At 33.7% G+C, this 125122-nt stretch overlaps 4 protein-coding genes across 7 annotated transcripts in view; 2 read left to right on the top strand and 2 right to left on the bottom strand.

Moving 5' to 3' along the window:
* Positions 1 to 3451: 3451 nt before the first annotated feature.
* LOC111048252 (gastrula zinc finger protein XlCGF57.1-like) lies at positions 3452 to 18791 on the bottom strand. 4 transcript variants are annotated; one of them, XM_039429125.1, is made up of 7 exons: positions 17844 to 18783; positions 16826 to 16948; positions 13622 to 13718; positions 11105 to 11208; positions 8323 to 8612; positions 7315 to 8238; positions 3452 to 5106 (listed from the first exon to the last, which is right to left on the bottom strand). In XM_039429125.1, the coding sequence occupies exons 1-7, from the start codon at positions 17922 to 17924 to the stop codon at positions 5052 to 5054; spliced, it is 1674 nt and encodes a 557-aa protein (XP_039285059.1). In that variant the 5' UTR covers positions 17925 to 18783; the 3' UTR covers positions 3452 to 5051. The 4 variants fall into 4 exon arrangements, with proteins under 4 accessions (XP_039285059.1, XP_039285058.1, XP_039285060.1 ...); XM_039429124.1 differs by having other exon boundaries at positions 7315 to 8612; positions 17844 to 18782; XM_039429126.1 differs by lacking the exon at positions 16826 to 16948 and having other exon boundaries at positions 7315 to 8612; positions 17844 to 18786.
* A 5631-nt stretch (positions 18792 to 24422) lies between these two features.
* LOC111046938 lies at positions 24423 to 28600 on the top strand. Its single transcript, XM_022332592.2, has 2 exons — positions 24423 to 25543; positions 28149 to 28600. The coding sequence occupies exons 1-2, from the start codon at positions 24551 to 24553 to the stop codon at positions 28539 to 28541; spliced, it is 1386 nt and encodes a 461-aa protein (XP_022188284.2). The 5' UTR covers positions 24423 to 24550; the 3' UTR covers positions 28542 to 28600.
* An 8952-nt stretch (positions 28601 to 37552) lies between these two features.
* LOC111046941 (protein borderless) lies at positions 37553 to 79487 on the bottom strand. The gene is made up of 11 exons (XM_039429123.1): positions 79260 to 79487; positions 72553 to 72692; positions 62666 to 62891; positions 57671 to 57949; positions 54958 to 55148; positions 53348 to 53566; positions 51600 to 51862; positions 46973 to 47142; positions 43886 to 43939; positions 40415 to 40600; positions 37553 to 38266 (listed from the first exon to the last, which is right to left on the bottom strand). The coding sequence occupies exons 1-11, from the start codon at positions 79321 to 79323 to the stop codon at positions 38025 to 38027; spliced, it is 2034 nt and encodes a 677-aa protein (XP_039285057.1). The 5' UTR covers positions 79324 to 79487; the 3' UTR covers positions 37553 to 38024.
* A 36305-nt stretch (positions 79488 to 115792) lies between these two features.
* LOC111049555 (ATP-binding cassette sub-family G member 4) overlaps positions 115793 to 125122 on the top strand; it is an 83301-nt gene continuing 73971 nt past the window's right edge. Inside the window, exon 1 of the mRNA XM_039429121.1 lies at positions 115793 to 116218. The gene's annotated coding sequence lies outside the window, so the exon portion shown is untranslated. The remainder of the gene's footprint in view (positions 116219 to 125122) is intronic.

The following is a 125122-nucleotide window of genomic DNA, read 5'->3' as shown; positions in this document are numbered from 1 at the left end:
ATATATATATATATATATATATATATATATATATATATATATATATATATATATATATATATATATATATATATATATATATATATATATATATATATATATATATATATATATATATATATATATATATATATATATATATATATATATATATATATATATATATATATATATATATATATATATATATATATATATATATATATATATATATATATATATATATATATATATATATATATATATATATATATATATATATATATATATATATATATATATATATATATATATATATATATATATATATATATATATATATATATATATATATATATATATATATATATATATATATATATATATATATATATATATATATATATATATATATATATATATATATATATATATATATATATATATATATATATATATATATATATATATATATATATATATATATATATATATATATATATATATATATATATATATATATATATATATATATATATATATATATATATATATATATATATATATATATATATATATATATATATATATATATATATATATATATATATATATATATATATATATATATATATATATATATATATATATATATATATATATATATATATATATATATATATATATATATATATATATATATATATATATATATATATATATATATATATATATATATATATATATATATATATATATATATATATATATATATATATATATATATATATATATATATATATATATATATATATATATATTATAGTCTGTGTAAACCTTAGATTGCAGCATTGCTCTTATGGAGCACCGTGTTGCCAAATTTCACATTATCCTGAGAGCCTGTTAGCTATAATTGTGTGAGAGAAAGAGCAAAAATCTGGTGTGGCGCACTCACACAACTTTCCTTGCCGTTATGAAAATTGATCACCTGACGCTAGTGTTCACGCATCTCAAGTCTACTATTCTAAGATCTGAGCCAGCTGGTTGCAGGACTATAACGCTGGAGACACATGAGGTCTGCTATCTCTTCATAGTGAATGATTTAATAGAATCAACAGTTTGCAATTGAATAATCACATTTTCTCGAATTTCGAGCTTATTTTCAATTTTAGGTGAAAATGTTACTGAACATTAATTGTAGAGATTTTTATGCTGAATCTTTTCCACTCAATTTTTTTTATTTTAATTGTATCTGAAGCCTGATAATTGGAAATCTAAAATCAAACTTTGCATGGATGGGGCAGAGCTCCTGGAATTTTTACAGATATGGGACTTGTGGCAGTTGATAGAGCTTATCAATGACACACACACACACACACACACACACACACACACACACACACACACACAACACACACACACACACACACACACACACACACACACACACACACACACACACACACACACACACACACACACACACACACACACACACACACACACACACACACACACACACACACACACACACACACACACACACACACACACACACACACACACACACACACACACACACACACACACACACACACACACACACACACACACACACACACACACACACACACACACACACACACACACACACACACACACACACACACACACACACACACACACACACACACACACACACACACACACACACACACACACACACACACACACACACACACACACACACACACACACACACACACACACACACACACACACACACACACACACACACACACACACACACACACACACACACACACACACACACACACACACACACACACACACACACACACACACACACACACACACACACACACACACACACACACACACACACACACACACACACACACACACACACACACACACACACACACACACACACACACACACACACACACACACACACACACACACACACACACACACACACACAGACGCACATACACTCATATACACACACACACAGACCAATACCCAAAAACCACTTTTTTGGACTCAGGGGACCTTGAAACTTATAGAAATTTAGAAATTGGGGTACCTTAATTTTTTTCGGAAAGCAATACTTTTCTTTCCTATGGTGATAGGGCAAGGAAAGTAAAACCACATGGAAATTACGATTCTTCTCTCATATATATTTTTAATGTTGAAGTGTAAAAAACGTAGCCTTCGTTATGAAAGCACGGGAAATTTCATAATATACAGGAAATATTATTCCACTGGATAATCACATACAAATATTGGCACTTAGTTCCAAGTTGGAAAATCGTTGAAAACGCGTGAATATCGAGTTTTAAATTGCTAGATTAAACCTTTTCCGCATGTTTATAACATATTTTCTTTCCCATGATTATTTCGTATAGAAATAAAATTGCGTTTTTTTTTTAATTATCATATTTTATAGTATTTCATATTTTAAAAGGTTTTATTTATAACTAGCCGTCAGGCTCGCTTCGCTCGCCATATCCGTCTAGCAAGGGGGCTCCGCCCCCTGGACCCCCGACTGGATCGTCCAAGAATGAGATCAGCAGGCTCGCTTCGCTCGCCTGCATTTTCCATTTGAGCATTTTTATCATATGTTAGGACGATCCAGTCGGGGGTCCAGACTAAACGTCTGGCTAAACGGATATGGCGAGCGAAGCGAGCCTGACGGCTAGTAATATAATATTCCCAGGATTGAAGTAGCAGTGCCCAATCAATTTTTCCGCGATAAATGCATTTAAATCTTCAACTTGGTGCCAACCTAACAAAGTCAACTCAACTTAATGCCAACCTGACAAAATTATTAATTTAGTTGCCAGTTAACAACTGTTTCGAAGAGGTACTCTATCTAGATTATAGTTCTATAGTAACATATGATATGGAAATTTCAATTATAATTAAGAGATTGGGAGAAGAAGAATATACATGCTAAAAGACGAACTTTGAACCCTTAGAGTTAAAATTTTGCCAAAAGATTTCTTAGTGCGCCTCTAAAGGGCCAACTGAACATACCTACCAAATTTGAACGTTTTTGGTCCGGTAGATTTTTAGTTATGCGAGTGAGTGCCATTTCGCTTTTATATATATAGATATTCCTCAAAAAGCTGATAGCAAGAGGGATTAAAATATATGCAAACTGTTTAATATGATAAAGGAAAGAATTGGCTTATACATGATACATGTTCGGTATAGGAAATACCCACACGAATGACGCATCTGACGAACTACTGAACTGATTAACTTGCAATTTTGTATAAAAATTCTTGATCCAACGAGGATGTTTATTGGTATATTCATACAATTGAATTGTTTGCCAATGCAAATGTTAAATATTACATCATAAAACTAACGAACTGAACTAATAACTGACTATAAATGAAGTTGATAAATGAAATATTAAATAAAAAAGTTGACACAAAAATCTATTGAACAATCTTGAGTTTTATTTGTAGCATCATTTCGTTGGATTCAATATGGCTATCTATTATGGAATCTACCACTATATTTTTACAACAGAGCTACCCCTATAAATAGAATTGTAGATGTATTATAAAATTTACACAGTGTACAACAGCCCTAAAATATCTGTGCTTTACAAAATATATTGCAAACAAATTTACATTTTTCTTGAAAGCAATAGTAGAAACTATAATACGGAATACAATAAAAGATCAAATATACATAATTAAAAGGTACTATTTGATAGACTTCATCATTCATGCAACTATTATTTCTTGATAAAAGTAAAATGCATAATATTGTCCATTTTGAATAATTACAATATATTAAATTTATTAACTAACATTTTGATTGGTGACATAGACCTGACTTATTGATCTTGTTGTCTTTATATACTATTATACACAAGAAAAATTTACAACTTGAAAACATTTTTGAAGTAATCACTACTAGAAAATAAAAAGTTAATCACTATTATTATTATTATTTAATACTAGAATAGAATAGAAATTTATTAGTAATTCAATATCTACAAAAAATACATAGCTTCGTCAAAATACATCCTTTTCAAATCACTATAATTATTCATTAGGCAGTCTTGAAAATACAAATATGAAATTAACAAGTCATGTAAAACATAGATCACAAGTTACTCATTATATGTTCAATTCAATCCAAAAATGCAATATCATAAGATAAATGGTTCCCAGTTTATAGAAAATAAATCATCTACTGTGCACAAACATTCATCAACTAATACATATTTTATTTTAAAATTGAGTGAATGCTAGTAACTTCAATTTGTCTGGTGTGGAGTTGTATAACTTTATTGACATGAAGTGCAAGTTTCTCTGAGAGTCGAAATGGCTATATTGTGGAATATAGTCTTTGTCTAATTTAAGTCTTTGTCTAATTCGTGTTATTAAATTATAGTGATTATACTGCTAGGAAACTTGAAGCTCAACATTTTTGTTCAAGAATCAGCAGATCTGGAGTTTAGTCCAACAAATTACTTCATGCACTATTTGGAGAATACAATAATTCTAAATTTCCTTCTCATTGAAAATTATAATAGTAATACAAATTAACCTAAATATTCTTAAGCTTACATATACAAGTCGAGAATTATCCAATTGGCAAGAAATCTTAAAATAATATTTGAATTACATTTTCATTTCCCAACTTATTGTTGAAAAATGTTATTAATCCCTTCAGATAATTGAGAACAAGATTAGTAAAACGTATCTTCTAGGAAAAGGATTGTTGTCTTCATCTTCTGATGACAACCATTTTGAAGATCCGCCCCTCCAAGATTTCACGGACGCAAATCCCCCCACCACCATTATAGGTATCCCTGCTTGAAAGATCACTTAATAAACAGAGATTGACACATAGTAAGATAAACAAATCTAAAAAGGAAGATGTGCGTGCAAGCACATTTTCCTTGTAGGAGGAAGTTTACTAGTTATTCTTAATAAGTGGAACAGAAAACCACATAGAAATAAAGTATCAGAGCATGTTAAGAATGGTTTAAAAGATGTATCTTTACAATTTGAAAAGGCTCACAGTATGGTGTGAGTGCGCATATGAGTAGTCAAACTACCAGACTGAGTGAACCTTTTTGTACAGACTGTACACTGGAAGGGCTTCTCTTTGTGTGAGTGCGCATATGAGCAGTCAAATTACTAGACTGAGTGAACCTTTTTGTACAGACTGTACACTGGAAGGGCTTCTCTTTGGTGTGAGTGCGGCGCATATGATCAGTCAAACTACCAGACGCAGTGAACCTTTTTGTACAGACTGTACACTGGAAGGGCTTCTCTTTAGTGTGAGTGCGCATATGAACAGCCAAATTACTAGACACAGTGAACCTTTTTGTACAGACTGTACACTGGAAGGGCTTCTCTTTGTGTGAGTGCGCATATGAACAGTCAAACTACTAGACTGAGTAAACCTTTTGGTACAGACTGTACACTGGAAAGGCTTCTCTTTCGTGTGAGTGCGCATATGAACAGTCAAACTACTAGACACAGTGAACCGTTTGGTACAGACTGTACACTGGAAGGGCTTCTCTTTGGTGTGAATGCGCATATGAACAGTCAAATTACTAGACTGAGTAAACCTTTTTGTACAAACTGTACACTGATGTGGTTTTTCAACAGTAGTTTTGTGTGATAGAATTTCTTCTTTGTCTTCATCTCCATCTACTATTTTTTCTCTTAATTTGACCTCTCCTTCATTTTTGTCTTGTTCTTCTGCTTTTTCGTCGTTGTTAGCATCGTATTCTTCTTCTTCTTCTTCTTCTTCTTCTCTTCTTCTTCTTCTTCTTCTCTTCTTCTTCTTCTTCTTCTTCTTCTTCCTCTTCTTCCATTTCATAATTTTCAGTCTCCCCTTCACTGATTCGTTCAGTTACTTCATAAGAATCATTACCACTACAATCTGATGATGACATCTGAAAGTAAAAATTAAAAGTACGGTATCATTAATTGAACTACTACATAGCTACTGATGTAATAGCACACATGACAAATCACTTATTGCATCTCACACTATTAATATCGAATATTGGAAACCCAGTTTTGCCTCAAGAGTCAATGAAAGGATGATATTGGAATTTCGCAGGTGTATTCCAGTAGAAGCCGCGATATGTAACATGAACCTTCCACTTTCACCACATAAAACTCCACTCGATTTTTTATCACTACAAAACTTCTACATGCACTCTCCCCTCTCTGACTATACATTTGATAAGAGTCCCAAAATATTATTAAATCCCAATTCTTAACAAAAATTCACAAAATCCACATTAAAAACAAAAACAACATTAAGATTGAAAAAAGTATGTGGGAGATTAATAAGTTGACTCTAACAAAATGTCTGATTAGGCCTATTTTGGGGATTCGATTTTCAGTCCCTTGGATCAAATTGAACAAATTTCTCCATAAATAAGTTCTAAACTAATCCTGTCAGATAACAACAACCTATAACCTATTTATTCATCCTTAGTAAAAAAATGGAGAATTATTATTCAAATACAGTCGAACCTCTCTATAACGAACCTCCACTTGACGAAATCCTCTACACAACAAATTTTTACCTGGTCCCATGAAATTTCAGAGTATTGGCTGCTCATTCATCTCTATTTAACGAATTTTGGATTTCTCAACAACAAAGTTTTCTCTTGACTTCAACATACAAAATGTAGTGTGTATAAAGGTGCGTACAGACTTTCGCTCTGCTCCGCAACCGAACGTCACTCCAGCAGAGCGATTGATGATCGACCGGGGAGCAACAGTGGTTCGACCGGGGAACGCGAGAAGATCTAACATCTTCCATAACGTTCATGATGGGTGCGTGGGCGGTGCGACTGTGGTTCGATGGTGGTACGAGGGCGGTACGAGGGAGGAGCATGCTCGGAGCTGGTTGGAAGCGTGAATATGTGTACGCAGCTTTAGGAAGCAGACTGTCATTTTAAGGAATTGTTTAGTTTCAGCAGAAAGGTCAATAGACTAAAAATAATGGCAATTCAGGTAGGAAAAAATAGGGTGCTTGACAGTCAACAGAGGTTGAAACACATGTCGGAAATAGAATGCAATTTACTGGAAATTGAATTCCAAGAACTTGTCATTTGTAGACCAGGCAGGTGAATGACTGGACTTTCCCATTCTTGCTTTTGTCACACATTTCAATTCTTTGAACTGACTATGATGATAATGATGATGCTGTGACGAAACTGAGGAGAAGAATCCGTCGGATCAAGAAGTTCTAGAAGCTTTCAAAGTTATCAGGCAAGGATTAAAATTGAAAAATAGTGTACCAGTGAACCTTTTTGTACAGACTGTACACTGGAAAGGCTTCTCTTTAGTGTGAGTGCGCATATGAACAGCCAAATTACTAGACACAGTGAACCTTTTTGTACAGACTGTACACTGGAAAGGCTTCTCTTTAGTGTGAGTGCGCATATGAACAGCCAAACTACTAGACACAGTGAACCGTTTGGTACAGACTGTACACTGGAAGGGCTTCTCTTTGGTGTGAATGCGCATATGAGCAGTCAAACTACCAGACTGAGTGAACCTTTTTGTACAGACTGTACACTGGAAAGGCTTCTCTTTAGTGTGAGTGCGCATATGAACAGCCAAACTACTAGACACAGTGAACCTTTTTGTACAGACTGTACACTGGAAGGGCTTCTCTTTGGTGTGAGTGCGCATATGAACAGCCAAACTACTAGACACAGTGAACCTTTTTGTACAGACTGTACACTGGAAAGGCTTCTCTTTAGTGTGAGTGCGCATATGAACAGCCAAACTACTAGACACAGTGAACCTTTTTGTACAGACTGTACACTGGAAAGGCTTCTCTTTAGTGTGAGTGCGCATATGAACAGCCAAACTACTAGACACAGTGAACCTTTTTGTACAGACTGTACACTGGAAAGGCTTCTCTTTAGTGTGAGTGCGCATATGAACAGCCAAACTACTAGACACAGTGAACCTTTTTGTACAGACTGTACACTGGAAAGGCTTCTCTTTAGTGTGAGTGCGCATATGAACAGCCAAACTACTAGACACAGTGAACCTTTTTGTACAGACTGTACACTGGAAGGGCTTCTCTTTAGTGTGAGTGCGCATATGAACAGCCAAACTACTAGACACAGTGAACCTTTTTGTACAGACTGTACACTGGAAAGGCTTCTCTTTAGTGTGAGTGCGCATATGAACAGCCAAACTACTAGACACAGTGAACCTTTTTGTACAGACTGTACACTGGAAAGGCTTCTCTTTAGTGTGAGTGCGCATATGAACAGCCAAACTACTAGACAGAGTGAACCTTTTTGTACAAACTGTACACTGATGTGGTTTTTCAACAGTAGTTTTGTGTGATAGAATTTCTTCTTTGTCTCCATCTCCATCTACTATTTTTTCTCTTAATTTGACCTCTCCTTCATTTGTGTCTTGTTCTGCTTTTTCGTCGTTGTTAGCGTTGTATTCTTCTTCTTCTTCTTCTTCTTCTTCTTCTTCTTCTTCCTCTTCTTCCATTTCATAATTTTCAGTCTCCCCTTCACTGATTCGTTCAGTTACTTCATAAGAATCATTACCACTACAATCTGATGATGACATCTGAAAGTAAAAATTAAAAGTACGGTATCATTAATTGAACTACTACATAGCTACTGATGTAATAGCACACATGACAAATCACTTATTGCATTTCACACTATTAATATTGAATATTGGAAACCCAGTTTTGCCTCAAGAGTCAATGAAAGGATGATATTGGAATTTCGCAGGTGTATTCCAGTAGAAACCGCGATATGTAACATGAACCTTCCACTTTCACCACATAAAACTCCTCTCGATTTTTTTCACTACAAAACTTCTACATGCACTCTCCCCTCTCTGACTATACATTTGATAAGAGTCCCAAATTATTATTAAAACCCAATTCTTAACAAAAATTCACAAAATCCACATTAAAAACAAAAACAACATTAAGATTGAAAAAAGTATGTGGGAGATTAATAAGTTGACTCTAACAAAATGTCTGATTAGGCCTATTTTGGGGATTCGATGTTCAGTCCCTTGGATCAAATTGAACAAATTTCTCCATAAATAAGTTCTAAACTAATCCTGTCAGATAACAACAACCTATAACCTATTTATTCATCCTTAGTAAAAAAATGGAGAATTATTATTCAAATACAGTCGAACCTCTCTATAACGAACCTCCACTTGACGAAATCCTCTACACAACGAATTTTTACCTGGTCCCATGACATTTTAGAGTATTGGCTGCTCATTCATCTCTAACGAATTTTGGATTTCTCAACAACAAAGTTTTCTCTTGACTTCAACATACAAAATGTAGTGTGTATTAGGAAGCAGACTGTCATTTTCAAGGAATTGTTTAGTTTCAGCAGAAAGGTCAATAGACTAAAAATAATGGCAATTCAGGTAGGAAAAAATAGGGTGCTTGACAGTCAACAGAGGTTGAAACACATGTCGGAAATAGAATGCAATTTACTGGAAATTGAATTCCAAGAACTTGTCATTTGTAGACCAGGCAGGTGAATGACTGGACTTTCCCATTCTTGCTTTTGTCACACATTTCAATTCTTTGAACTGACTATGATGATAATGATGATGCTGTGACGAAACTGAGGAGAAGAATCCGTCGGATCAAGAAGTTCTAGAAGCTTTCAAAGTTATCAGGCAAGGATTAAAATTGAAAAATAGTGTACCAGCCAACTTGTTCGACTGTTTGAATAGATGTAAGTCGTTTATTGAACATGATGTTTTATTCAAATGCAAAATTCAACCGAAAATTACTCACTTTTTCAAATAAAACATTTAAAAATAGGAAAGTTGAGATATTATAGTATTTATAGTGAAGTTATTGACAAAATTACCGTATTTTTCGTTCGATCTAATAGTAATGTAAAAAGTAGTAAAATAACTTTGGTGAATGAACTTGATAGTTATTTGTTTATCTAGAGTGAAAAATGCCACTTTTTCTCCCTGAAGGGAAAGATTGATGCCCGAGGCGAAGCCGAGGGCAACAATTTCCCTGATGGAGAAAAGCATTTTTCAGTCGTGATATACACAACATTTTTCCTCCACCTACATTTTTATAAAAACTGCAAATAAAATAATATTTTAAAACTTACGTGACCAGTCCAGTAACAATGTGTTATAACATAACCTAAAATGTAAACAGATGGAAGTACTCACAATTCACCACCGACAGCGCTATACGCTATCTGTCGGCAAAAGTTGTAACAACAATGGCCGGCTCATAACTACATGTTTGCGTTCCAAATTTGAATAGTTGATGGGAAATATTTGTTGGCTGGTATTTTGAATAACATGGAATATTAAAAAAATATTTCTAAATTGTTATAGTATACTAATATGAAGTATGTAAATAGGTAATTTTAGCATACAAACATATATTTCATATGTTAATCAAATATCTGGTTGAGATATTTAATTTAGTTGGCTCAATGACTAAGGTACTCCATTATTCTTCGTCATCTGAGCTTAAACCTTCTAACCTATTTCCAATGTAAGTTTTTAAAATAGAGATGCTTTCCATGTTGTTTAAATGGAGTTACTTTTCCTCCCAAGGGAGTTTTTCCGTTTTTTCGTCCCGAGAGCAAAAAAGTGACACTTTAGTATTATGTTCTAGGGAGTAAGTACTTTAGATAGTAGGTGGAGGAAAAAAATATTGCTACTGGATATGACTTTGATTAAACTCTAAGAATAGTACAAATCAAGCTTTCTGGAAATAAATTGGTTAGTTTACTTACTTATTACATTCTTCAAATATTCAAAAAAAACATGTTTTTTTTATTTTAAACAGCATTCATTTTAAAATTTCCATATTAATATTGGCCTAATAGGTACCCTACCTATATGTTTTATGTACCATATTCATTTATTTACGCCGTGATACGATATTACAAGATCCATAAGATTTTGGCAGTTTTCTTGACAGGTCAACCTCTCAATAACGAATACCTCTCTGCAGCGAATTTTTCGGGATAATCGACTTCGTTATAGAGAGGTTCGACTGTATAACTAATAGCTTGAAATTATTTAAAAACACTTACATAATCATTATTTGAGCTCTGCTTTTGGTGGAAGGTTCTGGCAATTCTATCCAGCACATCGATGCGATACAGTTTTACATATGGTGTGGGTAGAATTATTGTCTCTGAAACAGAACAGTCACACTTGACACTGGAAATATGAAAGAGAGCACATTTCACAAATAACAGGATGTACGAAGTGAAAAATCGCATCGAGTAATTATTAATATCGGGGACCGAGCTTCGCTCTGGAGTACAAAAGCATAAAAAAATTATTACGAAAGAAGGAATTATAATAACATACATAGTTCATACAGAAAAATGTTCTATCTAATCACAGTAAATTGATATTAAATCCCAGAGGAACAAAGGCCCGGCTGTACAAAAGCCGGTTAAATTTTAATCCTGATTAATTTCACGTAAACCAAATCAGAGAAGACCATTTCTTAAAGATGGATCTATTGGAATTAATCAGGATTGAAAATAGCCCGGCTTTTTTGCAACCGGCACTAAGTACCTGATTGAATGATTACAAAAGTTCAACAGCTGAGTCATAATTTTGACACAGTCCCACATACATGAACTCGCTCACTCACTTCCATCATCAACAGACGACGAAATAATTATTATAATCTGTTTTTCCAAGGATGATCAATAATTTTATCCTTTTAATGTCCTTCAGCGAGTTTTCCCAGGGATGAGACCTAGTGCAATCGAATTTTTATATCATAAACCTACTATTATATCATAAACCTAGCCATTTTCTAGATCCGGTGAAATACAAACATCTAAACATCCAACATATAAACAGAAATTGCTCGTTTAATAGTATAGAATAGCATTTATTAAACTAACTAGGTACTTTTATCACCATCAAGATTAAGAAAATCCTTATTCTTCTTATTTATCAAAGACGAGCAGGTATAACCAGTGCCAGTTCTACACAACAGTCAATTAAAACTAGTAGTTCTGTGAACAGTAGACCTCACGCAGTATTCTCATCCACAAGTACCTGATTGAAACTATAGACCTTATGGAAATACAGCAATAGACTGGCTTCTCCACACATCTGTGTAATCACTTGTCAGCTGATTTATGATGAATAATTCTATAGTCTGATTTTTACTCTAATATTGGCGTATGAAGGAGGCTCCTTTTTCCTTTTATATCATCCTTGAAATGCAAAATTTCCAAAAACCTTGTATATACGTCGTGTCGACGCGCAATTAAAAAAGGAACATACCTGTCAAATTTCATGAAAATCTATTACCGCGTTTCGCCGTAAATGCGCAACAACATATAAACATTTGAACATTAAAAGAAATGCCAAACCGTCGACTTGAATCTTAGACCTCACCTCGCTCGGTCAATTATAATTATAATCAATTATGATATTATCAACCCTCTAGGAGTGATCCGTGAAAGAGTGTTTGCGTAGCAGCTCTGAGTTCCCGGGTTCAAACCCACTCATCAGCAAAAGTTTCCAACCACGTCAGTCTCGGGTTATCGGGTGGGTACATTAAACTGTTGATCCCGGCTGAAGTATGACAGTCATAAGGCCCATTGACGGTTTAAATGATAAATTCAGGCGAGGTATTTATACCTTCTCGCAAGGGACTTCCCACCAACAAAAGCCATATGAATTTACTTTTTTTAACCCTCTGGGGTATAAGATGAGTGTTTCATAATTCCATGCTGAGAATTGAAAGAGATATTGTATAAACTTTGAAAATCTTTGCCTAAGATCTAAAAAAAATTCTCAATAGAAAAATTGATTGAAAGATTAGAACAAAGTAAAATAATTTATATTATTTTGTCGAAATTGAAAGAAAGAGATTAGATTACATTGGAGTTCTTTATTTATGTAAGTCACAATATATACTAGCTTATAAATTAATTTACCTACATTAAATGACAGTATTGCTAATTATTCAACGAATTTTACAAAGTATAGTAAAATAGTTAATAATAATGAAGATTGAATGCAATTTGAATAACGATAATATAATATGTTGATGTAACTTCATAAATCGGCGGTGCTTCAACAAATAATTCTCTGAAAAGGATATAAAATAATATCCTTCCCATTAACACATACACGACCGGGAGATTGATTGATTGTTTGAGTACTTTATTTATGTAGATTACAATATATACTGGCTTATACACTTATATACAATAGCTTACAATACAGCAAAATTATAGATGAATTTACAAAATATTAATTAAGAAAATAATTATTGAGCTGTATATGATATGAAAAAAGCTATTTGTAATAACAATAGATAAAATAGATAATATTGTTATGCATCTACATAAATTGGCGGAGCTTTGGACATACCAATGTCCATTCTTCGGAAAGAATATTCGAAGTATCCTTCCCACTAACTCTCTACCATAACGTTAATTTCATTAATTCGAATGGAGAGAGAGTGAAAGATATGAAAGAGAAAGAGACAGTTATTACTTGCTATATTATACTGAACTTGCTTGTGTAATCCAAATTTACAGCAGAATCTTGGCCATAAATCAACCAACCTTTGTTCGAAGGTCGCACTTTCTCCATGTCTCCGTTTTCAACGTCTATGACTTCATTTGGGATTGTTTTCTCCACGTTTACAGGAATGGATGACACCTAAAAATATAGATTATAGTAATAATAGATGATATACCCACAACTGACACGAATAAGGTGTTTCCCACATGCCTACTGATCAATAGTCCTAGTGGGGAAATATAATTCCTTAATTTTTCATTTTGCAATAATTGATCATGTATTTTTTGAATAAATAAATTGAATTGAACTGTTCACTTGCTTCCAATGCACAAGAAATTATCGAAATGTCTCAAAATTGACGAACATATATCATTAAATAAAAAATAACTTTAGATCAGACAAAAATGATCCAGACACCAATAGAAAGACATATCAATAGACATTCTCCCCGTTATTTTAATATCAAATTCTTACTTACAATAGTTCCCTAATTTTTATGTATGTATTTTAGTTAAGTGCAGTAGCATATATTTATTTTTTGTAAAGCTTTTTACTTACCTATTACCATAGGTAAGGAAAGTATTGCTTTCCGAAAAAATTAAGGTACCCCAATTTCTAAATTTCTATACGTTTCAAGGTCCCCTGAGTCCAAAAAAGTGGTTTTTGGGTATTGGTCTGTATGTGTGTGTGTGTGTTGTGTGTGTGTGTGTGTGTGGTGTGTGTGTGTGTGTGTGGTGTGTGTGTGTGTGTGTGTGTGTGTGTGTGTGTGTGTGTGTGTTGTGTGTGTGTGTGTGTGGTGTGTGTGTGTGTGTGTGTGGTGTGTGTGTGTGTGGTGTGTGTGTGTGTGGTGTGTGTGTGTGTGTGTGTGTGTGGTGTGTGTGTGTGTGTGTGGTGTGTGTGTGTGTGTGTGTTGTGTGTGTGTGTGTGGTGTGTGTGTGTGTGTGTGTGTGTGTGTGGTGTGTGTGTGTGTGGTGTGTGTGTGTGTGTGTGTGTGGTGTGTGTGTGTGTGTGTGTGTGTGGTGTGTGTGTGTGTGTGTGTGTGTGTGTGTGTGTGTGGTGTGTGTGTGTGTGTGTGTGTGTTGTGTGTGTGTGTGTGTGTGTGTGTGTGTGTGTGTGTGTGTGTGTGTGTGTGTGTGGTGTGTGTGTGTGTGTGTGGTGTGTGTGTGTGTGTGTGTGTGGTGTGTGTGTGTGTGGTGTGTGTGTGTGTGGTGTGTGTGTGTGTGGTGTGTGTGTGTGTGTGTGTGTGTGGTGTGTGTGTGTGTGTGGTGTGTGTGTGTGTGTGTGTGGTGTGTGTGTGTGTGTATGTGCGTCTGTGTACGCGATATCTCATGTCCCAATTGACGGAATGACTTGAAATTTGGAACTAAAGGTCCTTGCAATATAAGGATCCGACACGAACAATTTCGATCAAATGCAATTAAAGATGGCGGCTAAAATGGCAAAAATGTTGTCAAAAACAGAGTTTTTCGCGATTTTCTCGAAAACGGCTCCAACGATTTTGATCAAATTAATACCTAAAATAGTCATTGATAAGCTCTATCAACTGCCACAAGTCCCATATCTGTAAAAATTTCAGGAGTTCCGCCCCATCTATGCAAAGTGCGATTTTAGATTCTCAATTATCAGGCTTCAGATAAAATTAAAACAAAAAAAATCAAGTGGAATAGGTTGAGCATGAAAATCTCTACAATTAATGTTCAGTAACATTTTCACCTAAAATTGAAAATAAGCTCGAAATTCGAGAAAATGTGATTATCCAATTGCAAACTATCGGCAACTGTTGATTAAATTTAATGATTTATCTCGGGCCACTCCCGTGTTTCGGATGGACACGTTAAGCCGTCGGTCCCGGCTGCCTAAAAAGCAGTCGTTAGGTCATGTCAGAGGCCCTGAAATTGATCAGTTGCGACCTGAAAACTCTGACACCAGACCTGAGCCAGCCAGGTCATACGATATTATTATTATTTATTAATGATTTACTAAGAAGAGATAGCAGACCTCGTATGTCTCCAGCGTTATTGTCCTGTCACCAGCTGGTTCAGATATTTGTTTATAAGTAGACTTGAAATGCGCGTGCACACTAGCGTCAGGTGATCAATTTTCATAACGGCAAGGAAAGTTGTGTGAGTGCGCCACACCAGATTTTTTGTATTTTGTTTTTGGCAAATAAATTCATTCATTCATTCATACTTATTTCGACACTCCATATTTCTGTGATAAGTAATATTCAAAAAATAATATTTGAAAACATATTTTCTCGCTTCTTTTAAATACTTAAATTACGACATAGCAGTCTGATTTTTATAAATAAAAGCTATTAGCTCTTCTCACGTTTGTGGAGCGCTTGAGTAGAAGCTAATAGCATTTATTTATAAAAATCAGACTGCTCTGACGTAATTTAAGTATTCAAAAGTGATAATTAACAAGCACTTCGTCATGGAAAGAAACATTGGAGAGTATTTTCACGTTGTTTCCAATTTCTTCAAAAAAGTTTTTTTTTTAATCCTTCTAACCTTAAACTTTTTCAGCACTACTGGAATACAGGGGATATTCTATAAATACAGTTCTGTGGTTAAATTATAAATCCGAGGAAATTAGGTTCAGCATTACAAAATTGTGTAAAACTGCAACTATCACACAATTTGGCAATGTTGTAGCCTAACTAATTTCTTCGGATGTAGGCCAAGTCTCAACTTAATTTATAAAACAGTAACTTTTTATACCTAATTTTCCCTCTGAATGTTCATCTGGAATTAAAAAAACAAGTAAAAAAGTGCAATGATTGTACATTAAAAAAACTGAAGGATTTTTTCACAATGAATTAGGATGTGGATGTGGCCATGGAATGAGATGTACAATGATCAAGAAATTTTGAAGTGTGATGTAAAGATCTGTTTATGTTTTGGAATTAATGTGTAGGAAACAATGTTTTGATAATTGAAATAATCAATTTGTGATTTTATGATTGGAGTCAATTTTAAGGGGTGAATCTTATATAAGTGCTTATACTGGATTAAAATTGTTGTCTTAAAAGAGTTTGCACCCTGATGACAAAAAACAATCTTGAAATTATCAATACTTTTATCTGTATTCAGTTTTTTCTCTCCCCTGAAAAATTATGATTTTTGACATGTTCCCTTTCTCTTCAGACCGATTCAATTACAATAATAGTATTACAAGAGATGAATGTTTATTTATGTTGAAGTTGCTCAATTTCATCTAATACTTGGATGCATATAAAATACCTGTTGTTCATCAAGAGGCTCCTGCTTTCCAAGCCAGGGCACGCTGTGTTCTATGTTCATCTCATATTTTATGTCTGCCATGTCTTCTGGCCATTCATTCGAATCCCCTGGCTCAGACTTCACCTTCAAAAAGAAAGGAAACTGGTTTAATAAAGCTTAGAAAAGTACTTTGTCAGGAGTGCCCAAAGTCCCAATTCATAAATATTTTGGGGGTGGGTGATACATTAGACTTAATAATGTCTAATGACATATGTCTTATATGAGACTTCATATTATGTAGGTCCCCACACGACTGCAAGATGAATGTTTAATTAAAATATTGGTTTGATCGGTTAGGAATGACTTGAAGGTTATTACAATGAGAAATTTGTATTTTGACTGTGGGAAATGGTTTTCTATTTTCGCTAGTAATACCCATCCCCCTACACTAAATTTCAAAATCTCTGAGAAATCTTGTTCAGAAATTAAAATAGGCTAGTATTTTGACATAATTATACCTAATTTTCCCTCTGAATGTTCATCTGGAATTAAAAAACAAGTAAAAAAGTGTAATGATTATACATTGAAAAAACTGAAGGATTTTTTCACAATGAATTAGGATGTGGATGTGGCCATGGAATGAGATGTACAATGATCAAGAAATTTTGAAGTGTGATGTAAAGATCTGTTTATGTTTTGGAATTAATGTGTAGGAAACAATGTATTGATAATTGAAATAATCAATTTGTGATTTTATGATTGGAGTCAATTTTAAGGGGTGAATCTTATATAAGTGCTTATACTGGATTAAAATTGTTGTCTTAAAAGAGTTTGCACCCTGATGACAAAAAACAATCTTGAAATTATCAATACTTTTATCTGTATTCAGTTTTTTCTCTCCCCTGAAAAATTATGATTTTTGACATGTTCCCTTTCTCTTCAGACCGATTCAATTACAATAATAGTATTACAAGAGATGAATGTTTATTTATGTTGAAGTTGCTCAATTTCATCTAATACTTGGATGCATATAAAATACCTGTTGTTCATCAAGAGGCTCCTGCTTTCCAAGCCAGGGCACGCTGTGTTCTATGTTCATCTCATATTTTATGTCTGCCATGTCTTCTGGCCATTCATTCGAATCCCCTGGCTCAGACTTCACCTTCAAAAAGAAAGGAAACTGGTTTAATAAAGCTTAGAAAAGTACTTTGTCAGGAGTGCCCAAAGTCCCAATTCATAAATATTTTGGGGGTGGGTGATACATTAGACTTAATAATGTCTAATGACATATGTCTTATATGAGACTTCATATTATGTAGGTCCCCACACGACTGCAAGATGAATGTTTAATTAAAATATTGGTTTGATCGGTTAGGAATGACTTGAAGGTTATTACAATGAGAAATTTGTATTTTGACTGTGGGAAATGGTTTTCTATTTTCGCTAGTAATACCCATCCCCCTACACTAAATTTCAAAATCTCTGAGAAATCTTGTTCAGAAATTAAAATAGGCTAGTATTTTGACATAATTATATGTAATTTTCCATCGTCACTTTATAATACTCTATTTAATGAATTGTATAGAGTGGAAGTGTAGTGAGTTCGCAGAATTTTCAAAAAAATACCCTTTTTTGAAAATCTGTAGCTCCAAAATCAGAAATTGTGGAGCACTGCGCGACCACTCAATTTATTAGAAATTTTATTGTCTTTGATTTTGTAAAAAATTAAATATTTTTGGATACCTACGGTAATCCAAGGTTTTCGAAATAAAATTGAAAAGTCCCAAAATTGGGAGGTTTTTGGGATTTTTAGGGGTGAAGCCGCCCTCTGGCGTACGGTACGGTACTAGCAATAGTGGTACCGACTTTAGGGGGGCAAGGCACTTTCTGCCCCGCCCTCAATAATCACTCAGGGGGGGGGGGCAATGTGTGTATTCTGCCCCCAATGTTCATACGTTACAAGAGAAAATTACATCAATATGGGCTGGTTACCAAGCACAGTAACTGAAGCATCATTCCATTTTGATGAGGATATTATTTCCAATGATGATTTATCATTAAATTCCATATAATAATCAATATATTATCATCATTTCATTCAATAAAAAAAAGGTACTTTCCAATAATAGAATATAATGGTTGTTTATTTTACTAATGTTGAAAAGCACTATAACTAAGTCAGCATATTGTCATTTCAAAGCAAAAACCTAACCCCCTAACTTCCTTTTATATTTAAAACATTAATAAACATAAATCTTTGTAAAAACCCGTAATCCCTTTTAGCATATTGCAATTTCAAAGCAAAATCCTAACCCCTAACCTATCTTTTCACCTTTGGAATATCAAAACCATAATTCTACCTGTTTCCTAGCTCTTCCTAGCATATTGCAATTTTAAAGCAAAAACTAACCTAGCCTTATGAAACATTATTAAATATAACTTGAAATAAACCTAACCCTAACCTTTCACATTCAATACTTTGAATTTCAAAGCAAAATCCTAATCCCCCAACCTATCCTTTCACCTTGAAACAAAAAAACATAAAACTCTACCTGGACCCTAGCCCCTTCTATAGTGAGGTCCATGTTATAATGACAGTATTTGATCAACTTTGGTTTTGCTATCCTTGTCTATCATTTGACAAAGCCGGTGGTATTATCCTTTTCTAGGTCCACAACGATGCCAATTATGTTTATGACAGTGTAGAAATATATCAATATAATGCAGAGAATCGGCATCGCTATTCTTCTATCTTTACCACTGCCATTATAACATGGATCTCACTATAGCATATTGCAATTCAAAGCAAAAACCTAACCTATCCTTATGAAACATTATTAAATATAATCTTAATAAAACCCAACCCTTAACCCTATTTTGTCAATTACAGTAGAAGCTCTCTTAACCGACCTCTACGGGACCGGACCATGGTGGATAACGATAAAGGTCGGTTAAACCAAATAATATTGTAAATAGTCGTAATTGTGTTAAAATAATTCAAACACGTGAAAAAAAGCTTTTAAAAACTGTTCCTAAACGTTTAAAACTACTGTAGCCATTACTCACCCAATAGCCCTTATGATCTTCTATGTCCCTTGATGTTCTATTGCTTTTAGTTTTTGTTCCATCGTCACAACCAGTCTCTTACATTTAACACAACTCATATTACACTACTGTACTTTACACTAACAAAGTCAATTACATAAACAATTACAGTATCAAAAACTGTTAAATATCAAAGTTTGCAAACACAGTTAGCACACTAGAAACTGCCTGCACATGATATTGAGAGCAACTGACTGAATTTTGACTTGCTACGGAATCATATGTTCGACCTGTTGAAACATGAAAGTTATTTTTGGATCGTTATCGCAGCAGCAGCAGAAATTTGTATATTCCTGGAAACGGTCGGTTAATCCGACAGGCGGTTGATCCGAGGTCGGTTAAGAGAGCTTCTACTGTAGTTGAATTTCTACATTGTTGATTGTCGCAACCTTGCAATGCGTGAAAGAGATAACGCCATCTGCTTTGTTGAATAACACCATTGCAAATCACACACTGCCATTATAACGTGGACCTCACTATAGATACTCAAAGAATACTTTTGAATAACTATGTGATAACTGTTACCGTTGCTGGCCGTTACTCTGTATCTGAGACAAAGAGAAGCTGCTGTTATTCAAAAGTATTCTTTGTGTAGGTTTTGGAATGTTGACAAGATGGCCGCCCTAAAAGCTGAACTTGGAATGCTGACGAGATGGCCAACTTGATTTGTTTTGTTATTCTAGATATTCTTATTGAATAATTAAAAATTGTTCTAATCAATGATTGCTAAGTAGATTTTGTTCGAAAAAATAATTTATTGGAAGATTTGCTGTCGTTTCATCATTATTTTGAAATTTTTCTAACACAATCATGAAGCTTGCTCAACCGGCAAATTCAAATTCAAGTAATCAACCGGCAAATTCAAAAGCTGTTTTCTAACTATAAACTGAAATGATGTACTATTAACTATAATAATAATATTGAAAATCTATCAAGAAACTGGATATTTTCTTGTTTTGGCTTCGAATATTATTAAAATAGCTAACAAATAGATGTATCCAAGCAATAAGAATTTGTAGGTTTGAAGAATTTCAAAGCTTTCCCGTACATGTTTAAGTCGATTGATATTAAAATTTATTTGACAAATAAATTCACGGACATTTCTACAATCACAAAATAATAACAGTAATAAAGTTAACAAAAGTACAAAATTTTAGATGTATACAGTGGGCCTACAATATAATTAACAAGATTATCACATTGTGAAAATATTAAGTAAAGTACCTAATAATGAAATTTTGGCTCCACTGGCAAAAGTAACACTTGAGCGCCAGTAGTGAGTTCAATTAAATAGTAATTATATAATATTAAGTACATGTACAGGTACAAGAAAATAAGAGTACAAGTTGAAAGAGTTAAGTTGCTATTAAACAAAATTAACAGAAATAGAATAAAAAATTAAAAAAAATTCACGGTTTTCGAGAACGGCTATTACGATTTTCTTTAAATTCATACCATGGATAGCTATTTATAAGCCCTATCAACTGGCATTAGTTTCATTTCTGGGAAAATTTCAGGAGCTCCGTAATATTCTTGAGAAAATGGCGGAAAATGACTAAAAAACCATGTATTTCACGGTTTTCTCGAAAACGGCTTTAACGATTTTCTTCAAATTTATACCATGGATAGCTATTTATAAGCCCTGTCAACTGACATGAATCTCATTTCTGGGAAAATTGCAGGAGCTCCGTAATATTCTTGAGAAAAATGGCAGTTACCAAAAAACCACGTTTTTCACGATTTTCTCAAAAACGGCTCTAACGATTTTTTCAAATTCATACCCTGTATATTTATTTATCAGATCTATCAACTGGCATGAGTCTTTTTCCTGGGAAACTAATGTGGTCCTCCCCATCCTTGAGAAATGGACTTTGTAACCTCCATCTCGTGCATGAGGTAGGGAGGTAAAACAGTTTATAAAAAGTACACAGTCATAGTCAAGATATTTCATCTGTAGAACAGCAGTTTTGACGACTTTAGGAAAAATCATCGAATTCACAATAATGTACTCACAAAGGAATTTCACAAAGGAAAAAGTACTCTGAAAACAATAATTATATATACCACATATACAGTAGTTGATCAACAGCAACAACTTTTTACAGAATTTACAGTTTTAAATGTAAGGCAATTGTCCATTAAATCTTTATTGATCTACCTAAAAACTAATAAACTTAAAATTTTATCAGATATTTTACATACCTATCCTACACGGTATAGAGCTAACTTCGGTTTTGCGACGCCGCAGGTGGTTCATGGAGTGGAGCTGAGGACACCTTTTTATTTGGCTCAAATGGTCTATCGTAATTTGCCCGCTGAGATAAGAACTGATATGGATGAATGCAGTGGGGCTGCATTCAAGCGTAAGGTGGAGTGGTGGCTATACCGCCTGGGCTGGGAGTCGTCAGAAAGCCTGCTTCAGTCTGTTTATTGGCACTAAGATCATCTCTATTAATTTGATAGCTTTCTTATACATACATAGATTTTTTTTCCTTTTTGAGATTATAAATTTTCATAACTTACCTTTCTTCTCTTTATATTTACCACACACTTTATTTAATCGTTTATAGATTTACATATCTTCATTACTATATTCTTTTTGATGGTCATTGGGGAATCGGCTGGTTTCTGTTCCTCGGTAATTTTTTTTTCATATGAGAAGCTACCATTATTTTTTACAATAAGTATATACAAAATATATTTCACTCGTGCAATCTCAAGAATTTATTCATATTTCAATTCTCGAATCTGTATATGTTACTCTTATCAATCTTTTTCTGTTTATGAAATTTCGTCAATGAACAATGTAATAGGTAATATTTAATTTCATAATTTTAATACAAACTATCTTAATATACTCACCTTCTTGTTAACAAAGCCGGACATTCTATTGCCTATATAATATTATGAATAGACTATTGGCTACCCACTGTAACAAGAACCAACCCCCTACACTCAGACGAATAGTCTTGTAGGGGTATTCCAGTAAAACATGCTCTGTAATACAATGTAATCTGTATTTTGTATGGAATAAAGAATATTTGAATTTGAATTTGATCGTAGTTGCAAATATGTTGCCGCCAATAATTAAGTTTGTAGTGTTAATGTTGATGTTGTGAAGCTTTTCCATAATTGAATAGACTTGGAACGTTGTCAAAAATACACTTTAATTAAATAAAAATTAAAAAGCATGCTCCTGTAAAATATTAATTTTTATTTAATTAAAGAGGATTTTTGACATCGTTCCAAGTCTATTCAATTGCCGCCAATTGTCATTATGTTATTCCCCTACATTATTCTCGTTTGAGAATGAGGCTTACAGTTCAATGAGCAAGGAAAGTTGTGTGAGTGTACCACACCAGATTTTTATATTAAATAATATTGATCATTAAGCCCTGTGCTGCAAAAAAAATGTGGTATACACAGACTTATAGCAAGATTTTTCATAGCACTACTTTCCAGTGTTGTGGATGTTTTGATCATGACAATATTAAATATGAACAATATTTAGATTATGACATATATGAAAATATAAATCTGAGTACTTTTGTGTAGTTGAGAAGTTGATATTGTGGTAATTATTCATGTTTATAGTTTATCAGAGATTGACAATGGTGTAACAACCGAAACCGGTCTTTCTAAGTCTCAATAAGATAGTAAGTGTGGTTTTCGACATGTCTTATTATTTTATTTAATTAAAATCTGAGAACCCTTTTTGAATATTTCGTCACGACATGTTCGGCTACCGGTAGAGACAAAAATAGAATGTAGGATTTTTTTATAGAATCAGCATAAAAAGACAACAAAATGTGTTAATTTATTGTTATATTGAAATATTATTGATCATTATAAGCCCTGTGTTGCAAACTAAGGTTTGACAAGGACCAAGTCATGTCCACTTTTTGATACAGTCAATCCAGATATCTGGTCATGACTAAGGAGAGAAGCATGAAGTAAGTGAGTATGAGGTAAGAGGTTTTGGTTAACATGAAAGTCGAGATAGAGCTGCCTCAATGTAACAGAAATGCATATCTGTTGTCAAACTGGGCGGTATAGAGGTTTACCGCGCGGCTCAGCGGAGTGGCTTTGAAGACAATCGAGTTTTCTACTTCCTCTGTATAAGCATCGTTTGACGTCAAAATAATATGATCAAATGAAAAGACTAAGAAATTGTCAAAAACCACAGATTTAAATATTTTTATTTAATATGAATAATTACCACAATATCAAGAAGTCAAAACTACACAAGAAGTCAAAATATGATCCTAAGGCCCGGTTGCACAAGAGCCTGTTAAATTTTATTTTTAAAATATGCCACGAGCACCAAACATAATAGAAGATTTCTAAAAGAATTCTTATCTCTGATTTGCTTCCGTTGTATTTAATCACGATTAATATTAACAGACCTTTGTGCAACGACTGAGCGTTATTGATCTTAATTATATTTTATTAATATAGGCCTAATTATTATCAAGTACTGTATTCTCATCCATGATGACTCTAAAAATGTTAATCACCTGATATTCATTACTGACATAATTATGACGAGGGTTTTTTTCAAATTAAACTAGGCACATTCAAAACAAAATTCATGTATTAAAAGATAAGATAATAACCTTAAATTTAGAGTAGCAAATCATAATGCTGAATCACATAGACTTCACAAACCTCTACCTTCTAGAATTTTTCGTCCAGAAAGCTTGTTTCGATGATGTTGATTCATTTCTGGGAGAGCACTTTGGTGAAAAAATCAAGCTATGCTTTTCTTTTCAATTTTTGCAATACTTACCAATGGAAGTATGTCAGGAAGTCTTTCTAGTTCAAAACAACAGCACTCTAGTTCTGAATAAAGGAAAATCCTGTATTTTTGCTTCACGAAACTTGAATAACAAACGGAATCCAAGTAAGTTTAAAGTGAAAATTTTGGTTTCTCAAACATATCTGAAAGAAGACGGCTGTGTTGAGAGTAAAATTATTGGAGAATCTATGGTTGATGTTGGAAGCAATTTCATGAAAGGGGAGGGAATTCGTGGGGAGTTTCCATTGATTTCAGACTCTGGGGTGAGATTTGGGTATATTAGTGCTCTTCTAAGTCTCACTAGTTGGGGTGAAAAAATTGTGACAAGATTCCAATCCGGAGGTCAGAATGGTGATTTTCTGTTCAAAGGGATGGAAATGGATCAGATGGCAAGGGAAACTGAAAGTAGCACAGTGCATGTGGAAAATCAAAACTCATCCACAAACATAACAGAAAACTACTCTGATACTGTAGAACATAAGTTAGAAATTGATGGAGCTGAAACTGTAAAACTTGAAAATGAAAGTGAAGAAAATAGCGTTGAGAGTTTTGGAGATGATGAATCAATTGTTGACAGTGAGGAACTGATAGAAGATGGAGATCAAGCTTCTGAGTTGGAAGCGAAGAATTACAAAGAAATTGAAGTTAGCATAAATAACCATCTGCTAAGGATAAAGGTGATGAGAGACAAAAATGGAAGGATAGTGTATGATAACGGGGACGGATTGAGTGAAGACGAGAAAAGGCATTCGACTACGTCGATTACATTGGATGAATCCACTGCAAAAAAACAAATTGAGCAAGAAGAACCGGTACAAGAGCCTGGAGTTGTCAAGGTAAATAAATTCTGGATAAAATATAATTTTACTCAAGTTGAATATTTTAATAGGGATACTTGAATCTTTGAATACAAAATTACAGATAATACTAGATATCCTGATCATTTTATATCAAACACTACTGGATTCAGCGATAGCCTAATAATGTCATTATCAAGTGTCCCTTAAAAATTTATTTGTCTCAATATTTCATGGCATTATCGCCAAAAATAGACGGATTTGATAAAAAAATATATTAAGGCTACCTACTAGTGTTTTCCTGTAATTACACATAGGTGAATATAAGATAAAAATCGCTAAGATACTGTACTATGAATATGAATACATAAAAATTGGTGTGGCGCACTCGCACAACTTTCCTTGCCGTTATGAAAATTTTTCACCTCTGACGCTTGTGTGAAATTGGGGTACCTTAATTTTTTCGGAAAGCAATACTTTCCTTACCCATGGTAATAGGGCAAGGCAAGTAAAAAGGATTATTATATTTTCCTTTTTTCGTCTATTGGTAATATTAATTATTTTTATGCAAACGTTAAAATAGGCAAACTATTGTAGAATATTCAGCCGTGTCCACACTGAACAAATGTTCGACAAACATGTTTGTTGAAAAAGTTTGGGCAAATTTTATTATGATTGACAAACAATGTTTGCCCGTGGCCAGTGTGGACGCGTCACCAAACAAAATATTTGTAAGTGCGAAAAACAGGTTTTATGTTTTACAGCTGTCAACACTGAAAAAGTTTGGAAAAACAGTAATTTTTGTTTGACAAACAATTATGGCCCAAATTTTTAAAATTTTTGTCCCTGAGCTCCTCAAAAAACATGTTTGCCGAAATGTATGTCGAACATTTTTTCAGTGTAGACACGGCTTTATGATTCACCAAATACCATATAATATATTATATGAATATTATGATTTAACAAATCTAAATAGGAATAATTAATTGATCCTTGATTAGATTAGGATATCCCCGCATATTGAATAGACACACTTATAATATTTTTCTCCTGGTATAATCTTTTTATAAGAAGGGAAAGGCATGGGTAATGGGTGCAATAAATGATTATAAAAGATGAAGAACGGTTTTATGGACATCTTCTATTTCCACCATTAATTCAGAGACTTGGAATCCATCTTAAGTAAAAACCATGATTATAAATATGATAATATTCAGAGCTATTTTCATTGAAAAAATTGAAATGATATTAAGCCTAGTAATAACTTTTCTATCATAAACATCATAAGACAAAACTTCTTTAAATTATTAAACGGTTTTTACAGGTTCAATTCATAAGGTATGCCTACTATTCTTTCTATTAATTTCAAAACCAACATGTTTGTTTCCTATTAGGTGATAATACAAAGAAGAAGTTTCAACTACCTATAAGAATAAATAGCCTACCACCTTCAACTTTGTATATTATTCTCTTCCACAAGGTAGAATTAGGCCTACACATTAATAGTATACAATAGAAGGGAAAAATAGAGTTTTGTTCAAAAATGAGTGTGTAGGAATGTAACTGGTATATGGTAGGCCTATTTCAAACTGATTATCATTAAACAAAAATCCAAAATTTGAATGAAGAACACCTTTTGAAGTAGAAATACTTACCCTTACTTTATAGCAGTGACAACGTTTCAGAAATTTGTAGGTATTGCTGAAAAGTAAGTCTTTTCACTTCAAAATGGTTTCTAATTTGAAGTATGAATTAATAGTGAGGGAAAATGGATTTTAAGCTAAGAAAATCCAAAGTTAAATGCTGTAAACCACCCCGGAGACATCTGCTACTGCAAATATTGACCACAAGGTGAACGGAGCTAGAAGAAAATTCGATGAGGGATAAACATTTTTTATCCAAAATTTCAAATTATCCATAGTACATATTTCATTGCCCAGCCCTGTTAGTAACAAGATATTTACAATGGTACCTATTTTATTGATGGAAACAAAGTGGAAGTAGCATTTGTTCAAATGCTAATTAATAAATAATTATTATTAAACGAAAATCTCAATTAAAAGCTCTAAACCACCTCGAATAAGACTTCTGCTACTGTATTGCAAATATTGGCCAAAGGGTGAACAATATAATAATAGTGAAAACCAGTAATACATTGTACCGTAAACTAGTAATGCATAATACTGTAAATCAGTAATACATAATACTGTAAAACTAAGGTCGATACAAGAAAATTTCACATTTTTTGCTGCAAATTTCATGTAGAATCTATATGGTCTTCGGCTTCTACCCCTTTCTTGGAACACTCTGTATAGGCCTACATAGGATGATTCTATCAAAAATAACAAAACCATTAGCAAATCTTCTCTTTGGCAAATTGTAATTTGGTACCAATGGGCTTTCTTTAAAGCCCAAATAAATTTTTATCATTTCATTTAGTCCTGATCAAATATCCAATGTTGTGAACCATGCTTTAAGATAAAGTGTGAAAACCCTACACTAAATCGACTCTTATTTCATTCCATTTGAACCATGCTCTAAGATAAGTGTAAAAAACCCTACACTAAATCGACTCTTTTCATTCCATTTCATTCTTTCATTTAGTCCTGATCAAATATCCAATGTTGTGAACCATGTTTTGCAGATAAAAGGAGACCGTATCCTCTTGGACGTTCCTGAACAGGCAACAACTCCAGGACCCGTCGAGTCGCCCGTCTACACGTTCAAGTCGGGCAAACAGACAGACGCCAACGTGGTCACCTTCTCGCAGACGGGCGATGCCCAAATGGAGTTCGGCAAGGCCGATCGGCAGGAGGAGACATTTCTGATGGTCATAAAGAACAACCGCCATGATTCCAAGGTGAAGAACTCGAATCGACTTGATTTGGAGCTGAGGACTCGTAGACAGCCCGAGCCTAAACCTCAGGCCGAAGAGAAGAACACTCAGTATGATGTCGGAGACGTGCCTCAGTCAGGTGGTGGCAAATCAAGGAAAGGGAAAAAGAAGGACGGCAAAACCAAAAACAAGAAAAAGTAATTGCTTGCTTGTTTGTGTGTATCACGTAGGAAGTTTACTTCATAATAGTGTAAGTTTTACAGTTTAATAAAATAATGATAAATTTATTTGTACAAAGGTACAAATGTTATTGAGGTTTTGTGCGTTAATACTATATAGTGAGGTCCACGTTATAATGGCAGTGGAGAAAGATAGGAGAACAACGTTGCCTGTCCTCTGTCTTGTCAATCTCTTCTATAGACGGTAGCCCCAGTGGAAGTGATCAATAGAGATCAATAAAAAAAATGTATTGATATCAATAGGTATTTGGGCCAGTATACATCAAAAGATATCCATGGATGTGTTAAACATTACAGCTGGTTATGTATTGATATCCATGGATATCTATTGATGTGTACCTATTGATATCAAAAGGTATTTGGGCCAATACACATCATATCCATGGATATTGATCTGTCTTGTCAATGTCTTCTATAGAATGGTAGCTGATACAGGTTAATTGATGTAATATTAGGCCTAACTGTTCATTCTCGTTTAAAATAATCAATTATATTTTATTTAACAAGAGATTATATTTTCCAATAATGTTATAATGGATTTTCATAATTGAAATAAAATATTTTGTTAATTAATTATTACTTCTACATTGTTAAAAGATGATCTGACAACAGAGAAAAGCAAGAAAGAGATAGCTCTATCCGCTTTGTTGCATGATAGACAAGGATAGCAATACCATTGCTAATCAAACACTGCCGTTATAAAGTGGACTGAGAAACACTATCAAATGCTTCAATCGAATCGGACTGCTCTTAATTTATTGCTAAGACTGATTATTTAGTGAAACTTTGACTGGCAACATATTCTTTGGCTTAGTATCGAATTATTTTTTTACCATTAGTCTTGTATCTGATGATAATAATTTCAATTATTTCTGAGAAACTTCTCGCTTTCACCACCTACTTATCTTTTGAAACAAAAACGTTTCAAGCATGTCGAAAATTTCATGTTTTTTGCTCGAAATGTCTCGACATTGACGAACATAATCATTAATTAAAAAATAACTATGAGCCGGATAAAAATTAACAACACACCAATAGAAAGGAGACCTTCTCCCTGTTAATTTGATATAAAATTATTACACATTACGACACCCCATTATTCTGAGAAAAGTGATAGGTATTCAAAAGAGAAACAAATCTTCGCGATGTTTCCAATTTTATCATAAAAGTTACATTTCCTTTTAATCCTTCAACCCTGAAGCTTTTTTAGTAATACTAGGTTATCAGGGATGATACTCTACATCCAATTCTGACGTTGAATTGGAAATTTGAGAAAGTTACAGTTTTACACGATTTGGCAACCTTGTAATTTCTTCGGATGGAGGGTCAAGTCTCAACTTATTTTTCACAAACTATAATCCCGTTTGAGCCAACGCCACTGAATATGATTCATCATCATACAATGATCATCATTGTATGAGAATGAAGATATTAATAAGGGCAGACTGAAATCGTTTTCAGTGCAATTTGCACGTTTTGGTTCCGTGAAGATATCATTTTCATGAGTTCTAATGGAAGTATTCATACTAGCTAGGACAGGCTCAGTGGGTATAGTTCCATTAGAACACATAGGGATAATATTTTCACTGTGCCGGACACTTTCACTGATGTGTGGGAACCCTTCTGTAGTATCTGTGATGAAACTGACAAACCGATTTTTTTAATGGGAGAGTGAACTTGGCTTGTAAGTGAATCAACTCACAGATTTATAGCTTGATTACAGCATATCTCTTGTATAATTACTCTCAGATATTCAAGAGTAATAATTGTTTACTTATTGACCGAACGAAGTGAGGTCTAAGATTCAAGTCTACTGTTTTGGCATTTCTCTCAATGTTTAAATGTTTATATGTTGCGCATTTACGGCGAAACGCGGTAATAGTTTTTCATGAAATTTAACAGTAATGTTCCTTTTAAAATTGCGCGTCGACGTATATACAAGGTTTTTTGAAATTTTGCATTTCAAGGATAATATAAAAGGAAAAAGGAGCCTCCTTCATACGCCAATATTACCGTAAAAATCAGACTATAGAATTATTCATCATAAATCAGCTGACAAGTGATTACACAGATGTGTGGAGAAGCCAGTCTATTACTGTATTTGTATAAGGTCTATAGTTTCAATCAAAGACCTTGAAGAGGTATGCATCTTTAAGCTGGGTTTACACCAAAGTTATTAACAAAATGTTAATAACTTAATCCTTATAGATTCTATTAGATTCAACGCAAGTTGACAAACACACATGTTCATCATGTGTATGATAAGTTATGTTCAATCTAATATAATCTATAAGGATTGAGTTACAGTATTAACATTTTGTTAATAAATTTGGTCTAATCGCAGCTTTAAGGTCTTTGGTTTCAATATTTTGTTTTGCAGTCATGGTATTATTTATTGGTACACGCATTGTTTTGCGTGTCCTTCAGTATCAATATTCTCACATTCGAAAAAACTAATTTAATAGGTGATTAAAAATAATCAAATGCTGAAGAAATTATAATATTTTTGATTGAAAAAAATTAATTTTCATTAGATGGAAAGATTATCACGGAACTGGATGAATATTATATAAATTCTGGAATAGAAACATATTCTATTCATTGTTTAAATTAACATAAATATTAATAAATTATGTAATACAAATTCAAACGTGAACTGATTTGTGAACATTATTAAAACAGTTGACATCAGGTACTTGTGGATGAGAATACTGCGTGAGGTCTACTGTTCACAGAACTACTAGTTTGATGTAATAGTCTGTAAAGTAATAGTCTACCTAATTTATTTCTCAAATAATAATCAAACATTTATTTATTATTCAAGAAATAGAAGTTTACCTAATTTATTTCTCAAGCCCATCTCCCTTGGTTTATGTGTTGTAGCCTAAGTGGGCTCTAAATGGACTAATTTCTTTGAATGTAATTATAAGAACCACAAGTCATTAGAAATAAATGTCTAATAGAAAACTATTAAGTTTTTAGAGAAAAATTTATTTTCTTATGAATGTTAGATAAATCTTGAATTTTAAAAACACTTATGGAGTGAAAATGCACTTACTATTTGGTAGTGACAATCGTATCGACATGTTGTGGGTCATCATAAGAATGTAGAAACTAACTCTAATGTCATAATTTAATAAAAACTATAACGTTTGAGGAAAGAAGCTGAGTCCTTAGAAATGGATGTTGAATAAAAACTATGGACTTCGAGAGAGAAATCTGATTGATTAGGTCTATATCTTAGCTTAAGAGAGTCAAAACAACACACATTAAATGAGTTTTAATACGAAACGTCAGCATTTATTCAAGTGCAATAAATATATAGTAACAAAACAAATCTATAAAAATATCTTTCTCAAACAGTATTCTAGTTAACATGTCCAATTCATAACATTATCTGAGTATTCTAGATTTTGCTTATTACTATGTTTTAATTCTTAAATTATAGTATCAGAGTTTGGTAGGAGACTAATTTTTGAGAAACTCCTGCTTCCCAAAAAATGAAGAGTACAAACTTTCATCTATTTCACTATCCATGACGAACTGACAGAACAAACAAAGTTTGTTTTTCAAAACAAACTTTCAATTGCTATAATAGGAGGTCAGTTCATAAGTAATACATTACACTTAGGAAGCCTAAAAATGAATGACTTACACTGGCTGAGTTGTCATACCAGAAAATAGTCAGTTATTGACATTCATAAATATGATTTGTTACATTCATAATTTCGTATGAGGAGTAATTATTCAATAGTGACCTCATAAAATACATGTATGGTCATTATGTCCAATTGAATATCTAAATATTGTACTTAAAATCAACTTGAGAAAAAGAAGTAGTATTTATTATTATTTATGAAACACGTACAAGATTGAGGCCTGTGTACAATCACAATAATTCCAGCAATAACATTAATTTTTGTTCCACTTTTTTTCTTGGATAATTCTCCCGAATAAAGTTTTTATAGCTTGGTTCATATGTATAGTTTCACTATAGTGAGGTCCACGTTATAATGGCAGTGTTTGATTATCAATGGTATTGCTATCCTTGTCTATCATCCAACAAGGCGGATAGCGCTATCTCTTTCTCGCTTTGCTCTGTTGCCAGATCGTCTTTTAACAATGTAGAATTTATAATTTATTAACAAAATATTCAATCTTCAATATGAAAATTCGTTATGAAATTTTTGAAAAATATTATTTATTGCTTAATAAAATATAATTTAATATTTTAAACGAGAATGATCAGTTGTTATTACATCAATAAACCTGTATAACCTATAGAAGGTCAATAAACCTGCATAAGCTGTATAGCTATATAGAAGGCATTGACAAGATAGATAGATAGGTAGATAGATAGATAGATAAATGCCTTTTATTTACACTTTACAATAACTTTACAATCACTTTCAAAAGTGATGTGGGCGAAATTGAGGCAATAAGAGCCCTTCTTCCATTTGACCTGACACGACCCCGTAGTAAGTTCCCTTTATTCTAATACTCTCTTTAGCCGCTCGATGCAAGAGCAGCGAGTTCTCTTTTCGGCCGCCTAGAGCGCGCCACCAGTATTTAAATTCACATAGCCTTCATATCTTAAATTCACATATCTAAATATAGGACTTATTTTATCTGTGATATCTCTCACTTGAGCTTTGTGTGTACCTGGGTATAAAAGCAGGACGCAATTTCAGTCAACTCAATCACAGTTCAGCGCTAGTACGTTGAACAACAAAGTCCCTCGTTCGACTGCTTCAGACTCTGTGATTTTATGCATAATTGTGTCATAATTGCATAATTTACCAGTGTCTATTATTTTTTTCCTTTCACTGCCGACGACCCGACCGGGGCCCTGACTAAGAGCTTGAGCTGGGATTAGCTCAACGGATGACTTAACTGGGTATTTGATATTTCAGAAACTCTAATGGGGATGAATGGATCCCTGCTGGAGTTCTGAAATTCGGTTCCTCAGTTGAGTCATCCGTTAAACTGATCACAGCATAAACTCTTGGTGTGGGACCCCGGTCGGGTCATCAGCGGGGAAAAGGATGAAAAATAGTAGTCTAATAATCACTGGTAATTTGACACAATTATGAAAGAAACTCCCAGAATCTTGAGCAACCGAACGAGGGACTTTGCTGTCCAACGTATTGGTGCTGAACTGTGACTCTAACTTAACTGAAAATGAATCCTGCTTATATCCCCAGTAGTCCAGTCAAGGAAAGGTAATGGAGGGAAAAGTTGGGAAGACAATTTTTGACCCCCGCAGTTCTGTTTAGGGTTTGAACACCCCTACCCCCTGTTTTTTCAAAGGTACCATTTTTTGGTGTCTCGCATAAAAATAAAAAACTAAGTACTTGACTGTCATTATAACAAATTAAAGCTTACATAGTTTTCTACAATATTTATTCCACAACTTTTTTTATATCTCCTCTAGTTTTCGAAAGATTCCCATGAAGATGTGACATTTTTGAAAAAAAAACACGTTTAACACCAATTATTTTCTATTTTTGCTCTTATAACTTTTCAAAAATCTATGGGAAAAAACCGTATTGATTATAAGCTTATAGAGTATTAAATTCTCTTCAGGGCAGGTCACACCGAGCTCGCTACCGCGGAGGTAGTACCTCGGCGGTAGTTTCACTTCGCGAGCCAGGCGAACTTTTGAAACGTCTCCTAGTGGGAGTACCGCTAGCGGTAGTGAGCTCGGTCTGACGTGGCCAATCTAATAACATGGAAAGCGAACTCCAGAACTTCGCCATCGGTAGCGTATGCGCAGAATACCGAGACTCACTCTGGTTGCCGGCCTTCCCCCACTTCTAGAGAACCAGCCTCATCAAAACAAGAACAAAACCAAACTACCGCTGGCGGACGTTTTTTGGTGTGAACTGCTTCCAGAAAAACTACCTCCGCGGGAGCGAGCTCGCTACCGCTAGCAGATGTTGGTGTGACGACCGCTTTCAATTTGGTGTATGATTCCACACTTTTACGAATTTCCCTACACCTTTTGCAGTAGCTTTAGTGTTGAGTGTGAAATCTCCATTTTTTGAAACAATAGACCAATTGACAAAGGAATTTATAGGGAATGTTTTAAACAAAATTTTTGACTTCGCAGCTTTGTTGAGACTAGTTGGGAGAAGAACATATCAAAAGTCCCCATTCCTAACTCATGTGCTAAGGGAATGAGGGTGGTTTAAAAGTTGCATTTTTCAGCGTTTTGCTTCCACACTCATATTTTGAGAACAATGCGTTCAACCGACATAACTAACTATTCAAAATAAAAGCTTGATAAATTTTCTACACTTTTTGTTCAGTGAAACTTTGTGATATTCCCAACAGTGCCCTAGATATTCACTCTTGAAGGTGAGTAATTGTTAAAATAACAGGTTTTTATCCAATGTTTTGCTCTTTCAGGGCTTATAACTCTCTTATTCAAATTTTCCTCTCATTGTTACAGCAGCTTCAATGTAGGGGATGAAATTTTCATTGCTGCAACAATATTGATCGTTTGACAATTACATTTAAAGGGGGTGTCTGTGACATGATTTTTGACTTTGCTGCTTGATTTGGACTAGTTAGTAGGTGAACATAGCAAAAGTGCGCATCTTTATCCCCTCTGTTGAAGGTGTGGAACCGCTGAGTTGACACTTGTTGCAGCAATGAAAATTTCACCCCCTACATTGAAGCTGCTATGACAATTAGAGGAAAACTTTGAATAGTGAAGTAATAAATCATTTCAAAGGCAATTCAATGCTCTACAAGTGTGGAATCATACATCAAATTGAAGAGAATTTAATGCTCTATAAGCTCATAATCAATACGGATTTTTCCTATAGATTTTTGAAAAGTTATAAGAGCAAAAATAGAAAAAAATGGTGGGGAACATGTTTTTTTTTCAAAAATATCACACCTTCAAGGGCGGATATCTCGAAAACTAGAGGAGATATAAAAACAATTGTGGAATGAATATTATAGGAAATTATGTAAGCTCAAATTTGTTATATGACAGTCAAGTCCTTAAGTTACATATAGTTTTTGATTTTTATGCAAGAAACCAAAAAATGGTACCTTTAAACCACCCCACTCCCTTAGCACAGTGTGTAGGGGTGGGGACTTTTGATATGTTCACCTTCTCATCACCCTTAACAGAACTGCGGGGTCAGAAATTGTCTTCCCAACTATTCCCTCTAAACCCTTTTTTGAGCATTCATCGCCTGGACTACAGGTACACACAAAACTCAAGTGAGAGGTATGAAGGCTACATGAATTCAAGGTCTATAAATACAGGTCATGACACAATCCCGTGATGCATTGCGAAGTCACCATTTTATGGGGTTCTAGTTCCCCAATTTTCAAATTTATCTGCTGTTATCATTATAGATTGAACAACATGATGTGCTATTTTGTTATATTGTTCAAGGAATATTGCTCGGCTTTGAGTTGTAAATTAAATTCTCCCCACAGAATAATAATATATAGATTCCAACTAGGAACTGAATTGTTGATTTTCAGATTGGAAACTTCAAACTCTTTTTGATTTTGAAATTTGCCTTTTGTCCCAATGCCTTATGAATCATAACAAGTTACAAGAATAAGAACAATTTTCAATAATAAAAAAATGAATCATTGAAACATTTATTAGTGAAATTTCATTATTAACAAAATCGAAAACCAGAATTTATATAAAATTATCTGAACCAGAATATTGTTTTTAAATTGCATAATGCATGATTTTGTTATGAGCGGATTAGAATATTTTAAATGTACAATTTTACATGCATTTAACCTGTGAGTACCAGCCATTTTGATTATCGAAATCATCAAATTATGATATTCCTAATCTAAGTTTTCCTAACCCAAAGCTTTTTCTAACCTAAGCTTTCCTAACCAAAACTTTTCTAACCTAAAGCTTTTTATAACCTTAGCTACTTATGGCTGCTACTTATAGGTTAACTGCATGTAAAATTGTGCTACTTTGAACTTGGTTTATTTTAAAAACAATAGTGACTGCTGTTCAATTTTTGTGATTTTGTGCTCAAAATAACATATTAAATCGATCCCAACCAAAAATTTGATGACAGGTGTTTTGGCACTGGACATACACTTTAGCCATTAGGGTGTAGTTACATTACATAAAAATAATAATATACTTTTCGCCCCACTTGGATGTAATGAGCTGGTTTTCGTGCGTCATATGGAGGCCGAAAATGATTGTTTTCTGACCAGGCCGGTAAAAGTTTTACGGCCCTAGGGCTGTAAAATAACCTTGAAGTCAGCTGATTCTGATTTGATGTGAACGTGTTTACAAAATGGTTTATGAAACGGAATCAGTTTATGCTTCTAAAATTGAATAAGTATTCTGCAATAAGATACTATCATTTTATTTGGATGAATGAAATACAGATAAAATATATATTATAAACTATTCAAATTCGATTTCCAGAGTAGGATAGAACTTCTAACCTAAACTTCAGAAGTCAACAACAAGCATTGTTGACGTTGACATTCAGATTGGCCAAATTTCAAGTGTGCTAAAACAGCTGATCAAAAAACTTTCATTATTTGTGTTTATTATTCAAGAATCAAAACATTTATAATAATATCATCTTATAGTCATTTGGAAGAATAAAAAGTATAAACTGAACCTGTTACATAATTGAACATAATCTTTTAGGTTATTTAGACAAATCAGAATAAAAAATAAAAATACTTGGACAATTTCCTGATATTCAGATTACCTCAGATTTGCTAGAGCTATGACCTTCCTGTTTTGCTTTTGGAAGTGCCGAATAAACAATTATTCTCATATTTATATTGTTTATTTTTCTGTGTGGCGAAAAAGAACGTTCTCACCATGGGCAAAAATGTATTTCCGGCTCTCAATCTTTTCTAGTCCTCGGCCTACGGCCTCGGACTTGAAAACCGATTTCGAGCCAGAAAAGTCTCATTTTCGGCCCTAGGTGCGAAATATACTATTACAATTCAAAAATAAATTATGAATAAGAATTCAAATAAACTATAGATTTATAAACGAACACTACACTACAAATTTAAAAAACGAAGAAAAACCGAGAGTAAAGTAAGAGAGTGGAGAAACGACAGAGTATCGTTAACGTTGTTCTCCTATCTTTCTTCACTGCCATTATAACGTGGACCTCACTATATCACAATAATTCCAGCAACATTAATTTTTGTTTCAGTTTTTTCTTGGATCATTCTCCCCAATAAAGTTCTCATGGCTGGGTTCATATGGCTAGTTTCACTGGTGATTTTAGAGTCACCGTTCCGTTGAAATTCATAGGTGAATGCACGGTATTTAGATGAAAATATTAAATTAAATTAGATGATAATATAAAATTCTTCTTCTATATACCGTGGGTGAATGTATAATGTAACTTGCGACTTTTGTGAAACGGGCCCCTGGTGTGCGCAGATGATGTGCGCAGATTCAGCTGTCGTCAAAGTGCGCCTGTTTGTGGTTGGTTCGCCGATACACGTTGCGCACATACCAGAGCGCGGCAACTGCGCCGAACATGATTAGCAGGCCTACCACCACACCGATGTTGATGACGCGCGCCCGCTGGTAATCGGGGATGTGGATGGTGTACATTTCGCTGCTAGCCTCGTACGCGTTGTCGCTGAGAGCAGTTACGCGAAAGTGGTAGGTTCGTTCCTCTTTCAGGTCTTTCACTGCAAAAGATCATCAGACACATTTTTTATTGAAGTTGCTTTCCATGACGAAACACTATATAATAACTTTGTTGAAGTTTTGACACTGTGTTACTTGTAAATATTTGAAAAAACACTTACTTTTGTTGGAGTATTGAGGAATGCATTTCACTCCTGAAGAGGAGCTTCATCAGCCATGAGGCCTCAATACTTCAAGAAAAGTAAGTGTTTCTCAAATATTTACAAGAAACACAGTGTCTGAACTACAACAAAGTAGTGAAATTAATAACGGTTACAATTTAACCGGCTCTTGTACAACCGACACTAAGTCTACATAACAATATATTCTAATGCTCTGTCTGCAGCTAATGAGAATTTGTATCTAACTTATAAGTAATTGTGGAACAAAATCAGAAAAAACAGATAATGACAACGGCTAGAGACTCAAGTCATCAATAAGACAGTAAGAACTTGCTACGCTAGTTCGAAAACCTTCTGACTACTTATATAGAAGGTAGGGGATATAAAAAATGAATAATGAATAGTCCTGATGAATTTTTAATAATACTTTGCAAGCATAGGGAGAAGATCCCATTGTATAGGTCGTTTACGCTTAAAATTTAAAGCTGATTTTTTGTCAACTCAAGCCGATTACTGTTGACTACTGTCTATTATTACTGTAAAAGGCACAATATATGAGAGACCACCAGCGTCACAAAGGTTCAAGGAAAAGAACTACTACGAACACTAACGGTTTGAGTTAACAGTGAAATTTGGAACATCAACACCCTAAACCATGGGATATCTTCTGATGCCATATTAGGCATAAGATACTTATTGCATAAGTTCGCCATAGAACAAAAATGTAAAATATATGATGCATAACACAACATAGAACAACAATATTGAGTACAGTATTCACAACTATAGTAAGGTCCACGTTATAATGGCAGTGGATGGAGATAAAAGAACAGCGTTGCCTGTTCTCTGCCTTAATTAATTATATTTCTACACTGTTAGAAACAGATTTGGCATCGTTGCGGAGCTAGAAAAGGATAGTACTACCTGCTTTGTCGAATGATAGACATGGATAGCAACATCAAAGTTAATCAAATACTGTCATTATAACGTGGACCTCACTATAACAGGAATAAAGTGAGGTCCATGTTGTAATGACAGTATTCGATTAGAAAATTGTGTTGTTACCTTCATCTATCATTCGACAAAGCACATAGCGCTATTGTTTTCCAGCTCCGCAACGTTGCCAGATCGTTTTCTATCGATGTAGAAATATAATATTAATTACCTAACAAAATATTCGATCTCAATTATGAGAATTTATTATCAAATTATTGAAAAAATATATTTTCTTGATGAATGAAATATAATTGATTATTTTTAAACAAGAATAAACAGATAATATTACATATACCGTTTTTTGTGATTTTTCTGGCTTCAAATCTATCAAGTTTTTTAATATTTTTCAATTTATTAATGCATATTCAAGTGTAATAATAATTTGTTTCATCTTTCTGATCAACCGAGATACAAAATTTTTAGTAGGCTATAATATGTATATTTGAACTGTAAATTTTTGTGATCTTTATAAAAGTGTTTTCATAACCTCATTTGGACTATTTTTATCAAAATTAGGGATAGGAACAAGCAGTTTTGGATTTATCCTGTTGATTCTCTCCCAATCATTAATTTGATGTTGTGATTAAGGAATGTAATAATAAATGTAATTAGCCATCATCTATAGAAGGCACTTGCAATGCATAGAATCGGTATCGCTGTCATCCTATCCCTTCTTATTATCTTACTATCCCATTATAATTATAACGTGGACATTACACTATAGCAGCTTTTAAATTGATAACACAAATATCAGAAATGATCTTATATATTTTTCCAAGGCGTGCATACAGGTCTAATGCCGGCATTCCACTCTCACCGAATTTTCAACGTCTCCGATCCACATAAATCGAAGCGAAGGGGAGCCAAGCAGAGGAATATTGGCACTTGTACAAATTCGGCGAGAGTGTGGCGCCGGCATAATTTTGTTCACATCTGGGGTTGCACCCGGGACCTCAAGGCTGCAACGCGAGCACTCTGTTCACTAGATCACGGATATCACTGCAGAGAATAGTGTAGAATGTATAGAGTTACCAATGAAAGAATTCTCAGTAGTATCGGCTTTGATGATTTCGGTTTCGCGGCCATCCTCGTACCAGCTGACTGTGTACACCTTGAGGCTGTTAGCGCCTAGTTCAGGCGGCTCCCATGACACCAGGTACCCCTCCACGTCCAGGTGCACGCGCAGATTGCGGGGCGCACTTATCTGCTGAAAGCTCTCTGCAATATACAACAAAATTATAAGTCCATACAGAATTACTTTTGACTTGGAGGAATATGCGGAGCAGATAAAATGGAAGGAGATCAGCCAATTACATGCAGTGATGAATAGAATCATAGGTAGAAACGCAGTTGCCAATTTGTAGATTAAATCATAGAGAAATAATAGCGTAAGTAGATATCCCATGGTAAAGGACGTTCATGTCGCAGCTTTTGCTGTTATCCCAAGCCGATAGTTAATGTAGTTCTTTCCCGTGAAGATATGTGACGCTCGTAGTCTCTCATACTGTGCCGTTCATACACTCTCACCCCAACAAAACAGTAAAAATCGACAATAATTGACAGTAAACGCCCTATGCCATGGGATATCTACTTACGCTATTGTTTCTCTATGATTAAATTCAGTGCTTTCAGACAGGAAACTTCATATGTGTATCATGAACACTTGAACACTCTCTAGAAATTGGAGAATGCTGGCCGGTTCAGAACGGCAACATCACGCCGCTTTCTCTGCTGCGCATGTCTCTCCAAGTCAAAAGTAATTTTGTATGGACTGTATGCTATCATCTTTTGTATGTGAGCTACAGTTAGGGTTGCCACCCGAACTATATAATAAAGTATTGTACTTTATTTGGAGGTCTTGTACTTTATACTTAGTAAGCAAGATAAAGTACGCAAAAATACTTTATTTTGCTCAATAAAGTACGAGGAAATAAAAACATTCTAGGTTAGTGTAGAGTTGCGGAGACTGTCAGATTTAAAATAAATATTGGCTACATTTTTTCAGTCATGTGATGCTGATGAGTTCAAGAGTTTTTATAAAGTGGTTTCATATATTTACTCTCTATCCCTGCCACTTCAGCATTTGTGAAAAGGGGTTTTTCGGTGATGAATAATAAGTGAAGAGATGAGAGGAGCAAAGCCTCTTTGAATCTCATAAGAAATAATGAACAAATGATTTATTTCAATTTGAATGTTATTGATTGCAAAGATGCTTTGCAACTCTTCACCAGTAACAATTATTTATTGATGATGGCCAAAAGCAATAAGAAATATATTTTTAAGAATAACTAATTAATTTTCTATTAAATTTAAAATTCATGATTAAACTCATTTTGTATTCCATTATATTCATGTATTGTATTTTGAATATCCATTCGAAATTAGGTACTTTATTTGCATGGACTACTTATAAAAGTTATTAAAATCCTTTATTTATTTTTTCCAGGAGCACATTCAAGCTCTAAAATAAAAAAATATACTTCTCAATAATCAGCCATGTGGAGCACTTGATAGAGGAAACCATAATATATTGATATGAATGCTAATATGAAGATTTTGAACGTTGGAAGCAAAAGCAGTAAATTAAATTAATGTGAAAGAAGATTTCATACCTACACTACAGCAAAATTAAATAGTAATAAACTAATAAATATCATTTAATTCTATTTAGATAGTCCCATTCTTAATAAAATTATGCAAACCAAGAAATAGAACATAATATGGAGGTGGGTCTTATAATATGTACATAAATTAGTCAATACTTTTTTATTCATTTTTCATTTAAACTTGAAAATGGCTACTTTATTCAAGCCTAATGTACTTTATTTTTTAGGCCTGTGATTACCAATTTACTTTATTTTTCTTAAAAAAAGGTGGCAACCCTAGCTACAGTTTTCTGAAGCCAACTCACGTGGAATTAAATAAAAATTATCAGTTACCTAAGTAGAATGATATACAATTCACCCTCTTGAAATGTTCTATATTAATTCACTGCATGTTTCAATAATTTAATATAGTCATTTCTAATAAGAATTTCCAATTCTCAAGGGTACTTGAGAACTTTTATTTTAATGTAACAATTTATTATATAGTAGCCTCTTAAGGAAATGTGAATACGGTAAGTGCCAACTTACATAACATACAGACGTTAATTCCAAGGCTTGGTTGCTCAGAAGCATAATTATATTGAGTTTTAATCATGATTAAATAATGGCACGGGAACCAATCAGAGGATCAGGGAATCATATCAGTAGGAATATTGGACTTGGAGGGTCCAAGTGACTAGTCACCTGTAGATTAATGGAATCGCTTTATTTAGGCTTAGATAAGGCTCAGGTTCAGACTTAGTTCGATTGCTCAAAAGCTTATTAAATTTTAATAAATAGTAGTTTAGACACTGTTTTATCAGGTGAATATTTGAAAAACACTTAATTTCTGATGAGAAATGAGAAATGCATTATTCACTCCTACGGAGGAGCTTCATCAGCCTGATTAAATTTTTTCATTTTCATTTTTCTATTCTATGACCTTATTTTTTTTAAATTCTATTCATGATTATATTATGCCACGAGTAACAATAAGAGAAGGCTTCTCTGATTTGCTCCCGTGGCATTCATCAATCATAATTGAAATTCATTCAGGCTGACAAAGCTCCTACTCACAAGTGAAATGATTTTCTTATTTTACTTCAAACAGTAGTTGTTTTTAAAATATTCACTTGAGAGCACAGTGTTTAAATAAAAAAGATTCGATAAAATTAGTTGAATAAGAATAATTGATACTTTGGAGTTTCTCAATGATTGAAAAACACAGTTTTCTGTCAACAGATTTTTAAAAATTTAACAAGCTTTTGAGCAACCGAGCTAAGCCTAAACTATGCGATTAGCCTACAAGTGATTCGAGTCATAAAATATTCTCTATTCAATTAATTATTTTTACTGATGTGTTTCATTAATTTACTCAATTAACCTGTTTAATAATTTATAATTAGTAAGATTCACATCAATGTGATTTTCTATAAAGTGTGAGGTTTTTAGCTCGAAAATTTTTAGTTTCAATCAAAATTTAGACTTTTTGAATAATTATTAAGTTACTGTTCTAGATTTTTTGATTCTAGGCTCTAATAGTATCTATTTGGTTCAAAGTTTGAAGTGTGAGTATTGAAGAGCATAAATTTTATTTTGAAAAGTGAAAGTGACATAACCAACATTTTGATTTGGACAGTATAGTATAAATTGGAAATGTGAAAGTTTTGGGTATGAGCCTGTTGTGCCTTTCCTCATCTCAAGTATTTGTACACAATGTGATAAATTAATAAATAAATAAATTTCTTCTAGGAAGTTAAGTGATTTTACATGAGACATGATAATTTTAGAACATATTGGTGCCACAAAAATTATTATGCCAATGGTTATTGATTTATTATTTTATCAAAATATCTTGGAATGAGAATCCAATTTTGATTCATATTCATCAATTTGATTTGTTGAATTTAATTTTTACCTAGAGGTTGATTCATCCCCTTTGACGTTGATCCTTCAAAGCTGCTTTCTGGATCTGCAAAAATAATATTTTAAAATAATTATTTTACCAAATTAAAAAGTAATTGAACATAATCACGGTACTGTGTATACTACAGGTTATATAGAACGTTCTGCTACAAAAGTTCTGAACTTTTGACACGTCATATCGCCTCTTACTACTATGCTAATTGGAAGTGATCTGGAATCATTTACAACAACAAAAAAAAAAAAACATTTGAAAAAACAAAATTACAAATTTTGAAAAAAACAACAACATAGATTCAGAAGAATTCCTCAAAAATACAGTGAAAATGACAGTTGATCCTGAAATCATACCTTAAACGCTACCTCAAAAATTGTGAGAACATATTTATAATACACCATAATTAACTTCATGCTTCTATGAGTAATTTGATATGAGCTTAATTTGTATGCACCGTTGAAAAATATAGACAATCATTAATCATTTAGAGATATAATTATTAACAAAATATTAATTCTCAATCATGAAAATTCACTCAAAAACATAATTCAACAATCACTGAAAAACATATCATTTCCTCGACAAATAAAATATTTGATTACAGCTCTTTTGGTAGTTCAATATTTTAAAAATGTATGAATTCAGTGCTACTTTCTTGTATTTATAAATATAATTATAATACCCTTCAAAATTAATTTTAAAAAGTACTATAATTCTATAGTACTTTATAAAAAGTATAATTTCTTTATATTTACTATAATTCTATTTTATGAAAATATAATTGATTATTTTAAACAGGAATGAACATTTAATACTACATATGATATAATAGCGGTATCAGCTATCCTGTTTATCAGCTATCCTGTATCAGCTATCCATGTTTCGAAGACCAACTCGCATGATATTATTATGAAGACTTGCATGAGTCATGAAAGCCAAATGTCATACAAAACCCAATTCTTTAAAGTTGAAAATTATGACGTACTATTCACACTGCATTAGGGTAATACCTTTGACTATAGAAAGAAATTCTTTCTATAGTCAAAGGTAATACCTATATCTTCATTCCTCAAGTTATTATTAGAATTATTTAAAATTTCATTATAAGGCTATAAAAAGTTGAGTTAGCATTATCTTCATTTTATTCATTGTTTTGTCAAGCATACAGAGTATGAAGAGTAGGCCAAGTGAAAACTGATGAGAAATTGGCCACAAGGACTATTAGTGCAAGGTGAATACTTGGAGGAGTGTTTCTAGTTGTTTGAATGCCTCTATATAACTTTTAATTGCTTTGACATGTCACAACATACTGCGGAGCTATGATTGATTATGTACGATAGTGCTTTTGTGATACCTACAATGAATTCCTGACTAGCAATTGGGAGGTACCGGGTTCGATTCCCGGGCTGGCAAATAATTTTTGGATAGTAGATCTCATCGAATTTCCATCTAGCTGTTAAAACCCTATTGTCAATGTCTGCAGTAGCAGAAGTCTTCGGGGTGATTTACAGCATTTATTCAGGATTTTTGTTAAATAATAATTTTATATTAATTAGCATTCGAATAAATGCATTCTCTATTTAATTCCATCTACAATGAATAATTCTATTATTTTCGAATGTGGATTACTTTTTAGACGTGTTTTTGTAAATAAATATTTTTCTTATTACATGATCTTTTTGCTTTGTACTTGGGTAATGTGCATTGGTGAATTGATGAGATTATCAAACGTCCATGCCATCGGCGGACTCGAACCCACGAACCAGGTGGTGCTAGCAGACCGTAGTTTGCAACGCTTCTTACCACTCGGCCGGCCGGTCAATTGGATTGATTCAAAATCATTAGGTTTTTAATGTTTGTGCATGTTATTAGTAAAAAAATCAATTAATTTAGATAAACGATGATACTCGGTGCGTTACTAGGTTATTGGGGGTAACATAGGTAATGTATATTTGGACTGTAAATTGTTGTGATTTTAATAAAAGTTGTTTTCATAACCTCATTTTTCATGGGCTGTATGCTTTAAGACAAATGTCAAATAAATGCAGTCTTCCAACTATGAAAACGCTTTATCATTCACTAATACACTCCCATCTGGCCTATGGTTTATGCATCTACGGAGCCACGACCAAGAACAATCTTGTTAGAATTCTCATTCAACAGAAAAAAACATCAGAATAATGATAAATCTAAAAAGAATGGACTCTGTAAAACTGGGGTTTTCGCAGCTTGGCATTCTTACAGTTTACGGGCAATATGTATTTGATATTATCATGTACTAGCAGACCGAAGTTTGCAATGCTTCTTACCACTCGGCCGGCCGGTCAATTAGATTGATTCAAAATTATTAGGTTTTTAGGAATTACTCTGTACAAGAACTACGGAATGAGACTCATGGGTACAATACTAGATTTGGGAGGATAACGGAAAGACATAGGTTAGAATTTTTCAAGAAAAAGACGCACTACATGGGAAGGAAATACTTCACAATGCTGCCTTTAGAATTGCAGGCGATGGAGAACATAAAAAAATTAAGTATACAACTCAAGGAGTTTTTAATATCATTGTGTCTGTACTCCCTGCAGGAGTTTGCAGATAGCACTGTGCGTTTGTGATTGTTGATTATCGATTTTTGTTTATTTATATGGGAGGTTTAAGACTTACTACTTTTTAAACTCTTCTACTACATTTTATGTTTATGTTGTTTGTATATTGACGCTGTTCCTAATGTACCTATACATGTTTATGAATATAGAACTGTGCGTTTGTGATTGTTGATTATCGATTTTTGTTCATTTATATAGGAGGTTTAAGACTTACTACTTTTTACTCTTCTACTACATTTTATGTTTATGTTGTTTGTATATTGACGCTGTTCCTAATGTACCTGTACATGTTTATGAATGAAGATTTTTCAATTCAATTCAATAGAGTATTTTTATGAAAATTAGGGAGAGAAAAGGTTTAGGTTTATACTGTTGATTCTCTCCCAATTATTATTAATTTGATATTGTGATTGTGGAATGGAATGAATAAATAAATAAATTAACATTAGTTGGATGGCAATGTATTATTTAGGCGTACCATTAGTCTTGTATCTGATGATCTTGCTAAACATGCCGTCGCCTCGCTGGTCCTGACTGAGTACCATGAGCTCGTAGTCGCGTCCTGGCGCCAGGTTGTGGACAGTCACCTGCGACGCACCGCGAGCTATCTTCAGCGTCTTCCATTCGGGTGCGTCCAGTCGCCGGTACCTGCACAAATCAATAAATTAATGAGTAATTATTATTCTTTATTCTGTATTCTCTATTGGTTGATACAATAAGTACATCTTAAAAATGATAGGGAGAGAAAAAATAAGGTAACCTTGTTCTATTCCTCTCCCAAATTTAGATAAGGTTACACATAGTCAGAATAAATAACAGTAGGGTGAAGAAATCAATTAATTAATGAATAATTATTATTCTTTATTCTCTATTGATTGATACAATAAGTACATATTAAAAATGATAGGGAGAGAAAAAATAAGGTAACCTTGTTCTATTCCTCTCCCAAATTTAGATAAGGTTACACATAATCAGAATAAATAACAGTAGGGTGAAGAAATCAATTAATCAATGAATAATTATTATTCGTTATCCTCTATTGGTTGATACAATAAGTACATCTTAAAAATGATAGGGAGAGAAAAAATAAGGTAACCTTGTTCTATTCCTCTCCCAAATTTAGATAAGGTTACACATAGTCAGAATAAATTACAGTAGGGTGAAATGATAGTTCAACCAACATAATCATACCCCAAACTCCGCCTCAAAAATACAGTGAAAATGACAGTTGATCCTGAAATCATACCTCAACACCTAGCTTCCTCAAAAATTGTGAGAACATTTAATACACCATCATAAACTTCATGCTTTTGTGAGTAATTTGATATGAAATTAATTTGTATGCACCGTTAAAATATATAATTGTTTGAAATATAGACAATCATTTACCCGTAATAGGAATAGGCTCGACCTCCCGTATTGCAGGCTTGGGAGAACGCAGGTTTTAGTTCGGCTTACATGATGGGAAAGATCATCAACAAGCTACGCATTACAGCGGGGACTCTGCCACTGGCAAGCCTGAGGGGAAAGTTGAGGCTGTTCCTTGAGGATCACCCGTTTTATGCGCTGAATGAGTTTTTCAGTTGTGGGAGTGCTACTTTGGAGCGGTATTTTACTTGATGCCTGCTCTTGCCTTGAGTGCATGCTTTTTCTTTCATTTTTAATGACTTGTCTATCTGTGACCATCCAATGTGGTTCACATTATGGACAGAAACAAACATAATAATAAATCATAATAAAGATATAATTATTAACAAAATATTAATTATCAATCATGAAAATTCACTCAAAAACATAATTCAACAATCACTGAAAAACAAATTTCCTCGACAAATAAAATATTTGATTACAACTCTTTTGGTAGTTCCATATTTCAAAAATGTATGAATTCTGTGCTACTTTCTTGTATTTATAAAATATAATTATAATACCCTTCAAAATTAATTTTAAAAAGTACTATAATTCTATAGTACTTTATAAAAAAATGAAGTTTCTTTATATTTACCATAATTCTATTTAATGAAAATATAATTGATTATTTTAAACAAGAATGAACATTTATATTTTTATATAAATATATATTTTTGGACAGAACTTTCAACTTTAACTTTCCTCAGTAAGAACATAACTTATTATTTCGGACATTTTATTATTTATCAAAATTTGGGAACAGAATAGTTTTGGGCTTTGCCTGTTATTCTATCCCGATCATATTCATATGATTTGTAATTGTGTCAAAAAATAAAAATTTAATACTACATAAAATATAATAGCGGTATCAGCTATCCTCTATAGAAGGCAGTGGAAAGACAGAGAATTGGCAAGTCTATCTGCTATCTTTCTCCACTGTCATTATATAACATGGGTCTCACTATAGGACTACCGATTTGAGTAAACAGTGAAGTTTGGAGCATAAATCATGGGATATCTTCTTATACTATCTTTTCTCTATTATCATACTCTGTATTGAGGGTGTTGTCACATAGTCCACAGACTACAGTCACTGAATGTATTCTGTGTTACAGTTGGGTAGGTACTTTTTTTCAGATTACGTCTTGGGGACCCCAGGATGGAGTGTAATACAAGTCAATATACCATATAATTTGCATAAATGTAATATATTATTACACATATGGTTTGAGTATAACTCGCAGTATGTGCCTATGTAAAAAGGCTGTCCAGTTTATTTATAACATAAAAATCTCGTGTGGCGCACTCACACAACTTTCCTTGCCGTTATGAAAATTGATCACCTGACGCTAGTGTTCACGCGCATCTCAAGTCTACTATTCAAAGATTTGAGCCAGCGGGTGACAGGGCAATAACGCTGGAGATACACGTCATGAGTTCTGCTATCTCTTCATAGTGAATGATTTAATAGAATCAACAATGATTTGCAATTGAATAATCACATTTTCTCGAATTTAAATCTTTGAACATTAATTAAATCAAACATTAATTGTAGAGATTTTCATGCTGAAACTTTTCCACTTAGGATTTTTTGTTTAAATTGTATCTGAAGCCTGATAATCGTGAATCTAAAATCAAACTTTGCATAGATGAGGCAGAGCTCCTGAAATTTTTACAGATACGGTATGAGACTTGTGGCAGTTGATAGAGCGTATCGATTACTATTTTAGGTATGAATTTGATCAAAATCGTTGGAGCCGTTTCCGAGAAAATCACGAAAAACCCTGTTTTTGACAACATTTTCGCCATTTTAGCCGCCATCTTGAATTGCATTTGATCGAAATTGTTCGTGTCGGATCCTTATAGTGAAAGGACCTTAAGTTCCAAATTTCAAGTCATTCCGTTAATTGGGAGATGAGATATTGTGTACACAGACGCACATACACACACACACACACACACACACACACACACACACACACACACACACACAAACACACACACACATACATACAGACCAATACCCAAAAACCACTTTTTTGGACTCAGGGGACCTTGAAACGTATAGAAATTTAGAAATTGGGGTACCTTGATTTTTTTTGGAAAGCAATACTTTCCTTACCTATGGTAATAGGGCAAGGAAAGTAAAAATTATTGTGTATTCATACACACAGAACACAGAATGTCAGGATTTTGAAACAAACCCAGATACTCAGATGGAAAGGAACTCCTAGAAACTAGGCTATAGAACGTTCCATCAACTAAAAACTTTTTCAGTTGATTCTTGAGTATTTCTACACTTTCCTGATTTTTCAAGGTGTTTGGCAGTTTATTATAAAATACCCTACCAATATAGGCTATCCTTTTTCTCAAATAGTCTGCTGTTATTGCTTTCTAGATGATAATCAGCTATATGTCGTGTATTGTAATCATGAATATTAAAATTTTTGGCGTATAGTGTTCATGTTCACAAACAAGATTGTTTCATAAAAATACAAAGAAGATACTGTAAGCAGTCCAAGTCTTTTGAATAAAGGCCTGAATGACTACAGCCTATCATTTATACCTTCCATGCACCTAGCACTTTTCTGTATTTTGAAAACTCTGTCCAGGTTCTGTTTGGATGTGTTACCCCAAACTAAAATAGCACACCTCACATGTGACAATAAAAGACCGTGTTATGCTGTTAGGAGTCATTTTTTGTCTTTCAACCTGGAAAGTTGTCTGAGAACAAATTTAATACAGCAGAAGACATTTTGTTACAAATTTTGTCGATGTAGGGGGTCCAAGTCAATCGTCTATCCAATAACATTCCAAAAAATGCTATCTCTTCTTCTTGCTCTAGTTGACAATCATTTATAAAATACGTTCCTATAATAATATCCCATAATCCTGTAAATAATATCCTATAATATGTATAATCCTATCCTCATTCGGATTACATTTGTTCTCAAATTGAAGGAATTGGCATTTATTTCTATTGTGCATTCAATAATTTTTTTGCAAAATTTTATTTTTCTTTTTCTAATCTATTGGACAGGTTCTTAGGACATAATCTATATGTAATTGAAATATTTTTATCAGCTCCTGTTAGCCAACAAAAGGGCTACAAAAGTCACTTTCTTGAGGCAGATGGTACACATACCCTTCAAAAACTACTGGTCAGAAAAAATTGAGAAAAATATGCAAGTCTCCTCTACAATATAGCAAAAATTACGTCAACTTTGTTTTTGAAAATCTGAAAAAAATTAAATTTTTATGCATTTTAAACTCCTTTTTCACATTCAGTGTTCGTTCTATAGACTTCAAATTCATAGCAACTTGTAGCGCTATTCTTGATGAATAAAGTTGATGCTTAAACTTCTTTTATAGACACAATAATAGCCTCTGGTATGTGTACCTTTAAAACACGGTTTTACGCCTGCTATGCTCGGGCAGCAAGTGAATAGTACAGCTGGAGCGATCTAGCGGAATTAGTTTGTCCCTAGAGCTAAGCGCTCGACGTTAATGAAGTACGGTATGAGGTATATAGTAATTGTAGGCCTACAGAACCTAGCAATTGCAGAAGTACAGAGTTCTATTGTAGAACTACAGTCATCACAGAATGTATTCTGTGCTACAGCTACTAGATAAAGTATATAGTAACTGCAGGCCTATACAGACATTTATACAGTCGGCCTAACTGTAATACAGACCAGACACTGTACTCCATCTGCGGCTTGCTATGGCCCGGAATCCATTTGAGCGAGATGGTGGTTAGGGTACTGCTAGCGCTGAGGTTGTAGGGCGCTCTGGCGGGCGAATTCTCAATTAGCAGTTCCGCTTCGGCGGTGATTGTTGCCGCTTCATTGCTGGCCACACACTGGTACAGGCCGCGGTCTGCCTCCTCAACGGCCGCAATTGTCAGGTTGCCGCCTGTCAGGTAGGAGCGATTCGGCGGTAGCGGCGAGCCATCTTTCTGTGCCGACACAATCACAAAATTAACATCTTATCTGAACCGAGATGGTCCAATTGTACAAAGGTAGAAAATTATAGTCCTTATAAAATTACAGCACTTGTGATTTGGAGGAATATGCGGAGCAGAGAAATAGAGGAATAAATAAAATAGATGTAGGAGCTACCGTCTATAGAAGGCATTGACAAGACAGAGGATCAGCAACGTTTTTCTCCTATCTTTCTCCACTGCCATTATAACGTGGACCTTCACTATAGAGACCGATATTCCTATTCTATTCTATGTTTTGAATATTCTATTCTAAATACCTGGAAAGTGTTCACAGTGAGAGAGTGAGAGAGAGTGAGAGAGAGAGCGTGAGAGAGAGATAGTGAGAGAGAAAGAGATAGTGAGAGAGAGAGTGAGATTGATTGATCAATTATATGCCTTTATTAGGGCGGAGTTAAGACTCCTGGTCCTCTCTGCCACACAACCCTTTACAAAAGAAGACAAATTTACATAAGAACAGAAAAATAATAGATTACATATTATGTAATAAGATTACATAAGATAAATAAATAATCAAAACAATATAATTAAAAATAATTGTTTCAAATAAATAGTTATAATTGCTTTAATCAAAACAATATTTCACTAGATAAATCCTATAAGAAAACCTATTAGAAATGAAGAGCTAATCAAGATTGGATTAGATTAGATTTCTTCATTTATGTATATTTCAATATTTACTGGCTTATCCACTAATTTACATTGAATGACGATAATGCTAGTTATCCAAAGAATTTACAAAGTATTAATAATTAATCAATGAGAATAAAGATGAATGCAATTAAAATAACGATAATATAAATAATGTGATGTAGCTTCATAAGTCGGCGGTGTTTCAACAAATAATTGTCGATTCTCTAAGAAAGATACAAATTATCCTTCCCATTAACACACGACCTGGAGAGAGAGAGAGAGAGTGAGAGAGAGAGTGAGTGGGAGAGAGAGAGAGTGTGAGAGAGGGATAGAGAGGGAGAGAGAGAGAGAGAGGAATGATGATATGTGCGAGTGAGAGAGTTGGTCCCACTACCTGCTCTTTTCAACAACGTTTGAGGGGCTAAGAATCACAATCACAACTTTCAAGAGGCCTTGATCGTATTCAACCTTCAATCAAAGCAAATTCATTTATTGCCTCAGAATACAAGAAAAATACTCAACATGAAATCCATACATTTGGGTGGCTCGTTGGAGTAAGTGATAACGCGCCGGTCTCATAATCAAGAGAACCCGAGTTCGAATCTCGTCCGGGGCAAAAGTTTTTGACCACAGCACAATCACATAGATACGGCCACCCCGTCTTTCGGAGGAGCCGATAAGCCGTCGGTCCCGTCTACCTAAAAAGTAGTCGTCATCTCTCATCATCATCCCTCTCACTCATTACCCAGGCACAAGCCTTTGTGGGCATCACACTCAGTATTATTATTAAATTTGAAGACTACTCACCTTATACCATAAGATGGAGGGTCGATGAGAACCGTCACCGTCGAGAGCGTCGCAGGGCATCTCCAGGGAGTCACCCACCTTACGCAGGTAGAGGTTCTGCGGCTGGAGGGTGAAAACGGGGGGCCTCTGCACCATCACGTGGATTGGGGGGGAGGGCCCCTCCGTGCCAAGGTCATTGAAAGGCGTACACACGTAGTCGCCGCCATGTGATTCGTCTACCTGCAAATCAAATAAACTTTTATTAAATCATATCACCAAATTGAATCAACTTATTCTCAACGTTCCATTCAATCATATCAGCACATTCACAATAAAGATGAATTCCCACATATCAGTAACAGAGTCTGTGACCGGTACAGTGAAATAAAATTCCAATGAGTTATATAGTTACAGACAGATTCAATGAGTTATACGATACAGACGGACTTTACAATATAGAATGATTTTCTACAATACAAAACTATCATTTGAATGTAATTACTCGGCCTCTTTGAATTTTGAATTTGAAATTGAACACTCGGCCTCTGCGCTCAGGTTCCTCGAACCTTGCAGGGACTTCCCGTTTTTAATATAGTTATGTATAATCCTATTAATGGTATTTTTCTTTTTCATTTTATATATTGTATTTGACTTTTTTCATTTATAACCATTTTTGTCATTGTAATTATGTTTTTGGGACAAATAAAGATTTGATTTGATTTGATTTGAATAATTATCCTCATAAATTGAATTCATTTTGGATCTCATTCTCCTTCCCCTTCATAATAATTCACTATAGGCCTACCTACTTATTGAAATCCCAACTCGTGTCTACGCACAAGCCACAGTGCCCATGTAGGCTCATTCCGTAATCTACAGAGTGTCTGATAAGTCACTCCCTATTTTTATACAACTATAATTTCTTCATTTATAAACCGCCAATTCGGTAAGAACTACATTTGTTGGATAGCGATGGTGAGGATGTGCCCCTTCTATTGACTGTGGAAGAACGAGCCAAAATAGCAGCTCGTTATGAGGTCTGGGAATCTGTGGTGCTAGTACAAAGGTGGTGGAGGTCTGAACGAGGGATCCTCCATGCAACACTGGAAGCAAAAAATGTTAAAAATTGCCATTCCAAATCACTAAAAACAGGGAATGTCGCAGATGCAAGACGATCAGGAAGACCATCAACGTCAAGGACAGCAGAGAATGTTGACAGAGTTCATGAAATGTTCATGAGGAGCCCTAAGATATCACTGCATCAAGGATCTCGTGAAAGTGGTCTTTCACGTTACTCTGTTGTAATGATTCTTAAGAAAGATCTCAGTTTTAAACCATGGAAACCACGGAATCCTTTATTAGATTAGATTACATTGATTAGATATTGGATTACACTTTGACGTGTCATATACTGCGGGAGCATTCCATGATGGTGAATAGAGTAAAGTAATATTTTCACTTCAGGTCAAGTAATAAGAATAATATTGACACTGGTACTTTATAGTGGAGTCCACATTACAATGGCAGTATTTGATCCTTTTCTACAGTTAACAGAGTTTAGTAAGAGCACGGAGTAAAGAACACTCATTGTTATGTATTCTGTGGTAAGAGTAAAGCGTAGCCGTTATCACCTTGCTGAAGTACAACGATCCATTCTTCCTGAAGAAGACGCCTTGCACGTTGAACGGGTCGAAGAGGAATCCGTCCTTCTCCCACCTGAGTTTGGTGAGCGGCGGGTTGGCGCGGAAGTGACAGTCGAGGATTGCCGGCCGCCCGTACGGGAAAAACTTCTCCGGCGGCGAGTACACGATTTTGGCCTTATCTACAACAAATAAATGTCACACATGGAAACGTCATACATGAGAATGTGACACATGAAAATTTCACAAATGGAATAACGTCACACAAGGAAACGTCACACATGAGAATGTGACATGAAAATTTCACACATGGAATAACGTCACACAAGGAAACGTCACACATGAGAATGTGACATGAAAATTTCACACATGGAATAACGTCACACAAGGAAACGTCACACATGAGAATGTGACACATGAAAATTCCACACATGGAATAACGTCACACAAGGAAACGTCACACATGAGAATGTGACACATGAAAATTCTACACATGGAATAACGTCACACAAGGAAACGTCACACATGAGAATGTGACACATGAAATTTTCACAAATGGAAACGTCACACATAAGAATGTGACACATGGAAACGTCACACTTGAAAATGTCACACATCATTGTCACTTCAACATCCCTATTCACAATCCGATTACAAATCCAACATTGAATATTGGACCTCAAGCTTGACAAGAAATCGGAAAGTGAATGGTTCTATATCAGAAAAAAAATTATTAAATTATTAGAAATAGTTATTGACTCTTCGGTTGTTTCTAATTATTTTACTGTCCATATGCATACATATATATCAGAAAAAATAAGCCCATGCTTCGCAAGGGCCTAATTAAAAACTTGATAAACTGAAAACTTGACTTACTGGAATCTTGAAACATTTAAAATAGGTCTATAATCATCCTCGGTAAATTTAAGGCGGAATGCACACCGGAGAAACGCATTTCGTTAAGCCCTCTTTCATGAAACTTGTTTCATGCAATCCGTTTCACTCGCGCATGCATACAAAAGAAACGTTCCCTGCTTAATATTATCAGTCGATTGCGAGCAACTTTCGTTTCACGTTTCCTGAAACTTTTTTCACGAAACGCGTTTCTCCGGTGTGCATCCCGCCTAAGAATCTACATGCAAAATTTTTAGTTAATCAGTTCAGTACTGTAGTTCAGACGTGATGATGTTATTTTATATAATATTATATTTTATATTATATATATAATATCCATTAATTAATAGATCAATGTATTGTTGAATGAATGTTAGCATACTGACATACCTACTAATACTTTGGGCCGTTTTCCGAGCTCGTGATTTATCCACGTTCCAGACTTAAAACAGCTGGAGTCAGAAAATTGGCTTTCCGAAACGGGGGGGTAGTCGCAGTTTCTATGATAATCTTCATTTTCTCATTTCTATAATTGGAAACGTTTTTCCTTGACGAAATGAAACATTCCTGAATAGTTCCAAATAGCTGAATTGGGAAAGCCAACTTTCTAACTCCAGCTGTTCAAAGTCTAGTAATAAGCTAAATCCCGAGCTCAGAAACCGGCCCGCCCTTAATGTAATTTGATTTGATTTTGATTAAATTTTCTTCCTGGAGACTCTTTAAAGAGTATAGGAAATCGTCAAGGACTATTTGTCAAAGAATAAAAGAATACATATAAACATCTTCTATCTATATATATAAAAGCGAAATGGCACTCACTCACTGACTGACTGACTCACTCACTCACTCACTCACTCACTCACTCACTCACTCACTCGCATAACTAAAAATCTACCGGACCAAAAACGTTCAAATTTGGCAGGTATGTTCAGTTGGCCCTTTAGAGGCGCACTAAGAAATCTTTTGGCAATATTTTAACTCTAAGGGTTGTTTTTAAGGGTTTAAAGTTCGTCTTTTAGCATGTATATTCTTCTTATCCCAATCTCTTAATTATAATTGAAATTTCCATATCATATGTTACTATAGAATCTAGATAGAGTACCTCTCTCGAAACAGTTGTTAACTGGCAACTAAATTAATAATTTTGTCAGGTTGGCATTAAGTTGAGTTGACTTTGTTAGGTTGGCACCAAGTTAAAGATTTAAATGCATTTATCGCGGAAAAATTGATTGGGCACTGCTACTTCAATCCTGAGAATATTATATTACTAGCCGTCAGGCTCGCTTCGTTCGCCATATCCGTTTAGCCAGACGTATAGTCTGGACCCCCGACTGGATCGTCCTAACATATATAATAAAAATGCTCAAATGAAAAATGCAGGCGAGCGGAGCGAGCCTGCTGATCTCATTCTTGGACGATCCAGTCGGGGGTCCAGGGGGCGGAGCCCCCTGGCTAGACGGATATGGCGAGCGAAGCGAGCCTGACGGCTAGTATATTATATACATCACATTCCACAATGTACATTACAATTTAATCCTCCTAAAAGCCTCATTCTCCATCCATAAATTCTTGAATACTGTAGTAAACCCCGTTTGCTAAATATTTTCTCAATAGCTTTTTGAAAATATCCTTATTCTCATTTTTTCTCAAAGCTCAGGAAGTGAGAGTGTAAAATTTCAGTGTTATAACTTGAAGAACTCATAATAAATATAACCTATAAACTTGAATATGAATAGGGTAATACGGCAAGGCAGAACATCCAAAAGCATCTCTCTGCCAATAAAAGCCATATGGATAAATAAATACTGACACTGCACATTGAGATAGGCGGACGCCTCCTGAGTGTCACCAGTGGCACTGGCCACGTGACAGGTGTAGCGGCCCACATCGTCCATGTGCGTGCGGATGGTGAGAGAGCCTGAGGGCGTCACTTCTGCACGCTGACTCAAGTCTGCCAGTTCGGTGATCGGCAAGCCGTCCTTGTGCCAAGTGACCGACTCGGCCGAGTCCTTAGTCACGCAGGCGAATTCGGCCGTCTCACCCTCCAGCACCGTCTGGTTGATCGGCGGAATGCCCAGAAGGTCACCGCCTGTTGTCAACAGTCAGTTCACTACAACTCAATAGATAAATCATCTAAAACAACACTTTTGATTTTAGCAATATGTGTTTCTAATGACCCACAGTTGAAGACAGGTTTCGAAATATGGGGAAGTGATTTAGAAATGATTTTACGTGTCATAACTGATAAAGCAGATGACCTTCACTGTTCAATGTTTCAAGTAGTATTTTAGGATAGAGAAAAGGTCATTATTCTTTAGATTAGATGGCTATAGTATTGACCAATAGAAAACAAAACTTCTAATTTCTCTATTAACTGTGAGACATTTATGTAGTGGGAGTATCTAATAGCAGCAGGGGCGCCATTTAGGGTGGGCAGGGGGGGCCCAGGCCCCCCCCAAGGATCAGATGAATAATGAAAATGCGGGTCTATCCACACGAATCCTTTGAATCTCATAATGATTTAATACGCTTTTTCAACAGCAGTAGTATAATTCCTTCTACAGTATCAACAATGTAGGAAAATTGCCTTGAAAATATGGATACGGGTGCGTATAGTAATAAAGAATACTGTATATTTTTCTCTGTGGTGGTATGGTTGAAGCTTGAATATAGTATGGGTACAATTATTGATCAGGGCACAATAAGTGAGTCATTGCATAAATTTCAACGTGAGAATTAACAAGTTGCAAGATGTCACAGTGAAAGCAAAAGAAAGGGCACAATCATACAATCAAAAATGGTTGTACAGAGTTGGTGAGAATAATAATTATGGGAACAGCTCAATGTTTCTTTAGGTAACTGAAATATATTTTTCAATTGGAATATAATCCCCAATTCAATATTAACGTAGCTTCTCTTTTGTTTCTAATAACAAACGTGCCGCTTGTGCGACAGATAAAAATATGTACTTGAAATGGCTTTCATGTTTGGCATTGACTAAGTTTATATTAATACCCAAAATTTAGATTTGGGGCAGAGCTCGTTCGTTAGGACTGTGAGTGAGGTCTGGCTGATCCAGTGAAAAAGGCTAGATTTCGTTTCGTTTTATAATACAGTTATTCTGTCACAGATCGGGTAGTTTAAAAATAATTGTATTGTTAAGGGAGATGGGTTCTGAGCCTATTCATTGGTTCAGTTAATTTTTGTTCTTTTAAAATACTAACTGTAAAGTCGCGATTAAATCAGTGGATGCCAAAGGGGGAAGCCATATTCAAAAGGTAGGTGACTACTGGATAAAATCATTGTTCTTAATTTTCATAACCACAAAGATTGAATCATCATTAGCAGCAAGCGAGTGTTCTCCCCATTAAATTCATATCAATGTTTTTATAATAAAATTAATCTTGTTTTGTTTAAATATAAATATGTTAAAGACTCATTAAAGTTCTAGTTATTCTGTTCTCTTTTGTTATCATAACTTTTTCCCAGCTTACATAATTGGTTAAGGCGCCTGTTTACACCTTATCTAAAATTGGGAGAGGAATAGCACAAGGTTACCTTATTTTCTCTCTCCCTATCATTTTAACAATGTAGAATTAATAACAAAATATGTCATCTACTCACAGAGATTCTTCATGAATGAGAGAGTTGTAACGTATCACCAATAATGGAAAGAGCATGTTGAACGAATGTCAGCTGATAGGCTGTGTTGTGCTAAAAGGACGTAACTTCAAGAAGCTCCTTGTGTATCTTTTCGGATACAACACGTTGTTATCAAGAAGATACAAAAGAGCATCTGTTGCTTATGGAAAGATACAAGTAGCTCCTTGTGTATCTTTACGGATGCAACACATTGCTTTTGGAAGATACAAAAGAGCACCATTCTTTATGAATGTGAGAGTTGCAACGTATCACCAATAATGGAAAGAGCATGTTGAACGAATGTCATCTGATAGGCTGTGTTGTGCTAAAAGGACGTAGCTCCAAGATGAACCTTGTGTATCTTTTCGGATGCAACACCTTGCTAATGAGAAGATAAAAATCAGCATCCTTTGCTTATTGAAAGATACATCGAAATCCTTGTGAATCTTTTCGGATGCAACACATTGCTTTTGAAAGATACAGAAGAGCATCATGAATGAGAGAGTTGCAATAACGTAGGCCCTTCATCAATAATGGAAGAGCATGTTGAACGAATGTCAGCTGATAAGCTGTGTTGTGCAAAAAGGACGTAGCTCCAAAAAGTTTCTTGTGTATCTTTTCGGATGCAACAGGTTGCTATTGAGAGGATACAAAAGAGTATCTGGTGCTTATGGAAAGATACATTAAACTCCTTGTGTGTCTTTTCGGATGCAACACATTGCTTCTGAGAAGATACAAAAGAGCACCATTCTTTTTGAATGAGAGAGTTGCTACGTATCACCAATAATGGAAAAAGCATGTTGAACGAATGTCAGCTGATAGGCTGTGTTACGTAACAGGTTGCTATTGAGAGGATACAAAAGAGCATCTGGTGCTTATGGAAAGATACATTAAACACCTTGTGTATATTTTCGGATGCATCACATTGCTATTGAGAATATAATAAGAGCATCTGTTGCTTATGGGAAGATACATTGAACTCCTTGTGTATCTTTTCGGATGCAACACATTGCTTCTGAGAAGATACAAAAGAGCGTCATTCTTCATGAATGACGGAGTTGTAACGTTTCACCAATAATGGAGAGAGCATGTTAACAATTAATGCCAGCTGATAGAATGTGTTGTGCTAAAAGGACGTAACTACAAGAAGCTCCTTGTGTATCTTTTCGGGTGCAACACATTGCTATTGAGAAGATACAAAAGAGCATCATTCTTCATGAATTAGAGAGTTGCAACGTATCACCAATAATGGAGAGAGTATGTTGAACAATTAATGTCAGCTGATAGACTGTGTTGTGCTAAAAGGACGTAGCTTCAAGAAGCTCCTTGTGTATCTTTTCGGGTGCAACATGCTGCTATTGAGAGGATACAAAAGAGCATCTGTTGCTTATGGAAAGAATCATTAAACTCCTTGTGTATCTTTTCGGATGCAACACATTGCTATTGAGAAGATACAAAAGAGCATCATTCTCATGAATTAGAGAGTTGCAACGTATCACCAATAATGGAGGGAGCATGTTGAACGAATGTCAGCTGGTAGGCTGTCTTGTGCTAAAAGGACGTAGCTCCAAGATGAACCTTGTGTATCTTTTCGGATGCAACACATTGCTTTTGAGAAGATACAAAAGAGCATCATTCTTCATGAATGAGAGAGTTGTAACGTATCACCAATAATGGAGAGAGCATGTTAAACAATTAATGCCAGCTGATAGACTGTGTTGTGCTAAAAGGACGTAGCTTCAAGAAGCTCCTTGTGTATCTTTTCGGGTGCAACACATTGCTATTGAGAAGATACAAAAGAGCATCATTCTTCATGAATTAGAGAGTTGCAACGTATCACCAATAATGGAAAGAGCATATGTTGAACGAATGTCAGCTGATGGGCTATGTTGTGCTAAAAGGACGTAGCTTCAAGAAGCTCCTTGTGTATCTTTTCGGGTGCAACACATTGCTATTGAGAAGATACAAAAGGGCATCATTCTTCATGAATTAGAGAGTTGCAACGTATCACCAATAATGGAAAGAACATATGTTGAACAAATGTCAGCTGATAGGCTATGTTGTGCTAAAAGGACGTAACTACAAGAAGCTCCTTGTGTATCTTTTCGGGTGCAACACATTGCTTTTGAGAAGATACAAAAGAGCATCATTCTTCATGAATGAGAGAGTTGCAACGTATCTCCAATAATGGAAAGAGCATGTTGAACGAATGTCAGCTGATAGGCTGTGTTGTGCTAAAAGGACGTAACTCAAAGAAGCTTCTTGTGTATCTTTTCGGATGCAACAGGTTGCTATTGAGAGGATACAAAATAGCATCTGTTGCTCATGGAAAGATATATTAAACTCCTTGTGTATCTTTTCGGATGCAACACATTGCTTTTGAGAAGATACAAAAGAGCATCATTCTTCATGAATGAGAGAGTTGCAACGTCCATTAATGTATGAGTCCATTATGGAGAGAGCAAAAATGTTTGATTTTTTTGAATTGGTAGTATTGCAGTTTTTTGGCCCTCTGCCGATAGGCAAAGCTACAGGGCCTGGATTGTAGCAATGTAATCCATTGTGGCATAAAATAATGAATGAATACTCATAATGTATTACTATTACTACTCTACTCCTACTATAAAATACTACTCAGAATATTAAGTTTGTTTTTTGATCCTGCAAAATTATTTCTTTAATATATATGTGAATATTTCCTATTTTAGTGATAATAATGTGAAATATTTCTTCTATGTTTGGTTTTGAAGCATCTGAATTTAGAAATCTACTTTGTAAAATAATTAATGACAGAACATTTTGTGAAGTGAACAACTACAAGACTTGACCTATTTCGGACTATGTGTAACCTTATCTAAATTTGGGAGAGGAATAGCACAAGGTTACCTTATTTTTTCTCTCCTTATAATTTTTATGATTAATTGTACACGTGAAACTCTAACCTTATTTCGGACCTTTTCACCTATAAATTTGGAAGAAAAATAGCACAAGGACTATCTTATTATTTTATCTTTCAATGTTATTACATTAGTGTCATTTGCATTGTAAATAAATAACAAATAACAAAATAACTTATTGTAAGAATCATTGAGAATAAATTATAAATAATATGGATTTAATAATAATTATAATGAAAACTCGTAGTAGGAATTGATGAGCTTACCATTGACAGTGAGATGGAACCAGGTGCCGTTGAGACGTGTGCTGGGCGAGCGATTGGGGAAGAAGACCTTGCATTCATACCAGCCGGCGTCCGACTCCCGTATGCTGGTCAAATTGATGGACCCCTTGCCGAAGGGCGCGTCTGGGGCCAGGAAGCCGATTCGCTGCTTGAAGTCGGCCGACCACGTCTCCATCACGCCCTCGTGCCATGACAGAATCGACTTGCTCTGAAATCAAATCAATTTATTGACCATGAGAAAAACAATGACAGAATCATGAAAAATGAAATTCACTTATCCTAAACTGATATTGATAAAACAATGAATGGATGATTCATCAGTAAATAGAATAATAGAGAAAATAGAGCATAAGAAGATATCCCTATGTCATGGAACTAGGGATGTCAATCCCGGGATCCCGATCCATTTTTGATACCTAACAATCCCGGGATTTTTCAGCGCCAATCCCGGGATTTTCGGGATTGGAAACCTGATATTATTGTGAATCACATTTTTCCAAAAACAATCCAATATGGAATTTATTTATGGTGATGAATATGAGTTTCTATAACCAATTTATTGTTCTAAGTGTTTCACTCCTTCTTTTCCAACAGAAATTTGTTGTTTAAATTGTATCTGAAGCCTGATAATTGAGAATCTAAAATCATACTTTGCATATATGGGGCGGCGATCCTGAAATTTTTACAAATATGGGACTTGTGGCAGTTGATGGAGCTTATCGATGACTATTTTAGGTATAACTTTAATCAAAATCGTTGGAGCCGTTTTCGAGAAAATCGCGAAAAAACCCTGTTTAAGACAACATTTTCGCCATTTTAGCCGCCATCTTGAATCGCATTTGATCGAAATTGTTCGTGTCTGATCCTAATATTGTAAGGACCTCACGTTCCAAATTTCAAGTCATTCCGTTAATTGGGAGATGAGATATCGTGTACACATACACTCATACACACCACACACACACACACACACACACACACACACACACACACCACACACACACACACACACACACACACACACACACAACACACACACACACACACACACACACACACACACACACACACCACACACACACACACACACACACACACACACATACAGACCAATACCAAAAACCACTTTTTGGACTCAGGGGACCTTGAAACATATAGCAATTTAGAAATTTGGGTACCTTAATTTTTTTCGGAAAGCATACTTTCCTTGCCTATGGTAATAGGGCAAGGAAAGTAAAAATGAGCATATGTTGCTCATGGAAAGATACATGTTCATAAATTTTTGATGTTTTTGAACGGGTAGTATTGTAGTCTAATGGCCCTCCGCCGATAGGCAAAGCTACAGCATCCGAACTGTAGTAATGTAATCCATTGTGACATAATAATTATAATGAATGTAGGCTATACCCATAGTGTATTACTATTACTACTCTACTCCTACTCTCAACTACACAAAAAGCTACTATTACTATATACTACTCAGAAGTTGTTTTTTGATCCTGCAAAATTATTTCTCTAATATGTGAATATTTCCTATTTTAGTGATAATAATGTGAAATATTTCTTCTACCTATGTTTGGTTTTGAAGCATCTAAATTTCATTAATCTACTTTGTGAAAATAAACAAGGACTGAAAATTTATTAGGTCTCATCCTTGGGAAAACTCGCTGTACGACTTCAAAAGGATAATTCATCCTTGCTGGAACAGCTGAGACTTTCGTCGTCTGTGGATAGTAAAAAGTGAGTGAGTGATTCTGTGGAAAATCAAAATTACGCATCCCCGAAATTCATAAGCTGACGTAAGCTGTAAATATAAACACGATCATTTTAGAGAATTGTGATTTGTTTATCAATAAATAAAAATCTGGTGTGGCGCACTCACACAACTTTCCTTGCCGTTATGAAAATTGATCACCGCGTGTTCCCGCGCATCTCAATTCTATTATTCAAAGATTTGAGCCAGCTGGTGGCAGGGCAATAACGCTGGAGACAAACATGAGGTCTGCTATCTCTTGATAGTGAATGATTTAATAGAATCAACAATAATTTGCAATTGAATAATCACATTTTCTAGAAAATTTCAATTTTTTTTCTAGCTAATTTTCAATTTTAGGTGAAAATGTTACTGAACATTAATTGTAGAGATTTTCATGCTCAATCTACTCCACTTGATTTTTTTTGTTTCAATTGTATCTGAAGCCTGATAATTGGGAATCTATCTGCATTGATGGGGCGGAGCTCCTGAAATTTTTACAGATATGGGACTTGTGGCAGTTGATAGAGCTTATCGATGACTATTTTAGGTGTGAGGGGCCGAAGCCCAAAAATTCCCGGATACAGGAGCCGACTCCTGTATCCACCTTCCACCCCTGCAGTATATAGGCCCAGAGGCCTCTCCTGCAGAACTTGCAACTCTCCCGCGCGTGCGAGCTGCTACTGAATACTCAGGCCGCAGTGATATTAAGATCAGCACTGAGTTAGCGTGGCACTATGATACAAGTATCATAGCACCACTCACTGTCCTCGGCCTGCTACCAACACTGTTACCAGTGTCAGGAGCAGACCGAAATTTTCCGCCTAGTGTTAGTCCTCCTACTTCGGTCTACTGGTGCCGAATATTTTAGGTATGAATTTGATCAAAATCGTTGGAGCCGTTTCCGAGAAAATCACGAAAAACCCTGTTTTTGACAACATTTTCGCCATTTTAGCCGCCATCTTGAATTGCATTTGATCGAAATTGTTCGTGTCGGATCCTTATAGTGAAAGGACCTTGAGTTCCAAATTTCAAGTCATTCCGTTAATTGGGAGATGAGATATCGTGTACACAGACGCACATACACTCATACACACACACACACACACACACACACACACACACACACACACACACACACACACACACACACACACACACACACACACACACACACACACACACACACAACACACACACACACACACCACACACACACCACACACACACACACACACACACACACACACACACACACACATATATATATATATATATATATATATATATATATATATATATATATATATATATATATACAGACCAATACCCAAAAACCAGTTTTTTGGACTCAGGGGACCTTGAAACGTATAGAAATTTAGAAATTGGGGTACTTTAATTTTTTTCGGAAAGCAATACTTTCCTTACCTATGGTAATAGGGCAAGGAAAGTAAAAATAACGAGCGAAGCTCGGTGCCCCGATATTGAAGAATAAAGTGGGTATTGATGGGCTTACCATTGACAGTAAGATGGAACCAGGTGGGAATTGATGAGCTTACCATTGACAGTGAGATGGAACCAGGTGCCGTTGAGACGTGTGCTGGGCGAGCGATTGGGGAAGAAGACCTTGCATTCATACCAGCCGGCGTCCGACTCCCGTATGCTGGTCAAATTGATGGATCCCTTGCCGAAGGGCGCGTCTGGGGCCAGGAAGCCGATTCGCTGTTTGAAGTCGGCCGACCACGTCTCCATCACGCCCTCGTGCCATGATAGAATCGACTTGCTCTGAAATCGAATCCATTTATTTGCCATGAGAAAAACAATGACAGAATCATGAAAAATGAAACTTATCACTTATTCTAAACTGATATTGATAAAACAATGAATGGACGATTCATCAGTAAATATAGTCCAGTCAATATAGACAAGAAAAAGTGGGTGTGCTTGCAATTTATATTCTAGTTCTGATTTTTTTATATATCATTAATTTGTATACATGAGAGAAGTCTAGAACCAAATTATTTATGCAAAATTTCCTTGTGCTATATACAGAGTGGCCAAAAAACCACGTATTTTTGGTTCATTTTCCAGTTTCCAGCTATTTCCGCCAAATCTAGTGATCGGAGAGAGAAATTTTCTCTCACCTTTTTTTAAGATTATAGAATTCTGAATGGAATGAGATCATTCGGAACTCTCTATCTCCAATGAGTACTGAGTTATAATTTTTCAAAAATGAGTGAAATTTAAAAAAAAAATCAATTTTGATGATACAGTATTTAGTATTTGATCAACAAGCAATATATCCCGATTGTGACAATCTAGATGTAAAACTTATGGGCGTAATTCTGTGCTCTACAATCTGAGACTAGGTAGAGCGCTCTATCTCAAATAGATTTTCAGGTACACCTGACAACAATGCTCCTTGTAATGTGAAAAACACCTAATTTCTAGCTTCAACAATCTTCAAGATCTATATTGTCCTCACAGTGATATTTTGCACAATGATTCAAGTTCATGAGATTACGTTCTATGAGAATCACCCGATAGATGCACTTCATTTCAGTATTTCCTAGTGGAGAGGCGCGCTTAAGGACACCTCAAGGATCAAAATTTTAAACACTTACAACTTTTGACACAAAGCTCGGATCTCATCGTACTACACTTCATTCTTCTTGACTTATCAAGGTGGTTCAAAATCATGCATCACACGTCAAATTCGGTTGAAAAATGGAAATTTTATTGTTGAGTGTACTTAAGCCCATAATTATTCCCATACACAAAAAATCTGGTGTGGCGCACTCACACAACTTTCCTTGCCGTTATGAAAATTGATCACCTGACGCTAGTGTTCCCGCGCATCTCAAGTCTACTATTCAAAGATTTGAGCCAGCTGGTGACAGGGCAATAACGCTGGAGACACACATGAGGTCTGCTATCTCTTCATAGTGAATGATCTAATAGAATCAACAATAATTTGCAATTGAATGATCACAGTTTCTCGAATTTAAAGCTTATTTTCAATTTAAGGTGAAAATGTTACTGAACATTAATTGTAGAGATTTTCATGCTCAATCTACTCCACTTGATTTTTTTTGTTTCAATTGTATCTGAAGCCTGATAATTGGGAATCTATCTGCATTGATGGGGCGGAGCTCCTGAAATTTTTACAGATATGAGACTTGTGGAAGTTGATAGAGCTTATCGATGACTATTTTAGGTATGAATTTGATCAAAATCGTTGGAGCCGTTTCCGAGAAAATCACGAAAAACCCTGTTTTTGACAACATTTTCGCCATTTTAGCCGCCATCTTGAATTGCATTTGATCGAAATTGTTCGTGTCGGATCCTTATAGTGAAAGGACCTCAAGTTCCAAATTTCAAGTCATTCTGTTAATTGGGAGAGGAGATATCGTGTACACAGACGCACATACACTCATACTCATACACACACACACACACACACCACACACACACACACACACACACCACACACACACACACACCACACACACACACACACACCACACACACACACACACACACACACACACACACACACACACACACACACACACACCACACACACACACCACACACACACACACCACACACACACAACACACACACACCACACACACACACACACACACACACACACACACACACATACAGACCAATACCCAAAAACCAGTTTTTTGGACTCAGGGGACCTTGAAACGTATAGAAATTTAGAAATTGGGGTACCTTAATTTTTTTCGGCAAGCAATACTTTCCTTAACTATGGTAATAGGGCAAGGAAAGTAAAAATGGCCAATTTCTATATTCAATGCTGCATATCTTGTGAAATGCTTCAGATAAAATTTTTTAATTAATTCCAGCTGACTAAATAATAAAATCAAAAGAAATTTTTCTCTTATACATTTTCAATGCTGATAAAGGACGAATACGGAGTGAGTCAATTTTGTTGTCCAACGGACTTGACCTGTAAAAAGTTTCGAAGAATTCGTGTTCAAAATTCTCTCTAAAGTTTTTGTCGAACATACAAACAAATAGAAAACGCCTTCAGTTAGTCAAAAGTGAGAACTTCGCTAAAGCTCGTTCAGTAATAAAATTAGAATTCTTGATATAGTCAGTTTCTTCCCAATAATAAAGTGCTATAAACATCATGGAGTAACAAGAGAAAGTGATATTCTTTTAGTAAAAATGTCTCTTATTGAAGTACCGCGCGGTACCATACTAGCTTCTATTAAACTAGGCTAGATAATTTGAGAAAGGGGATTTCTTATAGAACAAGGGATAGTTCAAAGTCCACACTCATTATGAAGGAGAGGTAATTTGGCGCCTTTTCTATCCACTTCATCACTAAAGCACGTTGATATTTTCATCACAGTCGAAAACGTCCAAGTTAAAATAATGCTTCTTCCAATTAAAAGTAATTGGAAAATTGATGTTAACAGGCATAGGCCTCCCTACTTCCGGTTCTTCTCTCTTTGACACGTTCTTGGCACTTACTCATCAATTTCCAGACACTTCATCTCAGTTGTGTTCTATTTTGAAAGGTTCAAGAAGTTTTATCATAACAGTAACCTATGATTTGTTGGTTATCAGATCAATTGAAGGAGGGTGTAAAATTGTCGTCAAGGTTTTGCACTTCAATTACGACGTGAATGCTTGAATATTTGTTGGTCTTCTTTCTTGCCTCCAAGGATTAGGCATATATTTCCCGGTTCCGACCACCAAAAAGTTATATTTTTTTGGTATTATGATGCATGTCCATCAGTATCAATATTCTCAAATTTGAAAAAAAAAACAAATTTAATATTTGATTGAAAAAAATATCAAATGAACTGAATAATGCTGTAGAAACTAAAATATTTTTGATTGAAAAAAATTAATTTGAGAAATATTTTCATTAAATGGGAAGATTGTCAAGGAACTGGATAAATTATCATGGAATTCAAATTCAAAAGTGAACTGCATTATTTGTTAACATTTCAAATAAGTGAGTTTTTGAACTTGGAGAAAACAAATTAATACTGTAGCAGTTTTTAATAGTGAATTATGATTCAACTGTGCATTGTGATTCAACGGTTGAATCAACTAGAACAGGTGACACCAGATATATACTTGTGGATGAGAAAGCTGTGTGAGGTGTACTATTCACATAACTACTAGTATCAACTATTAATTCTTGTTTAAAATAATCAACTAGGCCTATATTTTATCCGCCAAGAAAATATTTTTTACAATGATCAAATAGGTAATAAGTTAACTGTTTATAATTGAGATTAAACATTTCTTCAACGAATTAAACCAAAGCTTTAATTACACCAAAGTTATTAACAAAATGTTTATTTCTCCGTCCTTATAGATTCCATTAGATTAATCTTCATCTTTGTGAACATTGTTGAAAAACGACCTGGCAACGTTGGGTAGGTGGGAGAGGATAGCGCTATCTGCTTAGTCGAATGATAGACAAGGATAGTAATCAAATACTGCAGTTCTAACGTGGACCTCACTATAGAAGAGAGAGCAAGAGCATAGCTGTGATCTGTGATGTCACACACCCACACCGCTGGACCAATCAAGACAATTTAGGCCTTTGCCAGTCAGAGCTACTTACTGCTCATCTATTTGCCCATCGCTGCTCACTTTCCATGCTACAAGTCTACCGCCGCCAACAGCTGACAAGTCTCAGCCGCTCGTTGAAAGTGTGGAGGCGTCATCACATGTTTCACAAGAAACCATCCAATTTATTCCGACAGAGAAACCGTTCTATAGTGAGGTCCACGTTATAATGGCAGTATTTTTTGATTAACATAATAGTTTTGCTATCATTCCACTAAGCAGATAGGGCTATCCTTTTCTAGCTACGCAACGTTTCCAGATCGTTTTTATAACAATGTTTCACATGGAACCATCCAATTTATTCCGACAGAGAAACTGTTCTATAGAGAGGTCCACGTTACAATGGCAGTATTTGATTAACATCATAGCTTTTCTATCCTTGTATATCATTCCACTAAGCAGATAGCGCTATCCTTTTCTAACCACGCAATGTTTCCAGATAATTTTATAACAGTATAGAATTATAATATTATTCAAAAAAATATTTCATATTTCTTCTAGAATAGAAGATAATTACTTCTAGAATAGGAAGTATGATTCGAAAATCTGGGTATAAAGTGGCATTCAGAACAAAAAATAAAATCTACAATCAAATCAATAAAAGATAAAAGATTCAAGACAACAAGAAACTCAAACTCCCAGGAGTATACAAGCTAAAATGCTTTGAATGTGATAAATTCTATATCGGACAGACAGGCCGTTCTTTCAATCAAAGGTACAAGGAACATATATCCAGGGACTAAAAACAAAAACAGAATCTGCATTTGCCGAACTTCTAATTCAAGAAAATCACAAACACACAAACAAAAATACTGATCTACAAATCATACACATAAAAAACAAAGGACCAGAATAAGACACAATAGAACAATTTTAAATATACACCCAATTTAAAAGCAATAGACAATGCATATTAAAGGAACAAACCAACTTCAAATTCAACATCCTCTTTGATTACCTTCTCAGCCAAAACAAACCCAATTGACACCAATAACAGCACACTAAAAATTGCCATACTATCCTTCTACTTGTCTATGAGTACAACCAAGAAGATGGTGGACCCTCCGAAAGATCTTGTTGTCACAGTGAGTGATTAGTTCATTTATTGTAAAATATCTGACTGCTAGTCGTTTTTTCTAATAGCAAAAAGTAATTTAATAATAAGCAGTTCGTGATGGAAAACAACATTGAAGAGAAATATTTCAGTATCATCAATTACGAAATTTCATAGATAAATAATTGGAAAAATATTAGATATATTTTATCGACAAAGAAACTAACTATTTTTTACAAGAACAGATAATAAATGATTACTGAACGAAAATCCGAATTAAATGCTGTAAATCACCCCGACGACTTTGAACCCGAATCATATCATTGATAATATTCCTTAAATCAATTAAAGTTCCAATAATAATTCATTCATAGATGATTGGGGGTTGAACTTCTCTGAGGTAGATAATATCACCTGAGATACATCGGCATCAGTTATCTTCTGTCGAAGGTAGAGAATCGGCAACGCTGTACTCCTATCTTTCTCCACTGCCATTATAACGTGAACCTCACTGTGACATAGTGTCTAAGTTTGTCTCTGAGAACAAGTATTCCTAAGTCAATTGCATGATTATTTTGTTTGTATGTTGTCATCAGCTTTATGAATAAATTTCAAATTACAATATTACCAATAAAAATGTCAAGATTTTATTAAGTATTATTTTTCTCACCACAATTAAAAATGAAATTTTGCATATCGATTGTTAATTTATCAAGGATGGTTATATAGGTCAGTTTTGAATTCTTCAAGATTTCAGTAGGTCAATATTACCAATTACTGGTGAATAATGATCCCTCTCAAGAGCCTGATGTCTTGAACTCTCGCATTTTTATTGGGACAAATCAAATTATCTCAGCTTATGAACTAGTTCGATTCTATAAGATACGACACAGTCAATTGAAAATCTGGACTCTGAACTCATTGAACACACCGATACAAATTAGTTGTTCTCTATCAATGTACATTGAATTTATACACCCTTTCAATGAGTAGTTGAGGCTTCCTCTCCAGCAAGAACTATATCAGAGTAGTTCACTATTATGTGCCACCTCATTTAAAAGATTAGAAAAAAATATATATTACACTTTTCATCAACAATTCTGTCATTTAATACAGTTGAAGCAGATAGGCTACTGACTACCAGGTAACCAATTTCCTATTTTTTTATTTATTTATAAATAAATAATTTATTTATTACGTGCTTGGCAGGGGACTAATTAAAAACTTTACCCACTGAAAGCTTAAAGAATTCAAAACATACCTATAACCATCCTTGATAAATTGACAATCGATACGGTATGCAACATTTCAAGTTAATCAGTTTAGTAATTCAGATGTCACTATGCATCATTCGTGAATTTTCTATTATTCAGTACGTGTAAAAGCAAATAATTATTTCCTCTATTATATTATAGATCTAATAGGCCTACTCACATCTTTATTCCAGTAGAGGATGTAAGGTATAGCGATGTCATGTGGAAAATCCAGAGGGCAGTTGAATACCACTGATTCTCCAACATTTGCCGTTAGAAATGTTGCTTTCTTCTCTTCTTCTATAAGGGGTAACACAAGGCCTGCAAATAAAATATATGACATTATTTTTGGGGATCGATAATTTTTCATTGCATTTTCAAAATAACTTGTTAATTCATTTACCTTCATCCAGTTACAGATTATAGACCTTAAGAAATGCGCACAATAAGAAGAAAGTTTATCTATATTTATTTATTTATAACATTCCACAATCACAAAATCAAATTAATAGATGTAATTGAATTAGAGATTGCATTTGTTCAAATGATAATTAATATATAATTATTATTCAACGAAGTGTTCGGGGTGATTTAAAGCATTTACTTGGGACTTTCGTTGAATAATAATTATAAATCAAATTAATTATTGGGAGAGAATCAACAGGATAGATCCAAAACTGTTTCTCGTGGAACCGGTACCAGAATATTTTTATGGGATTCAATTCATCAATTGATTTATTAAAATCATTAATTGATTTTCTATAATTTCATACTGATATTGCCACTGTAGTGTATTATTAAAGATTAAACATTTTATATTATTACAGGAAAAAATCCAGATTTCTTCTAGAACTGTCCGATACCAAGAATACTGATCAGATTTTTGATATTTTTTTAATAATAATAAAGCTTTATCTAAATTTATGTTTTTTAAGTTTCAATTACGACAGTAAGGTCTACAATTGAAATTCAATAATTCTGTGAAAAACATCGATAATGGATGTTATGCTATATATCTACAATCCCCCAAATAAAAAACTCATATTAAAAACGAGGAAAACAGTTTGAAATGATAACAGATTGCATGTTGAATCATGGCTTACAGATTGATTATGCTTGTAAAGATTATTGACTTGTATTGGAATCATTATACCGTAACCAACCCATATATTCTCACTGTTCGCATCTATTTTTGGAGCTTGATGATAGAAAATCAGTTCAACATATCTGATGGAACTCTACAGTCTTAACAAGATTATGATAATTTGATTGTATGGTAAGAGATGTTGTGGTATTTCTCCAAAATTGGAAGAAAAATACGTTGATGTTGTTAATACCTCTATATTTGTTCAAAATTAATTACATTACAAAACCAGGTTTCATGGTAACACATACAAACAATATTACGGTAGTTCAGGTGAAGATGTTGTAGGTAGTTTTTACCATGAAACCTAGTTTTGTAATGTAAATTTATTTTGAACAAATATAGTGGTGTTGACATCATCAACGTCTTTTCTTTCAGAGATTATAACAGCTCGATAGTCAAGAAAGATAAAGTTATAATCCGAAATAATTTAAAATAAAATATGTTCACATAAGCTGGGTTTAAACCAAAGTTATTAACAAAATGTTAAAAACTTAATACTTATAGATTCTATTAGATTGAACGGGAGTTGACAAACACACATCTTCATCATGTGTATGATAAGTTATGTTCAATCTAATAATAATCTATAAGGATTGAGTTATTAACATTTTGTTAATAACTTTGGTCTGATCGCAGCTTGAGACACTGAGAACTCACACTGTAACTCACTCGCTACTAAAAGCGAGATAAAATGATAGAAACAAAAGAAGATTAGCCCAATATGGAGACAAAAAACAAAATTAGAGCTCACATTTTCAAAGCCCAGTCAATTGTCAGATTAATATAGGACAGTGTTTCATAAATAAGTCGACAATCATAATCATCACAGCTACTTAATGAGTATAATCGGTTTTTTCATAATCAAGCGAAGCAAATAGACTTATCCAGCTCAAACCAAGGTCTTATTCAATCAACATTGCTTGATTCTTTCATATTGCATTTCATCTACATATGCACTATAAATAGCCTCTTTTCGGAAATTTGATAGGGCTGAATTAAAACCAAAACAACAAGTTTTTCGTCTTTTTCGAATGCAGGTGGAAGTATAATCATTTCACATGCTTTTAGAAACATTTTGAAAGTGTTTCAATGTTGAAAAGTGCTTCATTGGATATATCTAGACAACGGTATTCTAATTGTTGCTTCTGTACATTACTGTTAACATTTTTTATCTCTACATAATTCCTGTGTAATTTGATGAAGATGAATTAATTTATGAAAAACAATTCATATGAATAGGTAAGGAAAATCATAAATCTAAGGAGGTATTGCTCAATATAACAGAAATTTTGAGATTTGTCTATCCCAAATATAATCAAATTTATTCTCAGGTCTTCTTGAAATGTATGAATTCAGGGATACCTTATATGTATATATAAAATAGAGTTATAGTTAAATTGATAAAATAATTTACTTTAAGATATTTAAAATACCTAACAAATCTATAGTGAGGTCCACGTTATAATGTCAGTGGATAAATTTCGAATATTATTAAAATATGAAAAAATAAATACATAAATACATAAATTTCGAATAGATTTATTCCTTTAAGCATATAGATTACACAATCGGAAACGTCGCAATGTTCAATAAATACAATAATAAAAAACAATCAAAAACACTGACTATCATATGATTCAGCTCATACCTAAGATAGGAGAACCCTAAAGATATAAGTGAACAGCGTTGCCGTTTCTAAGCCTTGATTAATTATATTTATACATTGTCAAAAACAGTTTTGGCATCGTTGCGGAGCTAGAAAAGGATAGTACTAACTGCTTTTTCGAATGATAGACAAGGATAGCAACATCAAAGTTCATCAAATAGCCTACTGTCATTATAACGTGAACCTCACTATATCAGTAAAACGTTTATTTAATATTTATTTTTTAAAACCTGAAGATGGTGTTCACACTAAAACTAGTTGTTATAATTTGTATTTTCAATCTATTATTCTATTAATTTCAAAAAAAGGTACTATAATTATTTTTCATTTTCAGGTACCTAAGTTATATTCATAGAAAGCAATAGCAAGCAGCTAGTGGTCAACCTTCGGTGGTCAACGTTTTTATATTTGTTGTTCAAGTTTGCTTCGACTTTTAATTCTATTTTATGCCGATTTGTTTATTTCAAGGAGTGAATCCATTCTGTTGTGATTATTGTTAGCATTTTATGTATTAAGGAGACATATCAGGGGGAATATGTTGTCTCCATTCCTGTAGATAAATAAAAAAATTAACTGGTAACAACAATACTTATTTTCAAACAAAGTTATGTTTGATGAAATTATTTATTTAATACAGGTACGGATGAGTTGATCATCAAAAGAAGTAAATAAGTACCGGTAAAAGAAAATGATATACCTATTTTAATCAAGAAAATTTAAATGCGCCATTAAAAACTGGATCACAACAACTGGAAGACATAGGTAATATAGAAAATATAATTTCGAACAATATGTGAGCTCACTTACCCAATATATTTGCACCCCCACTCTAAATTTGATTGTATTACTACTTCACCTGCTCTAGAACATGGGTTTCCCATAGTTGAGTAGGTTAATTTCCGAAAAAATGCAATTTATTTATTTATAATATTGTAAGTAAATTTCATATATTGTATTTTTGAATACTATGTACATTTTATTGATTGTTTATTTGTATATTAATGGAAATATAATTTATTTATTATTATTATTGTTATTTATTTCAAATAGGGTACTATAATTCAATTTATGAATTAATTGAAGAGCTAAATACAATACAGTAATATATAAACTCAGATAAATGCAGAACGGTACATTCAACACAGCTGAAAATAATTTTCATACGAACATTTCCAACAATATTCTATGCTTTGTGTTTCATCTCCGGTAATTCAGTCATAACTACCTATACAAAGTAAGGGGTAATAAAGAATAATCACTGTCCAATTTCAAACATGGGCCATGAATCTCTCTATTCCTATATTTAAATAGGACAGAGGGCATGGTCTGTATAATATATTATTTACAATAGATTGACAAAGGACAAATAGCTGATACAACACGGCATTTGCAAGCTACATTTTCAACAAAGGCATTTTCACAGATAAAAATCACTGCAGTCCCAGGCTTGCGAGAGTGTGAGTTACTGTCAATGTTGTTGATTGTTTACTATAGTGAGGTCCACGTTATAATGGCAGTGTTTGATTAGCAATGGTAATGCTATCCTTGTCTTTCATTCAACAAAGCGGATAGCGCTATCTCTTTCTCGCTTTGCTCTGTTTCCTGGTCGTATTTTAACAATGTAGAATTAATAATTGAAGTTGCTTTCCATGACAAAACACTATATAATAACTTTGTTGAAGTTCTGACACTGTGTTACTAGTAAATATTTGAAAAAACACTTACTTTTGATTGGAGTCTTGAGGAATGCATTTCACTCCTGAGGAGCAAGCGCCCCTGGTGTCAGGCTGATGAAGCTCCTCTTCAGGAGTGAAATGCATTCCTCAAGACTCCAATCAAAAGTAAGTGTCTTTTCAAATATTTACTAGTAACACAGTGTCAGAACTTCAACGAAGTAATTAATAATTAATTGACAAAATATTACATCTTAATTAGTACGGTATGTAATAAAATCATTATGAAATTATTCACTATTCATTTATTTATTTATGAAAACATTGAAGCATACACAGGTTTTTATATTGAAAAATATAATTTATTGCTTGATAAAATATAATTAATTATTTTAAACGAGAATATGAACAGTTAATGTTACCGTACATCAATAAACCTGTATCTGCTACCGTCTATAGAAGGCATTGACAAGACAGAGGTTCGGCAACGTTGTCCTCCTATCTGCTTTCTCCACTGCCATTAAAACGTGGACCTCACTATACACGAAAAATATATAACGTTTGGCTCAGAAGCTAATTAATATTTGAACCTTCAAGCTGTCGTTTTATTGTGGTGTGTAGGCCTACCCAGGATCCTCCTCCTGACCGAATTTTCAAATATGAGTATTTCAAATAAATTCTCTCTTGAATAGTTTCTATTCACTATTTCTATTTGATTCTATTTTTTCTCGTTATACCGGTAATTATTATAATCCACAGTGTCATGCATCTCAATGTCATATGGAACTGATTCACAATAAATTCGTTGTAAAATTAAATATCCACACCACTCATGTTAGTAAAATTAATAAACTAATATAATTTATTTGCAATTCGAACTGATAAAACATCAACTCCTATCTACTCAATCAAATTCTACTAGAAAATGAAATAATTCTACGGATTGCTAGTAGGTACTAGCAGATCCTGTAGTTTTCCAGTAACGTAATAAATTAACATTTTATTGATTCATACAATAAGTACATCATCAAAATGATAGGGAGAAAAAATAAGGAAACCCTTGGTTATTCCTCTCCCAAATTTAGATAAGGTTACACATAGTCCGAAATAGGCTAAGTTTTGTAGTTGTTCACTTCACAAAATTTTCAGTCCTTAATTTCATTCATTTATTTTATTGCCAATTAGAATATTCAAAACATATTACAAACTCTTTATAATATGACATATCATTAAAAATATAATTAAATAAACATAATTACTCATACATATACTTAAATAAAATATAAAATCTAGGCATCACTAGCAAAAAGAAAATCTTTACCCGCTGGTGAGAGTTACAAAACAGTAAAAGAAAATTTAAGGTTAAATTTATAATTATTTTTACAATGTAGATTTTCAAATTTAGATGTTTCAAAACCAAACATGGAAGAAATATTCCACTCTATTGTCACTAAAATAGAAAATATTTAAGCTCCTGTTAAAAAAACAGAAATAGATTATATAGTCTTATGTGTGTTCCTAACTATATCGTGTACCTAGTGATTTTAACTCTGTATTAATTTGTATATTCACATAAGTTTCTTGTAGGTATTTGTAAATTTGAAAATGCTTTTTGTATTTGTATTCAAATTATATGAACATGACAACTGCATGATTGCAGCATAACAAATTACTAATGTGAGTGTTTTTTTCACTTTAAAGTTATAAAATACATTAGTAATAATAATGAAAACAAGATTGATAACCAGCAACATACTTATATAGCTAGTTATTAATTTTATTTCCATTTATTTTTAATTCATCAAAAGTTTGTTTTATAAAATATGTTCTATTATTAGGGTGTATTTATTATTTCTTACATGTTTTTGTGATGAATTCATTGAAAATTGTGAGTTGTGTTTTTAAATCAAAGAAATATTTCAATTTGAATTGAAACTGGGATATTTCCTCTAGTAAAACAGCTAGACTATAAAGGCTACTTTGAGATATATTTATCAATTTATTTACAAAGGCAAACTTTCTACAAGTACCTACCGTATTTCAAGTCTGAGTGATGATGATGATGAGATGAATGATAATATAATAACGTTTCTATTATTAAAAACAACATAAAAACATGAAAACCTTTTTATTGAAAACATTTTGAACTTTTAAACATTCCGAACAAAATGATTAAAGTAGCCCATACAAGTGAAATGATTTTATAAAAACGTTTCTATTCATGATGATTTCATGAATGGATCAATGGGATTTCATGAATGGATCAATGGGATTTCATGAATGGACCAATGGGATTTCATGAATGGTTCAAAGGGATTTCATGAATGGATCAATGGGATTTCATGAATGGATCAATGGGATTTCATGAATGAACCAATGAAGGGATAAATGAATAGCTTTACCTGGCAATAGACCGAAAATCAGCGTGGTAACCCTCCAACTGGACACCCGGTGTAGTCCGAACATCCTACTGACGACAAAAGGACAAAATAATTAGACTGCCGTCAGTCGGATTACACAGTACAGGTGAAAATAAAAAGAGAAAGAAGCAAATTTTGCAACTTGATACGTTTCATTCACTGCGCGCGCCACACAACTCAAGTCTCAACTCGCGCCCCGCCACAGACATCAATGCCAGGGCATAAACAAACATACATCTTACTCAGAGGAAGCTCGTCTTGCTACGTAATCGTTACTCCCAAATGATACGCAGATTGGCGCTGGGAAACGAGACATTTTGAATGTGACAGCACCTCAAGAGTTGATAGTTCGAAATTTTGCACTAAACTTAGGTCCACGTTATAATGGCAGTGGAGAAATATAGGAGAACTATGTTGCTGATCCTCTCTGTCTTGTCAATGCCTTCTATAGACGGTAGCCGATCCAGGTTTCAAATTTAAATTCAAATAATTCAAATCTTTATATGTCCCAAAAAACATAATTACAATATTACAATAATGCTTGTAAAAGAAAAAAAGTAAAATATAATATAGAATGAAAAAATAAAAATACCATTAAATGGGATTATACATAACTATATATTAAAAATCTGGTGTGGTACACTCACACAACTTTCCTTGCTCATATTTGAAACTACGATCAGACTTCTCTATATGTGTATATATAATTGTTCTCAGAGTAATTTTTCCTTTGTGTAAATATTGTGAAATTCGATGATTTTTTTAGTCGTCATTTTTTAAAGTCGTCAAAACAGCTGTTCTACAGATGAAATAACTCGACTATGTGTTCTTTTTATGAACTGCGCTACCTACCTACCTCATGCACGAGAAGGAGGTTACTAAGTTCATTTCTCAAGGATGGGGTGGACCCCCATTAATTTCCCAGAAAGGAGACTCATGCCAGTAGATAGAGCTGATAAATATTTACAGGGTATAAATTTGAAAAAAATCGGTCAAGTTATTTTTGAGAAAATCTTGAAAAACATGGTTTCTTAGTAATTATCCGCCATTTTTCTAAAGAATATAATGGAGCTCCTGCAATTTTCCTAGAAATGAGACTCATTTCAGTTGATAGGGCTTATAGATAAAAATTTGAAGAAAATCGTTAGAGCCGTTTTTGAGAAAACCGTGAAAAACATGGTTTTTTTTAGTAATTATCCGCAATTTTTTCCGCCATCTTGAATTGAATTTTATTGAATTCTTACTGTCGGATCCTCATGGTATAAGGACCTCAAGTTTAAAATTTCAAGTCAATCGGTTGATTAGGAATGGAGTTATCGTGTTCACAGACATACATACATACACACACACAGACCAACACCCAAAAATCATGTTTTTGGACTCAGGGGACCTTGAAACGTATAGAAATCTTGAAACTAGGGTACCTTTTTTTGGAAAGCAATACTTTCCTTACCTATGGTAATAGAGCAAGGAAAGTAAAAACGGGTTTATTGAAGTAATATTAACTGTCCTTTCTCGTTTAAAATAATCAATTATTTTTCATAAGCAAGAAATTATATTTTTCAATAATTTCATAATGAATTTTTATATTTGATATGTTAATTAATTATCAATTCTACATTGTTAAAAGACGATCTGGCAACAGAGCAAAGCAAGAAAGAGATAGCGCTATCCGCTTTGTTAAATGATAGACAAGGATAGCAATACCATTTCTAATCAAACACTGCCATTATAACATGGACCTCACTGAAGATGTGAACGGTGAACACTTTGTCATTCAGTTATCGTGAGTGAAGCCATTGCTATTTTTTCCTTTCATCTAGTGACACCCTTTGTAAGAGGTATATAGTCCAGGCGCTGGCTTACATTGAGCATGCATGAGAGAGGCAGAGAATTGACTTCGGATTATTGTTGGGGGGTCTTTGGTGTATATGAAACTCGATGTCGTCACGTCCCAGGGTGGTCGAGAGATTGGGGGGGAGGGGGGTAAGTTGTAAAAAACGCGCGCTTATATAATCGCCTGTCCTGCGGCAACCATTCATATTACAGCTTTGACCCTTTTTCTAATATTATCTAAATATAACAAGCTTTCAAAATGGTCCTCTTCATTTTACGATAGACCGTATAGTTTTTCCGTAAAAAAATAAAATATCTCAAAAAATGTATTTTTTGAGTATAGATTTTGTTTTATTTTCCGAATATTTCAGTCGTTAGCCGACTGAGAGGAAAAAGTTCTAAATAAACGTTGTAGGCCGTTTCTTTCTGAATCCAATGATGTATAGTTTGGGGGTTACGACCATAGATGCGGCTGTGGGAGGGGGATTAGTAGCACTGTTACACTGCAGCGCGGGCCACCCCTATGACCAGTGCGCGTAGCGGCCTACCTATCGCATCGCTCCTATTAGTCTATGCATCCAAATTATGTATTTCAGGAACGTTATATTATGTATTTTTGGTCGCTGAACACGATTTTTCAACTCTGAAGCCTCAATAATCAATGGTTCTCATCATATTTTATAAATTATGGTCAAAATTACAAAGTTCATCTCATATGTTAAACCAGATTGGTTGAATAATGTGATTCTCAATCAATAGAAGATGAATATGTAGAATATCTAATCGAGAATGAATATTTTGTTTATTCATTAAATTGATCACTTCTGAATCGTCAATTTGAAGTGAATGAATAAGTTAAACAATTAATAGGCGCCACATTTTTTGTTTTGTCAACAAGTTTCTTGTCTTGTTTTTGACAAATATAATAGGTGCCACATTTCTTGTTTTTTCTAGATTGTCATAATATATTGTTCAAAAGAAGTCAGGAGCTATTTGTGGAGTTCAACAAATTTTTAGAATCGCAATCCAAGAACAACGACAACTTCAAATTTTGGACTGATTATTGCAACATGGTTGAAATTCTTTTAAATTGTATTCGTGCTGATAGGGAAGGACTCTGGTTTTTACACTTGGAAACTGTACGGAAAATGATCCCTTACTTTTTTGCATTCAATCACACAAACTACGTAAGGGGGTGTGTGCTCTATCTAGAAGATATGAAGAAAATACCTACAGCAGTGGAGAATCATTTCAAACAAGGGCACTTCTCTGTAAAAAGGAAACATGGGAAATTTAATAATGTGGCCACCGACCATGCTTTGGAGCAAACCCTCATTCGGTCTTCTAAAACTCACGGGGGAGTGATTGGAATATCAAGTTCTTCCAATGCTTTCCAGAAATGGCTGCTATTATATTCAAATAAATCTTCAATCACAGATATCCTGTTCAAGTTTGTTGACATCATCATGGATCCCACAGGTGATTGTGAAGAGCATTCTCTCAACGAAGGAAGTAAAACGAGAATAATGAGAGATGAGAATGATGTCCAGAAGCTTGTAACCTTCTTACAAGGACATGATATTTTTCTTCAAGATTTTGATGGACACCAGAATCTGCGAAATGTAATCAATGGTCTGGAAGCAAGTGAAGAAGTGTGTGATTTTCTTTTGAATGTAGAAAGAAATGGTAATTCTCTCTTTAATGAATTTTATCTGGACAGAGTTGTAGCAAAGTGTAGAAGTATATTCTCTCCTTTAAAAAGAAACAGAGTGCTGTCATTCTCCAACATGCAATCATACAAAAAAAATCCTAGTCTGATTTCGAAAATCATTCCAGAACAGAAAGATCTAACCTTTGTGTTTTTACTAGCTGCTCAGAGATCATTCAGCATTGAAGTTTTAGTACAGCATGAATTTCTACAATATCCACCATCGTTGTCAACGTCTGATGGGTATCTTAAAAAACCCGCTAAATCTCAATTGACACACGAAATTGTAAGTGAGACTGGTTGTGGATTTGACCAAATTCCTGAACCCTGTAGTCAAATTCACATAATTGATGGCATGGCTCTGCTCAATTCAACTCCCACTTCACTTCTCAAAACTTTCAATACGCTGCATGATTATGGAATTTTGTGATGAAAAGAGTTATGAAAATTCTCAAAGAAGATGGAGTGATGCAGGTGGACATCGTTTTTGATGTCTATGATAAAAATTCAATTAAAGGTAGTGAACGTAATAGAAGAAGCAAAGAAAGAGAGCCTCTCCAATATACTATCCAAACTATCGAGACTAAATTCCCAAAGCAGTGGCAGAGATTTATTAGTGTGCCTCGTAATAAGAAACAGCTGATAGAAGTTATCTCAAAATATTTGATGGACACTATTCCAGTTCCTGATGGGAAGAGGTTCATCATTTCGGGAGGGTTCAATATCGGTAGTGTCAGTAGACTCAAGACGAGCACGGAGATATTGCTAGATGTGGTGGAATTGCAGTGCAACCACGAAGAAGCTGATACAAGAGTATTCTTCAATGCTAGAGTAGGTCTTGAAAGATTGAATTTCCCAGCAACTATAGTCATACACTCTCCTGACAACGACGTTTTCATCATTGGGATCAGTGTATGGGAGGAACTGAAAAAACTAAATTGTAACGGTTTGTGGATAATCAACGGAAACACGACAAATAAGAAATATCTAGGATGTCACGTGGTTGCAAATGAATATGGAAAAGACTCATGTAATATTTTGACAGCTGCTCACGCTTTCTCAGGTTGTGATACTACGAGCAAATTAGGGACTAAGAAAGCAATTCTCATTGAGATGAGGTCCAAAAAACATTCTGTACTAGAAAAAATGGGTCAGGAAGAACTGTGTGAAGAGGATTTCATTGATTGCGAGCGATTATATTTGAATCTTTTAAAGAAAAAAGGTAAAACCTGTGATGACAGCAGATATAGAATTATATCTTCTAATCCATCTTCTCTAAGAAACATATCGACTCTCCCAGCAACATCTGACAGCTTCAGACTCCACGTTCGTCGTACCTGGGCACAAACTTATTTATGGAATAATGCATTAGACGGTAATGTGAAGGAATTGAATATGGAAGATTACGGTTATTACAAAGATGATTCCGGTTTTATTCTTCCATTATTGACGACAAAACAGGCAATACCAGAAAACTTGATACCACCTTGCAAATGCAAAAAGTGCTTTAAAGGATGCCAATGCAGCAGCAAGGGAGTGGCATGCTGTATTTACTGCAGTTGCTATGGATCTACGTGCAGGAATACATTCAACTAGTTCCTGTTAGAACGGATTGAACGAGAATACCCAGTGGATGAATCAGTCAAAAGTGAGTAAAAGATCATTATAATATTACTGTTTAAGAATCCAATTTCATTGTATATATTTCATTTTTCTTTTCAATCTGTATTAACTCGAATCGATTATTATATTGCATATATTGACCATAATTTATGAAATATGATGAGAACCATTGATTATTGAGGCTTCAGAGTTGAAAAATCGTGTTCAGCGACCAAAAATACATAATATAACGTTCGATTATTATATTGCATATATTGACCATAATTCATGAAATATGATGAGAACCATTGATTATTGAGGCTTCAGAGTTGGAAAATCGTGTTCAGCGACCAAAAATACATAATATAACGTTCCTGAAATACATAATTTGGATGCATAGACTAATAGGAGCGATGCGATAGGTAGGCCGCTACGCGCACTGGTCATAGGGGTGGCCCGCGCTGCAGTGTAACAGTGCTACTAATCCCCCTCCCACAGCCGCATCTATGGTCGTAACCCCCAAACTATATACATCATTGGATTCAGAAAGAAACGGCCTACAACGTTTATTGAGAACTTTTTCCTCTCAGTCGGCTAACGACTGAAATATTCGGAAAATAAAAAAAAATCTATACTCAAAAAATACATTTTTTGAGATATTTTATTTTTTTACGGAAAAACTATGCGGTTTATCGTAAAAATGAAGAGGACCATTTTGAAAGCTTGTTATATTTAGATAATATTAGAGAAAGGGTCAAAGCTGTAATATGAATGGGTGCCGCAGGACAGGCGATTATATAAGCGCGCGTTTTTTACAACTTACCCCCCTCCCCCCCAATCACTCGACCACCCTGGGACGTGACGACATCGAGTTTCATATACACTAAAGACCCCCCAACAATAATCCGAAGTCAAATTCTCTGCCTCTCTCATGCATGCTCAATGTAAGCCAGCGCCTGGACTAATAAGGATAAGTCAAATCGTTACTAGAATTTCAGTTTTAAACTATAAATCGTTGGAGTCGATTTTCATTTAGTAATCGATCAATCATGGGTCAATGGACTAGTTTGGAACGTACAATATCAATAAGAGCATTTCATATATAAAAAATATGGTCTTAAAATGTATGAAACCAGGGTTACATTTTTCTATTTATAAAATAGAATTATAGAACCCTTTGAAAATAATAATATACTTAGTCTTCCCAATATATTTAGCGAGTTTTCCCAAGGATAAGACCTAGTGCAATCGAATTTTTATATCATAAACCTACTATGTTCCAAATTTCGTGAAAATCGTTGGAGCCGTTGAACATAAATAACCAGATATAAAAGTATAAAAATATATTACTATCGTATTTAATAAAGCTTTTAAGTGAAAAAACACTCACATTTTTTGATGTGGCAATAAACGATATAAACAGACATACAAAAATTTCTCGCTTAATATAATAGGATAGGATTATGGTCTAGCTCTTATGGAAGTTTTATAATAAAAATGTTGAAAAAGGATGATTTTTGTTAACTGAAATTTCAGTTGTCTTCATACCAAATATCAACCGAATAGATATAAACCAGAACCAAATTTATAAGAATACATGATAAGATATGAGAAATTTTCAATTACATGCATTTTCCTAGAAACGAGGAAAATGCATACATTTAGCATTTCACAAGGAAAATGAAATAAACGATATTTATCAAAAATACATGATAAAGTATGAAAAAGTAAGAATTTTTTCAATTCTTATATTCATTTGTATGCATTTTCCAACAAACGAGGAAAATAATACTTCACACATATTGCATTATACGAGGAAAATTACACTGAGAAGTTTGTAGAAAATGTCAAAGTTATATTTCTTGATTTTTTTGTTCATTTGAAATGTATATGTTCTACTGCTATATTATAATTTCGAATTGATAACTATACTATTTCCTCGAACATCAATTTCTGGATGTAGAAAATTATACATGAAAATTGAAACGTCATCCAATTGTAGAGAATCAAGTGAGCTACGGTACATATTTGATTGATATTGTCAATAACTAATAGAAACTCGTTATAATTTTCACACCAATATAATCTAATAAAATCACTTCATTCGTATGGGCTACTCTATTAAAATTCTTAAAAACATAAAGCACCGTTTTATTTAAAACATTTCAAACCGTTTGTTTGTAGAAAGTTTGAAATGTTTCAATGTCTAAAATGCCTTTGTTGAAGTTCTGACACTGTGTTACTAGTAAACTAGTAAACTAGTAACACAGTGTCAGAACTTCAACAAAGTTATTATATAGTGTTTCATCATGGAAAGCAACTTCAATTTCAAGTCTAAAATGCTTTAAATAAACGGGTAGTTCATGTTTTTATATGGGTGAGTACACCCTATACTCAGAAAATAGAAAGATTAGAATACACCAGAATTTTTCTCCATCTTATCTGTTGTTCCTCAATATTGTTTACTCAACTCAGTAGTTTAGACGCTTGTCAGTAATAAAAGCTAAGACAATTTTAGATCAGGAAACTAAACCAAAGTCATGTACGGTACTGTACAGCATAGCCTACATATTCGTCGTTTTTGGAAAGTGCAAATCATTTCTCATAAGATTCGTTCAATAATATTATACAATCTCTTTAAATCTGAATATCCTATTCGAATTATATATTTCATATACCAATCTGAAAAAAATACAATTCGAGAATAATTAATAAAAATTGGAACTCATAGCACGCTTTGAATATTTTCTATTCCAACTCAAAAAGTTTCAAACTCTTCAGAATATTTTTCAAGTGTGAATTAACAAAATAAACAACTACATTTCAATTTTTATTGTACATACAAATACCCCTAAATTTAATAATATAAAGTGGAGGGAGAATAATAAGCTATTGTTACAAAAATATTTATTACAGTTGGTAATACTAATAATTGAAGCATTATAATATTAATAAGAATGAGTTATGAGGTGAAAAAGAAATTATAGAAATATTGTCAAATCCACAAAAATTGAGTTCATTTAAAAACCATACTCTAGTCTCAACGCCATACTCAAGTGAGAGTTTCCACTGAAGATGATGTCAAGTATGGTGTTGAAACTTGAGAATGGTTTTTAAATAAATTTAATTTATGTAGATTTGTCAATATTTTTATAATTACTTTTTCACCTCATCATAGAGAAGTTCCACAACATTTCTGAAAACAATAAAGAATAAGAATAAGTTAAAACAATAAAGAATAAGTTATTCAAGTAGGGCTATTGAAATTGAAATTGAAATTGAAATTTATTCACAACAATGACATATTTTACAAATATTTTTACACTGCAATCATTATAAAGAAACAGTATCATGATGGAAAAAAAGAAAAGAACTTCAGTAGCTTAACAGCTGTGATTGAAGTTCTACACTATTGTTATTGTACATTATAATATGAATAATATTAATCCTATTAATTGGGTATAAAGAGGATGACTTGTTATTTTTTGTAAATTTGTTGATAAAAAATTATCCTGCCTTGCTAAAGGTACATTGATTTAGTTGAAGATTGCATTACTGCAGTAGCCTATTTTATAACATTCTGCTGCTAACAAAATACTAAGTAACCAGCTTACATATTAAGGGTCGTTTGCACAGTGAAGCGCGAACTGAAATGAATGCTGGTGGCTTCAACACATAATAATAAAAGGGACTTGATATTGATTTAATCCAGTTTAAAATGAAATTTCTCTTAGAGTGGCACTGTACAAACGGCACTTTGAATGCAATGAATGCAGCTGAATAATAATAAACATCTATATTATAAAGTGAGTTATACTTTATTCTCTTTAAAGAATAATTACTATTCTTCATAAGTAATATAAGTAAGGACTATTCTTCATAAGTAACTGTAGTATCTGTGGGACCAATAATAGCCTTATGAATATCCATTACTTTATAAATTATAACAATATTATGAATTTACAATACTTTCAATTCATGTTGCCATTATTTGCCGTTGGGAGCTTCCTTCTAACAAACTGTTATGTCCAAAAAGATAAATGTAATTTGGAGGCATTCGAAATCGTTCCGAGTTTGCATTTGCATGTGGTAGAAGTGGAAGAGCACATATATATTGTCATCAACTTCCGGCTCACTACACAGTACCACATTTATCATTGGCATTTATCAAAACCATCACCATCTAAGTCCCCTTTAAATCAAGCTGCAGTAGCAAATAAAGATGATATCATCCGTCACTCTTATTCAGATTGTAAACGTCACCAATAGAACACTACTAAACCTAATATCACGTCACCAATATACCCTACACTACTATACCTAATAAACATCGATGATACAGAGATCATTTTTACTGACAAGTAGCAAAGTCATTCTTTTCCTGAGAAAGTGCTCAGGAATAAATAATTATTAGAAATAATTTATTTTTATTTGCAAGAAAATGCTTATGAATCACTTTCTTCAACTTGTGTTGGGACAACTTCCAATAGAGGGGCCCAATGTATTTAAATGAAAACTAAAGCCTACCTATAGGCTGCTATAGTGAGGTCCACGTTATAATGGCAGTGTAGAAAGATAGAACAACCTAAGCAATAGACCATATACTACAGCCTGGACGAGTTTGTAGACGAGCACACCTACAGACCATAAGGAATAAACGACCCCTACAAAAGGGAAGATGAAATGACAATTCCCGCAGCCCTGGCTGCTGGTGAAGACCACAGAAGTAAAAAAGTAAGTAAACGTAAAGTAATCTCATTTGGACTATTTTTATCAAAACTAGGCAGAAAAACAGTTTTGGGTTTATCCTGTTGATTCTCTCCCAATCATTAATTTGATATTGTGATTGTGGGATGGAATAAATAAATGAATAATGAATTTATTGCCAAATACAATAAATATTTTTTAAAATAAATTAATCATTAAATTACAATAGTTTTTGGCGTGACTGGAAAAAGGAGCGTTGAGTTCCAGCCACGAGTTCTAAAAATAAGAAATACATTTTTTAAACTAATAACAGAAGAACAAATAAATATGAAAATATAACGACGACACCATTTCAAAATAAACTTGGAATGTTCTTGCCATTAGTAGGCTAAGACCTATAAAGGAAGTAATCGAAATTATCAAATATATAGTGAAAATAGGGGTAGTTGACCGAGCGAAATGTTTTAATGTTTAAATGTTTAAATGTTTAAATGTTTAAATGTTTAAATGTTTAAATGTTTAAATGTTTAATGTTAAATGTTTAAATGTTTAAATGTTTAAATGTTTAAATGTTTAAATGTTTAAATGTTTAAATGTTCAAATGTTTAAATGTTTAAATGTTTAAATGTTTAAAGTTTAAATGTTTAAATGTTCAAATGTTTAAATGTTTAAATGTTTAAATGTTTAAACGTTTAAACGTTTAAACGTTTAAACGTTTAAATGTTTAAATGTTTAAATGTTTAATGTTTAAATGTTTAAATGTTTAAATGTTTAAATGTTAAATGTTTAAATGTTTAAATGTTAAATGTTTAAATGTTTAAATGTTTAAATGTTTAAATGTTTAAATGTTTAAATGTTTAAATGTTTAAATGTTTAAATGTTTAAATGTTTAAATGTTAAATGTTTAAATGTTTAAATGTTTAAATGTTTAAATGTTTAAATGTTTAAATGTTTAAATGTTTAAATGTTTAAATGTTTAAATGTTTAAATGTTTAAATGTTAAATGTTTAAATGTTTAATGTTTAAATGTTTAAATGTTTAAATGTTTAAATGTTTAAATGTTTAAATGTTTAAATGTTTAAATGTTAAATGTTTAAATGTTTAAATGTTTAAATGTTTATATGTTTAAAATATGTTGCACATTTACGGCGAAACGCGGTAATAGATTTTCATGAAATTTGACAGGTATGTTCCTTTTTTAATTGTGCGTCAACGTATATACAAGGTTTTTGGAAATTTTGCATTTCAAGGATAATATAAAAGGAAGAAGGAGCCTCCTTCATACGCCAATATTAGAGTAAAAATCAGACTATAGAATTATTCATCATAAATCAGCTGACAAGTGATTACACAGATGTGTGGAGAAGCCAGTCTATTGCTGTATTTCCATAAAGTCTATAGTTTCAATCAGGTACTTGTGGATGAGAATACTGCGTGAGGTCTACTGTTCACAGAACTACTAGTGAATGGAGAGTTATGTGAAGAATTGACAAGAAGTGAACCTGTCGATGTGAGTTTCAAGAGGTGCAGGAGTTTTCACGCGAATTAAGTTCAGCAATCAGATAAAAAAGGCATAAAAGAGGAAGCCACAAAGCACAGCACACAGCGATTAACATCCGGTCCTTTCATGAAATTGTTCAACCAAGTTGCATGCCATTCACAAATTTTGAATGGAGTACATTGCAACACATTTAAATATTCATTCAGGATCTAAATACGATGACCGGCCTGGTATTTGAAGCATTTCCAACTACGAGTTTCATTGATGGGTTGTGCCTCAGTGGAAGAAAGAATTATTGTTTTTGTTACTTCATTTTGCATTTACTACATTTCCTATAGGTTTTTTTCATCCTTTTCCGTATTTTTCTTCCCCCATCCCATCCTTTCATATCTATCGTCTATTCACTTCTCCTGATACTTTTTTCACCTTCTCAAGGATTGAAGGTTTCCCTAGTACATATGGATTACCATAGTTGAAAAACCCTTCAATCCTCCACCATTTTTTCTATTGCACCACTATCTTTTTATTTTGTTTTAATGTGTATATTGTTGTTTTTTGCTTGCATGTATTCTTTTTGTTAATCTCTGTATCAAACTTGTATGTGTTATATTCAAATTAATATTTATTTCACAGTTTTGAATGCTAAGTAGAGGGAATTTTGTTATCAATTCGGATTTTAATCTTTCTAAATTCAAAATTAATTATTTCAAGTGTTTGTGTTTTGTTTCAATGTGGAAATTAGTAAAGAATTGGAAAGTCGCACATAACCTTTATTTGGACAATTTATTTTATGAAATTGGGTTGAAAAGAAGTTTTGGACTGTAGTCTGTTTCTTTGTCCTTAAGTTGATTGTAAATGATGAATAAATAAAATAAATAAATAAATGTGTGTGTGAAATAAACTGAATTGAATTGAGGCATATGTATAACTAGAGGATGATAAATGGGAGTTGAAGCAAAGGTGAGAAAATTCTCTGTGGGTCATAAGATTCAGTAATGTCAGCTTTATTTTTCTTATTATTAATTTTATTTATGTATTTAATATATAAAACACAGCAATGAGTGGATGATGAATGGATGTTGAAACAAAGGTGGATAAATTGCTGTGGGTCACAAGATTCAGAAATTTTAGCTTTATTCCTCTTATTTATAAAAATGAATTTCAGATAGTACCCTTTGAAATTGATAAAGTAATAGATTAAGAATACAAATTATAACAACTAGTTCCAGTATTAACACCATCGTTATAATTTAATCGTCATAGTTGTTATAATTTGTATTTTTAATATATTATTTTATTAATTTAGGGAACTGTAATTCTATTTTATGAATAAAAGAGAGTAGCCCAGAACTCATACACTTTATTCCCCTTATAATTTTTTTATTTGTATGATTGATGATTTGAAACACAATAACCTATCAACAGTTCGTTACATGGAGGGTTTGAATTAATACGGATATTGTAACTTATTTTGTAACCAATTATATTATATTGATAAAAAAGTACAGTAGCAACTTAGAGTTGTATCACAATGATAGTTTCGATTTAGATAATGATTAACAACATAGCCACCTCTAATACATTATTGTATTACCTATTGTTCTATCTATATTTTTTCTGATTTTCAAATAAATAAAAATGAGAACTCATTAAATTATACATTTACAATATTATTATTCATTATTTCGAATAATATTTTGTTTTGATTCATAGATTGATTGGTTGAAAAATTATTTAAATTTTCAAATTAATTGGATTAATTTAATTTTTAATTTGAATAAATTATCGTATATTAATTTTCAATTGGATTATCAAGTTTAAAATAAATGAAAGTTGTTATTAATAACAAAATTATTATACAGACAAACATTTGATGGATTCCAGCCATCATTTTACCCATAATCAACCACTTCTCATATTCAATGGTAACTGTAGGAAAAATTTAATGTGAAATACGTGCGCAAAGTTCCTCTGCTGCACTCAAGAAACCATTCCGCCCTCTCCTACGACTCGTGCGTAAACGTTCAAACGTAAACTGTCACTTTGCGCACTAGTTGCACAAATAACTAATGAAATGCAAAGATTGATGACTTAGAATCTAATTGACAAATCCGTATACCCCTTTCATAGGTGGTCAGTGGGGAGAAAAATGGAAATGAAAGAAATTCTTCTGTTGTGTCTGAACGCTTCATTCGGACCTCACTATATGTGAGTAAATAAACAGTATTAATAGTAAATATCAAGATCAAGTCAACAGTGGTAAACATTTTATTTGAACAGGATACAATGCAGCCTATCCTAAGCAGTGAATAATAGACGTTGCAGTCATCAGACGTTACAGTTGGAAGTCTGCTGCTACTGTATGCAGTCTGAGGCAGAGCAGAAGAGGGCATTTTTCTTAGAGACCATTAACAAATTAATGTTTAGGAAGTGGGGAGCTTGGTAGACAATTTGAAACAAGTGAGAAAGTGGACCGCAGCGTAGCATCACTCATCACATATCAGACGGCGTGGCTTGCGCCAAGTATACAAAGGAAGCTCCTGAGATACGCAAGCAGATCGCTCACTGTTCTGTATCAACGTTTCATGGACAACGAGAAGATTCACAGAACGTCACTGTGTCACTTATCTAATAAGCATTATTATTAATAATAATAATACTTATCTAACTATCTCATTTAACAAAATGTTAATAACTTAATCTCTATAGATCCTATTAGATTGAACAGAACTTGACAACCACATATGTTCATCATGTATATGATGAAATATATGTTCGATCTAATAGAATTTATAAGGATCAAGTATATGCATTGCTAGAGACGTTTGAAAATACTCTCAAAAAATGTAACTGATGTTGTTTACAGCGATTTTAAGATGATGAACAATTTTCAATCCATGATTTGTTGTGTCAAAGGTTTCCAATCTTTGAAATCTTTCAAATAACCCTAAGAGGTGACATGATATTCATATAGATCTGGTTACCTAGGTAGTCACAGAACTACCGCATCATGTCATAAAATAATAAGTTGGGGAGGGACCAGTAGTATAACAATATATTAATACACCCCTGAGAAGTGAGAGCACCAATCATGAGAAACGTTGATTATATAATATTTTTTTGTGTGTACCATCCTGATAGAATCACAAGTGAAATTCACTTGTTGATACCGTAGGCTATTTCAAGTAGTGAAATATTCATCAATGTTGTTTTCATCACGAACTGCTTATTATTAAATCACTTTTTGCTATTAAAAAGAACGACTAGCAGTCATATCTTGAAATATGTTGATGGTTAGAACAATAATCATTATGTTCAGTGATCGATTATTTTTTTAATAGCATTATCAAAATATTCATTATATATAGGCCTACCATATTACTATATTCATTATATATACCATTATTTTTCTTATCTAAATGTCATAACTTACTGTGTGCAGAATTGTTAGGAAAAGTCCATGAATCAAAACATCGGAAAGAGACTATCTGCCTTTGAAAATGAAAATCTTTGAAAATCAAGTGAAAATGAAGAAAATGAAAAAGGAATTGAAAATTAAAATCTTTAGAGACATTTGGAAACAACAGACAAACTTTGGGGAAAGTATAGAGTTGCATTTTTGTGCAGCCTTCTGCTTCCATGGGATATTGGTGCCACAAGAAAAATCAAGTAAAATTCATTTGATAAATCAGTAAACATGATATTTGAATCATCTTTTGACTTTCATTGATATTGCAAGCAATTCGAATAGCAATGTTCTAGCTTATTTAGTAAGCTAATAATATAAGCAATATGAATCTTATTCTAAAAGCAATTCTGAAACTTTTTTCAACAAAAACTGAATTATAGGGCTCAATCATTGTGTAAAATTGAGTGTTCCTTTTGGTTGAATATAGGTAAAGTGTTTACATATCAGCTCAGAGATTCGCGATTCAAACCAATAAGTTATCACCAGGTTTCAACCACCTCCGTGGTTTCGGATAAGCACGTTAATTGTCGGTCCCGGCTGAAGTATGAAACAATCGTAAAGTGTAAGGCCTATTGACGACTTATGAGCCAGTTACACACACATCGATTTATGGCCGTCCTCATGATTTATCTATTCAGATTATTAAATGAAAGTTGATAAACATCGTCTGTTTAATATAATAATTATAATTTATAAGAGGACGGCAAAAATCGATGTGTGTTTAACTACAGTAGCCTTAAATACCAGGTAGAACCTGGGAGTCCTGGGGCCTAAATACCTGGGAGTCCCGCAAGAGACTCCCCACCATCAAAAAGCCATAAGAATTTTTGTTGCTATATTATAGAATTAATTCTGTAAACTGTAACCAATATAACATTATAAAGTATATTATTGTGGATAATCATGATTTTTAATTTTTGTTGTAATGGTGATGATACAGAGAAATTGTTTCTGTTGCATGGAGCAGTTCTGTCTGTAAGAGAGCAGCGTGGGCGTCCTTGCGCTTATGAGGAAGTCGACTCTGGTGCCCATTTGACCACCAATGTTAAACACTCAACCGCACGCGCACTCACAACCAAAACAATCAATCAATTGCGGCCAAATATAATAATTTATTACCATTCACAGATTGCACTTTATAAATCAATAATTCACTTTGGATGGAGCTCAAAAGCTGACTAAAAATATTTTGGTCTATAATAATATTCTGCATTAGATAAATTTAATATTCTTCAAGAATAGCAATATTTAATAATAACAATTATTATTATCGATGCTGGTTGATTCAAGAAATTTGAAAAATTGTTTTTGTTTATTTATTTATTTATATTATTATTATTATTATTATTATTATTATTATTATTATTATATTATTATTATTATTATTATTATTATTATATTATTATTATTATTATTATTATTATTAGTATTATTATTATTATTATAAAGGTGTTATAAATAAGTGTTATTATGAGATAACACCTCACTTGGGTACGGTTTCACAATAAACTCCTGTTGAATTTTAATCAAACAGAAAAAGAGCCATAGAGGAATGGCTGAACTTGAATTACAGTATTTCCAATCGTTGACTTCTATATAATGATCAATTTCATATTATAGATTCCATGTTTGAACACTACATAGTTATTATCAAGTTATTATCTTTTCCTACAGTTATGTTGAAAAGTGGCCATTGCTGCACTGATTACAGAACGCAAAGAATCACTTTTCCGCTCTAGTGCGGGAAAAATTTTTCTGCACTCCAGATTTGCAACATGGCAACGCAAAATACTTAGTAGGTTATATGGAGCAACAGTGCAGCAAAATCAAAATGAAGTTGGTAACAGTGACTGGGCTGCTATAGTGAGCAGAGGTGCAACGAAGCACAACACGCAAATTATTAGTATTATATTTTTATAACCAAGGACAACATTTTTATTCAATTTGACAATAAATTAAGGTTTTTATCAATAATAAAATTACACAGAAAAACATTTGATGCATTTCAGGCAATTTACCAATAATTACCCACTTTTCATATTCAATGGTAAATGTAGGAAAAACTTAATGTGAAATATGTGCGCAAAGTTCCTCTGCTGCACTCAAGAAACCATTCCGCCCTCGCCTACGGCTCGGGCGTAAACGTTTCTTTCGGTGCAGCAAACTGTCACTTTGCGCACTAGTTGCACAAATAACTATTCTCTTATAAAGCTGATTCTACTACTCTCACTGGCCCACAATGAATCTTCCTTTTGCTGGTGTTTTTGCCTCACCTACTGTACTCATGCATGTGAGCATAAATTGAATCATTTAATAATTATTTTCTATAATATTATAAATAAGGATATAATTTTGTGATCATTTATCTAATTGAATAAATTCACAGTTCCTTAATTTCTATGTATGTATTTTAGTTGAGTGAAGTAGCTTATATTTATTTTTGTAAAGCTTTTTTGTATTTTGTTTTTGGCTAATAAATTAATTCAAATGAAAAAAACTTGTTTCTCAGAACAACATGTTCCCAACATAATCAGTCATTTGGAGAGCTTCCTGCCCTGTCGACTCGTCTGAGAAACACCTCATGTGGCTTGGTCCTTCTAGTATAACAAAGTACTAAAAGATACAAAACACACACCTTATTTGAAAGAAAATGAGTCTAGAAAAATATTTTCTGACGTATAACTAAAGCTACGTTTACACCAAAAGTTATTAACAAAATGTTTATTTTTCCGTCCTTATAGATTCTATTAGATTGAACGGAACTTGACAAACACATATGTTAATCATGTGTATGCTAAGTTATGTTCAATTTAATAGAATCTATAAGGACAGAGAAATAAACATTTTGTTATAATAACTTAATCCTTATAGATTCCATTAAATTGAACATAACTTATCAATATCGGTGCACCGATTTCCGCTCTGGAGTACAAAAGCATATAAAATTTATTATGAAAGAATAAATTATAATAAATTTATAGTTCATACAGAAATTTTCTATCTAATCACAGTGGATTGAGATTAATTCCCAGAGGAATGCAAAAATTTCTCTCACAAGAGCATGTTAAATTTTAATCCCGATTAATTTCACGTGAACCAAATCAGAGAAGACCATTTCAAAAAGATAGCTTTATCTGACCGGTTCTACTGGAATTAATCAGGATTGAAATTTAACCGGCTTTTGTACAACCGGCACTAAGTACCTGATTGAATGATTACAAAAGTTCAACAGCTGAGTCATTATTTTGTCTCAGTCCCACACACATGCACTCGCTCTCTCACTTCCATCATCAACAGACGACGAAATTGTCATCTGTTTTTCCAAGGATGAATAAATCCTTTTAATGTCCTTCAGCGGGTTTTCTCAGGGATGAGACCTAGTGCAATCGAATTTTTATATTATAAACCTACTATGTTCTGAATTTCGTGAGAATCGTTAGAGCCGTTTTCGAGATCCGGTGAAATACAAACATATAAACATCCAAACATATAAACAGAAGTTGCTTGTTTAATAGTATAGGATACACATGATGAACATATGTGTTTGTCAAGTTCCGTTCAATCTAATAGAATCTATAAGGACAGAGAAATAAACATTTTGTTAATAACTTTGGTGTAAACACAACTTTAGTCTGTTTCACTGAAATCTCAATGAATGAATTGGATCTCTACACAACACATAGACGGAAAAAATTCGTTAATTCAAAAATGAAATAAATCCTTATCAAAAGCCAGGCGTAAATGGGATAATTGAGGGCTAGTGTTTCAAGAAGAGCACGATTTTTAGTGACATCCCATTCTCCCGGTTGACAGCTATTTATAAACAGTGAAATAAGTTGAGGTCTATATAATAGCTGGATACAAACGTGACTGGCCAACTCTATGTGGACATATTGTTGTTCTTCTATTAAGATGTCTGCTGACTTTTCAAAGGTCAATGAACTCACAAAAATGGACCGTCAATAAAAATCACTCCATGAACAGGAAGCCTGGATAAAACACGAAAACATTATAACTACCTATATATAAGTTCTCCATAACGGTAGAAAAATTCATAAAAAATGCCATTCATTCAAAAATGCATCTGTTCATAAAGGGATTGCTATGCTGCTTGAATAATGTGAATTTGAAATTTGAAAATGGAATAACCTTTCAATTAGTACATAATATTCCGCTCTTCATAAGAGATTGCTATGTTGCTTGAATAATGTGAATTAGAAATTTGAAGGTGGAATTATCTTTCAATTAGTACATAATATTCCGCCGAGCTCTTATGCAAAAAAAAATTGAATAATAGCCCTATTAAAATTCTTTATTAGAAAATATTATATCAATTAAAACAGAGATATCTACACTTTTATTTCTTCTTCAGGAATACTTTCTACCGTAGTATATCATTATCTATTTATTAGAATATGAGATAATTTAAATTTTCATGAGGCATCATACACAGACACTCAAATTTCAATTTCAATAAAAAATAAATATTTTAATTATGGTCAATAGTCCTTTAAATTTTTCAAAAGAGAGAAAATGATTTGAAAGTAAATTTTTACTTCATGGATTTATAACAAAAGTTTAATTTTATCACTCAAAATAAGTTTTCCATTGAAGTTACAGTTAACTATATTAACTATAATATAGCATACTAATAATAACTAATAATAAAAATACTTTAATATAGTACTAATAATAATACTACTTTATTATTAACTAATAAAATTAACTATATTAACAGAGAATGATCCATTTATTAAAGGGGTCATATTTTTAAATGAATTGCCAGAGCATATACCTAAAATCCCTGAAAGGCAACCAATTAAAATCTCAATTAAGAAAGATCTTGGTGGACAGGCCGATGTATAGTACTATTGATTACTAATATATGACTATATACATATATAAGACATTATATGACACTATATGACATTGTATAATTATTACCTATATAATATTTCTACATTAATGATAAATATTCTTCATATTTATTAAATTTATAGATTCTCTGTTTAACTCTCATTCTCTATTCGTTGTACTGTGTCTTAGTGTATATGTTTCTTTTGAAAAATGTTAGAGATTGGAAAAAATTGACGGTTTCAATATTGTAATCTTGCTTGATATGGAAATGAAACGGATTATTATTATTATTATCACTATTATTATCATTATCATAATAATAATAATTATTTGAAATTATTATTATTATTATTAAAATAGTTGGAATAGGTGTGTTATTAAAAAGAAGATCGTGAAGAAAAGAAAGTCGTGCTTTTGCATGGATTTCACAAGTTTGATCTCTTTTTGATAGGTTATTCACTAAATTCTAGAATTTGAAGAAAAATTTATTTCTCACTAGCAGATAACCCATGCTCCGCAAGGGTCTTGACAAACTGAAAACTTGACCTACTGATAAAATCTTCAAAAATTCAAGATAGACCTATAACCTGTAACTTAGGAATCTATACCTATGCTGAATTTCGAGTTCAGTTCAGATCAGTTCTGACGTGATGCTGCGTCATTCATGAATTTTCTATCCCGTACACGTGTATAAGCAGCCGATTCTTTCCTTTATTACCAGATTATTTCTTTCTTTTATGAGCTTCAAAAAAAGATTCACGATGAATTAACCAATGTTCTTTGTTTCTTTTCACATTGACTATCATTTGAACACGAGGACAAATAAGTAACAAAGCAGAGAGATGAAGGACTAGAGAAGGACATACCTAGGTGATATGTTACTGACCCACTCTGCTTGGATTCTCGGTTAGATAATAATCTCCCGTGTAATTTCACTGACAAAACAATAATTGTAATCCTAGTCAATAACTCCATGCTTGAAGATATTTCACTCTGCGATTTTCTTTTTACATCATAGTAGGTTATAGATTTTCTTTTCAAGGGCCTCTCCTTACATAAGTTAGATGAACTTGTCTGAAAATAATGCATTGTCCAACTTTTCCATATAGCAAGAAGTCTGATGTTCATAAATATACCGTAGCTATATATTACTGTAGCTATAAAATATAATTATAGTAACCTTTGCAATTAATAATAAAATAAAAATGAAAATTTGTTTTCATAAAGCAAGAAGTCTGATGTTCATAAATATACCGAAGCTATATATACTGTAGCTATAAAATATAATGATAGTACCCTTTGCAATTAATAATAAAATAAAAATGAAAATTTGTTTTCATAAAGCAAGAAGTCTGATGTTCATAAATATACCGTAGCTATATATACTGTAGCTATAAAATATAATGATAGTAACCTTTGAAATTAATAATAAAATAAAATAAGAATAAAAATGTTATAAAACATTTTAAAAATTGTATTTTATAAATAGCCTACACGAAATTAGCCTTGAATTCATACATTTTGAGAAGATACTGTAGCTAATTAGCTATACCATAGCTAATTACTATACTGTTTGCTATGCTTACTATAAATATCGGGGCACCGAGCTTCCCTCGTTATTTTTATTTATTGATAAACAGAACAGAATTTTCTAAAATGATCGTGTTTATATTTTACAGCTGGCTTTATGTCAGCTTATTATGAATTACGTGGATGCGATACTTTGATTTTCCACAGAATCACTCGCTCACTTTTCACTATCCACAGACGACCAAAGTCTCAGCTGTTTCAGCCACGCATGAATTATCCTTTTAATGTCGTTCAGCGAGTTTTCCCAAGGATTAGACCTAATGCAATCGAATTTTTATATCATAAACCTACTATGTTCCAAATTTCGTAGAAATCGTTAGAGCCGTTTTCGAGATCCGTTGAACATAAAGTATCAGATATAAAAATATAAACAGATATACAGAAATTGCTCGCTTAATATAATAGGATTATGTAGCCTATAGTGAAGTCCTTGTTATAATGGCGGCAGTATTATACTTATATTGGTGTTGGTGCTTACTTTGTCTATCATTCGACAAAGCAGATAGTACTATCCTTGTCCAGCTTCGCAACGTTGCCAGTTCGTTTTTCACAATTTAGAAATTTATAAATTAATTAATAAGATATTTAATCTCAATCATTATGATAATTTATTATTGAAAAAAATATATTTTCTTGATGAATAGAATATAATCAATCATTCTACACAAGAATCAACAGTCAATATATCACATCAGATATACTCTGGTTCTGGTATCAGCTATCCTCTATTGAAGGTAGTGGCAAGACATAGAATCGGCAACGCTGCTCTCCTATCTTTTTCCACTGTTAATATAACGGAATGTACAATGAACATATACATGTTTATTATGGCCCTGATTTTAGGTAACAATTTATTCTGGATTCCCTATTCTATTGAAGGTAGTGGCAAGACATAGAATCGGCAACGCTGCTCTCCTATATTTTTCCACTGTTAATATAACGAAATGTACAATAAACATATACATGTTTATTATGGCCCTGATTTTAACAATTTATTCTGGATTCCCACATTTCAAAATATTTTTTTCAGAGTAATTAATGAGGCTTAGTTTGGCAAAATTTTGCAAAATATCAAGTGACCTTTCCTCATTAACTTGTGTTGCAAAATAAATAGAGGTCGACTGCTCCATTCAAGTCGATGTCTGTGAAGCACTGGCAACTCTTTATTCAGGATTTCCTGCACTTGCTGACAACCTGGTTTACCGATCAAGTACTCAAACTAAAACACATATTATTACATTCCATTCTAATAAAGTTATTAAAACAACTGCAATAAATTATTAATAATTGAGTTTGTTTTTTTGGTCCTTCAAAATTATATCTTCATGTGAATATTTCCTATTTCAGTGACAACAATGTTGTTTTTTTAAGTTTGATTTTGAAGAATCTAAATTAAAAAACCTTCTTTGTGAAACAATTAAGAACTGCCAATTTTGTGAAGTGAACAACGACTACAATAAGACAACCTATTTCGGACTATGTGTAACCTTATCTAAATTCGGGTAAGGAATAGCACAAGGTTACCTTATTTTTTTCTCTCCCTATCATTTTTGAAGATGTACTTATTGTATGAATCAATAAAGAATTTGTCACTTAATTTTATTGAATTTGATGAGGAATGTTTATTGCAAAAAAACGGCTTAAATCCTTTGAAGTCTTGAGAGTGCAAGCAATCTTCTATCGCTAGTCATGTATATCAAACCAGGATTTGAAGATCACTCCAAACAAAAAACTTATTAACATGAAATGTTGACGTAGGTAGTATTCAAATGAGTGTACACGTGCTATGCGACCTGTTCAACACATGAAGATCCATGAGAAAAAAATGCATACTAAGTACCGGTAGATGATAGAATTGAGAGAAAAACTCTATAATTGGAAACCATGATCTGAGGAGAATAAAAAAGGTAAAGTGAGAAATATGCAGAAATAAACAAGGTGAACATGAAGCATTTTAAGCGGGATTGATCACGTAGATTGCAGGATTTGAATTAGCATAACTGTCATAAAATGCACTGAAGCTAGAACCTGTTCTGTGTTATTCTATATTTTAAAATAAAAATATTACATTGGCAGTTACTTCCATATTATTCCACATATTTCAAGTTTTAAGTTTCAACTTTTATTGTTTAGTTATGTTGTGACTCCCATAAAAAGACTATAAAACAAGTATATTAGAACAAAAATAACTATAAGCTGAATGAGAAAAAAGAATTTTTACAAAATGATAAGGAATCAAGTTGGTGAGATATTGGAAGATGGTAAAGTAATATAAGAGAATCCACCACTTTTATTTTTTTATAATACTTCAGTTTGGTAGAATTTTATTAGAGAATCCTCAGTTTTTTTCTACAAGACTGCTTCTCTCCTAATTTGTAAAGAATCTACTTTGTGAAAATAATCAAGTACTGAAAATTCTTTGAAGTGAACAATTACAAGACAGCCTATATCGGACTATGTGTAACCTTTTCTGAATTTGGAAGAGGAATAGCACAAGGTTACCTTATTTTTCTTTCCCTATCATTTATATGATGTTACCATCGTATTTCATAAAACTCTAAGTGGAGAAACACTTACATTTTTTGATGTGGCGACGTCCGTTTCGTGCTGGTATTGCACAAGCCAAACAGAAACTTATATGATGTACTTATTGTATGAATCAATTTTTGTGATTTTTATTATATTGTATGCTGTTGTGTGCAGAAATGAAACTTTTTCTATTCTATATTGGAAATTCAATAATTGACAGAATTTGAGATTAGATTTTTTATGCTTCAATCAAGAAGAAAATCTTTCAATGATTTGAACTGAACTCATTGCTAGCGATCAGACACATGTCTCTGCTAGCAATTACTGCCGGTAAAATGAGTACAACTGGGATTTCAGTTATGTTATATGTAATTTATTTTTATTATTTCTAGAATAGAGTATATTCTGAATTTCTGTATGATGTACCCAATTATTATGTGAATTTGTAATTGTATAAATCTTGTATATATGGCAAATAAATTGAATTGAATTGAATTGATGTTGGACACATTGTAGCTGATTATTCCAATGTAACAGCTAAAACTTTATCAACCTGTATTGATTCATACAATAAATCTACATCATCAAAATGATAGGTAGAGAAAAATAAGGTAACCTTGAGTTATTCCTCTCCCAAATCTAGATAAGGTTACACATAGTCCAACATTAAAATCAATGTAAAGAACTGGCAATGCTAAAAATAAAATAAAAAATTATACTGTTGAATTGAACTCTAATTTAATAAAACTTGAACATTAACATATTCCGAAATAGGTTGAGTCTTGTAGTTGTTCACTTAACAAAATTTTCAGTCCTTAATTATTTTCACAAAGTAGATTTTTAAATTTAGATGCATCAAAACCAAACATAGAAGAAATATTTCACATTATTATCACAAAAATATAAAATGTATAATGTAATAATTCAGTTTTCTGTACTTGTACCATATGGTTATTTGATGATACCAAAATGACAATTGCGGTATGAAGGTTGACGACCACCTGTCTATATTGAATTTTAGGAGAATATATGCATTCATATTAAATGCTGTAAGCTAGAAAATATGCATTCATATTAAATGTTGTAAGCTAGAAAATATGCATTCATATTAAATAATGCTGTAAGCTAGAAAATCTCAATCAACCGTGAAACAGGATTGAAGCAGAACAGCTGACAGATTTCCTTACAAGGAAAAATTGTCTACATGAGTGGCCTTGTCAACATCGGTTCCGCTTTTTCCCCCAATTTCAGAATGAATTAGCGAGGTACCAATATAAGAATGCAGCTACAGTGAGGTCTACGTCATAAATGGCTGTATTTGATAAACATTGGTGTTGCTATCCTTGCCTATCATTCGACAACGCAGATTGCGCTATCCTTTTCTAGCTTCCACCGCAATGTTGCCAGATCGTTTTACAGCTTTGTAGAAATATCCTAATTAATTGAAAAATATCCAATCTCAAACATGACAATTTATTTCAAAGATTGAAAAATATATTTCCTTGACTAATAATATAGGCTATGATTCGTTAACGATCGGAAGCGAGTACTTATAAATTAAATTAAATATGTTGTGTATTATTCAGCTGAAATCATGTGTCGGCGCATAAAGTCTGTCAGTCTGTGTGATAACTCCCAAAATTTTCTATTGAATTTTATCATCATATTTAATCATTCAAAATGATGCTATTTAATAGCATCAGCTTTTTTAAATGATAGGAAAATTATAGAAATAGCAAGCAATTAATTCCAGCTGGCTAAATGATAAATCAAAACAATTTTTTTTCTTATGCACTTTCAATGTTATTTTTTTAACCTGAAAAAGGATGAAGGGGTGAATCAATTTTGTTGTCCAACGGACTTGACCTGTAAAAAGGTTCGAAGAATATGTGTTCAAAATTTGAAGCTGGTTGATCAATTCGTTGTAAAGTATTTGTAGAACATACAGACGGAGAACGACTTTGACCTCTGGTAAGTCAAAAGTGAGAACTCGCTAACGTTTGTTCAATAAATGCTAAGGGCTTCCCCTTCCAATTTTGCATGAAGACTATACTTCATGCATAAATCTTCTTCAAATTTGGAGGAATTTGCGGTGCAGAGAAATTGAGGGAGATCAGCCAATTACAGTGATGGATTGAGTCATAGGTGGAAGCGCAGTTGTCAATTTGTCGAATAGAGTCAGTCGAGTCTTTGATTGCAGAGAGGAAAATTTTTAAAAAGTTTCACTTGAGCGCTTGAATACTCAATGAAAATTAGAGAACGCTGGCCGCTACACAACGGCAACATAGTAGCCGTTGTATCCCTGCCGCTGTATGCCTTCTCTGCTGCGCATGTCCATCCCAAGTCGGAAGTTAATTTGAACAAAGTATAAAACCTAATGAATTGAATGAACCGATAAAAAAACGGGTTGATGGAGGTCAGATTGGAATCAGAAGGAAGTTGTGAGATTACAATCGAAAGTGAGTTGCAATAGTAAAGTCTCTATTCATATAATTGAAATCTCGAGAAGTGAATGCATGATAAATAGAGAAACAGAGATGCATAGATATAGGAATCTAGTTGAAACGTTTTTACTTTCCTTGCCCTATTACCATAGGTAAGGAAAGTATTGCTTTCCGAAAAATTCCCCAATTTCTAAATTTATAAACGTTTCAAGGTCCCCTGAGTCCAAAAAAAGTGTTTTTTTTTGGGTATTGGTCTGTGTGTGTATGAGTGTATGTGTGTCTGTGTTCACGATAACTCACCTCCAAATTGACGGAATGACTTGAAATCTGGAACATAAGGTCTTAACAATATAGGATCCGACATGAACAATTTCGATCAAATCAAGATGGCGGCAGGGTTTTACTTGATTTTCACGAAAACGGCTCCAACGATTTCGATCAAATTTATACCTAAAATAGTCATTGATAAGCTATATCAACTGCCACAAGTCCCATATCTGTAAAAATTTCAGGAGCTCCGCCCCATCTATGCAAAGTTTGATGATAGAATCCCAATTATCAGGCTTCAGATACAATTTAAACCAAAAAATTCAAGTGGAAAAGATGAGCATAAAATTTATACAATTAATGTTCAGTAACATTTTCACCTAAAATTGAAAATAAGCTCGAAATTCGAGCAAATGTGATTATTCAATTGAAAACTGTTGGCAACTGTTGATTCTATTAAATCATTCACTATAACGATATAGCAGACCTCGTGTGTCTCCTGCGTTTTTGTCTTGCTGGCTCAGATTTTTGATTAGTAGACTTGAGATGCGCGTGACCACTAGCGTCAGGTGATCAATTTTCATAACAGCAAGGAAAGTTGTGTGAGTGCGCCACACCAGATTTTTCAAATACGTTATGAAAAAATCTGGTGTGGCACACTCACACAACTTTCCTTGCCGTTATGAAAATTGATCACCTGACGCTAGTGTTCACGCGCATCTCAAGTCTACAACGGTACCTATTCAAAGATCTGAGCCATGCTGGAGCTATATTGGCTAAAAATGGAAGCCATGGAACATGGAGTGGGTCTTATTGTGACTGAAATGATTCTCAATGCACTGTTCAGTTGGGCATCCAGTTTCTTTGTGTGGGAGCTGTAGAGCCATACCGGTGAGCAATACTCAGCTATTGAAAAAATCTGGTGTGGTGCACTCACACAACTTTCCTTGCCGTTATGAAAATTGATCAACTGACGCTAGTGTACCCGCGCATCTTAAGTCTATTTTCTAAGATCTGAGCCAGCTGGTGACAGGACAATAGCGCTGCAGACACACGAAGTCTGCCATCTCTTCATAATGAATGATTTAATAGAATCAACAGTTACCAACAGTTTGCAATTGAATAATCCTATTTTCTCGAATTTCGAGCTTATTCTCAATTTTAGGTGAAAATGTTACTGGACATTAATTCTAGAGATTTGTATGCTAAATCTTTTCCACTTGAAATTTTTTGATTAATGTGTATCTGAAGCCTGATAATCGGGAATCCAACATCAAACTTTGCATAGGTGGGGCGGTGCTCCTGAAATTTTTACAGATATAGGACATGATAGAGCTTATCAATGACTTTTTTAGGAATGAATTTGATCGAAATCGTTGAAGCCGTTTTTGAGAAAATCGCGAAAAACCCTGTTTTTGACAACATTTTTGCCATTTTAGCCGCCATCTTGAATTTCATTCGATCGAAATTGTTCATGTCGGATCCTTATATTGTTAAGACCTTATGTTACAGATTTCACGTAATTCCGTTAATTGGGAGATGAGATATCGTGTACACAGACGCACATACACTCATACACACACACATACAGACCAATACCCAAAAACCACTTTTTTGGACCCAGGGGCTCTTGAAACGTATAGAAATTTAGAAAATGGGGTACCTTTATTTTTTCGGAAAGCAATACTTTCCTTACCTATGGTAATAGGGCAAGGAAAGTAATAGTTACATAACATTTGATTTCACGACTTTTCCGTAAAAATCAAGAATAAAAAGACTGAGAATAGGCAGCGATCCGATGCTTCCACATTATGCGTAGAAGGATGATCAGAAATACATGATTATTGGAATAAAATATCCTTCATTCCAGTTTATCCTTTGGGTAGCATGTGTGTGAGTAGCCTACCATCAAGTTATGTAACAAATCTTCACGAAGGTCGAATAATCGAAATAAACGATCGTAAAATTTGTTTGTTATCCGAAATAATTCTAGTAATTTGATAAATAATTTACAGTGTCCGTAATTGGATATTTCTCAATAATTGATGGGTGTAATTACTTGAGAACACGCACTAGCCTGGGCTGATAATATTAATTGACAGGCTGACAAAAGTTCAAGGAGTCTAATAGGGTATTACAATAAAAGAAGAACTGCTCATCAACCGCACAAAAAGGTAAGTTTCTGCCAATCTTTTCACAAACCAGAACAACTTTTGTTCGACAAAGAACCTGTATAGAACAAGGAACAACTCTTATTTTTTTTCCAAAACAGGTAACATGCAATTTTCATCCAAGTTTACAAATTTGAAGAGGAAAAGCTTGACGAAACTCGAACCAAAATTGATCAGCTATGTAGAAAAAACAAGCTGTAATATTCCTCCAGTTTTTCCTGTGAATTTTTTATCGAATGTAGCCTACGGTCGTAAAAATTTTCAAGATTCATAAATTTATTATTATGGCTCGGCTCAACCAAGGCCTCTTGAATTATATAACCGTGTTAAAATGTCATAGGTCCGGTTGCACAGAAGCCGGTTAAATTTTAATCGTGATTAAATCAATCAAGAACCAATCATTGAAGGCGTTTTTTGAAAAGACAGCTCCTCTGATTGGTTCTCCTGGAATTAATCACGGTTAGAATTTAACTGGCTTTTGTGGAACCGGAACATAGCGAATGTCAGTGGTGAGAACTGAGAACCAATCAGAGAAGTCTTCTTTTGAAAAAGCATTCTCTGATTTGTCGTCGTCTCATTTGATCATTATTATAATTTAAAAGGCTTTTGTGCAACCCGCACATAGAATGTCAGTGATGAGAACCGAGAACCAATCAGAGAAGCCTTCTTTTGAGAAAAGCATTCTCTGATTTGTCGTCGTCTCATTTGATCATTATTATAATTTAAAATACTTATATGCAACCAGCCAGAATTCAATTAAATGATATTTTTAACGTGAGGTCCACGTTTTAATGACAGTGATTGATTAGCAATGGTTATTGCTATCCTTGTCTATCATTCAACAAAGAAGAGAGCGCTATCTCTATCTTGCTTAATTGTGTTGCAAGATCGTCTTTTAACAACAGCACTGACTCACGACTATGACCAATTACTTGATTGTTCTTACTGTTGAACTAGTAGTACTGATTTGAATATTCTAATTGGCAATAGATGAAATTGAAATTGAAAAGAATTAATTAACAAAATATCTTATCTTAATTATGAAATTATTTTAAAACATAATTTCTTGCTCAATAAAATATAATTGATTATTTTAAACGAGAATGAACAGTAAATATTACATCAATAAACCTGTATCAGCTACCGTCAAGAAGGCATTGACAAGACAGTGAAGATCGGCATCGTTGTTCTCCTATCTTTCTTCACTGTCATTATAACGTGGACCTCACTATAGGGTAAGATACAGCTTAATTAATTAACTAAATATTTCATCTCGATTATGAAATTTACTATTTTAAACGAGAATTAATAGTTAATATTACATCAATAAACCTGTATCAGCTACCGTCAAGAAGGCATTGACAGGACAGTGAAGATCGGCATCGTTGTTCTCCTATCTTTCTCCACCGCCATTATAACGTGGACCTCACTATAGCTTCATGCTCGTTTGATCTGTCCTCAGCTTATCGACCGAAGAGTAGCTGAGGTCCTAGTTTCGACTCGATCAACTTTTGTCTGTTTGTTTGTTTGTACCGCAGTTATTGTCCGATTTGAATAAAATTTGGTATCCAAGTACTATGAAACAGAGCGCGTCGACTTACCTGAGGTTTTTTTTTAAATTTTCATTTTAAGGATAATACAAAAGGAAAAGGAGTCTCCTTCGAACGCCAATATTACCTCAATATCAGACTATAGAATTATTCATCATGAATCATCTGTCGAGTGGATTATTAATTGCATTCAATGACGCATGCAATAAATACTGAAAGTAACATAGCATTTTCTCATGACCTTTCTCTGCTTTCAACTCGGACTGACCTGTTGCAGTATGTCTTGAAGGAGATTAGCTTTTGATTCTAGCATTTTTGATACACCAACCCCAACAGCCATTACTCGTTCATACACCGATATCTCGTTGACAGGACAGGACAGAATTTACTCTGATGGACAATATGGACAGAGGAGGCTGTGGTTTATAACTGCGCGAGGTCTACTGTTCACAGAACTAGTAGTTAATGAATAATCCATTACTTTTTACTAACAGTTATAAAATAAACCTCCACATCCTGTGTAAAGTGCTTACTTTACTCCCTGGTACATAATAATACTAAAGTGTCACTTTTTCGCTCTCGGGAGGAAAAACAGGAAAACTCCCTAGAGCGTAAAAGTTACTCCAATTAAATAACATGGGAAGCATCTCTATTTTAAAAACGTACATTTGAAATAGGTTAGAAGGTCTAAGCTCAGATAGGAAGCATGTAGAGTAGGTAGTCATTAAACCAACTAAATTCAATATCTCAACCAGACATTTGATCAATATAATATATATGAAATTTATGTTTGTATGCTAAAATTATTGCAAACTTTATACCACTATACTAAATGAATGTATAAATATTTTTTTTATATTCCATGTTATTTTAAATACCAGCCAACGAATATTCCTCATTAACTAATCAAATAAACGGGAGCCTCATCATAGTTGTAGTTGTGACGGCCATTGTTGTTACAACTTTGGCATAGCGCTGTCGGCGGAGAACTGTGATTACAATCCAGCCCAGCTGTTTACTTTTTAGATTATGTTGTAACACATTGTTTGGTCACGTATGTTTTTAAAAATTATTTTATTTGCAGTTTTTATAAAAATGTTGTGTATATCACGAGTGAAAAATGTGTTTTCTCCCTCAGGAAAATTGTTGCCCTCGGCTTCGCCTCAGGCTTCAAAATTTTTCCTCAGGGAGAAAAAACAGTACTTTTCACTCTAGATATACAAATAACTATTATACGACTTATATCTAATGTTGCAGTGCAGCTTATATTATGAAGGCAGATCAGTAACGACCCTATTCAAAGTTTCAAAGGAGGATTAAAAGCCGGCAGGTGGTCGGATTTAATACACGGATTGGAGGCTCACCTCTATTGGACTGCTATTAAAAAAATGCAGACAATGAGTATAGTGAGCAATCTGGCAACAAACAAAACAAGCCAACCTTTTGTATTTCGCTCATCTTTTGTTTTAAACATAGAATTCATCCATGTAGTATCTACATTCTAAACAAAAACATCTACTGACAAGTATCGGCTAGATAGAATAGATACATGATTTTGGATACCATCAAAATCCAGATCATTTTATCTTCGAAACGGTCCAGATTGATATTTTGAAAATGGAATTTACAATTTACAAAAAGTGTCTATAGTAGAGGATCCCATTCTCAACAAGTAGTAATCTGAAAACACAAGTTGAAATTGTCAACCATAATTATTATTTTATTTTCAATTTGTGTTTTCATTAGGGAAAAGTACCCCAACATCACTCACAACACAACTGTAAAGTAGTAGTTTAATTAGTATTAACTAATTTTATTTATTTATTCATTCATCTACAAGAGAAAACAACCATAATCAAGTCGAAGATTGAGAGAGAATCGAAAAGATTATAAAAAAACTGTTTCTCCCAAATTTTGATCTAGTATATATATATATATATATATATATATATATATATATATATATATATATATATAAAAGCGAAATGGCACTCACTGACTGTATGACTGACTGACTGACTCACTTACTCACTCAATCGTAGAACTAAAAATCTACCGGAACAAAAACGTTTAAATTTTGTAGGTATGATCAGTTGGCCCTTTGGAGGCTCACTAAGAACGGATTTGGAGAAAAATCCAAAGATACGCCCAAAATCTGCGTTTTTCAGCGTTTTCTCAGCTTTATCGAGAACAAATGAATAGAAAATGTTCAAATTTAGTACAGAAGATCAGCTAGGGTGTAATAATGTTGTATTAGAAGGAATTTGCAATAACGTCGAAGATACGCCCACAATTAGCATTTTTGCTTTTTCTTAGATTTATCGAGGACAAATGAACAGAAATTGTTCAAATTTAGTACAGAACCTGAGCTAGGGTGCAATAATGTTATGCTAGGAGGCATTTGAAATAACGCTAAAGATACGCCGGAAATCTGCGTTTTTCCAGCGTTTTTGCGCTTTCTCAGCTTTATCGAGAACAAATGAAAAGAAAATGTTCAAATTTAGTTCAGAAGCTGAGCTAGGGTGCAATAATGTTGTGTTAGGAGGCATTTGAAATAACGCTAAAGATACGCCGAAAATCTGCGTTTTTCCAGCGTTATTGCGCTTTCTCAGCTTTATCGAGAACAAATGAACAGAAAATGTTCAAATTTACTACAGAAGCTCAGCTGGGGTGTAATAATGTTGTAGAAGGAAATAGTTTGAAATGTTTGAAATAACGCCAAAGATACACCCAAAATTAGCGTTTTCTCAGTTATTTCATCAAGTAATAGACAGTAAATTTTCAAATTTGGTACAGAGGTTTAGCTAGGGTCTAAAAATTTTGTGATGAGGTGACTTTAATATTTCATCAAAGATACGCCCAAAATAAGCGTTTTTCTCAGCTTTTCTGCGTTTTCTAAGTACTTTGACTTTCTGATGGAATGAAGCATGCTCAAATGAAAAATGCAGGCAAGCGAAGCGAGCCAGTTGATCTCATTTTTGGACGATCCAGTCGGATATGGCGAGCGAAGCGAGCCTGACGGCTAGTACTATTATATTATTACAACTTTAACCAAGTTAGAGGTCCACATCATGACAGTTTTAATTAACATAGATTTTGCTATCCTTGTTTATCATTCGACACAGCAGAATATAGCGCTATCCTTTCCCACCTACGCAAGTTGCCAGATCGTTTCTATCGGTGTTGAAATATTATTGATCTATATTTATATAAAAGCGAAATGACACTGATCCATTCACTCACTCATGCTCATTTTCATTTAATAGCTCATAGCATAGAGAAAATTTACCGTAAGTATCTTTGTATCTTCGTATATTGTATAATTTGTCTCTGCTCATAGCCAATATTTTTGATAAAGAATCAATCAATACTTTATGTAGATATAAATGATTATTGCTCAAAGAATTAAATATAAAAATCTGGTGTGGCGCACTCACACAACTTTCCTTGCCGTTATGAAAATTGATCACCTGACGCTAGTGTTCCCGCGCATCTCAAGTCTACTATTCAGTGATTTGAGCCAGCTGGTGACAGGGTAATAACGCTGGAGACACACATGAGGTCTGCTATCTCTTCATAGTGAATGATTTAATAGAATCAACAATAATTTGCAATTGAATAATCACATTTTCTCGAATTTAAAGCTTATTTTCAATTTTAGGTGAAAATGTTACTGAACATTAATTGTAGAGGTTTTCATGCTCAATCTACTCCACTTGATTTTTTTTGTTTCAATTGTATCTGGAGCCTGATAATTGGGATTCTATCTGCATTGATGGGGCGAAGCTCCTGAAATTTTTACAGATATGGGACTTGTGGCAGTTGATAGAGCTTATCGATGACTATTTTAGGTATGAATTTGATCAAAATCGTAGGAGCCGTTTCCGAGAAAATCGCGAAAAACCCTGTTTTTGACAACATTTTCGCCATTTTAGCCGCCATCTTGAATCGCATTTGATCGAAATCGTTCGTGTCGGATCCTTCTATTGTAAGGAGCTTACGTTCCAAATTTCAAGTCATTCCGTTAATTGGGACATGAGATATCGTGTACACAGACGCACATACACTCATACACACACACACACACACACACATACAGACCAATACCCAAAAAACACTTTTTTGGACTTAGGGGACCTTGAAACGTATTGAAAATTAGAAATTGGGGTACCTTAATTTTTTTCGGAAAGCAATACTTTCCTTACCTATGGTAATAGGGCAAGGAAAGTAATAATTGCTCAAAGAATTAAATATAAAATCTCAATGTGAAAATTCTTCTATAGCGAAAAGTAAAATGGAGAGTGGGCCTAGTTATTGAATATCCGAGGGAATGACTGTGTTGAACTTGACATTGGCACTGAAAGTACAAGGGGGAGATGCCAGGGATGCCACAGTTCAGGGTGGTAGAGGGTGGAGCGTATTATTTGGGTTGAAGGGTAGAAGCGTCGTTGCGATAAAGAGAGGAACATTTGGGATAAAGACAGAAGCATCGATTGGATGAAGTGCGCAGAGAGGAGAACGTGTGGGGTAGAGAGAGAAAGATTCGGTGGGATGAAGAGAGAGTAACGGAGAGCGTCTATGGTGGGATAAAGAGTGAAACGTTGGTGTGATGGAGAGCGAGTGAGTAACGGAGAGCGTCCATGGTTGGATGAAGAAAGAAACGTTGGTGTGATAAAGAGAGAGTGAGAGATAGTGAGTAGCAGAGAGCGTCTATGGTGGGATAAAGAGAGAAACGTTGGTGTGATAAGAGAGAGAGAGAGATTAGATTAGATTTCTTTATTTATGTATGTTACAACATATACTGGCTTATACATTTATATACAATAGCTTAAAATACAACAAAATTATAGATGCATTTCAAATATAAACTAAGAAAATAATTATTGAGCTGTATATCATATGAAAAAAAAAACAATTTGTAATAACTATAGATAAGAAAGATAATATTGTTATGCATCTAAGAGAGAGAAAGAGAGAGACATTAGATTAGATTTCTTTATTTATGTATGTTACAACATTTACTGGCTTATACAATAATTTACATTAAATGATGGTAATGCTAATTATTCAGCGAGTTTTACAAAGTATGAATAATAAATCAATGAGAATAAAGATGGAATGCAATTAGAATAACGATGATATAATATTGTGATGTAACTTCATAAATCGGCGGTGTTTCAACAAATAATTGTCGATTCTCGAAGAAGGATTAAAAATAATATCCTTCCCATCAATACACCACCGGGTTGTGATAGAATAGAGCTGTTGGGAATTATAACTCGAAGTAATGTTTAAATAAGAAACTCTACTTAATAAGTTGAGAACTATTTGATTTGAATCTTAGAATTATGGGATGAATGATATTAGAATGAGTAATAGTGAATACAATATTGCATTTATAATATTAAAATTGGATAATTGGAACAAACGTTACAGGGTGAGATTAAATTAAAATTTTAGAAATTGATTGAGTAATATTGATGATAAATACAATACTAAATAATATTAAATAAATGGATATGTGATAATTTTTTCCAAGAATTAGGGTTCCTGTCAATACCTTAGTGAATAAGATAGTCATAGCAGATTACAATATTCTCGTATTTCTATTGATTTTTATTGTGTCGCAATTTATCATATGATATTATATTATGTATATACTTTTAATCTGATTTTTGATGAATTACTCTGGTCAAAGAAATTTCGCAACTGTTGTTTTTTTTTGTTTATTTTTTTAAATTTTATTTCTAATGAGTATTCTCTTTTCTTTCTGCATTGAATATGGTATTTCTAGGTTTTCAGAACTTATTTTTTTCCTTTTTATTTTTCCTAGTATTCAATAATTATTAATTTTAGTTTTTGGGATGGACTCCCACCAGCGAGCAAGTTTTACTTTTGCTGGTGGGAATTTTCATTTTCATTAAATGGTTCATGCTGTGTATTAGAATTGTTAATTTTTATTATAATGTATCGTGCATGTTGTATGATGATGGAAATAAATAAATTTGAAATTTGAATACTGAAGAACATAACATTTTGAGATGAGATTATAAATTTTGAGAGAGAGAGAGAGAGAGAGAGAGAGAGTAGCAGAGAGCGTCTATGGTGGGATAAAGAGAGAAACGTTGGTGTGATGAAGAGACAGCGATTAACGGAGAGCGTCTCTAGTGGGATAAAGAGAGAAATATCGGTGGGGTGATGAAGAGAGAGCGAGTGAGAGTGAGTGTGAGAGAGAGTAACGAAGAGCGTCTCTGGTGGGAGACTGTGCAGCTGTTGGAAACAAGAAATCGATCAGAGGCGCCCCGACGCGACAAGTCACCAGTCGTGTTTCGAGCATTGAACGCAGCTTTTGAGGTTAGATTGGTCGTGACATCGTGTGATCCCCACTTATTCCCGCCAATTAGTTGCATCTCTGCCTCCTGAATCGCATCAGCGGCTACTTGCACTATTTCAAACAAATTTGAACTGTGGGTCAATTCGATTGTTCGCGCGCGGCTCGGGTGTGTGAGTGTTTGTAGTGATGGCAAGTGAATCCACAATCTCCTAGAAGTTGACACGGGAGAGGTTGTTTGTCTGTTTCTCTCTTATATCTTACATCTCTCATATCTAGGTTGTTCCATTTCATCTTCTGATCAACTCCAGTGTGAGTGGAGAGGTAGGCCTGCAGAGTTCATCACCCTTCCAATAGAAGAGAGCACGCAATCTATAAAGTGAGTGCAATTGGATGAAAAAAAATCAACTAACTTCATTTCTAAATGTAGATTGAAACTTAGAGTAAGTGAATGACGATGAATATGAAGAATATAATATGATTTAGTGGACAAATATATGTCATCTACTTTATTGAAAAAGAAAATGATATTCATCAGGACAAAGTCTTTACTGAGGAATTTGTGTGTTTCTAACAAACACTTTTCCAAACTATAAAGAATTACTTTCTTGTTGTTTTTGCTTTTGTTGTTGCTTTTCTTCTTCTTCTTCTTCTTCTTCTTCTTCTTCTTCTTCTTCTTCTTCTTCTTCTTCTCCTCTCTTTTTTTCCTTTCTTTTTCATGATCATCGTCATCCTCTACGTAATCACTATCATCACAATCATCATCATCTTCTTTTTCTCCTTTCTCTTCCTCGTCATCCACCTCCTCCTCCTCCTCCTCCTCCTCCTCCTCCTCCTCCTCCTTCTTCTTCTGTATTCTTCTTCTGCATTCTTCTTCTTCTTCTTCTTCTTCTTCTTCTTCTTCTTCTTCTTCTCCTCTTGTTCTTCTTCTCCTCTCTTTTTTTTCCTTTTCGTTTTCATGATCATCGTCATCCTCTATATAATCACAATCATCATCATCTTCCCTTTCTTCTTTCTCTTCCTCCTCCTCGTCCTCCTCCTCCTCCTCCTCCTCATCATCATCATCATCATCATCCTTCCTATTAATCTCATTTCTCTCTCTCCGTTCACATTAAATTTACAGTAGAAGTTGAACACTACAACTGAACTCCGTACTACAATTTTCATGAACCAAAACCAGTGAGGAGTCTCAGAAGACTGTACTTGGTTACAGAGGTGAATTATGAATTTCTACGAAGCAGTCATAATTGAAATATCTTTAGTGAGCTTGACTTTATAATAGCAGAGTTTGATTAGCCTTTCCATCAACAAAAATCACAAAACATAATTTTTACTTTCCTTGCCCTATCACTATAGGTAAGGAAAGTATTGCTTTCCAAAAAAATTTAAGGTACCCTAATTTCATGTTTTCTATACGTTTCAAGGTCCCCTGAGTCCAAAAACATGATTTTGGGTGTTGGTCTGTGTGTGTGGGTGTGTGTGTGTGTCTGTGAACACGATAACTCCATTCCTAATTAACTGATTGACTTGAAATTCTAAACTTAAGGTCCTTATACCATGAGGATCCGACAATAAGAAATTCAATAAAATTCAATTCAAAATGGCGGAAAAATTGCGGATAATGGCTAAAAAACCAGGTTTTTCACGGTTTTCTCGAAAACGGCTTTAACGATTTTCTTCAAATTTATACCCTAGATAGCTATTCATAAGCCCTATCAACTGACATGAGTCTCATTTCTGGAAAATTGCAGGAGCTCCGTAATATTCCTGAGAAGAATGAATTTTGTTAAATTTCTATCACGATTTTCTCAAAAAAGACTTGACCGATTTTTTAAAAATTCATACCCTGTATATAACAGCTCTATCAACTGGCATGAGTCTTCTCCCTGAGAAATTAACAGGGGGTCCACCCCATCCTTGAAAAATTTACTTTGTAACCTCCTTCTCGTGCCTGTGTAGGTAGGTAGGTAGAGTAGTTTATTCAAAAGAACACATGTCGATATTTCATTTGTAGAACAGCAGTTTTGACAACTTTTAAAAAATCCTCAAATTTCATAATTCAAACAAAGGAAAATGTACTCTGACACAATCACAATAGTATAATCGTAGTTTTAATTATTCAGCTGCCAATCGCATAATGTTATTCCTAAATTATCCTCGTTAATGAGGCTTGTAGATCAATGAGCAAGGAAAGTTGTGTGAGTGTACCACACCAGATTTTTATTTTTGAAAGCCGAATTTATCAGCATATTGAACTGTTTAGCTCATTTAACATCACTTTTTTATCATCAAAATTAAGGAGATAAACAATATTAGGTTTATCCAGTTGAATCTCGCTATAAATATTCATTTATGGGACTATTGGTGGCAACTCACCGCCAATGACAACAAACTATTACTGAGAGCGTAAACATTTCATTTACTTATGAAAACTACATGAGTTAAAATTGAGAATCCGCTACATTTTTGATTAAATGAACAACAGTAAGGTCCACGTTATAATGGCAGTGTTTAATTGGAAATGGTATTGCTATCCTTGTCTATCATTCAGCTAAGCGGATAGCGCTATCTCTTTCTCGCTTTGCTCTGTTGCCAGATCGCTTTCTATCAATGTGGAAATAATAATTAACTGACAAAATATTTCTTTTAATTATGAAAATTCATTGAGAAATTATTGAAAAATATAATTTCTTGCTTAATAAAATATAATTGATTTTTTTAAACGAGAAGGAACATTTAATATTACATCAATAAACCTGTATCAGCTACCGTTTATAGAAGGCATTGACAAGACTCGGCAAAGTTTTTCTTCTATCTTTCTCCACTGCCATTATAGCGCGGACCTCCCCATAGATGGAAAAGTGAATGATCTAACTTCTATAGAGGGCATTGACAAGACAGAGGATCGGCAACGTTTTTCTCCTAACTTTCTTCACTGCCATTATAGCATGAACATCACTATAGGCCACAATAATTAGGTCCATTATAGTCATAAACTACACTACTGTACTTATGGAGATGTTTGTTGCAGCTCTGGCTAAACTTACAAACACGAGGTTCTATGCATGGCGCCTGAAACTTTTTCTCTTCCTAAAACTTTGAAATTTTCAACTTCGGAATATATCCCTTCCAAATTAAATAAACGTATGGAGGGGTTAGTAGTGACAGTGATAATGAAACTTGAAACTAATCAACTTGAAACTTGAACCGGTATAGATATAATTTTGAATTTTCTTGGAAATTTGAAATTAATGATCTATACTATGATAAAGGAAAGAACTGGCTTATACACGTAAGGGATGGGAAAATTTTGTTTGACGCTTCATCACGTCTGAACTACTGGACTGATTATTTCTACATTATTCAAATTGTTTAAATTATAGTTAATTTGTTTGAATTTTGACAAATTGTTCAACTTATTGTTTAATTTTGTATATAGATTCCTAATTTACCAAGGATGGTTATAGTCCTATTCTAAATTCTTTAAGATTTCGGTACGTCAAGTTTTCAGTTGGTCAAGTTTTTAATTAGAGATTTGCGGAGAATGGGTTACCCGGTAGTAATTAATAATTAATTATACTTTTTTTTAATTATACGAGTACTAGTAGTTCTGTGAACAGTGACCTCGCGCAGTTATAAACCGTAGCCTCCTCTTATAGCCTACTGTTCATCAGAGTAAATTCTGTCTGTGTGTCGTGTCGGTGAGATATCGGTGTGAAAACGGGTAATGGCTGTTGGGGTTGATGTATCAAAAATTAAAGAATATAATAACAAATAATGAACAAAAATTTTATCAATAGAATATATAACATTTATAACTGAACGACGTCCCAAACCATGATTGCACATCTACACTGATACACCAACTATTTATTTGATCAGATCATGCTACACAAGATTTAATTATCATATAACGCTTTCCGGAATTTAGAGCAAGAAAACCAGAAGACATCTAGCGCCCAGACAAGCTGTTATAATTAAGTCCTTTGCATCCTATTTCAGTGCATAAAATTGCATTCAATGAAGCATGCAATTTATAGTCTAAACAGCTGCTGATTTTTCACCAAGCTACATTGAGATATTGAATCGCATGCATCATGGCATGCGTTTTTTAATCCCTTGACAGCTGATTTATGATGAATAATTCTATAGTCTGATTTTACTCTAATATTGGCGTATGAAGGAGGCTCCTTTTCCCTTTTATATTATCCTTGAAATGCAAAATTTCCAAAAACCTTGTATATATACGTCGACGCGCAATTAAAAAGGAACATACCTGTCAAATTTCATGAAAATCTATTACCGCGTTTCGCCGTAAATGCGCGACATATAAACATACAAACATTTAAACATTAAGAGAAATGCCAAGCCGTCGACTTGAATCTTAGACCTCACTTCGCTCGGTCAATAACGTATGGTGGGGGGAGGTTAGTAGTGATAGTGATAATGAAACTTGAAACTAATCACTTGATACTTGAACCGGTGTAGATATAATTTTATTTTTTTTTTGGAAATTTAAAATTATGATCTTAACTATAATAAAGGAAAAGAACAGTCTTATACCACGTAAGGATAGGGAAATTATGTTTGGGCATCATCATGTCTGAATAATTAACTTTAAATTTTGCATATAGATTTTTATTTACCGAGAATGGTTATAGTCCTATTCCAAATCAAGACTTCGGTGCGTCAAGTTTTCAGTTGGTCAAGTTTTTAATTAGAGATTTGCGGAGCATGGGTTACCCGCTAGTAATTAATAATTAATTATACTATTTTTTTTATTATACGAGTACAAAGCAAAAAACTTGGAGGTTCTCAACTTCCAAGAATATTTCTTCCAACAGTATACTGATCCGCCATTGAAAAGGAGGAAAAAAGGGTGCTTCTACTTGAATAGAAGTGAAGAGTTGAGAAGGGTATCTCTCATTGAGATTGAGGAAGAAAGGAGTGCTGCTCTTATATTAAACTAACTTCTAATTGTAACTTCCTGTACATTCTCTCACTCTATCAGTCACTCTTTCTCTCTCTCTCTCAGCCTCTTTCTCCTCCCAACTCCCTATACAATCTCAACCACCTCACGCTCACTCTTCTTTCTCTTTTTTCACCCTTCACTCTCTCTTGTGTCAGCTATTTTATTAATCAAGGTAGAAATAATAGCAGTAAAAGGATACATGCCAAATTCTCTCTTATCATTTATCTTATTTAAAATATTTTTTCAAATATCTCCATTCTTTTTCTTCAGTGTTCACTGTATTATATTATTGAGGTACAGTGAGGTCCACTTTATTATTGCAGTGGGAAGATAGGAGAAAAACATTGCCAATCCTCTGTCTTGTCAATGCCTTCTATAGATGGTAACTGATACAGGTTTATTGATGTATATTAACTGTTCATTCTCATTTAAAATAATCAATTATACAGGGTGATCAAGAAAACTCCTCCGCAGTGAACTATAAACTAAAAAACACTCAATCACTCAAAAACAAGTATTTATAACAATAGCAAGGTTTTAATTTATTGAATTTACGTGTTCATTCATTGCTGTAGGGGGGGGAAGTGGGAGTTACATTTCGAACAGGTTTCTAAACAGAAATTTTATGTTTCTAAACAGAGAATTATGAACCTTATCTTCAAACTAAACAGAACGCAGGTACTGCGGAGAGACCTTTTGATTGCCCGGTATTTTATTAAGCAATAAATTTTATTTTTCAATAATTTAATAATGCATTTCATGATCAAGATGAAATATTTGTTAGTTAATATTATTAATTTTACATTGTTGAAAGACGATCTGGCAACATAACAAAGCGAGAAAAGATAGCGCTATCTGCTTTATGAATGATAGACAAGTATAGCAATACCATTTCTATTAAACACTGCCAGTATAACGTGGACCTCACTATAGTTCATTTCACTCAGAAAAGTAGAGGATTCTTAATCAACTCATGTAGTTTTCACAAGTTGGTGAAACTTTTAAGCTCTCAGTAAAAGTTTGTTATCATTGGCGGTGAGTTGTCACCATCAAACAGTCTCATAAATGAATAGCGGTATTCAACTGGAGAACCCAATACTGTTATCTCTTTAATTTTGATAATAAAATAGGCTGAATGATGTTATGACCAAGACAGCTCAAATGCTGATAAATAATGTTGATATTTGGCTTTCAAGAATAAAAATTATGTTTTTTTGATGGAAAGGCAATATGAGAATCGGAAATGGATTCTGGGTTTACGTGAAAGATGAATGTATACACTCTCGATAGTATAAGCTCTGTTTATTTATTCATTTATTGGATAGAGGAAACAATACAATAGTAGTAGTATACTATCTCAGATAGTATAAGCTCTGGTTTATTTATTCATTTATTGGATAGAGGAAACAATACAATAGTTCCGGAAGAAACTTTTAAATTTATTATTAATTCTAATTGTTAAAAGACGATCTGGCAACAGAACAAAGCGAGGAAGAGGTAGCGCTATCTGCTTTATTGAATGATAGACAAGTATAGCAATACCATTTCTAATTAAACACTGCCAGTATAACGTGGACCTCACTATAGTTCATTTCACTCAAAAATGTAGAGGATTCTCAATTAACTCATTTAGTATTCATAAGTAAGTGAAACTTTTAAGCTCTCAGTAAAAGTTTGTTATCATTGGCGGTGAGTTGTCACCAAACAGTCTTATAAATGATAGCGGGATTCAACTGGATAAACCCAATACTGTTTATCTCTTTAATTTTGATAATAAAATAGGCTGAATGATGTTATGAAAAAAAACAGCTCAATATGCTGATAAATAATGTGATAAATTTGGCTTTCAAGAATAAAAATTATGTTTTTTTATGGAAAGGCAATATGAGAATCGGAAATGGATTCTGGGTTTTACGCTGAAAGTATAGAATGTAAACCCTCTCAGATAGTATAATCTCTGGTTTATTTATTCATTTATTGGATAGAGGAAACAATACAATAGTTAGTAGTATACTATCTCAGATAGTATAAGCTCTGATTTATTTATTCATTTATTAGATAGAGGAAACAATACAATAGTTATGGAAGAAACTTTTAATTTATTATTAATTCTACATTGTTAAAAGACGATCTGGCAACAGAACAAAGCGAGAAAAAGATAGCGCTATCTGCTTTATTGAATGATAGACAAGTATAGCAATACCATTTCTAATTAAACACTGCCATTATAACGTGGACCTCACTATACTCCATTTTACTCAAAAATGTAGAGGATTCTCAATCAACTCATGTAGTTTTCATAAGTAAGTGAAACTTTTAAGCTCTCAGTAAAAGTTTGTTATCATTGGCGGTGAGTTGTCACCATCAAACAGTCTCATAAATGATTAATTAGAGCGGGATTCAACTGGAGAACCCAATACTGTTTATCTCCTTAATTTCGATAATAAAATAGTCTGAATGATGTTATGAACTAGACAGCTCAATATGCTGATAAATACTGTGATTAATTTGCCTTTCAAGAAAAAAAATTATGTTTTGTGTTTTTTTTTGATGGAAAGGCAACATGAGAATCGGAGAAGGATTCTGGGGTTTCCAGAAAAGACGCTGATAGTATAGAATGTATACTTTCTGAGTAAACTCTCTCAGATAGTATAATCTCTGGTTTATTTATTCATTTATTGGATAGAGGAAACAATACAATAGTTATGGAAGAAAAAACAGGCTTTTGCCCAAAACTTATATTTCTTAAATTTGTTTTCTTCTTCTTCTTTGGCTGTGCCTTTTCCCATTTAAATGGGGTCGGCATTCCTTCCTCTTAGTCTGCCTCTCCACAAAGCCCTATCCAATGCTTCCTCTCTCCTCCAACCACTCTCCCGCAAGTCAGCCGCTATTCTATCTCCCCACCTCATCCTAGGTCTACCTCGTCCTCTCACACCATCCAAAACCAAATCCTGCACTCTTCGTCCAACATAATCCTCCTCCCGTCGCTGTACATGCCCAAACCACCTCATCCTTGTCTCCTGCATTTTCTTTCCCAGTGGTCCAACTTTTACAGTGCCTCTGATCAATTCATTTCTCATTTTATCTCTTCTTGTAACCCCACACATCCATCTTAACATCTCATCTCAGTCACTTCCATCTTTCGTTCCTGTTTCTTTGAAATGGGCCATGTTTCTGTTCCATACAGCATAGCTGGCCTCATAACTGATCTATACACTTTTCCCTTCATTTGACAATCTTATCACTTATCACAAAGAGATTAAATTTCTAAATTTTGTCTCAAATTGTCCAAATATTAAGTACCCTCTGGCCCGGTTGCACAAAAGCCTGTTATTGGAAATTTGTTTCACGAGAACCAATCAGAGAAGGCATTTTTGATAAGACGGCTTCTCTGATTGGTTCTCGTGGAATTAATCACGATTATAATTTAACCGGCTTTTGTGCAACCGGCACTCTGAGTATTAACATATACTCTCTGGTTTCACATGTGTTTATAATGATATGCGTTATACAGGGTGTTTCAGAAGTAGTGTCGAACATTCTAGGGTATTGTTCCTGAATGATAGGAGACTACAAATGTCGTATTCGAAGTGTCCAAAACTCAGCGGTTATCCTTATAGCTGCCATTTTGTTTTTTTTCACTTAGGAATTTTTATCTCAATCACGAAATGTTGTATTGATCTGAAATTTGGCATGATATGTATGCTATGAAAACTTAACTTTAAAAAATTAAATAAAAATTTTTTGATGTAAATATTCAAAATGGCGGCCATTTTAAATTTTTGATGGCGAATTTCACGAAAACCGTTCTCTTTACAGAAAATTTACAAGACCAAAAAGTTAGCAAATTTTATCAAGATTTCAAGGATACCTTATTTATCAAGATTGGTCGAAGAATAACAGAGAAATTAATTCTTTTCGCACTGCATGAATGCACAAGACAAGATCATCTGAAAAACATTGTAAAATCAGCTGTATGGAGCCATAACGAGTTTCAAAGCTTCATCTTAAATACAATTGGAATTAAAAATTTAATATTGATGTTTGAATGGTGAAAAGTGGTCATGCATGCAGTACGAGAAGATCTCATTTCTCTGTTATCCTTTGACCAATCTTAATGAATAAGGTATCCTTGAAATCTTGATAAAATTTGCCAACTTTTTTGTCTCCTGTGAATTTTCTGTAAAGTGAACGGTTTTCGTGAAATTTGCCATCACAAATTTTAAATGGCCGTCATTTTGAATACTTACATCGAAATTTTTTTCAATTTATTTTTTAAAGTTGAGTCTCTATAGCATTAATATTCATGTC

This window comes from Nilaparvata lugens, chromosome 5 (assembly GCF_014356525.2).
Source record: "Nilaparvata lugens isolate BPH chromosome 5, ASM1435652v1, whole genome shotgun sequence".
NCBI lineage: Eukaryota > Metazoa > Arthropoda > Insecta > Hemiptera > Delphacidae > Nilaparvata > Nilaparvata lugens.
Note: the sequence above shows the minus strand (reverse complement) of the source record. Positions and strands in the feature narration are given on the sequence as shown.

Excerpts from the sequence above, each read along its gene's own strand:
- LOC111048252 (XM_039429124.1), bottom strand. The coding sequence starts at position 17,924 with ATGGCAGACATAAAATATGAGATGAACATAGAACACAGCGTGCCCTGG. Across the intron at positions 13,719-16,825 it reads AGCCTCTTGATGAACAACAG|GTGTCATCCATTCCTGTAAA; the intron begins GTATTTTATATG and ends CTATATTTTTAG. Across the intron at positions 8,613-11,104 it reads AGAGCTCAAATAATGATTAT|ATGTCATCATCAGATTGTAG; the intron begins GTAAGTGTTTTT and ends TTTTACTTTCAG.
- LOC111046938 (XM_022332592.2), top strand. The coding sequence starts at position 24,551 with ATGCTGAATCACATAGACTTCACAAACCTCTACCTTCTAGAATTTTTC. Across the intron at positions 25,544-28,148 it reads AAGAGCCTGGAGTTGTCAAG|ATAAAAGGAGACCGTATCCT; the intron begins GTAAATAAATTC and ends CATGTTTTGCAG.
- LOC111046941 (XM_039429123.1), bottom strand. The coding sequence starts at position 79,323 with ATGTTCGGACTACACCGGGTGTCCAGTTGGAGGGTTACCACGCTGATT. Across the intron at positions 55,149-57,670 it reads CGCCTATCTCAATGTGCAGT|ATAAGGCCAAAATCGTGTAC; the intron begins GTCAGTATTTAT and ends TATTTGTTGTAG. Across the intron at positions 51,863-53,347 it reads CCTCCATCTTATGGTATAAG|AAAGATGGCTCGCCGCTACC; the intron begins GTGAGTAGTCTT and ends GTGTCGGCACAG.